This window comes from Molossus molossus, unplaced genomic scaffold, assembly GCF_014108415.1.
Source record: "Molossus molossus isolate mMolMol1 unplaced genomic scaffold, mMolMol1.p scaffold_m16_p_4, whole genome shotgun sequence".
Taxonomy (NCBI): Eukaryota; Metazoa; Chordata; class Mammalia; order Chiroptera; family Molossidae; genus Molossus; species Molossus molossus.
Genome location: NW_023425377.1, coordinates 60,945,982 through 61,090,160, shown reverse-complemented (window position 1 = coordinate 61,090,160; position 144,179 = coordinate 60,945,982). Strand labels below are relative to the sequence as shown.

Sequence of the window (144,179 nt, the reverse complement as noted above, 5' to 3'; positions counted from 1 at the left end):
AGAAAATTGTTTATTGGATTTCTTTTTTTTTAAAGGTCTTTTATAGGTTATTAAAAAATGGAAATGAATAAATAAATCAAGTTTAAATACCCACCTAAAGCAAGTACCTCTCTAGTCACAGCAGTTTTAACAATTCTTTTAAAAGTGTTAATTACTTTGTATAAGATACTCATCTTCACATTGTGAAAATTTGCAATATATAAAATTAGAAAACAAAAATTAAAAGTTCTACTTTGTTTCTCATACAGTTTCCACACACCTTGACCTCCCAGTGATTGTTCTCAACAGTTTGGTGAACGTTCTATACAATGATCTTATTGTTTTAAAATACAGAATTACATTGCACATATTGCTTCATAATTTCCATTTTTGTCCTTAAAAACATTTTGTAGACACTTTAACTTAAGTATACATAGATAGACATTATTTTAAAACTTTTATATAATTAATGTGCAAAATTTATAACCAATTCCCCAATGAGGGGATATTTAGCTTATTCCAATATTTTCAATATTGTAAATTATTCTACATCGTTGTGAATTACTTTTGGGACACATCTATAGAATATTCTCCAAGGTGAAATTTCTGGGCCAAAGGGTAAGCACAAAATTTTATGGAGGCTGAAAAAGCATCCTTTCTTACATGACTTCTTTGAACATCCTATGAGAGTATTTTATCCATACACTCACCAATGCTGAAGATATCAGCAATTAGAAAATACTTGGTGAAGTCAAGTTGTCATTTTAATTTATTTTCTAGGTCACAAAATGTCTTTCTATTTTTATTTTCATTTTTGGCTTTATTTGGACTTTCTACTTTTTTTTAGTGAAAATTAGCAATTTATGTTTTTTTCTAGAAAAATTATTCATCTATATTTTCATTACATTGGTATACATTTTTCTCTTGTATTCCCTTGGAATTTGTAAAATTTATCCTGTACCTATGATTAAGACCATTCTCCCTGTTTTTTGTTAATTAGACTTGGTAAAAATTTGTTTTTTTATATTGTTCTCAAAGCACCATTTTTAAATTTTGTTAATTCTTCTAATTTTTATTCAGATCATTAATTTCTATTTTTCTTTATTAATTTAGTCTTTCTACTTTAAAAATGCTTATTTTGCCGTTAGTATTATATATTTTTTATTATAAGTTGAATTTATTTGACAAATTCCTTGTTATATAATGCATTAAGTATATTTCCCTGAAAGCTATTTTGGCCACATTGTAAAAATTTTGTTATCTGGTACATGCATGTATCATTTTACTTCTGTGGTATTTTAGCCTGATGTTTAAGTATTAATGAGGACTCTTCTCTCCAGCAGAGTCAGAATTCTGGTACTGCTCTTACTCAGCAAAACCCAACCTCTAGACTTTCAATTCCATTCTCAACCTGCAGCACTTGCTGTCTGCTGAGCCTTGCATGGAATTGTCCTGTGCAGGTACAGCCTTACCCTCATCATGGAGGTACTCAACACAGATTTTTGGAGCCCCATTCTGAATGTCTCTCTGTCCCCTTTCCTGTAGAATTCATAATTTCAACTGCTCTGCAGTTGGATTTCTGCCTTCTCAGCTCAGCAGGACTGCCAAGTTCTTATCTCCTGAGTTTCCCTTTTCTAGAAATTTTAGTTTTGTCATACTTGTTATCTAAGACCTTAAAAGAATTACTTTATATATGCTGTCCAGTTTTATAGCTGTTAATGGTAAATAGACAGATGTAGTACCAATTGCGCCATCATAGCTAGAAGCAGAGGTTCTGGAACTCTTGTTATATATGACTTCTCAATTTTGTGTTATATTTAGAAAAACTTTCTTTATCTGAAATTACAATAAAAAGATCTCCCATATTTTTTCTAGTATTATTTAAGGTTTTAATTTTTAAAAATTTTAATCTCTCACCTAACATTTATTTTTATGATATATGCTATGAAATATGAAGCCAATTTCATTTTCCTTCAAGATGGTTGTCCTCAACCATTTATTTAAAAAATTTTTAACCACTTACTTGAAATGCCTCTTATATAATTTATTGTATTTTAATACTTGAATATATATTTTCACTTCCTTCTTTGTTACATTGGACTACCTGTTCATATACTAACATCACTGTTTAATTGTAAGTTTATGTTGCATTTTAATATATGGTAAAATTATTTCCTCCTCATTAACCTTCTTTGTCACAATTGCCATAGCTCCTCTTGATTAACTTTCATATCAACTTGTCTTGTTGAAAATTCCATTGTTATTTATTCAGTTTATAAATTATTTAGCAAGAAGTGTTACCTTTGTGATATCATTCTCTTTAAGAATGCATATTGTCATTTATTTAGTTAAGAGTTCTTTTTTCTCCCAAGATACTTTATTTATTTATTAAAATTTTATTTTTGTTACAGATGTTTCTCCTTTTTTTACCCCATTGACACCCTCCTCCCCATCTCCCCCACCCCATCCCCAGCTTTGTTGTCCATGTCCACTGCATATAAGTTCTGTGGTCTATCTTTTCCCTCCCCTCACCACCCCCTCTTCTGAGGGTTGTCAGTCTGTACCCTACTTCCACGTCTCTGGGTCTAACCAATTGCTCAGACTGTTATGTTCATTATATTCCACAAATAAATGAGATCATGTGGTATTTGTCTTTTTCTGCTTGGCTTGTTTCACTTAGGATAATACTTTCCAGGTCTCTCCATGTAGTCTTAAAGGATAAGAGATCTTTCTTTCTAATAGCTGCATAGTACTCCATTGTGTACATGTACCACCTCTTTTTTATCCATTCGTCTACTGACGGACACTTGGGCTGTTTCCACATCTTAGCTATTGTAAATAGTGCTGCTATGAACATGGGGGTACATATATTCTTTTTGATTGGAGTTTCAGGCTTCTTAGGGTATGTTCCTAGAAGTGGGATCACTGGGTGAAAAGGAAGTTCAATTTTTAATTATTTGCGGTAACACCACTGTGTTTTCCATAGTAGCTGCACCAGTCTGCATTCCCACCAGCAGTGTACTAGAGTCCCCTTTTCTCCGCACCCTCGCCAACACTTGCTTGATGATTTGTTGATGGCAGCCATTCTGACAGGTGTGAGGTGATACCCCACTGTTGTTTTAATTTGCATCTCTCTGATGATTAGTGATGTTGAGCATTTCTCGGCCATTTGTATGTCCTGTTTGGAGAGTTGTCTATTTAGTTCCTCTGCCCATTTTTAAATTGGGTTCTTTGTCTTTCTTTTGTTGAGTTGTATGAGTACTCTATATATTTTGGAAATTAACCCCTTATCTGATATATCATTGGCAATGATGCTTTCCCATATAATGGGTTGCCTTTCCATTTTGATGGTTGTTTCTCTTGCTGTGCAGAAGCATTTAAGTTTGATGTAGTCCCATGTGTTCATTTTTTCTCTTTGTTTCTGTTCCCTTAGGTGATGTATCAGTGAAAGTTCTGCTGCATATGATGTCTGAAATTTTGTTGCTTACATTTTCTTCTAGAATTTGTATGGATTCACGAGTCACATTTAAGTCTTTTATCCATTTTGAGTTTATTCTTGTGTATGTTGTAAGTTGATGGTCCAGTTTCATTTTTTTTGCTTGTAGCTGTCCAATTTTCCCAGCACCATTTATTAAAGAGGCTATTTTTACTCCATTGTATGCTCTTGCCTCCTTTGTAAAATATTGATTGAGCATATTGCCTTGGGTCCAATTCTGGGTTCTCTGTTCTGTTGCACTGGTCTATATGCCTGTTCTTGTGCCAGTACCAGGCTGTTTTGATTACAGTCGCTTTGTAGTATAACCTGATATCTGGTATTGTGATTCCAACTACTTTGTCCTTCTTTTTAAGATTTCTGTGGCCAATCAGGGTCCTTTTTGGTTCCATATGAACTTTTGAAGTATTTGTTCTAGTTCTGCAAAATATGTGGTTGGTATTTTGATGGGGATTGCATTAAATCTATATATTGCTTTGGGTAATATGGACATTTTAATGATGTTAATTATTCCAATCCATGAACAAGGTATGTACTTCACTTTTTTATATCTTCCTCTATTTCTTTTTTCAGTGTCCTGTAGTTTTCAGCAAATAGGTCCTTTACTACTTTTGTTACGTTTATTGCTAGGTATCATAACTATTTTGCTTTGATGGTAAATGGGATTGTTTTTTCAGTTTCTCTTTCTGTCATTTCATTGTTGATGTATAAGAATGCCATCAATTTCTTGATATTAATTTTGTATCCTGTTACTTTGCCAAATTCATTTATTAAGTTTAGTAGATTTTTGATGGAGTCTTTGGGGTTTTCTATGCATAATATGTCATCTGCAAATAATGGCAGTTTCACATCCTCCTTTCAATTTAGATCCTTTTTATTTTTTCTTCATATCTGATTGCTGTGGCTAAGACATCCAGTACTATGTTAAATAAGAGTGGCGAATGTGGGCATCCTTGCCTTGTTCCTGTTCTCAAGGGTAATGCTGGTAGTCTGTCCACTGAGTGTGATGTTGCCTGTAGGTCTTTAATATATGGCCTTTGTTATGTCAAGGTATGATCCCTCTATTCCCACATTGCTGAGCGTTTTTATCAGAAATGGGTGCTGGATTTTGTTGAATACTTTTTCAGCATCTATTGATATGATTATGTGGTTTGTATTCTTCATTTTATTTATGTGGTGTATCACATTTATTGATTTGCGAATATTGTACCAACCTTGCATCCCTGGGATGAATCCCACTGGGTCATGGTGAATAATTCTTTTGATGTACTGCTGGATTCAATTTGCTAGTATTTTGTTCAGGATTTTGGCATCTATGTTCTTCAGGAAAATTGGCCTGTAGTTTTCTTTCTTTGTAGTGTCTTTTTCTGGTTTTGGAATTAGAATTATGACGGCCTCATAAAACGAGTTGGGAAGTGTTCCTTCTTGAATTTTTTGAAATAGTTTGAGGAGAATGGGTGTTAGTTCTTTTTTGAATGTTCAGTAAAACTTCCCTGTGAAGACATCCGGGCCTGGGCATTTGTTTGCTAGGAGAGTCTTGATTACCTCTTCAATTTCCTTAATTGTTATTGGTGTGTTCAAGTTTTCTACCTCTTCCTGGTCCAGTTTTGGGAGACTATGTATTTGTAGAAATTTATGCATTTCTCTTAGATTGTCGGATTTGTTGCCATATAATTGTTCATAGTAGTTGTTAAGGATCTTTTGTATGTCTGTGGTGTCAGTTGTTACTTCTTTTTTTTTCATATCTGATTTTGTGTATTTGGGTTCTTTCTCTTTGTTTCTTGGAGAATCTAGCTAAGGGTCCCATCGATCTTGTTTATCTTATCGAAAAATCAGCTCTTTGTTTCATTGATCCTTTGAATTGTTTTTTTTTTTTTTTTTGGTCTCTATGTCATTTATTTCTGCTCTGATCTTTACTATTTCTTTTCTTCTACTTGCTCTGGGGTTTTCTTTTTGTTGCTTTCTAATTCTTTAGGTTGTGAAGTTAGATTGTCTATTAGAAATTTTTCCTGTTTCTTGAGGTAGGCCTGTAGTGCTTTGAACTTCCCTCTCAGAACTGCTTTCGCTGCATCCCATAGATTTTGTGTTGTTGTGTGTTCATTTCATTGATTTACAGGAAGTTTTTAATCTCTTCCTTGATTTCCATGGTAAACCATTCATTGTAAAATAACATGCTATGTAGCCTCCATGTGTTCAAATGTCTTTGCATGTTTTTGTTGCAATGATTTCTACTTTCATACCACTGTGATCTGAGAAGAAGCTTGATATGATTTCAATCATCTTGAACTTGTAGAGATTTAGTTTGTGTCCTATCATGTGGTCTGTGTTTGAGAATGTTCCATGTGCACTTGAAAAGAATGTGAATTCTGTAGTTTTGGGGTATAATTCTCTGTAGATATCTATTAAATCCATTTGGTCTAGTGCCTCATTTGGAGTCTGTGTTTCCTTGCTAATTTTTTGTCTAGAGCATCTATTCAGTGATGTCAGCGGGGTGTTGAAGTCTCCTACTATGATTGTATTGCTGTTGCTATCTCCTTTGAAGTCCTCCAGAAGATTTTAAATATATTTTGGTGTTCCTATATTGGGTGCATATATGTTTATCAAGATTATATCTTCCTGTTGGATAGATCCTTTCAATATTATGTAGTGGCTTTCTTTGTGTCTAGTTATGGCCTTCATTTTGAAATCTATTTTATCAGAAAGGACTATTGCTACTCCAGGTTTTTTTTCCTGTTTGTTTGCTTAGAAGATTTTTTTCCATCCCTTCACTTTCAACCTATGTGGCCATTTGGTGTGAGGTGGGTCTCTTGTAAACATCATATAGATAAGTCATGCTTTCTTATCCAATTAGCTACTCCCTGTCTTTTTATGGAGCATTCAGTCCATATACATTTAAGGTTTATTGATATGTACTTATTTATTGCCATTTTCGTTTAGTTTGGTTATATTTTTCTTCCTATTTCTTCTACTAATTACTGCAATTCTTTTAACATTTCTTGCAATGCCGGTTTGGTGCTAATGTATTCCCTTTGCCTTCTTTTTTTTGTCTGGGAAGCTCTTTTTTTTTCTTTTATATTAATTAATTTTTGTTACAGATGTTTCTCCTTTATCCCCCACTGATTGACCCCTCCCTCTCCCTCCCTGCCCTGTCCCCAATTTGTTGTCCATGTCCACTGTTCATGCATACATGCATATAAGTTCTGTGGTTTATCTCTTCCCCCACCATCCCCTCTTCTGGGGATTGTCAGTCTGTACCCCACTTCCACGTCTCTGGGACTGCCCCATTCCTCAGACTGTTATGTTCATTATATTCCACAAATAAGTGAGATCATATGAAACTTGTCTTTTTCTGTTTGGCTTGTTTCACTTAGGATAATACTTTCCAGGTCCCTCCATGTAGTCTCAAAGGATAAGAGATCTTTCTTTCTTACAGCTGCGTAGTACTCCATTGTGTATATGTCCCACAGCTTTTTTATCCATTCGCCTACTGATGGACACTTGGGCTGTTTCCAGATCTTAGCTATTGTAAATAGTGCTGCTATAAACCTGGGGGTACATATATTCTTTCTGATTGGTGTTTCAAGCTTCTTCGGGTATATTCCTAGAAGTGGGATCACCGGGTCAAATGGAAGTTCAATTTTTAATTTTTTGAGGTAACACCATATTGTTTTCCATAGTGGCTGCACCGGTCTGCATTCCCATCAACAGTGTACTAGAGTCCCCTTTTCTCCACACCCTCAGCAACACTTGTTGTTTGATGATGTGTTGATGGTGGCCATTCTGACAGGTGTGAGGTAATACCCCATTGTTGTTTTAATTTGCATCTCTGATGATTAGTGATGATGAGCATTTGTTCACATGTCTCTTGGCCATTTGTATGTCCTGTTTGGAGAGGTGTCTATTTAGTTCCTCTGCCGGTTCTTTAATTGAGTTCTTTGTCTTCCTTTGGTGGAGTTGTATGAGAACTCTATATATATTGGAAATTAACCCCTTATCTGATACATCATTGGCAATGATGTTCTCCCATACAGTGGGTAGCCTTTCCGTTTTGATGATTGTATCTTTCGCTGTGCAGAAGCATTTGAGTTTGATGTAGTCCCATGTGTTCATTTTCTCCTTTGTTTCTATTGCCTTAGGTAATGTATCAGTGAAGATTCTGCTGCGTATGATGTCTGAAATTTTGTTGCCTACAGTCTCTTCTAGGATTTCTATGGATTCATGAGTCACATTTAAGTCTTTTATCCATTTTGAGTTTATTCTTGTGTAGGGTGTAAGTTGATGGTCTAGTTTCATTTTTCTGCATGTAGCTGTCCAATTTTCCCAGCACTTTTTATTAAAGAGGCTGTCCTTACTCCACTGTATGCTCTTGTTCCCTTTGTCAAATATTAATTGAGCATATTGCCTTGGGTCCACTTCTGGGTTCTCTGTTCTGTTGCACTGGTCTATATGCCTGTTCTTGTGCCAGTACCAGGCTGTTTTGATTACGGTGGCTTTGTAGTATAACCTGAAATCTCGTAATGTGATCCCTCCAACTTTGTACTTCCTTTTCAAGATTGCTGTGGCTATTCAAGGTCTTTTTTGGTTCCATATGAACTTTTGATGTACTTGTTGTAATTCTGTGAAGTATGCTGTTGGTATTTTGATGGGGATTGCAGTGAATATATAGATCCTTTGGGTAATATAGACATTTTGATGATGTTAATTCTCCCAATCCATGAACAGGGTATGTGCTTCCACTTTTTAAAATATTCCTCTGTTTCTTTTTTCAATGACCTGTAGTTTTCTGCAAATAGGTCCTATATTTCTTTGGTTAAGTTTATTCCTCGGTATCTTAATTTTTCTACCACAATGGTAAATGGGATTGTTTTCTTAGTTTCTCTTTCTGTGAGTTCACCCTTGGTGTATAAGAATGCCATCAATTTCTTGACGTTAATTTTGGATCCTGTTACTTTGCCAAATTCATTTATTAAGTCTAGTAAATTTTTGGTGGAGTCTTTGGGGTTATCTACGTATAGTATCATGTCACCTGCAAAGAATGACAATTTCACTTCCTCCTTTCCAATTTGGATCCCTTTTATTTTTCTTCGTGTCTGAATCCTGTGGCTAAATCTTCCAGTACTATTAAATATGAGTGACGAAAGAGGGCATCCTTGCCTTGTTCCTGTTCTCAAGGGAAATGCTTTTAGTTTTTGCCCATTGAGTATGATGTTGGCTGTAGGTCTTTCATATATGGCCTTTATTATGCCTAGATATGATCCCTCTATTCCCACACTGCTGAGTGTTTTTATCAGAAATGGATGCTGGATTTTGTCGAATGCTTTTTCGGCATCTATTGATATGATCATGTGGTTTTTATTCTTCATTTTATTTATGTGGTGTAATACGTTTATTGATTTGCGAATATTGTACCAGCCTTGCATCCCTGGGATGAATCCCACTTGGTCATGGTGGATAATTATTTTGGTGTATTGCTGGAGCCTATTTGCTGGTATTTTGTTCAGGATTTTGGCGTCTTTTTTCACCAGGGATATTGGCCTGTAGTTTTCTTTCTTTGTAGTGTCTTTTTCTGGTTTTGGAATTAGAATTATGCTGGCTTCACAAAACAAGTTTGCAAATCTTCCTTTTTCTTGAATTTTTTGAAATAGTTTGAGGAGAATGGGTATTAGTTCTTTGAATGTTCGGTATAACTCCCCCGTGAAGCAGTCCGGGCCTGGGCTTTTGTTTGCTGGGAGAGTATTGATTACATCTTCAATTTCCTTTGTTGATATTGGTGTGTTCAAGTTTTCTATTTCTTCCTGGTCCAGTTTTGGGAGACTATGTGTTTCTAGAAATTTTTTCATTTTGTTTAGATTGTCGAATTTCTTGCCATATAATTGTTCCTAGTAGTTGTTAATGATCTTTTGTATTTCTGTGGTGTCTGTTGTTACTTCTCCTCTTTCATTTCTGATTTTGTGTATTTGGGTTCTCTCTCTTTGTTTCTTGGTGAGTCCATCTAAGGGTCCATCAATCTTGTTTATATTTTTGGAAAACCAGGTCTTTGTTTTATTGATCCTTTGTATTGTTTTTTTTGGTCTCTATGTCGTTTATTTCTGCTCTGATCTTTACTATTTCCTTCCTTCTACCTTTTCTGGGGTTTTCTTTTTGTTTGCTCTCTAGTTCTTTAAGTTGTGAGGTTAAATAGTCTATTAGAGATTTCACTTGTTTTTTGAGGTAGGCCTGTAGTGCAATGAACTTCCCTCTCAGAACTGCTTTCGCTGCATCCCATAGATTTTGTGTTGTTGTGTGTTCATTTTCATTGGTTTCAATGAAGTTTTTGATTTCTTTCATGATCTCCTCAGTGACCCATTTATTGTTTAATAACATGCTGTTTAGCTTCCATGTGTTCAAATGTCTTTGTATGTTCTTCTTGTAATTGATTACTAGTTCATGCCATTGTTATCTGAGAAGATGCTTGATATGATTTCAGTCTTCTTAAACTTGTAGAGACTTAGTTTGTGCCCTAACATGTGGTCTATCTTTGATAATGTCTCATGTGCACTTGAGAAGAATGTGAATTCTCTAGTTTTGGCATGTAATTCTCTGTAGATATCTATTAAATCTACTTGGTCTAGTGTTTCATTTAGAGTCTCTGTTTCCTTGCTAACTTTTTGTCTAGAGGATCTATCCAGTGATGTGAGTGAGGTGTTGAAGTCCCCTGCTATGATTGTATTGCTGTCAATTTCTCCTTTGAAGTCCAGAGGTTTTTTTAATATATTTTGGTGCTCCTATATTGGGTGCATATATGTTTATCAAGATTATATCTTCCTGTTCGATAGATCCTCTTAATATTATGTAGTGGCCTTCTTTGTCTCTAGTTATGGTCTTCATTTTGAAATCTATTTTATCAGATATGAGTATTGCTACCCAGCTTTTGTTTTGTTTTCCATTTGCTTGACAGATTTTTTCCATCCTTTTACTTTCAACCTATGTGAGTCTTTTGTTGTGAGGTGGTTCTCTGATAAACAACATATAGATGAGTCTTGCTTTCTTATCCAATCAGCTACTCTGTGTCTTTTTATCGGAGCATTCAATCCACTTACATTTAAGGTGATTATTGATATGTTCTTATTTATTACCATTTTTGTTTAGTGTTGTTAAATTTTTCTTCCTATTTCTCCTGCTAATTACAACATTTCTTTTAACATTTCTTGCAGGGCTGGTTTGGTGCTAATATATTCCCTTAGCATTTTTTTTGTCTGGGTAGCTCTTTATTTGACCTTCTATTTTGAGTGGTAGCCTTGTTGGGTAGAGTAGTTTTGGATTCAGATCCTCATTTTTCATGACCTTGATTACCTCATGCTACTCCCTTCTGACCTGTTGTATTTTTGTTGAAATGTCAGCTGAGAGCCTTATGGGGTTTCCTTTGTAGATAACCTGTTGCTTATCTCTTGCTGCTTTTAGGATTCTCTCTTTGCCTTTCATTTTTGGTAGTTTGATTACTATGTGTCTTGGTGTGTGCCTGTTTGGGTTCTTCTTACTTGGGGTTCTCTGTGCTTCTTGAACTTGAATGCCTCCTTCCTTCACCAAATTAGGAAAGTTTTCTGTCACTATTTCTTTGAATATATTCTCTAACCCTTGCTCATTTTCTTCTTCTTCGGGGACTCCTATGATACGAATATTATTACGTTTTCAGTTGTCCCACAGTTCTCTTAAGCTGTCTTCCTGTTTTTTAATTTTTTTTTCTTTTGGTTTTCTGATCGGTTGATTTTTTCTACCCTGTCTTCTAATTCAGTGATCTAGTCCTCAGCTTCCTCTACTCTGTCTTTTTAGACCTTCCAATGTGTTTTTCATTTCTGATATGTTGGTTTTAATTTCCAAGTGGTTGATTTTCAACATTCTATGTCTTTACTCATTGTGTTGATGTCCTTACTCATGCTGTTGAGCTTCCTCAAGATCATGGCTCTGAATTCTAGTTCTGTTAACTTGCTTAACTGCACCTGATTTATCTCATCTTCGGTAGAGGTCTCTTGTTCTTTTATTTAGCTTTTGTTTCTGTTTTTCCCCATTTTGGCTATCACAGTGGGCTTTGGAGTCTACCATATTTTCCCTGTGGGTGTTGTTGTTCTGCTGTTTGTGGATCCCTCTGCTGAGTTTGGATGAGACAGGGAGGACCCACTTTAAACACCACTGTCATGTCTTAACTTTCCTGGTTAGAGATGCTAGCCCAGGGAAGGGTAGTTATCCTCTAGCTTTTTGCCTGGAGGCAATCAGTAGCAGTTACCTAAAGAGCCTTGGGTTCTCAGTTGAATGGAAAACTCCCTCAGGTGCTCAGGGTAAGGGGATTTTCCAAGGGTAGGGCAGATGCTGGTTGTTAATGAGCCTCCATTTGCATTTCAATGGCCCACTGGGAGGGATTGAATCTCTGAGGGAGGGGCCACTCCCCAGAGCCCTGGGAAGGACTAAGATGGCCACTATCCTGCGTAGGTGCAACTCAGCAAAAGCTCTGAGTGCCTTCCAAATCCCGAGTGTCCCCACACAGTTCCAGTCCAGTCTGCCCTTCCTGTGCTGGAGCCCATGGTGACTGGCTGTGTCTATTTTAGTGCTCTGTCCTGGCTCTCTGCACTGTGGAATTGCTTGGGAGTTTAACCTGAGGGCGCTGCTTACAGCTAAGTCCGCTGCTGTCTGTAGGCTTTGAGGCCCCCTCTCGCACTTCCGCAATCCTACCAGGATTGAGTCAGTGTCCCTGGTTATATGATTCTCGCAAGCTGCTTTTCTGTTGCTTTTTCCTGATGATTTGTCTTTATTTTAGTTGTAATTCCAGTTTGGTCCTCGGAGACGGTCTCTGTAGCTTCCATTCACTCTGCTGCCATTTTGGAATTTTATTTATTTATTTATGTATGTATTTTAACTATGTTTTCATTGATGTTTTTTAGAGAGAGAGGAAAGGAGAGAGAGATAGAGACATCAATGTGAGAGATAGAAACATCAATAGGCTGCTTCCTGCACACCCTTTAATGAATATTAAGCCCACAACCTGGGCATGTGCCCTGACTGGGAATCAAACCAGGACCCCTGAGTCCATGAGATGATGCTCAATCCACTGAGCCACACCAGCTGGGCTAGTTAAGAATTTTTTTTGCAACACTCAGTAGCACATTTCTCATTATATTCACATATAGCTACATCTTCGATGTGTTATTTTTAATGTACATCATTTTTCTACTGTACATTCTAATTAGTTGTTTGTGTATATGAAAGCCTTTGGCTGAATAAAATTCCAGTGTATATATCTACCACAGTTCTTTATTCATTTATCTATTGATGAATATTGAGATTGTTTCTACATTTTGGGTATTGTGAATAGTGTTGCAGTGAACACGGAAGTGCTCATATCTCTTTGAGATCTTGATTTTAGTTCTTTTGGATGAATACCCAGAAATGGGATTGCTGAGTCATATGGTAGTTCTATTTTTAATGTTCTAGGGAACCTCATATTGTTTTCTATGGTAGCAGCACCATCTTGCATCCCACCAACAGTGTACAAGGGTTCTAATTTCTCCATATCCTGCCAAAACTTGGATGAAGATTCAGTTAAACAAGCTGAATAAATTCTAGAGATCTGATGTGTTCAGCAATATACCTATAGCCAACAGTACTATATTATACAATTAAAATTTTATTAAGAGGGTAGATCTTATATTTATTCTTATCACAATAAAATTAAATTTAAAAAAGATGGGTATTGGTTCTTCATTTTCAACCATTTTTTTTGTTTGTTTACCAATTTTTTTTCAACCAATTTTTAACAACTATCTGTAATGATATATTTGGTACCATTTTAATCAAGCAATATCACATTTGTAAAATTAAAAATAAATCCACAAACAATAACATGTAATATTTATCATAATGTCATCTCTCCACCTTGAAAAGTGATTAAATAATACAAATCCCCTGTTAGCTCATGAGGCACTTGGGGTTTGTGAATGCTTTTTACTTCATATTTCTCAGCTGTGAGATTGCTGTCATTTGGTTTGTCTCTGCAAGGACGTCCAACTTTTCTTCCTGAACAGTTTTCTCTTAATGGGATTAATGCTCAAACTCTGTTATTTGGAGTTCTATTCACCTGAATATATCATCAAGCACCTCTGTATGATAGTCACAAGCCATTAACAATGTGATTAGCAGATACATTCAGAATGGTCAGTGCATCCCTTTTATGGATATGGATCATTATCACATATAGATCTCTGGGAAATAGTCTATATGCCTTCAACCTCTTTCCAATTCCTTCAGTGGAGTTTGGACCCATTGGCTACACATTCCCACCTCCCAGGTCTGGGTCTCCGAGACACCTTCCTCCCCTATCTTCATTTTTATCCAGGGAAGGTAATAATTTGGCTTCCAGCATTTCTGGAAATATTGAGGAAAGAGGGCTAGAGTCTGATATCCCATCCCTTTGTGGGAAGTTGCTTTCTAGAACCCTCTGTACCCACACAGACCATGGTGCATAAAAAAAGATAATGGTAGACCCTCATGTAAGAACTGAAGGTGCTTAGCTCTAGCAATATTATTTCAGGAGGCAAGTTTCTTCTCTTTGATGCTAATGATATCAGTGACACAATATTCTCTAATTAGTGCTACTGTTATACTTTTATGACTTCAGACCTGAGAATGTAGTGAATGCTAGAAGTTTCAGGACCTGGAAAATTCATTTCCCTGAAAGAACGAGGTCATCCTGATGCAGTACTGGATGTAATGCTATTCTCTATGTACTTGTGGGCCATGTCTCTTTGTAGCCATTGCCAGGCAGCCCACCCCACACCATGGCCTTCCATGACCTGGAATTGTGTTCCCATTCTCCTGTGATTTACAGAGGATGTGTGCATTATTCAAGCTTGAGAAATGATGGAGTAAAGCAATGTCTCTAGACAGTCCTAGTAAAGATGTTAATATGTTCCATGGCAGGATCAAATGCTAATGTAACTCCTTCCAACATTCATCAGTGAATCTGGAGATTGTATCATTAGCTAGTTATTTTGTATCACAGACTAATAGTGAAGCTTAACACAGGGTCAGCTGAATGTTAATGAAGAGTTAGAACCAAACCATGAGGTGTTTGTCTTAGTCTGTTTGGGCAGCTATACAATACCATAGACTGTATAGTTTTTAAAAACGGACATTTATTTCTTACATTTCTGCAGTCTGGAAGTCCAAGATCAAGGCGTCAGCATTGTGAAGTTATGTTCTGGTGAGGGGCCTCTTTCTGGTTCATAGCCAGCTCCTTCTTACTGTGTCCTCACTTGATGGAAAGGGCTAGTGATCTCTCTGGAACCTCTTCCATAAGGTACTAATCCCATTCATGAGGGATTAAGCACCTCCCAAAGGTCCCACCTACTAATATTATTACTTTCAGCATTAGAATTTTAATATATTAATTCTGAGGAGACACAAACATTCAGACAATAGCAGTGCTCAAGAAGAGAAATAAAAGAATAGCAAATGGCAAGGAATAGTCTTCTCTTAATTCACATTTTGCCTTTGTATGGGCTTAATTTGATAAAGACTTAATCAACATAAGAATTTATCATGACTGTAGATAACCCTTTGTTGGCAAGGCCAATTTTTATACCTTCATACCTACTTCTATCCTCACCTGGTCCTCAGGTGAGCTTGGTGAGTGTCAGTTTCATTCTCCTTTTTACTCTTCACAGCTTTGCATTGGAACCACTAATCTGGCTAGTTCATTATTTTATATTTAAGGAAACTCAGTTCTATTTATCTCCAAGTGACTATTCCAAGATCTCTTATCTTGTAGCATAGAATAGTCACTGACTCCCTTAAAAACATTCAACTCCCATCCTCTAAGTATGGCAGTGAAGGACAGAGACACTTGTGAGGATTCTCTTTCTGAGACCAGCCTCAGGGATTCAAAATACAACTTTACAAAAATTGCTGGTGAGCTTTCTTACATGCACTTTGCATTTTTTCCCCCAAAGTTTTGGAATTAACTGTATTTATTTTTTAAACAATTACAAGTTAAAAAAATTTGTTTTCTTTTATTGATTTTAGAGAGAGAGAAAGTGAGAGGAAGAGAGAGATAGAAACAAACATCAATTAGAAAGAACATTGATTGGTCACCTCCTGCATGCTGCCCACTGGAGATCTGGCCCATAAGCAGGGCATGTGCCCTGACCAGGAATGGAACCGGCAACCTCTTGGTGCATGGGTCAATGCTCAACCACTGAGCCACACAAGCCAGACAGGAATTAACTTTAAATAGAGCCACAGTGAAAACTTTTGACAGTGACAATCTTGGGTTTAGGTGGACTAATATGAAGTAAAAAGAGACTTACTAATAGAAACCGTGAGAAACTGTTAGGTAGCTATGTGAATTGATGTCAGGCATATATGCAGGGAATAGAGATTTGTATATGTTTACCTAATATCTCAGAGTGAATGTTGTCCTGAGAATATTGGGGGAAAAGCACACTATTGAAGGAAAAAATAGTTTTCTAGAGATAGACAACAACTAAAGTAAGAATAAAGTCATGTCTTGTTGGCTTCCCTATGGCCATTTCTTCTTTGATTAGCAACAATTGGTTTAACTTTGTGTCAGATTCTCTATCTTTTCTAACAGAGATAATTTCCAAGCCATTTATCTATCTCTCTATTTATCTATTTGTCTATCTGTCACCAATGAAGGGGTTCTTGTCCCGCCCTCCAAGGATAGAAATAAAAAGAAGCGGTGAAACATTAAGAAAGGAAGAGATTTACAAAAAAACAGGGTGGTAAAAGGAAAAGGCAGAGAGAAGGAGTTTAACATCAAGGGAGTACACATTGACAAAGTCTAGATCCCTAAACTGCTGCTGGGGTCTGGCTCACATAGCACTGGCTCCTTAGTGCAGAGCGGATCTCTTTATTCTCCAGCTTCCCACTGTGGTTTGGCATTGACTTGTGCTGATTGGTACAGGGTTTGAGGATAACCTGAAGGAAATCCTATTCTTATCTAAGACAGCGTCAACGAGTGACTGCAGGACATGCTCATCCATTTAGGAGAGACTCAGTCTGTCTTACATCCACCATCTAATATCACACTTTGGGCTGCATAGCACTTTTTATGGGTTCATTTCTTTCTCATATTGTACTGTAATTGTCAGAGTATATGTATTTTTTAAAACACTGACTGAGTTCTTTGAGGAAAAGGCCTTTGTCTTATTTGAACTCTGTATCCCTGGGGACTAGCAGAGAGGACTATGGGGTGAATGAATGATCATATAGAGAATAGACACTACACACCTTTGCTTAAAATTTTTTGGTGTGTGTGTAAATTAAATGACTAAAAGTGACAGCAATATAAACTAATAGAAGAGTTGAGAAAAATGAGAGGGCAAGAAGGTGTTATAGGGATTAGGCAGTCAGGTAGCCCTTGAAGGATGGAGAGGAATTAGATCAATAAAGATGTCAGAAGATGTTTGGAGAAGAGAGAAAGATGTGAACTAAGGTTCAGCACCAGGAAAGTATAAGATGTATCTGGGGAACAGTTTGTATCAGGATGCTGAAGCTGGATGATTTGTACTGGGAAACAATGGGCAGAAAGCCTAGAGTTTTGTCTGGTCTGTGAGCATCTTGAATATCTGTAAGAGATTCAAATTAAAAAAAAATTTTTTTTATTTTTTATCCTCACCCGAGGACATTTTTCCATTTTTTGCTCAGGTAGAGTGGGAGGGAGAGAGAGGAACAGAGAGAGAGAGAGAAACATCGATGTGAAAGGGACACATCGAGTGGCTGCCACCCGCACGACCAACCAGGGCTGGGGACAAACTGCAACCAAGGTACATGCCCTTAGCGGGAACCGAACCCGGGTCTCTCAGGACCACAGGCCGACGCTCTAACCGCTGAGCCAAACTGGCCAGGGCAGAGATTCAAATTTTAACAGGTAACCACACATGAGAATGTTGGGCTACCAAGTGGGATGAAATGTACTAGTTACTTTGATGAGAGAACTGTTACCGTGAAAGCACAGAGGTAAGAGAGAGTTTAAAAGAACTTCATTCATTTCGTACATTGTTACATACCATGCAAACTGCCAGTTGCTGGGGATACACATTGAATGAGAGTCATGAAAGTCAGTATCTACCTCAAAAGCTGTAGGAGAGGAAAACACATTTGTAATATACATGGTAATTTAATGAGTGGTCCATATGAGATAATCAGCCATTAGAAAGACCATCCGACATATCTTTGGACAATGGGTAAGGAAGGTTTTCCCCAAAACATGATATCTCAACTGAGCGATAAAGAATAAGTACAAAGTTGCCCAGTAAAGGAGGGTTTCTGGAAAGGAAACTTAAGAGTGCGACAGAAAAGAGCAGGGCCTTCCATATAGCAGAGTCTGGTGTGAGTGTGAGGAAAAGATGGGTGGGGGATGTGGTGACAGATGGAATCAGGACAGTGACAACCAAGGGCCTGGCTTACAAACCTAACCTAGTTAAGAGACTGCATTGTTAATATTTAAAATATTTTCTTCCTTATACTCACTCTGGGATATTTGTCAGGTTACTTTTTTTTTTTTCATGCTATGTCATCTAAATTAACTGCATTCTCTCTTCCCCTTAGAATAAAGGCTTTATTTAGGCACTCACGTCAAAACCACTATCAGAGGCTCTAGTTTTATTCATTGATAGTCTAAATTCCTTTTAGACTATTCTTTTAATAGATTTTTAATATTATTATTGTTCTTGACTTCCTGGAATAAAACTAATTTTATTAAAAAGTATTTTTCTAATAATTGGTAGATTAATTTGCTACTGCTCTATTCCAGATTTTTGCTTATATATTTTGTTAAAGAGATTATTTTTCAGCTGCGTTTTTCAGTGCTCATATGTCAGAGAGAATAAGTAGAACTTTCAAGTAACTTCCCATTATTTTCTATGGTTTGGTACATATCAAACAGTGTAAGGATGATCTTTCCCTGAAATTTCTAAATCGTTATTATTTAGTAAGAAAAGCTTCTGATGAAGTCTTTAGGATTTTCTGTATATAAAAATCATGTTATCTGCAAATAGAGAAAAAAATTCACTTCTTCCTTACCAATTTTGGCCCTTGTCCCCCCTTGTCTGAATGCTGTGGCTAGGACTTCCAGTACTATGTTGAATGGGAGTGGTGAGGGTAGGCACCCTTGTCTTGTTCCTGATATATATATATATTTTTTGTAGTGGCTATTACAATGTGAATATTAAAAAAAATTTTTTATTCTTTATTGATTTTAGAGAGAGAGGAAGGGAAAGGGAGAGAGACATAGAAACATCAATGAGAAAGAACATCGATTGGCTGCCTCTTGCATGCCCCACACTGGGGATTTGGCCCAAAACCTGGGCATGTGCCCTCACTGGGAATCGAATTGGTGACCTCTTGGTGATGAGTCCATGCTCAACCACTGAGCCACACCAGCCGGGCAGCAATGTAAATATTATTAATGCCCATGGTGTCACCACCTCAACTTTCTGTTACACTTAAACTTCATGTAGCATCTGACACTATGAGGCAGGGAACTGAACCCCAGAAAGGGAAAGTAGTTTATGTAAGGGCCCGTGGTCACTGGGGAGCAGAGCACAGACTTGAACCTCAGTGTTCAAACTCCAAGTTCAGTGATTCTTTTTCCAATGTCCATTCACTTGTCAAGAGCTCAGAAATTCTAGGTGGTAGTCACAGACAGCACAGTGTTGGGATGGACGGTGGTCAGTTTCTCAGTATCCCTGGGCTTCCACCTCCTCCAAACTGAAGAAACTTTCTTTTTATTAATTTATTTTTGTTACAGATGTTTCTCCTTTTCCCCCCATTAACACTCTACTCCCCATAATCTCCCCATCCCATCCCCAGCTTTGTTGTCCATGTCCATCAGTTATGTGTACATGTGTATAAGTTCTGTGGTTTATCTCTCCTGAGGATTGTCAGTCGGTAACCTACTTCCACGTCTCTGGGTCTACCCTGTTCCTCAGACTGTTATGTTCATTATATTCCACAAATAAGTGAGATCATGTGATATTTGTCTTTCTCTGCTTGGTTTGTTTTGATTAGGATAATACTCTCCAGGTCCCTCCATGTCATCTCAAAGAATAAGAGATCTTTCCGGCTTACAGCTGCATAGTACTCCATTGTGTACCACTGCTTTTTTATCCATTTGTCTATTGATGGACACTTGGGCTGTTTCCACATCTTGGCAATTGTAAATAGTGCTGCTATGAACATGGGGGTACATATATTCTTTCTGATTGGTGTTTCAGGCTTCTTAGGGTATATTCCAAGAAGTGGGATCACTGGGTGAAATGGCATTTAAATTTTTAATTTTTTGAGGTAACACCACTGTGTTTTCCATAGTGGCTGCACCAGTCTGCATTCCCACCAGCAGTGTACTAGAGTCCCCTTTCCTCCACACCCTTTGCAACACTTGTTGTTTGATGATTTGTTGATGGTGGCCATTCTGGCAGGCGTGAGGTGATACCTCATTGTTATTTTAATTTGCATGTCTCTGATGATCAGTGATGCTGAGCATTTCTTCATATGTCTCTTGGCCATTTGTATGTCCTGTTTGGAGAGGTGTCTATTTAGCTTCTCTGCTCATTTTTTAATTGGGTTGTTTGTCTTCCTTTTGTTGAGTTGTATGAGTACTCTATATATGTTGGAAATTAATCCCTAATCTGATGTATCATTGGCAATGATGCTCCCCCATACAGTGGGTTGCCTTTCCATTCTGATGTTTATTTCTTTTGCTGAGCAGAAGCATTTTAGTTTGATGTAGTCCCATGTGTTCATTTTTTTTTTTTCCTTTGTTTCTGTTGCCTTAGGTGATGTATCAGTGAAAATTCTGCTGCGTATGATGTCTGAAATTTTGTTGCCTACATTTCCTTCTAGGATTTTTATGGATTCATGAGTCACATTTACATCTTTTATCCATTTTGAGTTTATTCTTGTGTATGGTGTAAGTTGATGGTCTAGTTTCATTTTTTTGCATGTAGCTGTCCAGTTTTCTCTATACCATTTATTAAAGAGGCTGTCTTTACTCCACTGTATGCTCTTGCCACCTTTGTCAAATATTAGTTGAGCATATTGCCTTGGGTCCACTTCTGGGTTCTATATTCTGTTCCACTGATCTATATGCCAGTTCTTGTGCCAGTACCAGGCTGTTTTGATTACAGTAGCTTTGTAGTATAACATGATATCTGGTATTGTGAGCCCACCTACTTTGTCCTTTTTTAAGATTGCTGTGACTATTCAGGGTCTTTGTTTGCTCCATATGAACTTTTGAAGTATTTCTTCTAGATCTGTGAAATATGTCTTTGATATTTTGAAGGGGATTGCATTGAATCTATAGATTGCTTTGGGGAGTATGGACATTTTAATGATGTTAATTATTCCAATCCGTCAACAAGGTATGTGCTTCCATTTTTTTTTTTTTAATATCTTCTTCTACTTCTTTTTTCAATGTCCTGTAGTTTTCTGCAAATAGGTCCTTTACTTCTTTGGTTTATGTCTAGGTATCTTAATTTTTTTTTTTGCTGCAATGGTAAATGGGATTGTATTTTTAGTTTCTCTTTCTGTGAGTTCATCATTGGTGTATAAGAATGCCATCAATCTTGACATTAATTTTTTTATCCTGCTACTTTGTCAAATTCATTTTTTAAGTTATTAAGTCCAGTAGATTTTTGATAGAGTTTTTAGGGTTTTCTATGTATAATATCATGTCATCTGCAAGTAATGACAGTTTCACTTCATCTTTTCCAATTTGAATCCCTTTTATTTTTTCTTCATGTCTGATTGCTGTGGCTAAGACTTCTAGTACTATGTTAAATAAGGGTGGCAAAAGTGGGCATCTCTGTCTTGTTCCTGTTCTTAAGGGAAATGCTTTTAGTTTTTTTCCCATTGAGTATGATGTTGCCTGTAGGTGTTTCATATATGGCCTTTATTATCTCTAGATATGATCCCTCTATTCCCACATTGCTGAGTATTTTTATCAGAAATGGGTGCTGGATTTTGTTGAATGCTTTTTCAGCATCTATTGATAAGATCATATGGTTTTTATCTTTCATTTTGTTTATGTGGTGTATTACATTTATTGATTGCAGATATTGTACTATCCTTGTATCCCTGGGATGAATCCCACTTGGTCATGGTGAATAATTTTTTTGATGTATTGCTGGATTCGATTTGCTAGTATTTTGTTAAGGATTTTGACATCTATGTTCATCAGGAATATTGCCCTGTGGTTTTCCTTCTTTGTTGTGTTTTTTATTTTATTTTTATTTTTTGTTTTGGAATTAAACTTATGCTGGCCTCATAAAACAAGTTTGGAAGTGTTCCTTCCTCTTTAATTTTTTGGAGTAGTTTGAGGAGAATGAGTGTTAGTTCTTTGAATGTTCGATAAAACTCCCCTATGAAGCCATCTGGGCCCGGGCTTTTCTTTGCTGGGAGAGTCATTTTTCTTAGTTGATATTGGTCTGTTCAAGTTTTCTATCTCTTCCCAGTTCAGTTTTGGGAGACTATGTGTTTCTAGATATGTGTCTATTTCACTTAGATTGTCTAATTTGTTGCTGTAAAATTGTTCATAGTATTTGTTAATGATCCTTTGTATTTCTGTGGTGTCAGTTGTTACTTCTCTTTCATTTCTGATTTTGTGTATTTGGGTTCTCTCTCTTTGTTTCTTGGTGAGTCTAGCTAAGGGTCCATCAATCTTGTTTATTTATTTGTTTTTTTTAATCGGAAAAACCAGTTCTTTGTTTCATTGATCCTTTGAATTGTTTTTTGGTCTCTATGTTGTTTATTTTTACTCTGATCTTTACTATTTCCTTCCTTCTACTTGCTCTGGGGTTTTCTTTTTGTTTGATTTCTAGTTCTTTAAGTTGTGAGGTTAGATAGTCTATTAGAAATTTTTCTTGTTTCTTGAGGTAGGCCTGTAGTGCTATGAACTTCCCTCTCAGAACTGCTTCTGCTGCATCCCATAGATTTTGTGTTGTGTGTTCATTTCATTGATTTACAGGAAGTTTTAATCTCTTCCTTGATCTCCTCAGTAACCCATTCATTGTTTAATTACATGCTATTTGGCCTCCATATGTTCAAATGTCTTTGCATGTTCTTGTTGCAATTTATTTCTAGTTTCATGCCATTGTAATCTGAGAAGATGCTTGATATGATTTCCATCTTCTTAAACTTGTAGAGACTTAGTTTGTGTCCTAACATGTGGTCTATCTTTGAGAATGTCCCATGTGCACTTGAGAAGAATGTAATTTCTGCAGTTTTGGGGTGTAATTCTCTGTAGTATCTATTAAATCCATTTTATCTAGCGCTTCATTTAGAATCTGTGTTTCCTTGTTAATTTTTTGTCTAGAAGATTTATCCAGTGATGTCAGTGGGGTGTTGAAATTCTCTACTATGATTGTATTGCTATGAATTTTACCTTTGAAGTCCTCGAGAAGATTTTAAATATATTTTGGTGCTTCTATGTTGGGTGCATATATGTTTACCAAGGTGTATCTTCCTGTTGGATAGATCCTTTCAATATTATGTAGTGGCCTTCTTTGTCTCTAGTTATGGCCTTCACTTTGAAATCTATTTTATCACATATGAGTATTGCTACTCAGTTTTTTTTTTTTTTTTTTTCTGTTTGCTTGTAAGATTTTTTCCCATCCCTTCACTTTTAACCTGTGTGAGTCTTTTGTTGTGAGGTGGGTCAATTGTAAACAACATATGTGTGAGTCATGCTTTCTTATCCAATCAGCTACTCTGTGTATTTTTATCAGAGCTTTCAATCCATTTACATTTAAGGTGATTATTGATATGTAATTATTTATTGCCATTCTTGTTTAGTGTGGTTATATTTTTCTTCCTATTTCTTCTACTAATTACAGCAGTCCTTTTAACATTTCTTGCAGTGCTGGTTTGGTGTTCATATATTTCCTTAGCCTTTTTTTTTTTTGTTGGGTAACTCTTAATTTGACCTATTTTAAATGATAGCCTTGCTAGATAGAGTAGTTTTGAATTCAGATCCTTGTTTTTCATGACCTTGATTACTTCTTGCCATTCCCTTCTGGCCTGTAGTGTTTCTGTTGAGAAATAAGCTGATATCCCTATGGGGGTTCCTTTTTAGGTAACATGTTGCTTATCTATTGCTGCCTTTAGGATTCTCTCTTTGTCTTTAACTTTTTGGCATTTAATTCCTATGTGTCTGTTGGGGGCCAGTTTGAGCTCTTCTTTTTTAGGACTCTCTGTGCTTCTTGAACTTGAATGCCTTCTTCCCTCAGCAAGTTAGAGAAGTTTTCTGTCACTATTTCTTCAAATATATTCTCTAACCCTTGCTCATTTTCTTCTTCTTTGGGAACTTCTACGATGTGAATATTATTACGTTTGCTGTTGTCCCATAGTTGTGTTAAGCTGTCTTCCCCTGTTTTTTATGTTTTTTTTTTTTTTTCCTAATTGGTTGTTTTTTTTTCTAACCTGTCTTCTAATTCAGTGATATGGTCCTCAGCTTACTCTATTCTGCTGTTTAGTCCTTCCAATGTGTTCTTTATTTCTACTATGTAATTCTTCATTTCATCTTGGTGGGTTTTCATTTCCAATTGGTTGATTTTTAATGTTTCTATGTTCTTTACTCATGGTATTGATGTCCTTACTCATGTTGTTGAACTTCCTCAATATCATGGCTCTGAACTCTAACTCTAATAACCTGCTTAACTGCATTTCATTTATCTCATCTTTGACAGAGGTCTCTTGTTCTGTCATTTTGGATTTTTTTCTTTGTTTCACTATTTTGGCTACCTCAGCAGGTTTTGGAGCCTGCTAAATTTCTCCTGTGGGTGTTGGTGTTTTGCTCTTTGTGGCTTCCTCCACTGCAGTGGTTCTCAACCTGCCTAATGCCATGACCCTTTAATGCATTTTCTCATGTTGTTGTGACCCCCCCAACCATATAATCATTTTTGTTGCTACTGCATAACTGTAATTTTGCTACTGCTATGTCTTAGGTGACCCCTGTGAAAGGGTTGTTTGACCCCCAGAGGGGTTGTGACCCACAGGTTGAGAACTGCTGCTCTGTTGCATTTGAATGAGAGTGGGAAGACCCATGTTAAACACCACTGTCAAGTCTTACTTTCCTGGGTAGATTTGCAAGCCCAGGAAAGGTTCAGTTATCCTCTTGCTTTTTGCCTGGAGTGGTATTAGTCTCACTTACTTGAAGAGCCTTTGGTTCTCAGTTGAATAAAAAACTTTCTCAGTTGTTCAGCATAAGAGGATTTACTGAGGGTGGGGCACATGCTGGTTAATATTGAGCCTCAATTTTCATTTCTTTGGCCCTGCGGGTGGAGTTGAATCTTTGAGGGAGGGGCTGTTGCTTCTCCCCAGAGCTCCAGGGAGGAGCAAGATGGCCACCATTATGTGTGGCTGTAACTCAGCAAAAACTCTGAGTGCCCTCCAAATCCCAGGTGTCCCCACACAGTTCCAGTCTACCCTACTTCTGCTGGAGCCCAAGGTGAGTGGCTGTAATTTATTTAGTGATCTTTCCTGGCCCTCTACACTGTGGAGCTGGCTTGAGATTGTAACCCTGAGGGCACTGCTCACAGCTTAGACCACTGCTGTCCATGGGCTGCCAGTGCCCCACTTGTTCCTCCGCAGACCTACCAGGCTCGATTCAATGTCCCTTGTTATATGGTCTTCTCAAGCTGTTTTTCTGTTGCCTTTTCCTGACAATTAGTCTTTATTTTAGTTGGAACTCCATTTTGGTCCTGGGAGATCATCTATGTAGCTTCCATTCACTCTGCTGCCATTTTGAAATCAGCCTGGGGAAATTTCTAAAGTGATTTTTTAAGACACCTCTTACTGATTCCTCCAACGAATATTAAGAGGAAGGAATCACTCTTATTCCTGATCTTAGAGGAAAACTTTCAACCATTTACCACTGAGTATGATTTTAGCTGTAGGCTTGTCACACATCTATTTTCTGAGGCACATTCTTTCTATTCCTAATTTATTGAGAATTTTTATTATGTATCAATGTTGAAATTTTTAAAATGTTTCTTCTATACTTATTAAGATGATCATATGATATTTAAATTATTTTAATGTGATATATTACATTTAATTATATGTGTATGTGTAGTGTAAATGCCTGACAGTTGGCTTTTTTCATGGTAATGTAAGTTCATGACATTAAATTTTTTATTGTTGAAGCATCCATTTCAAAGACAGCTGTCTTCAAAAACATGTTGCCAGCTATAAGACTAGATAGAGAGCCAGGCCACCCATTTTCTTTGTTTTAGAGGTCTCTGGTTGACTTAGATAACAATGTTTGATTGCCTTTTTTCCCTCTTCCTATGACTTAATTTCTGTTCTTATGTTTTAAGTTCACTAATAAAGAATCTGTGAAATACGAAACACTCCACACTTGACCTCAATAAAGACAGAACTGCAGACCCATGCTCTCCCTCTCTCTCTCCCCACCTGCCCCCTCCCTCTCTCCTTTCTCTATCTCTCCCCTCTTTCTCCTCACATGACCACACTGTGTGGTCCCAGGCTTTCTGTATATCCTCTAGGACCTGTGAGCAATAAACCTTACTTTTCCCTCAAAGTTTCTTGATGGTTATTGCTGAAGTGTGTCTTAAAATCATAATACGAACCATAAGTCTAGTCCAGCCACAATATTGATTCTGAAAGGGAAAATATCTGTGGGGGCTTGCCATGAGCCCTGGTGAATGCCCTCAGAAATTTCTAGCTGATTGTATCACTAAAGATAGGCTGATACTAGTACAAAACATATTGAACCATCCTTGCATCCCAGGAATAAATCCCACTTAATCATGATGAATGATCTTTTTAATGTGTTATTGAATTTGGTTTGGCAGTATTTTATTGAGAATTTTGGCCTGTAGTTTCTTTTCTTGTAGTACCCTTATCTGGCTTTTGTATCAGGGTAATACTACCCTCATATAATGAATTGGAACTGCTGCCTTTCTTCTTTCAGTCCACTTATTTCTGTAAGATGTCTTTTCCTACTTGTTTCAAAGTATGAAACCTGGTTTTGCTGTGAGGAGAAGTCTTGATTGGGTGTTTCCAATCCACCTCATCTCTTGGATTTTTTGGAAAAGTAGGAGAAGGATTAGTGTTAATTCTTTAAGTGTTTGGCAAAATCATCAGGGAAGCCATCTGGTCCTGGGCTTTTCCTCTTTGGGAGATTTAAAATTACTGATTCAATGTCCTTACTAGTAATTGGTTTGTTCAGTTTTTTTATTTCTTCCTGATTCAGTCTTGGTGGGTTGTATGTTTCCAAGAATGTATCCTTTTTGTCTAGGCTGTCCAGTGTGTTGGTATATAATTGTAGTAGTCTCTTATGATCCTTTGTTTATCTTTGGTATTAGTTGTAATGTCTCCTCTTTCATTCATGATTTTGTTGATTTGGATTTTTTTCAGAAAAGCTTTCAATGGTATGGATTGTACTCTGAGGACAACTTTAGCTCTCAAATTTTATTCAGTTGTATAGTGCTTGTACATTTTTATTTTTTCAAATAATTTGCAATTGGCAGTTCTATTTCCAATTTTATACAAAAATTGCTTGAAAGTGTTCTAGTTTTTAAGTTTCTTTTCCCAATGAATTAAAATGACAATTAAAATTCTTTTTTATATTTATTTATTTATTTATTTATTCTTTATTGATATTAGTGAAAGAGGAAGGGAGAGGGAGAGAGAGATAGAAACATCGATGAGAGAGAACATCAATTGGCCGCCTTCTGCACGTCCCCCACAGGGGACTGGGCCTACAACCTGGGCATGTGCCCTGACTGGGGAATTGAACCGGTGACCTCTTGGTACATGGGTCAATGTTAAACCACTGAGCCACACTGGCTGGGCATGTAATTGTCTTGGTTTTTTAGAAATAATATTGTGATAATATATTTTGGTTTAGATTGGGATAAATAATTTTTTTTTGTGAAGGTTCAGATAGTACGGCTTTACAGGTGTGTGTAGTCTCTGTTGCAACTATTCAACTCTGCCATTGTAATAGGAAAGCAGTCACAGACAGAATGAAAAAAAAAAAAAAAAGCTGTGTTCCAAATGATTTTGTTCCAATACAACTATTTGCAAAACCAGATGGTGCGCTGAAGTTTGCCTATGGGTTATAGTTTGCTGACCCCTGGTCTAGACTACTTTTTTTTTTTAATCCTCACCCACGGATATTTTTTCATTGATTTTTAGAGAACGTGTATGGGAGAGAGGGGGGAAGGGAGAGAGAGAGAGAGAGAGAGAGAGAGAGAGAGAGAGAGAGAGAAACACCGATATGAGACAGACACATCATCAGTTGGTTGCCTCCCAGATTTGCCCCTATTGGGGCTGAAGATTGAACCTGCAGCTCAGGTACATGCCCTTGACTGGGAATCGAAACTACAACCATTCAGTACATGGGTCGATGCTCTAACTGCTGAGCCACACTGACCAGGGCTAGAATACTTTTCATTTTCGAAATTTAGTGACTTAAAATATCTTCATGTATGATTAACTTTTATAAATAATCCTTGATAATTCAACAACAAGCTATATTCTATATATGTGTGGTAAAATTTTGATCTTTAAAATTTTATTACATATAATTTAAGCCATTTTAACCATTTTTAGGGGTCAGTTTTCTCAGACTTTGACAAATAAGTTCATTTCTATCAATTATAATAATTTTATTTAGCACAGATAAAATTTTTGTCAGTTGTCCTCCAAAAAATTGTCAGGAGAGCATCAAAATGTCTTTCTAAAAAAGACTATAAATTGGTAACTCATCTATCCATTGTACTGTTATTTTTGTTTGGCCTTCACAGTGGTTGTGTTTGTTTTTTGCTTGAATTAGTTGCCATTTAGATATCTGGAGATTTCATATCCCATACTCCATTAAACTTAAGATGTCTAGGGTGCCAGGACTGATTTTAGATATACCATTATTTTATATTGTACTAAAGAAGAAAAAAAATCGCTGTCAATTATAATTGTAAGACATCATTGATTAGTAGATATATTTTGATTTTTAAAAAATGTTATAATGTGAAAAATTGCGCTTCTTAGTATCAAATGAGTTATAAAACTCTGGATTTGTGGCTTTCTTTATACGTGGGAGAAGCTAACAGTACTGGGACAACATTGTCATATCACATTAATGACACTGGGGTTGAGTACTCGTTGCTCCTTTTGAGCGCTCTGAGCTTTGTCTGTTCCGCAGTCCCCATCTGGCTCACTAATTGATGTAAGTTACCTGCAGGTGTGACCTCTTCTCTGTAATGATAGACCCAGTCCAGAGCCACATTCTCCCCCATGGAAATAGATAGCTCCTTGTGTTATTGGAGAGAATATTTGACATCTCATTATACAATGTTTGAATTGCAGTAACTTCACCAACAGCTGGAGCTTCCTTGGTGAAAGAATAGGTACTTTAATAAGTATGTCTGTATGATGAAGGGACTCACCTTGAGGAGCCTCCAGAACAAAATATGTCTGTCCTTTGTCTTTAGATGTATCCTAGTTTTCAAACAAAGAATCACAGAAAGCATGGTTCTTGCTCTCTCAGGATGACAACTTGTCCCTATTTCCTGCTACTAAAATGTCAGAAACACTGAGGTCCTTTCTCAGCGTAATGCTGGAATAATTCTCAAAGTGATTAAAGAAATGGACATTTACGTGTCTAGTGAGCTTTATTTTTAATGTAAAGACAAGAAGGTAAAGTATTTTACTGTTCAGCTTAATATTCAACATCTAGCAATGAATTTACATATTCATTGTGAATAATTCCCTTTAGCACTGTAACATAATCATCTTTGGAAAGTTTTATACTTTTGACTGTGAATTCTAATTTGTCTGCTATAAATATAGCTATCCCTAGTTTATATGTTGCCACTAACCTGGCATATCTTTCCTTGTTCTGTTATTTCAGAAATTGCTGGATTACTGTGTTTTAGGTTTGTACCCAAAACTAATAAAAGGTGGGAAGCATGGCCTGCCCCAACGTGCACTGCTGGTAGGCTGTCTCGACTGCAGCATGCAGTGCTTTAGGTTCAGTCCTGGATGGCAGTGAACTGCTGCCTTTCTTCTTTCAGTCCACTTATTTCTGTAAGATGTCTTTTCCTACTTGTTTCAAAGTATGAAACCTGGTTTTGCTGTGAGGAGAAGTCTTGATTGGGTGTTTCCAATCCACCTCACCTCAGTGGAAATTACAGTCTGATATTACATTGTCTCTAAGCCTTATGTTTTGGTACAGTAATTTTTACATTTCTCTGTACTTTCAGTGATGTTTCAGTGTGAATTTGGTAGAAACAGGCATCATATTCACCAAAAAATTTCAAGGTTGATTTTTAATATTGATCCTTTCTCAGCTAGAAAGGGAGTTACCAGTTGTGGGTTAATGTTTTTGACTTCATTTTTTTTTTTCAGCATGAATAATTTTTGGGAAAACAATTTTATTTATTTTTTGCTTAGCATTTCCCTTTCCAGAAACATCAAGTACATTATGACCATTACTTAGAAACAATGCATAGTTTGTTTGGGTTTTGTGTGCTTGGTATGTTTGTGTTTTTCTAAGCAGATGTTGAGTAAAATCTTCAGGTCATGTGTGAGGCAAAATACTTAGAAGAATGCGTCAAAGCCCTGCCAACTTTAAACAACTTGTTAAATTCATTGTTTATTAAAGTAAAACAATGGAAAAGAGGAAGTGGTGGAAGGCTGGTTGGTTAATGTTAAATGAAAGTCACCCCTCTCCCTCACCTAAGATATGTCAAACTATAGTGAATTATAAACTAAATGAAGTTTGGAGAGCTGGTTCAGAAATCTTTGAACCAAACCAAACACAACCTTAATGGCATAAGTTTCCATCAGATGATTTTGCCAGGTTGTTTTCTATAGATGAGCGATGAATCTGCAAGAGGTGGAACCTTAGGACCACTCTCCAAATAGAAGAGGTGTAGCTGGTACAAGTCTTGAAAAAAGTTGATTTAGGAAGACAGGTTAAGATTTTCCTGTTTAACGGAAGAACTGGCACCACTTTAGACTGGCTGAGTGCTAATTTTTTAAAGTTTCTTTAAGTAAGACCAAATAGCCTTTCCAAGCAGAGTACAAACTCCCCAGGGAGCTGAGACAACCAGGTAGAGGAGTCAGGATTGGAGAGATAAAAAAGATTCCCAGTTTCCTTACTGTGATGGTTAATTTTTCAAAACAATATGTTTTCACTGAGTTTTTAGAAAGAGAGGAAGGGAGACAGAGATAAAACATTGATGTGAGAGAGAAACATCTATCAGCTGCTCCCTGCACACCCCCTACTGGGGATCCAGCAGGCAACCCAGGTATGTACCCTGACCAAGAATAGAACCAAGACCTCTCAGTCCATGGGATGACAGTCCACTGAGTCATACTGACTGGGCTGTCTTGGTTAATTTTATGTGTCAATTTCATTAGGACAACATACCCAGATATTTGATCAAGCATCAGTCTAAATGTCACCGGGAAGGCATTTTAAAGATGAGATTTGCATTTTAATCAGTAGACTTTGAATAAACCACATTGTTTATTCTACAATGTGAGTCAACCTCAACTTCTCAGCGAATACTTTAATTAAAAAAGATTGTGGTCTCCTGAAGAAGAGGAAATTCTGCCTCCAGACTGTCTTTGGACTCCAAGTACTACATCAACTCTTCTATGGGTCTCTAGCCTGCGGGCTAGCCTTGCAGATTTTATATTTGCCAGCCTCCAAAGCTGGTGTGAACTAACTCCTTAAAATAAATCTCTATCATCTATCTATCTTATCTGTCTGTCTGCATGTCTGTCTATCTATCTTATTGGTTCTGTTTCTTTGGAGAATCCTGACTATTACCTACCAAAGTATAAAGAAGACATATTACGCCACAGGCCACCTAGGCAAGTGCAAACTCATCCTTTCTTTGGTAATAATTCAGCCACTCTTCCCAAGGCATGCAATCAGTTCACACCCAACTCTGAAAAAACCCTAGAATGGTTCTTCATGTCCACAAAGTCAAGTCCAGACTTCTCTGGCTGTGAGTTAGGACTTGTTAAAATATGGCTTTATGTTTACTGTTCTACCTATCACCCTCTAACAAAAAAACACTGATGTAGGCTGACAGTTTCTTTTACTCTACTTGCATTTACGGGAAAATTTTTCTCTTCTGCACCTTGGCAGTCTGTTTCTCATGAATGGGATGCCCTTCTGTTTTTATCTTCTTCAAATCATTCCACTCCTCAGAGCCCAGCTCAAGTTCCAGTCCCTCCATGCAATCTCTTCTGACTTTTCCTTTTTCTCTACTCTATTTACATCTCTAGTCTGCCTCACATTGTGATTACTTGTTCTTCAATATTGATTCAAGAATGTGTATTAACTCAACTGTAGACTCCTGGAGAGAAGATGCTAATCCTTTTACTCATTTTACCTATCCCATGGTGCCTACCAGAGTGCTCAGTACATAAAGAACCATATAGTACTTGACAATTGACGGTTGAGAGAATGTCATCTGGGGTTATGCAATTTGACCTTGTGTTTCCTAGACCTATAGCTATGTGTTAAACTTTCTATTAGAAGGTAATGGTCCTGTCTTGATGTTTCAATGTAAATAATGCCAGTGACTTCCTAGCAGTTATTATCCATTTCACCCTTTAGTACATTGCCATTTAATGCCTGTGGTAATTCCTGGTATAATTTTCTTTTGAGACTTTGTTTGCTCATTCTATGCTTTCGTATTTTATCAATTTATACCTCAACGTTAGCAACTTTTAGTTTGCTCTGTGGTGCCTGACACATAGTGGGCCCTCCATGAACCAAGCTATGACATAAAGAGAATGGGGAAATGTTCTACTCTTCTGTGCAATGTTCTACCATTTCATACCTCCATGAAATTCACATAGTTTCTTCTTCTGCTCTTATTTGGAGACATCTTATCCATTAAGGCTCAGCTTAAACTTCACTTGTCTGTGATGCCTTATTCCTCAAGGCTCAGCTTAAATTTCACCCTTCTGTGATGTCTTTCCACTCAGGTTGTGTTAGTTACTCCTTTCTAGAAGTCTCCCATAACACATAATTCTATTGTAGCATTTGAATTGTGACTATCTGCTTCTTTTTAATTCCCCTCTGTCCTAGCCCTCAGTAACACTTCAGGTTCTCAAGGGCAGGACCTATGTTTTATTTATCTATGAATCCCCAGTCCTTTGTACATAATAGATAATAAGTTATTAATGCTTGAATAAATGTTAATAAAAATATAGTTGAATATGCTTATTTTTAGAGTCTTGACTTGCCTATAGGGTGGAAGTGAATATTATATCGTTTGAGATAATCCAGATTCTTTTCTCAATAATTCAGAATCATATTTTCCTTTAGTGGGGAACAATGATCTTCATTTTCCTGTTAGGAAGAAAACAATGCATAATTACTCTTATGAGTGATAACAAAACAACAGACTTACCATGAAAAGTCTTATAATTAATACCAGAACTTTTTATGAGATTAGATATTGTTGAAGATGGTGAGGGAATTGGGGTAGAGCCTCATGGTCCTGGATGTTTGATGAGATGGGTAAGACGCTGTAGAAAAGGATGCTAGAGATCTCAAGATAGCCTCATTTAGATATGCTAGGAACTCTTCTATGTCACTATAAGATAACTATGGGAGACCTCTTCTTTGTACCTATTGCAGATATGTGTTGACTTGTCTTAGTTATACCAACTCTGCTACTTTCTATTTTTGCAATCTCATATAAAATGTTTAACCTTTCTAAATATCAGTCACCTTGTATATAAATGGGGATTACAATATAAAACTCAGAAATCAGTTTTAGGGATTAAATCAGATCATGAATATGAGAAATAATATAACTTTGCAAATGGAACAAATTAGTATGCTATTTTGTATTTTTTCCAGTAACTAGCACCATGCCTGACATATAATGGCCATAGTTCTTGAATGTCACATATTATACAATGCAGTACACCAGTTGTGGCCATGATCAGGACCTGCAAGTTTATTTCAGAATCAAACCAGGAAGAGTTTGTAAGAGGAATATCTGAACCACCTTCTCTCTCTCTCAGTGAGAATTATATTCCCTATTTCTGAAGACTAGACTCCACCCTTTTTCCTTTGCCCATTTGTGCACACACTTTATTTTTAGCACCCTTTGTTGTCACTTGTTGGATATAGGAAACACAGCAATTATTTTCTGAGGGCCTGTGACTGATGACAATGCAGACTATATTGGACCATGGCCATCATATATTTTCATCAGCTTCTGGGGACTGCCCATGATGTAACCTCTTTCCACATAGAAGTTTCTCCACCTGAGGCTTGCCTGCTGCTGAAATTTCTTTCCTTTCAGTATTCCTGAGCCCATATCATTATTCATTTTTAAATGTTTATCTGATTTTTATTATTTTTATTTTTTAAATCATCACCTGAGGATATTTTTCCATTTATCTTCAGATAGAGTGAGAGAGAGGGAGGCAAAAGGGGATGGGCATTGACGTGAGAGAGACAGATCAATTGATTGCCTTCTGCACAACTCCAACCAGGGCCAGGGACTGAACTCAACCGAGGTATGTGCCCTTGACTGGAATCAAACCTGTAATTCTTGGTAAGAGGGCCAACGCTCCAACCACTGAGCCAAATCGGCCAGGGCTGTTTATCTGATTTTTGAGAAGTTGTCCCTCCTTTCTTGAGCTAGAAGAAGAGAAGGAAGTTGAGTTTAGAATATTCAGGGAGAACAATGGGATGAAGATAAGATCAAAGCCCATCCTTCTGCATGAGCCCTGGACAGCATAGAAAGGATCCCACACTGAAATCAGCCACCCTGCCTTCGACATGTGCCACTTCACCCCATCTCCCTGCTGGCTAGTGGTCTTTCAGAGCTAGTATCTCCTGAATATGCCTTGGGCAATGCTAACTAGCAGACCCACAGACTGTAGCTAGATAGTCACATTGAGAAGATTTCTTCAGGAAGGAAGTGATCTTACAAAACAGGAAACACACTGTGGCAGGTGTCAGGGTGTGTTGAGTATTTGATACGTTGTCTGTGTAACTGAACAGCATGTGTATGCTGTTGGTCTCCTGGTGTGAAGGTTAATTTTATTTATCAACCTGAGTGAGTCACGGGGTGATCAGATAACTGTCCTATATTATTCTGAGTGTCCCTGTGAGGGTGATTTTGGATGAGATTAACATTTACATTGGTTGTCTGAATCAAGAAGATTGTTGTCTGTACTGCGGTGGGCCTTATCCAATCAGTTGAAGGCCTGAGTAGAACAAAAGGCCGACTTTCCCCTGAATAAGAGAATTCTTCCTGCTTGAGTGTTTTCAAACTGGAATATCAGTGTTTCCCTGTCTTTGGACTCAAATTGAAATGTCGTCTGCTTTTCTGGATCTTGAACCTGTTAGTCTTTGGACTGGATCTGCTATCACGCTTCTGGTTCTTAGGCCTTCCAACTCACACTGGAACTGAACCATCTGCTCCCCTTGGTCTCCACCTTGCCAACTCACCCTGCAGATCTTGGGACTTACCAGTCTCCAAAGTTGTGTGAGCTAGTTTCTTATAGTAAATCTCTTTATATATGTATACATCTCAATGGTTCTGTTTCTTGGGAGAACTGTCTGGTTTCTCTGCATAGCTCTGAGCTCTGCCTGATATCAGTGATGAGTCAGCATGATTGATACAGACGCGAAGTTCGCAGAGAGGTTATTCAACCAGCTCATGTGGCCCTGTCTGGTGTTTCCAGTTTGGCGAGATCAGAATTTCTGGAACTTCAGCATGGCCTGACCTAGGACCAGGTCCTGATCTGTTCGTGTGTCCCAAAAGGGAATTTTCTAGGCCACTAGGGAAGCTGGGGCCTCTCTGACAAAAGGGGTGGAGAGAATCTCTGCCTGATGGACCTGGAAGGTGGCACAGAAAGATGAAATCAATAGAACACTAGGGTTTTAAGGGAGCAATACAAATGGCCTAATAGGAACCCACCCAGGTTTTCTGAAATGCAATTTTCATCCCAGTTACACTTCTTGGTGTGTGTTTCTTAAACAACAATAACATGTTTTGTTTTTAATTCTAAGACTCAATATTCATAACTGGGAGAGGTTCAGAAACTTTTTCCAACTGTGAATAGAAGGAGAGTAAGTGGGGAAACACTCTCTGAGTGCCATTGTGTTGGATCAGGAGGGTACATGTCTAGAACAATTCTAGGGTAGGACAGGGGTCAGTGAAATAGCTTTTAAATCTATTTCTACTTTTAAATTAGGAGATGACCTTCAGAAAGTCACTTAATTGCTCTTGTCCTCTTATGTCTACTTGCCTCCCCCCAAAATGGTCCTCTTAGCAACTCTCAAGTATATAACACAATATGTACATTATACTCCCAGAATTTATTCATCTTATAATTAACCTTATTGTGGCAATCATTTCACATTATATATGCATATCAAATTATCATGTTGTGTACCTTAAACTTATTCAATATTATATGCCAATAAAGCAGGGAAAAAATGCAACAAAAGTAAAAGAAACGTGGTCCTCAAACCAGTATCCTCCACATCACCTTGAAGCTAGTTAGAAATTTAGAAATTTAGAATCTCACCCCCTGCCCCAGACCTACTGAATCAGATATGCATTTTAGCGAGATTTCCAGATGATCTATTTACATGTTAAAGTTTGACAAGCATTGGTATGGAGGAAGGAGCACAACACTTTGGACTTAATTAGAAACTACTGTTTTCTTGGTCTGGACACTCCTGTGTGACTTTGGACATGACACTAAAACTCCCTGAACCTCAATTTTCCTGTGTGAACACTAGGGATAAAAATATCTGCCTAGCAACCTGATGGAGTTTTCATAGGATCAAATTAATTTAAAATGTCATACACATGCATTGAGTGACTTCTATGGGTCTGAGCCTGTGCTAAGCACTGCAGGTAAAGAGATAAATAAGACACAGTCCTGGTGTCCAAGAACTCAGCCTCTAGCAATGGGAAAATATTTATAAAAGCACTTTGTGAATGCAAAGGGCTACCTAAATGTTAGCTATTATTAGTATTAATGGAGATAATAATACTTGCCCTACTTATGCTGCATGGTTATTATTAAGCTAAAGTGAGATAAAGCATGTCAAAACCATTTGAAAAGCTGAAAAGTACTGACGTAAGAACATATTATTAGTATTATTATTGCCATCACTGAGTGAATGATAATTAAATTCAATAGGGGAAAACCTAGATTTAATTATATTTACTCAGGTTGCAGAGGATCCTGGAGTTTAAATACCAAACTTGGGACTCTTAGTTGAACACTCAAGGAGATTCTTGCTTGCTTTTGGTTCTGTAGGGGAGCTGCATCGAAAATTAAGAGTCTGTTAATACTTCTGCTATTTTAGACTATCTGATCCTAGAAGCAGGGATTTATTTGCAGTTTATTGGCAACTCACTGAAATGCATCCACCTGTGAGGTGGAATGTTCTATCTGATGGGCAGCCTGACAATAGCACTATGCTGCCGACTAGGATGTAGTCAGGTGGAAAAAACACAGGAGGCTTGTGTTCCGCGAGGTCCTCTATCTGGGCACGTACTGAGTGGCTGTCCCTACTCTCTGCATTACTGTCTGCGGAGACCATGGCATCACGCTGAAACCCTGGGTGCTCATGGTGGGCAAAGGAACTTAGAAATCATCCAGTCTAATAATCAAGTTTTCTTCAGATGGAGACACTGGCCTAGAGAGTTGACATGTCATATATACCTTATTCTGGACCACACTTCAAGTTGATGGGAAAGGAACTTTAAAACTCATTTTTTCTTAACTCCCAGTCCAGTGTTCCCTCATTCTTCTTGATATACTGGAGGATGCCTTTTTTTGCTCTGAGTTGTGAATGTACCTGCAGTTTTGATTTGGATGTGTCTCACGTATCTGCTCCTTGCTTTGTGTCCTTGATGGTGTCAAGGCAGTCCTTGCTCTTCTTGCTCACTGGCCATAGATCTCTTTGTGGCACAGTCAGTGCAAATTTCAATGAGGCAGAGAAAGGGCAAGATGAACAGTTCCCTCCCCTGCAGTCCTCATGCATGTTGCTTACTCTTTTGTTACATACTTAAGATGCTCTGCCTTGATTTTGAGTTAGTCATGTATGTTTTTATCTCTGCCACCACATTATAAGGCTCTGGGGCTCTGGAGGTGGCAGCTCCATGTTGCAATTTAGATTTGTCACTTGGTAGTCCTATGATCTTGGGAAAATAACATCATCATTCTGAACCTGCAAGTTGAGATGAAGTTGTATCTACCTTACAGATGATGGAAATTAAACAATATATGTGAAGTCATTGATGTGGTGTGGTTACTCCTAGCTCCATCTCTGCAGCTCACAGATGTGGATAGGTGGGGGTAAAGTATCTGATAACTTCAGCCATTCCTCACCTCCCCATGCTATACTTCTGCAAATGGACACTCAGAACAAAAGTGGCCTGCACTCCCAGCATTACAGATCTTTAGATCACTAGTGGGCCATTTATTCTGACTATTGGTTCTTTTCCAAGGAGTTTGGGTCAGTTTTCTCATGGATGCTTAACTACCATTTCTTTTGACCTTTGGTAGTACTTTAAGCCCTGATGACTCCCACCCTCTCACTGCCAAGCTCATTCACATTTTGTTTTGAAGGATAGTGATGATTCATTTAGGAGAAAAATATTGCTTGCTTACCTATGTATGAACAAATGTGGGCTGAGTTGAGAAAAGCTCAATGCTGCCTGGATTGGGACTCCTACCTGGGCCTCAGCACATTGCAGTCAACTGTTTCCCAGCCTGTAGATCACAGCTGGAAATGACCTCTTCCTCCTTTGACCCTGTCAATCTAAACTCTATGCATCTCAAGGGCAGGCATCTGCTGCACTGCTCCAGCCCCTCTGCTACCCCCAAAGCTCCTTGAATCTAGTAGAAACTCAGTGCTGAGTTGTTTGATTCCTACTTCTTGAACTTGATGCTCCTCCTTTAATTAGAAGGACATATTTCCTCTTAGCCTAGGGGTTAGAAATCCTGAGAGAGTGTCTCAGCTTCTTCTTCTTCTTTTTTGTTTTATCCTCACCCAAGGATTTTTTTGCATGTATCTTCAGACAGAGTGAGAGGGAGAGAGGGGGAAAGAGAGAGAGAGAAACATCGACGTGAGAGAGACACATTGAGGGTTTCCACCTTCATGACTCCAACTGGGGCGGGGACAAACTGCAACCAAGGTACATGCCCTTAGTGGGAACTGAACCCGGGACTCTCTGGTCCACAGGCCGATGCTCTAATTGCTGAGCCAAACCAGCCAGGGCTGTCTCAGCTTCTTTACAAGGAAAATGCTTTCCTAGTCCACTTGGAGTAGAAATTGATCCTCAGGGCCTGAATGTTGGTGTTGAGTTTTCTGAAGGAGAAACGTACTTTGTATGACAGAGAAAAGACACTTTGCTGGGGAATGGAATATTGGGGAAAATGGTGGTGATGAAGGGGGAGGGGGAGAGAACTGGAGACCCCACGAGCATGATGGCAGAATGCTGTGTCCTGGATGTGATGGCCTCTACCCGGGACCCAGATAATTGGAGAAGCTTGGTGTGATTGGCTGACCTGTGGACATGGGTGAAAGGCTGGTTCTGCCTGTGGCTGGATGGAAAGGTAAATCTCAAGACCATACAGCCCTGTGATTTCACAGAAACCTGAGAGGAGCACAGATAGTAAGTGAATTTAAACTTCTCCAGGCCTTGGAAACTGAGGTCTCCTGCAATGTGTGTGGGGCACGGTAATTCAAGTAACTTAAGCCTAGAAAGTGAGAGGAAGGAGGGGCTCAGTTGTGCTCTGGATTCTATTCACATTGGGTCTAGCACAAAGTAATGCATTTAAAATGATATCTTGCCAGGTCTTTTTGTTTCCTTAGAAATGGATATGGCAAAATTTCAATGGGAAACTGTTGGTACCAGAAGGCCACTTCGAATCACCCAATCTGGAGGTCCTTGCAAGCTCCCATTACACCCAGCCATTAAGCTGACTTGAAACCCTTGAGCACTGCCATTCTCCCTCCATCTTCTCTCAATATAGACAGGTGGCAGCTACCATTGGCCACCAGAGCTTGTGTCGTAGGTGACTACTACTTGCTGTAAGTACCACACCTCTTCCATTGAGAGCTGTGGAGCCAGGCTGGCAGTGGACCTGGCAAACCTGAACAGTAGTCACTCGAGCATGGAGTCCATGCTCAGTTTCCCTACCTGTGTGATCAGAAAGAGGAGACAGCTAACCAAATCCATGTGCAGATTTTAAGAATGAACAGGTGAAGTTTTCTGAACTTCCCAAGTTATCCTTTCAAAGAACACCTTGGCAGCCTTTCCTGGGCTCTTGCAGCTTTGCAGTGGCTGTAAGATCACAAGAGGTGGAGATATATATATATATATATATATATATATATATATATATATATATTGCATCTGCTTTACCTACAGCTGTTCACATATTTGGTTTCTTCTAATATTTTTTTTTCTTGTGGACTTGACCACAGGAGGGGTTTCATGAAGCATAATGGAGTATAAATTAAAATTAACAGTAGAAGTTTTAAACTTAAAAATGACCTTAAATAATTCTTGTGTTAACAGAGGAATTAAGACTGCAAAACTTAGAGAAGAACCAACAGCTAGAACACTACACATCAAACATCCAGTGTTGTTCTCAAGGGAAATGACACTGTGGTGAATGCTTTCAGAAATAAACAATACAAATTGAGAGAAACTAAAATGAGAAATGCAAGAGGTTAAATGAAATATACCCTTGAGGAAAGTCAGAAGAAAAAATTTTAAAGTTGATATTATTAAATTGAAATACTTAAAGGTCATATAATAGATTAATAAATCTAATAGCTATTTCTCTTAATAGAATAAAATAGAACAGACTGTGGCTAATATAAATTATAAAGGTAATAAAAATACAAATATTTAATATAATAAGTAAGAAGGAAAATATACCCTAGGGAAAGAAATGATTTGAAGGGCAAAAGAAGTACTATGGACAACTTTATGTTAGAAATTCTGAAAATACTACATAAATGAGTAGTTTTCTTATACCTATAAATCAACAAGTTGAGTCAGGAAGAAATACACCAGAACAGAACAGTAGTCATCAAATAATTGGGAAAAAAAGTTTAAAAAACTACTTCTTTATCGGGATGATAAAGTTATATGATATATAATCACTGGCATGTACACTTTTGTAAACAAACAAACAAACAAACAAAAAAGAAAAAATCTACTTCTAAAAAGTCCCTGATCTGTACAGTTCTACTGTGTTCTTCTTTTAAATTTTTTTATGAAGCCCAGCAATTATAAAAGAAAAATGGAGAGATTTGATTACATAAAACTTAAAGATTTTTTATGATACAAATATGAATAAAGTTCTGAGATGATAAATGAAGAGGAAATAATAGTGCAATACATAAAAGGGGTTACTATGCTTTGTATACCGAGAGCTCTTAGAGATTAATAAGACAAATTACCTAATAAAGTAGAGTTTATGGACAAACAAGAGAAAAGGAGATACAGTTTGTCAATAATATATAGAAAGAGACATACACTTGCTAGGACTTAGGGAAAACCAAATGATACTGAAATACTGTATTTCACCCATCAGATTGGAAAACAAAGATTTATTTAAATCTTTAAAAGGTTTGCTGCTGACAAGGATGTGGGGACACCAGGCATCTCATACAGCTTGATTACAAGCTCTCTAGAAAGAAATTGACAATTTTTTCTTAATAATGCAAAATGTACCTACTTGTAGATTCAGAAAGCCCAGTTCTAAGAATCTATTTCTCAGAAATAATTATTAATTTTTAAAGATAAATGTAAAAGGATCTTTATGGAACCATTGTCTTAAAGTACCAAATGTTCTGGAAACAATCTGACTATTCAGTATAAGGGGATGATTATAGAAATGACAAAGGTAGTGATACCCAATAATTTCTTGGGCTCACATCTTGGGAGCCATCCTTTACTTCAGTTTTCATGTGTACACCACATCCAATCCATTAACAAATTCTGTTGCCTCCTCCTTAAAAATTATGCCAAATCTGAACGCAACGCTCAACTTTCACGGCTCCCACTTGGTTTGAGCCACGACCATCTCGGCTCTTAGACTCAATAGTCTGTCACCTGTTTTCCCTGCCTCCATTCTGCTCATCCTGCTGTCTATTATGTGTACATGTACCAAAGTGAGGAATTAAAAATGTAAAAGAGGTGCCACCCTCTTGCTCAAAACTCTCTAGTGTTTGTTTTCCCATGGTGCTTACACTAATATCTACAGGGTTACTTGATCCCCTACTTGGCCATTGATCGATCTCATTTCCTCCCCTTGGTCCCCTTGCTCACTTCTCTATCGACAATGACTTCTTGCTGTTCCTTGAACATGTATAAGGACCATTGAACTTGATGTTCTGTCTGCTTGATGTTTCCCTAAGTTATTGACATACTGTCTCCTTCATTTCCTTTGTATCTGCTTGATTTTCACTCTTCTCAGACCATCCTATTAAAAGTAGCAGCTCTCTTCTGATCCTTTCCACACGATGACACATTCTGAGAAAACACAAGTCCCAAGTCTAAGAAGGCATTCAAGTGTAGTTTAAATCATTGCTAATGTCTCTCAGACAGCTCCCAAAGGTGAGTGACAGTAGTGTCCCATATGCCAGTTTAAGTGCTTACATGCCAACATTGCTTACTTTACACAGATTGTCTCATTTTGTTATTCCTGATTTACAGATCCTGAATCCGAGGCTCAGTGAGGTCAAACAACTTGCTCGTGACTTCCTGCAGTTAAGAGGGAGCCAGGATTTGAACCCTGGTGGTGAGCTTGGCACCAACATACTATCCTGCCTCCCAGGGCACTAGGCATTTCTTTCCTTCTTGCTCTTGCACTCTCACAAAGTGTAGTAGATGTCTGTAATCTCATGTTTCACTCTCTCAAAATTTCCCAAGGCTATTGTCTATATTTCCTATGTGGTATTTTACATCCCCATGACTATTTTGTAAGTACCAATATGCACTTCTCAATTCCTTCACCTTTTCATCCAGTCCCCCAACCCTCTCCTCTCTGGCAATCAATCTCTGTATCTGTGAATCTGTTTCTGTTTTGTTTGTTCGTTTATATTGCTCTTTAAATCCCACATATAAGTGAAATCATATTGTAATAACTATATATGGTGCCAGGTGGGTACTGGAAATAAAGGGTAGGAGGAACCTTTGGAAAGCATATTGTTGTCTAACCACTATGCTGCATGCCTGAAACTAATATAAAATAATGTTGTACCTAAACTATAATTGAAAATAGTTAAAATTTTAAAAAATTCCAGAAACTTTTTCCTAAAACCAGTTCATGCTGGCTAGTTGCTTCCTCATGCTCTCCTCCCTCTGTCCTGAGTCTCTTCCGCCCTAGTCATGTCCACTGGAAAGCAGCCTGGCATCATGAGTTCTCTATCACTAGCCACTTTGTCCTCATTTGCATAAAAAGCCTGAAAGACAGCCCATCCTGTCACACTCTCCTATCAGGGGGAAGACTGGAGATTTGATCCTTGTCAGTTATTTTCACACTCTTAGGAGCTGCCTCTGTAGTTCTTCACCTTTGAGTACACACTTGCTGAAGCACTACAGGTGGACGTGATTTCACCGCCCTCTCAATTTCTACAGAACATATGACTGTTTCCATTCATTTCACCTTCGGATTTAACAATACAGGGCAGTTGGTAGCTGTGCTGCCTGTCACTTTGTATCTCAGTTTTCTTCTCTGCAAATGGGGAAAATGATATCTACATTTTGAGGTTATCATAGGGATCAAATGACAAAAGATACCTATTAGTACCTGACATATAGTTGACACTTATTAGACATGAACCAATTTTGAGGCAGAAGATGAAAGCAACTTATGTATCTTTCCTCATACTTGCAATGTTATGTCATTGAATTAGTCCTGAGGAAATGACTGGCAGAGAAGCCTCAATTCCACAGCAAAATAAATGATTTGATAAAAATTAATTGTAGTCCTGGTCAGTGTGGCTAAATTGGTCCCATGTATCAAAAGGTCATTGGTTCAATTCCTGGTTAGGGCATTTGCCCAGGTTGCAAGCTCAGTCCCCAGTGGGGGACGTGCAAGAGGCAGGTGATTGATGTTTCTCTCTCATATTGATGTTTTTTACTCTTTCTCCCTCTCCTTGACTCTCTCTCTAAAATCAATAAAAAAAGATTAATGGTATATAAAAATATATACAAAATAAAATACATGTAAGCTTTTTTTGAACCCTCCTGTACATGACTTCCAGGTCAGACATTTCTAAATGTAGCCATAGGATTCTGTTTTTTGTCTTTTGAATGGGAAATATCCCCTAAATAAACAACCAAACAACAGAAACTTTCTCTGCTTGCTTCTGAAGGTGGCTGGGTCAAGAAAGATAACCTATATAAAAGTATTTTGCCTATCATAAAAAATAACAAAATTATAAAATATGAGTAATTATTATTTTTTAAAATATATTTTTATTAACTTTTAGAGGGAGAGGAAGAGAGAGATAGAAACATTGATGAGAGAGACACATCGATCGACTGCCCCCTGCACGCCCCCCACTAAGTATCAAGCCCACAATCTGCATATGTGCCCTGATTGGGAATAGAACTGGAGACCTCTTGGTCCATGGGTCGAAGCTCAACCACTGAGCCACACCAGCTGGGTGTATATGAGTGATTATTATAACAATTTTACAATCTTCCTGTTAATTGAAGAAAAATGCAGCTGTAATAAGCATTGGACCCAGTGTTGGATTGCTAGGCGCATTCTGTAGGTGTTGAGATACTTCTCTGGGGTAACTGAAAAAGCATCAGAATTAGGAAGGGTGTGATGAAGAACTGGATCTTGAACTACAGCTGACCTCCATAGGCCATTAGATCGCTCCTTCTGCCTCAGCTTTAGGGGCAGCAGAGGGGACCAGGGCCTATTGGCCATGGAATGATTTCTCTCTCTTTCTTTCTCTATCATCTATCATCATCTATTTATCTATTATCATCTATCTATCATCTATCTATCTATCTATCTATCTATCTATCTATCTATCGATCGATCTATCATCTATCATCTATCTTCTATCATCTATCCATCTATCATTGCATCTATCATCTATCCCCTCATCTATCATATATCTATTTATCATCATCTATCAATAATTTCTTTCTCATCTATCATATACCCACCTCCCCCTTTTAACCATGGCAGAGGTTCTTGATCCAAATTCCTCTTCCTGCAAAAGCTAGGTTTACTCAATGTCATAAAATAGGAATGCTCCAAAATGGCCATTTGCCACACAACCAGACATATGTCTCTCTATTACACCTGTGCCTAACTGTCTACCTGTTGGTCCTCTATCCATCTGTATATCCATTTATTAATTCAAACTTTTGTTTAGCCCAGCCATTCAATTCTCTCTGCTACTGTTTATCCTTTTTTCTTTATCTCCTGTCTGTCTTTGGGTCCAAACTAGAATAGGAACTATGGCTTCCATCCAAGGAAGCTTCATTCAACTTGTTCTCAGCCAAATCATGGTCTAAATTTGGAATCCCACAAGGTTTTGAGAATGTCTTTCAACCATTGAGTGATTATCTGAACTCCATCCAAACCTTCATGCTTGAAGACTCTGCTATTGTTAATTATGGCTCCTGTTCACTGCTGGTCAGTCACCTGGCTGTTTTCCTTTTGCCTGGGAAATGACCTTGTACAAATTCCCTGGATTGTTTAAAACCAGCTGCACAGCAGAGGCTGGTTGATGATGGGTGAACCAAAGAGGGTTGATAGCTTTCAACTCAGCCTTCCCTGGACCAGGGCCCAAAGCTCCTGGTTTTGCAGAAACTCAAATACCATTTACCTGAAGAATGGCTTTCCTTAACGATTGTTTATGGTATAGTCCGAGCCACCAAAGCCCCATGAGAACTCTGGGCCAGAACGTACAGGGATGGGTGTGGCCAAGACCGAAGTAGGGATAGGATAACTGTCTCTGAGATACATACACTCTTTCCCCTATGACTGGTGTAGCTTTGGTTTGTTGGTTTGATTCTAGTACATCTCAAATGAATTTAATTTCCTTTATTCTGGATTCTAGTTGGGGACTTGAGAAAGAGTTTTTATTTCTTCCTTGGTCTAAAAAAAAATACAGCAATATGTTCTTTTAAAAGAGAAAAACAACAAAACAGGTTTTGCAAGGGTTGAATTTTCAGTTCGAGTTTCTCACACTATCGATGAATGGCCTTGGCAAAGGCAGCCCATGGCTATTTAGAGTGAAAAGGGTAAAAATAGCATTTTATACTGGTGAAGAACTTTATACTTTGTCTTTTCAACAATCATTGATTGCATACATAATCTCTGCTAGGCAATGTTCTGGGTAAACAAAGGAATAAAGCAAGGTCCTTACTCTCAAGGAGCTCAAAGCTTAGTGGAAAGAGATCGGCACTGATGGAAACAGATGAAATAACTCTCTGTTATGCTCCCATACAGTGTGATTGCAGGGAAGAGGACTGAGCAGACAGTGCTGTCATGTTGGAGGTAAGGGCATTAGAGAACTACAACACAAATATTGTAAAACCTTCAAGTTTGAAAAGACTTTAGATTTTACATAATCTTGCACACTCATTTTAAAGATGAAAGAACTTCATCCCAGATGTGCAGTGACTTGCCGAAGGCCACGCAGCTTGATTAGCAGTGCAGTGGGTCTAGGCTGCTAGTCTTTAAGTTCTCAAAGCAGTACTGTTCCCCATCCCCCCACATATCTTGTGTACTCAGGAAGGGACCTGTGCACTTGAACCGGAAACTATGTGGTGCAGGGTTAATTCAAGGCCAGTTGGGCCTCCAGCCCTTACTCCAGGCCTTTCACTCCCTTACCACCAGTGCCTTGATGCTCAGGGCCTCTCCAGGAATCAGATATCTTCATGTACTCTGATGTAGTAATAACTTCATTTTGTAATCCCTCTCAGGGTAGAGCATTTAGTAGAAGGCCTTAGGAAGAGTAGCTAAAAGTAGACTTTTAGGCATGCAGTACAGACATATTTGGCTGCAAGAGAGTTCACCTCTGTCATTTCAGTCACACTATAACAAGGACCACTCAGTAGCTGTAGTTTTAAGGGCAGTGAAATTGTAGGGGGAAAACCTCTGCTCTGTTGTCAGAACCACTCCTTACCTCATGAAAGTGTACTGGGAACTCATAACCATTGCTCCCAGGTGAAACTAGGTAGAGGAGATACTGGTGTCTTACAGAAGACCCTGAGCAATGTCATAAATGTCAAGGTCACACAGCTGGTATGGGACCTTGGTGCTCATGCTGCCTGATGAAGTAATGGCTTCCTGCTTACCAGCCTCGGAATCAGTGCAGACACCCACAGGTAAAATAGTGGAATGGACCCTTCACCTAGAGATGACAAATGTCTACTGTTTGCCTTCTGCCATGACTCTGCTGCATTTGGGGATCAGTCTTGCTGTAGAGTACACTATAAAGCTAGAGAAAGAAAATACAACCAGTCACAGAAATAAAAGTCTTTGAATACTATAAAAAAGATTACGACATTGACAAAAATCATATTAAAATAACAGGAAAGAAGTACCTAAGATAAAATATTTATTAATTTCATTGCCTAATTAAATTGTCCCCATATATACTTAAAATGTGAGACATTCATAATCATCCAAAATCCTAAACTTATTAGTAAATATTCACCTGATTCTAGGAAATGGCTGTGTAGTCCTGGAGAACAAGCAAAACAATTTAGAACACTCTTCACAAGTCTATTCAATTAAGGAAACAAACTGAAGCTTGAATTAATTGGATCCCTGGCTAATTGAACCACTGTACTCCTGTTTAACAGAAAAGGTAGAACTGTCAAGGAAAATAAATTTATGAAGAGATTTAATTGTGAGAGCAATTTCCAGGGCATTTTCTGGGGTCAGAACAGACTCTTACACCCCTTGTAGATACTGGAAAAATCTGGCTATGATATAAATGAAGAGCCTTATGGTGCTTCAGTTTTCCTGGAAAGATTTAGCTTGACTTTGCCAAGGCAGGGAAGGAAACCGAGAAAAAAAAGGTATCAGCACCAAGCAGGGAGAAATGTTACAAAAATGGTTTCTGGGGATTCTACGTTAATTGCCTGGGCAAAGCAACATGTCAGGTGGTCTAGTTAATAGGGTTTTATTGCAAAACACCCTGTATATGTGAAAAATTGAGTAGGAGGTTTGACAAGGATGCAATGAATGTACATTTCAGCACATATCTTTTATGGAAGCTAGAGTTTACTGCAAGAAGCTGGAAGAATCCACACCCAGCAGAGCATCCTGGGAGGTGTTAGGCTGGGGGATTTTGATGACAGTAGCCTCCATGAGCTCTCCCCCAGGCACACTCAGATTGTGGCAAAGGAATTCTGCCTTCTGAAAAGAAGGTTCAGGGAAGTCATGAAAAGCTCAGAGTGGTAGCTCAACAAACTTATTTTTAAAGTTAATCGTTTCTTTTGTTGCTAGAAAATTTGAAATTCACACAAAATTTTAAAAAACCACTATAATGTTCTGAAAATTGTAATGAGTTTTCACCTAGCTTTTCCCAATGCTTGTCATCTTGCTACACTACCTCCATATCACTTTCTCTATGTCAACACACCACCTTTGTGCCAAACCATTCAAGCCATTCATAAGTAGATTGCACATATCAAGATACTTCGTTCCCAAATACTTCAGTGTATATATTCCAGGAAAAAGAGAATTCTCATACACAATCTCACCGTCAACAAATGTCAGGAAATTAACACAAATTAAATATTATCATCCGAAACACAGTATATACTCAAATATTTCCAATTGTCCCAACAACAATGTTCTATATAACTTTTTGAGAATCTGTGTGTGTGTGGGGGGGGGGGGAGGGGGCGTGTCAGATGATCTTTTTCTCTCTCTTTTTTCTATTTCATTGGTGAGCCATAAGACCAGGATGCATCCAACTTAAAATACATTTATGATTCTTGATAGCTAAGAGTAGTAGTTCTCAAAACTTTTGATCTCTTACTGTATAAAAATTACTGAGGAACCCTAAGTAGTTTTATTTATTCATGTTATATGTATTGATAGCTACTAAGGCAGAAATAAAATAGAGAAAGATTTAAATATTTATTAGCTCATTAACAGTAACATCAATACAACCATTGCATGTTGTCTTAACACATTTTAATAAAGGGACTATATATATATATTTTAAAAAGAATGTGTAGAGTGGCTTTTCTTTTTCTTTTTGCAAATCTCTTTCATTAGTTGCTTAGAAGACAATGTGATCTCATACCTGCTTTTGTATTCAATCTGCTGTATATTTGGTAGGAGCTCCATAGAGGTATAGAAAAGGGAGTATTTTACTAGCTGTCTTGGATAACTCTTACTATTCCTTGAAAGCTTAACAAGTGTAGTTTCTTAAAGGTTAAAGCAGTATGAAACGTGAAACCTTACTGTTACCAGACAGGGGACCTGGCCCCAAGAGGGTCAGCCTAGGGCCAGCTGGTAGCAGGTGGGTTCTTGACTTCATGTAGGAAAGATTTCACAACATGAGCCCAAGAGACTATGAGGGTATGTTTGCTAAAGCTGGGGACAGTAGCACAAGGAAGAGTTTAGCATTGACGAAGCAACAGGAGAGCCTAGGCAGGGCTGCTTTAGCTCACTAGGAAGTCAGAGAATATGGGGCCTTAGGAACAGGTTCAGGGGGTTAGCGAGGAATGAGCTCCCTTGATTGCAAGTCTCATGGGGTCCCTTAGAATTTAGGAGATGTGAGCCTGTGGGGGAAGCAGAGGGAAAAGGGAAAGGCACGAGCATGAGCATGCTCCCCAGAGGAAGAGCACGTGCTGGGTTCTTGGTCTTGAGGCTGGGTCCTCTTTCTTATAGGCAAGAATCTTAGGGGTGGTCTCAGGGCAGGGTTTCAGTAAAATATTCGTCAATTTTTCAGGTGTGCTCTTTCAGGGTCCTGGCCTCTACTGATTGTTTCTTTTTTTTCAGTTGTCTGTCTTAGCCTCCCTATTCCACTTGTCCTGGATCACTGGCCTGTCTCATTATTAATGAACTTTTTGTGCTCTGTGAAATTGAAATCTATTGGTCTACCTTGAATTTCAATAATCTTTATTTATGCATGGAAATATATCTTTTTTCTTGCATTGGTTATTTGGAAGATATGAGTCACCAAATCATGTGAATTTTCCAAATGTTGATTTGTTTAATTAAAAAATCACATTTATCAATTACTTACTTCACCAGTAATGTTTCTAAGTGTTGGAAAGCGATCAACCTCATAGCAGATACAAGCTTTCTAATATTCTTATTTTTCTTCAAAGTTCAAATTTTATCATTGTCACCAAATACTAATGATGATTTCTCTGTAAATGACAGTCTTGCTTTGTTCACTTTCAAGGAAATGTCTGCCAAGTACTGAAATCTAAATAATCATAGTATGATGGCTAGTCATTTTAAAAAAAAATGGTACCCCATGAACCACACAGATAGTTCAGCTCAAACTCAAACAATCATAAAGACACTCTTCCTTGAGACCGACAGACCATGGCACTCCATTCAGTTTGTACAGAAGTGCTTTCTGGGCACTCCCCATTTGGTCTCACTGGGTATTCTAAAGACATGTACTCTGAGGTCAGAATTTAATGACATCACTACTTTGTTTCTCCTGCTTCACCAAAGACATTCTAAAGAGAAATTGGCATTTTTGTCCCCTTACAAGTATATGGGGTTGAAGAATATGACTCTCAGTAGCATTAGGTGCCATTTTCTTGGTTGGTTTTAAGTCATCAGCAGTTTGATCCACAACTGTGATTGCACCGTCACCACGAATGTTAACATAAATTGTCCAGGATAAAACATGAGATATTTAAAAATTATTTAACACTCTGAATATATCAATACCACTTGTGTTTGCTGCCTAACACTCATAAAACATCTTTGGCCATTAGTTGGTGCTAATACCAGACAAATGAAAGCAAAACTACAAGTCTGGCCATGTCTATAAGTTCATCTATAACAAAACAAAAGTGCAATTTTGCAGATAAGATACTAACTCAATATTTGTATTTACACCTAAATAATTTGCCAAGTTACTATAGTTTTGGAAAGTGGCAGAGTCAGAGGAATGGACGACCTCTTCATGAATGTGCTTTACTTTGGGTTTTTGTAATCTGAGTCTCACATCCTTATTATAACTCATTAAGATGCCTCCTAGCTACCAGCTCTAGACCAGTTTTGCTCCTGAATATTTGGATAACTTTCCTTTCTCAGTAGACAATCATTCAATGTTGGTGGAGCATCTACTAGGCACCCTGCAAACTTCTGGGTACTTTGGAAGATAATGTGTCCTCAAATAGCTTAAATTTAAACAAGAATTATGCACTTAAAATCTTGTCACTAATCTAATAGAGTGTATGTTAAATGTCAGATGAATGGTATAGACATTAAGTACTAGGCCAGTTCAGAGGAGAGAGGGACATTTTCCAGCTGGTGTGATCCAGCTGCTGTGCTTAATCAGCATGAGGATGCCCAGGGGGATGGTAGCTGAGTCTGTTTTCTGAGGCCATTACTGTTTATTTAGCCATTCCAGGAGTCAGGAAATGGACTCCAGTGAAAAAGCTCCAGTCTAGTTTCTTCTTTTCTAGAAACATGTTGGCAAGTGAACTCCTTATTGTAATTCAATGAACAGCAGCTTGAAACAACTGTCATTTTGTCTGCTTTTTTTTTTAATTTTAATTTTTTTTTTTATTAGCTTCTCCTGGATGTGAATTAAATCCTTTGGGAAGATGAAAAAATTTGTTAAGGTCACAAAAGTACTATACTGATGTGTAGTTCTTGTACATTATAAAAAGTCTTCTTATTAATTGGTAGTTTGGGGAAATCTGGATTCTCATAATTTATATGTAATTTATGGCAATGTAAAGTAAGATCTGGATTTAAATGTCAGTTTTGTCATTTGCTAGCTGTGTGAACTTGGAGAAATTCATCCCTCTGTTTTTTCTTCAGTATTCCCCCCCCACAGATTTTTGCTTTTAATTCTGAGCATGTAATTGTTATATGCCATCACACATGATCGGTTCATCCAATAGTTACCATTCAACTTCTCTTGTTTATCCATTTTTCTTTTTCTTTAATTTTTACCTGAGGATCTTTTCCAATTGATTTTCAGATAGAGTGGGAGAGAGGAAGAAAGAGAGAGAAATATCGATTTGAGAGAGACACATTGATAGGTTGCCTCTCGCATGACCCCAATCAGGGCCAGGGACCAAACTCGTGACTCTTTGGTCCTCAGGCCAGTGCTCTAACTGCTCAACCAAACTATCCAATTCTTCTTCTTCTTTCCCCTCCTCCTCCTTCTTCTTCCTTCTTCTTCTTCTTTTTTTTTTTTTCCTATTGGCTATTTTATTTTTATTATTTTATTCATTTATTTATTTTTGTTACAAATGTTTCTCCTTTTTCCTCCATCGACACCCTCCTCCCTCTCCCTCCCCGCCCTGTCCCTAGCTTTGTTGTCCATGTCCATTGGGTATGCATACATGCATATAAGTTCTGTGGTTTATCTCCTGCCCCCCTCTTCTGGGGATTGTCAGTCTGTGGGACTCCCTGTTCTTTAGACTGTTATGTTCATTATATTCCACAAATAAAAGAAATGGACAAATTTCTAGAAACACATAGTCTCCCAAACAGAGAAAGACAAGTATCCAATTCTTCTTTTTTGATCAGATAATTGTTTCCAGTTTCCCTTTTGATATAGATTACATTATACTATTTCCACTCTCATTATTTCAAGAAGGTAGGCAATCAAACCTTAATTGGGAGCACCTAAAACAAGGGCTATATTTTAAAATATCCATAGGAAAACACTGCACCTAAGTTTAATATCTATCATGGCTGTGCTTTAGTATGGAGATACAGGTTTTGGGGTGCTGAAAAATTGTTCATTTAAGGGTGGGACTCTTCACTGATTCCTTCTCCAACACTCTTTCTTTTGTTATATAGATCTTAGTTTCTGACCTGTTTTATTTTCCTGCTCCCTGAATAACTTTTTTTTTTTAAAACACTTTTTTTTTTTTTTTTAGAGCAAGTTTAGGTTAGAGGAAAATTGAGAGGAAAGTACAGAAAGATTTCCCATAAACCTCGTGTCCTCACACATGCATAGCCTCCTCATTATCAACATCCCTTACTGAAGTGGTACATTTATTGTGATAGATGAACCCACATTGACACATCACAATCATACAAAGTTCATAGTTTATATTAGGGTTCATTCTTGGTGTTGTACAATCTGTGAGTTTGGACAAATGTATAATGACATGTACCCACATTATAGAGTAGTTTCACTGCATGAAAAATCCTCTGTGCTCCACCTATTCATTCTTTCCCCTTGTCTCCAGCCCCTGGCAACTACTGATATTTTTAGTGTCTCCATAGATTTGCTTTTCCAGAATGTCATTTAGTTGGAATTATATAGTATGTAAACTTTTCAGGTTGTTTCTTTCACTTAAGGTCTCTTCATGGCGTGATAGCTCATTTCTTTTTAGTGCTGAATAATATTCAATTGTTTGGTTGTACCACAGTTTATTCATTCACCTATCAAAAGACATCTTGGTTGCTTCCACGTTTTGACAATTATGGATAAAGCTGCTTTAAACATCTCTGTGTAGGTTTTGTATGGACATAAGTTTTTCAACTTCTTTGGATAAATACCCAGGAGTATGGTTGCTGGATCACATGGTAAAGGTATATTTAGTTTTGTAAGAAACTGCTAAACTGTTTTCCAAAGTGCTGTACCATTTTGCATTCCTACCCTCAGTGAATTAGAGTTCTTATTGTTCCATATTCTCGCCACTACTGGATGTTGTTTTGGCAATTCCAACAGGCATGTAGTAGTAGCTCATTTTTGTTTTAATTTGTATTTCTCTGATGACAAATGATTCAAAGAGAACTTTGTTTATGCTTAAAACATTTAAAAAAAATTATTGGGGTGACATTGCTTAATAAAAGTATATGTGTTTCATATGTAAAATTCTATAGTACATCATCTGTATATTTTATTATGTGTTTACCATCCAAAGTCAAGTCTCTTTCTCTCACCATTTATCCCCCCTTTACTCTCTTTCACTTTCCCCGAGCTTCCTTTCCCTCTGGAATCACCATGCTTCTGTCTATATCCATGAGTTTTTGTTTTTATTTTGCTTAGTTTCTTTACCTTTTCACCCAGTCCCCCAACTTTTCTCCCCTCTAACAGCTGTCAGTCTGTTTTTTGTATCTATGAGTCTGTTTATATTTTGTTTGTTTTGTTCATCAGATTCCACAATAAATAAAATCATATGGTATTTGTCTTTCTCTAACTGGCTTATTTCACTAAGATAATAATCTTCAGGTCCATCTATGCTGTTGCAAAAGATAAGAGATAAGAGGTGTTTTTTTTTTTTTTTGCCCTACGGCTCAGTAGTATTCCATTGTGTAAATGTACCACAACTTCTTTATCCAATGATGGGCACTTGGATTTCTTCCAAATCTTGGCTATTGTAAATAATGCTTCAGTGAATGTAGGGGTGCATAGAGTCTTTTGAATCAGTGTTTCTGATTCCTTTGGGTGTACTCCCAGAAATAGAATTGCTGATCCTTTTGATACTTTTTTGCAGGGAAGGTCTGCTAGCAATGAATTTCCTTAGTTTTGTTTGTCTAAGAAAGTACTTATTTCTCCTTTATTTTTGAAGAATAATTTTCTGTATACAGAATGTTAGGTTGGTTGATGAAGTTTTCTTTTGATACTTAAATATTTCATCCCACCATTCTTGCTTGCATGTTTTCTGGTGCAAAGTCCACTGCAAATCTTAGTTTTGTTCCTCTATAGGTAAGGTGTACCCCAAACCTGTTTCTGAATTTTTTATTTCAGTTTGAATATAATATACTTAGATATAGGTATTTTTGGTCTTCACTCTGCTTGGTGCTCTGTGAGCTTTCTGGATATGTGGTTTCATGTCTGTCATTAACTTAGAAAATTCTCAGCCATTATTACTTCAAGGTAATTGCTCTTTTTATCTTGTCCTCCTGGCATTTGAATTATCTGGATATTAAACTTTTTGAAGTTGTCCCAGTTTTTGGATGGTCTGTTCTTATGCTTTTAATTATTTTTCTCTAGGAAAAAAAATTAGGAAATTTTTTATTTGACCTATCTTTTAAAAAATTAATTAATTTATTATTTATTAATTAATTTGTTTTTGTTACAGATGTTTCTCCTTTTTTTACCCCATTGACACCCTACTCCCCATCTCCCCCACCCCATCCCCGAATTTGTTGTCCATGTCCACTGCATATAAGTTCTGTGGTTTATCTTTTCCCTCCCCCTAAAACCCCGTCTTCTGAGGGTTGTCAGTTGGTAACCTACTTCCACGTCTTGGGTCTACCCTGTTCCTCAGACTGTTATGTTCATTATATTCCACAAATAAGTGAGATCATGTGATATTTGTCTTTCTCTGCTTGACTTGTTTCACTTAGCATAATACTCTCCAGGTCCTTCCATGCCATCTCAAAGAATAAGAGATCTTTCTTTCTTACAACTGCACGGTATTCCATTGCGTACATGCACCACAGCTTTTTAATCCACTTATCTACTGATGGACACTTGGGTTATTTCCAGATCTTAGCTATTGTAAATAGTGCTGCTATGAACATAGGGGTACATATATTCTTTCTGATTGGTGTTTCAGGCTTCTTAGGGTATATTCCTAGAAGTGGGATCACTGGGTCAAATGACAGTTCAATTTTTAACATTTTGAAGTAACACCATATTGTTTTCCACAGTGGCTGCACCAGTCTGCATTCCCATCAGCAGTGTACTAGAGTCCCCTTTTCTCCACACCCTTCCCAACACTTGTTGTTTGATTATTTGTTGATGGTGGCCATTCTGACAGGTGTAAGATGATACCTCATTGTTGTTTTAATTTGCATCTCTCTGATGATGAGTCATGTTGAGCATTTCTTCATATGTCTCTTGGCCACTTGTATCTCCTGTTTGGAGAGGTGTCTATTTAGCTTCTCTGCCCATTTTAAATTGTGTTCTTTGTCTTCCTTTTGTTGAGTTGTATGAGTACTCTATATATTTTGGAAATTAACCTCTTATCTGATGCATCATTGGCGATTATGGTCTCCCATATAGTGGGATCCCTTTCCGTTCTGATGGTTGTTTCTTTTGCTGTGCAGAAGCTTTTAAGTTTGATGTAGTCCCATGTGTTCATTTTTTTCTTTGTTTCTCTTGCCTTAGGTATTGTATCAGTGAAAATTCTGCTGTGTATGCTGTCTGAAATTTTGTTGCCTACATTTTCTTCTAGGATTTGTATGAATTCACAAGTTACATTTAAGTCTTTTATCCATTTTGAGTTTATTCTTGTGTATGGTGTAAGTTGATGGTCTAGCTTTATTTTTTTGCAAGTAGCTGTCCAATTTTCCCAACACCATTTATTGAAGACACTGTCTTGGCTCCACTGTATGCTCTTGCCACCTTTGTGAAATATTAATTGAGTGTATTGTCTTGGGTCCATTTCTGGGTTCTCTATTCTGTTCCATTGATCTATCTGCCTGTTCTTGTGCCCATATCAGGCTGTTTTGATTACAGTGGCTTTGTAGTATAACCTGAAATCTGGTAATGTGATCCCTCCTACTTTGTTTTTCTTTTTCAAGATTTCTGTCACTATTCAGGATTTTTCTTGGTTCCATATAAACTTTTGGAGTGTTTGTTCTAGTTATGTGAAGTATGTCGTTGGTATTTTAATGGGGATTGCATTGAATCTATATATTGCTTTGGGTAGTATGGACATTTTAATGATGTTAATTCTTCCAATCCATGAACAAATTATGTGCTTCCACTTTTTAGTATCTTCTTCTATTTCTTTTTTCAATGACCTGTAGTTTTCTGTGAAGAGGTCCTTTACTTCTTTGGTTAAGTTTATTCCTAGGTATCTTAATTTTTTTGCTGTGATTGTCTTTTTAGTTTCTCTTTCTGTGAGTTTATCATTGGTGTATAAGAATGTTATTGAGCTCTGGGAGGTTTGGCTCAGTGATTAGAGCTTCAGCCTGTGGTCCAGAGAGACCTGGTTTGGTTCCTGCTACGGGCACATACCTCGGTTGCAGTTTGTCCCCGGTCCTGATTTGGTCGTGCGGGTGGCAACCACTCGATGTGTCCATTTCAAATTGATGTTTCTCTCTTTCTCTCCCTTCCACTCTCTCCCTCCCACTCTATCTGAACAAAAGTGGAAAAATGTCCTCAGGTGAGGATAAAAAAAAATAAAAGAATGCTGTTGATTCCTTGACATTAATTTTGTATCCTGCTACTTTGCCAAATTAATTTATTAAGTCTAGTAGATTTTTGATGGAGTCTTTAGGGTTTTCTATGTATAGTATCATATCATCTGTGAATAATGACATTTTCACTTATTTATTTCCAATTTGGATCCCCTTTATTTTTTCTTCATGTCTGATTGCTGTGGCTAAGACTTCCAGTACTATGTTAAATAAGAGTGGCGAATGTGGGCATCTTTTTCTAGCTCCCATTCTTAAGGGGAATGCTTTTAGTTTTTGCCCATTGAGTATGATGTTGGCTGTATGTTTTTCATATATGGCCTTTATTATATTGAGATATGATTCCTCTATTCCCACATTGCTGAGTGTTTTTATAAAAAATGAGTGATGGATTTTGTCAAATGCTTTTTTAGCATCTATTGATATGATCATATGGTTTTTATCTTTCCTTTTGTTTATGTGGTGTATCACATTTATTGATTTGTGAATATTGTACCATCCTTGCGTGCTTGGGATAAAACTCACTTGGTCATGATGAATAATTTTTTTGATATATTACTGGATCTGATTTGCTAATATTTTGTTAAGGATTTTGGCATCTGTGTTCATCAGGGATATTGGCCTGTAGTTTTCTTTCTTTGTAGTGTCTTTTTCTTGTTTTGGAATTAGGTTTATGCTGGCCTCATGAAATGAGTTTGGAAGTGTTCTATCCTCTTAGATTTTTTGGAATAGTTTGAGGAAAATGGGTATTAGATCTTCTTTGAATGTTTGGTAATACTCCCCCATGAAGCCATCTGGGCCTGGGGTTTTGTTTGCTGGGAGTTTCTTGATTACACCTTCAATTTTCTTAGTTGTTATTGTTCCATTCAAGTTTTCTATCTCTTCCTATCCTACGTCTTTTGTTTGGAACATTTAAGCCAGTTAGTTTTAAGGTAATTATTGATAGATAGTTATTAGTTGCCATTTTAATTTTATGCCTGTGTCCCTCTCTCTCTGTGTTTCTTCTTCTTACAACAGTCCCTTCAGCATTTCTTGCAGTGCTGGTTTGGTGGTAGTAAATTCCTTTAGTTTTTTTTTTTTTTTCATCTGTGAAACTCTTTATTTCTCCTTCAATTTTGAATGATAGCCTTGCTGGATAGAGTAGTCTTGGATTCAGACCCTTGCCTTGCATTACTTTGTACACTTCAAGCCACTCCCTTCTGGCCTGCATTGTTTCTATTGAGAAATCAGTTGAAAGTCTAAAGAAAGCTCCCTTGTAGGTAACTTTCTGTTTCTTTCTTGCTTCCTTTAAGATTGTTTCTTTGCCTTTAATGTTTGCCATTTTTATTATGATGTGTCTAGCTGTGTGTCTTCTGGGGTTCATCTTGCTTGGGACTCTCTGTGTTTCCTGGACTTGTGTGACTTTTTCCTTCACCAGTTTAGGGAAGTTTTCTATCATTATTTCTTCAAATAGGTTCTCTATTTATTTCTCTGATTCTTCTCCTTCCAGTATCCCTGTAATGTGAATGTTGTTACATTTTGTATTGTTCCATAGCTCCCTTAAACTTTCCTCCTGCTTTTTAAATTTTTTTTTCCATTTGCTGCTTTATTTGAGTGTTTTTCTCTACCTTGACTTTTAAGTTGCTGATTCAGTTTTCGGTTTCTTCTAATCTACTATTAAACCTTTCTAAGGTATTTTTCATAACAGCTATGTCATTCTTTATTTCCTCTTGATTTTTATGCATAGCCCCTACTTCTTTTTTTAAGCTGAAGTAGTTCCCAGTGAGCGCTTCATAATTCTTATTAAGTTGCTTGTAGTTCTCACCAAATTGTTTTAGCACCCTTAAAATCATTGCTTTGAATGTTTTATCTGACAAGTTGCTGTCTTCCATTTCCTGTAGTTCCTTTTCTGGTGATTCCTCTTTTTTTTTCCTTTGGGTCTTGTTTCTTTGTCTCCCATTTTAGCTGCCTGGTAGCTCTAGACCTGCTGAGGGATGTTTGGATGTGTATGCAGCTCACTGTGTATCAAATAAGGTTACTGTGCCTCCCAGACTGTTTTGTTGTGTGTCGCCTCTTGCCTGCTGTGGATCTTGGAAGATTGACTACTGGGGGCTGGTATTGTTGTGTCCTGATAGGTGCTGCTGCTGGATCATGTGGAGCCCTTTGGAGCTGTGTTTCCAGCTGGTCGCTGGTGCCACCTGTAGCTATATAGCTCAGGCCCTGTTGGAGCCGCGCTCCCTGCCTGTACCATGGGCAGCTGGATCACACAGTCCCTTTGGAGATCCAGCTCTATGCCTATCTTGTGGACAGCTGGGCTGCACAGGCCTCTCTGGTCCCTCAGCACCCTGCAGGTCTGGGGGGTAAATGGATCACACAGTCCCTTTGGAGACCTGGCTCTATGCCTATCTTGTGGGCAGCTGGGTCGCACAGGCCGCTCTGGTGCCCCCACATCCTGCAGGTCTCATGGGTAACTGGATCACACAGTCCCTTTGGAGATGTGGCTCTATGCCTATCTTGTGGGCAGCTGGGTTACACAGGCCTCTCTGGTGCCCCCGCACCCTGTAAGTTCTGTGGGCAGCTGGATCGCACTGGTCCCTCTCAGGCTCTGGTTTCCCACCATTCTTGTGGGCCACTGGATAGCACAGGCCTCTGTGGAGCCCCAGGTCCCACCACTGGCAGCTGGGGAGTGCTGCTGCCCCATGGGGCTCAACTCCTGCTCAGCCTTTGCTGTAGATTTTGGGGATGGGTCTCAGCTGCTGGTCTGTGCTTCTGTTGCCTGGGGATGGATGTCTGCTCCCAAGCCTCTGTTGCTGGGGGTATATCTCGACTTTGATCCAGCTGTTACTATGGGGGATGGTGCTGGGCTCCAGGCCATTTGTGGCTTCTGCAACTGGCACCTTGGCAGCTCCACTACTGTGCACTGGTCTGTGTTGACACAGGGTGTCCACTGGTCCGATGGTGCCAGGTGCACTGGTGGGATCACGTTGCTGGGCCCTAGCCACTCCCACTGCCTCCTCCCAGGGAAGACCCAGGATCTTCCAAAATGGTGGGATCTCTTGCAGCACAGGGAGAAGTACCGTGAAGAGCCACTTACTGCAGTAACCTGTTGCTCCCCGTCCACAGCACAGGAACCTTCTGCTCCATGTCTCAGCACTGCACAAGTTTGGTCATCCACCTTTATGTCCATTCACACTCTCTCATACACTAGTTCACTCTCATGCACTCACCCTCCCTCAGGTCCTGCCTGCGGCCATCTTTCCTAAAATCTATTTGACCTACCTTTAAGTCTACTATTCTTTCCTTGACAATATCTAATCTACTAGTAAGTCCATTGAAGGCATTCTTCACTTCCATTAGTTATTTTTGAGGTCTAGCATTTCTTTTAGATACTTTCTTAGAGTTTTCATCTCTCTCATTACATTATCTATCTGTTCTTGATTTTTTCCCCCACTTTTTCATTGGGGCCCTGAACATTATCAATCATAGTTTGATTATCATAGTTGATTACAATCAACCAGTTTATTACCTAAGCAGTTTCTGTTCCAGGTCAGCTGTTCTTGGCCATGAATCTCTAAATTTGCCTTTCTTTCCAGATTTCAGGTATTGAAGATACATATTTTGACTGTTGTATTTGAATGGACTCATCTTGTTAGCTGGATTTTGCATATGTGTTCTTCTCACATGCAAATCAATCTTGACTCTAAAATTAAAATTGGTTCTTAAGCCCTTTTTAGAAAGTTTCTAGAGAGATTTTGGGAAAGAAGAAAGAGCTTTGCATTGTATTGTGTATTTAGTGATTTTTTCTTAAGTTCTGTTTTATTTCTTGAGTTGATGACAAGTTTTTGTATTTACAAAAGGCAACTTTGAAAAACCTTATCATTCCTTTTACCTATGATTTTTAGTTTATGTTTCAGATTGAAAAAATAGGAAGAAAACTTATGTTGTTTTGGGTGTTTCTTTTCCCAGTGGGACATCAAAGTATTTGCTGGTTAAACTCTCCATTTATTCTGGTACTTTCCCCATGGGATGGATTTATTTCAAAGATGGTTAAGTGACTGACCTATTACCAAATCAGAATGGAAGGAAGAGCACTGCCCCTTTCTGTTAAGGTTAGTGATGGTTCATGTGACCTGAAGGATTTCATGTTCATTCCCTCAAGCCATGGAGATATCTATGTTATAGATACAGCTGCAGTTATAATTGATGAAACTACACAATGTAGTTAATGTAACTAATAACATAAGATTCTGGTCACAATTTTGATGTGTGTGTATTTCCCCCCATACCACCAAGAAATTCTCTGATACCAGCTGAGTGTCCTACAATTCAAATAAATTCTGATGCTTCCTACCTTGAGATAGCATCAGATCCCACAGGTTGAGGTCCCTGTACCACAGTACTGCACCCACTTCAGATGCCAATCACCAGCCTAGGTTGTCACCTGGCCTTCTGATCAGACCCCCTATCCCCTTTGGTTTGATTGGTTTGCTAGAGCAGCTCACAGAACTCAGAAAATCCATTTACTCATTAGGTTACCAATGTATTACAAAGGATATTGAAGAATACAAGTCAACAGACAGATGATGAAATACAGAGGGTGAGGTCCTGAACAAAGGAGCTTCTGTCTGTTCTCCTGAAGTTTGGGGCTCGGCATGGTGGCTTATATAAGTGTTCTGGTTCCCCAGTCTGAGGGATCTCCAAAGCCCCTCATTTTGGGTTTTCACTGAGGCTCATTTCAGAGGCACAGTTGATTAAATTATTGGCCATTGGTGATTGATTCAAACACCAGCCCCCCTACTCTGCCAAGAAATTGGGGTGGGCCTGAAAGTTCTAACCCTCTATTTATGGTTGGTTCTCCTGAAAACCACCTCTCCCCACCTTTAGGACTTTCCAAGAGTCACCTTATTAACATATACTCAGCTGTGGTTTAAAGAGGCATGTTATAAATACCAAGATATTCATTTCACCTTTATGGCTCTGTATCTATTTCAGGAACTGAGGACAAGAGACAAAATATTATAACAAAAAATGTTCCCATTGCTTTTGCTTTTATCACTAAGGAAATTCCAAGGGTTTTGGGAGCTATAAGCCAGCAACTATGGACAATAACAAAATATAAATTTTTATAAATCACAGTATCACAAATGGTTAATGTTAAGAAAGAAGGATATAATTTGTCATGTACTGAATTGTGTTTCCCCCACATTCATATGTTGAAGCCCTAATCCTCAATGAGACTATATTTGGAGATAAGGCCTTTAAGGAGGTGATAATAGTTAAATGATGTCATAGGGTGGAGCCCTGATCCAATAGGACTCACATTCTTATGAAAGAGGCAATGATACCAGATATATATCTATATATCTATATCAAGCATGAACAGAAGAAAGGCCATGTGAGAACACACTGATAAGGTGGCCATCTGCAAGCCATGAAGACAGGTCTCCCCAAAATCAAGTCAGATTTTGGACTTTTAGCCTCTAGAAAATAAATGTCTGTTGTTTGAGTTACCTATTCTATATTTTGTTAAGGTAGCCATACCAGGTTAATACATCTATGCTGCTGCATAGTTTGTAAATCAATCTTTCAATGGCTGCAATGTTGGTCATTTTATCAGAGTTTTCCAGAAGATTATTGAATAAGATGCAAGTCATGGAAATGAGGGACAATATAATAAACCAATGAACAAACAAATTGTATTCTGTGGTCAAGTAAGTTTGGAAATCATGGGGCTAATCAAACTTAAGAAGTCTTTATTGCTTTATAGCATTCTGGAACCTTTACTATACTAAAGACTCTTGTCAACCTTCAGGAGGCTGCACTGGTGTACAGCATTTCTCTGAAGTAGTATTCTATGGCTCATGGTTCTAAAAACTAAATTTTTACATGTTTACCAAATTATTTTTCTGTTTGGCATCTAAACTATTTTATTAATACACTATGATGAAGGGATAAATAAATAAATTATTATGCTCTCTTTGCAGTGTAGATTTGGGTTAGCACTGTACTTGTAATAAGTAATGAAGCTATATGGAATCCATCTAAGGGTTTTTATACTTAACTGGACTTTCCAAGATTATAACTTACTGAATACCTGTTATTTTCCATGAGTTTAGAAAAGGGCCTGGTTAAAGTTAGAAATAGATCCTTTAAGATTTCTATGAAATACTTTTAATGCTGAAACAGTTTAATTTAGACATGTTCTTTGGGGGATTGGAAGGGAGAGTGATATGGATTTAACACTAGAAGGAGAAATATAATCTAGAGTTGCTCAACAATCTTTATCCAAGAATATGTTTTTGTGTGTATTTTATTTTATTTTTTTAGAATGTATGTGTTTGGAGGTGGATAATAAGGGGGTAAAGAAAGGGTTGTTGTAAAATGGCAATAAATAAGTACATATCAATAATCACCTTAAACGTAAATGGATTGAATGCTCCCATAAAGAGACACAGAGTAGCTGATTGGATAAGAAAGCATGACTCATCTATATGTTGTTTACAAGAGACCCACCTCTCAACGAAAGACTCACATAGGTTGAAAGTGAAGGGATGGAAAAAAATTTTCCAAGCAAATGGAAAGCAAAAAAAAGCTGGGGTAGCAATTCTCATATCTGATAAAATAGATTTCAAAATGAAGACCATAACTAGAGACAAAGACGGCCACTACATAATATTGAAAGGATCTATCCAACAGGAAGATATAACCTTGATAAACATATATGCACCCAATATAGGAGCACCAAAATATATTAAAAATCTTCTGGAGGACTTCCAAGGAGAAATCGACAACAATACAATCATAGCAGGGGACTTCAACACCCCGTTGACAGCACTGGATAGATCCTCTAGGCAAAAAATTAGCAAGGAAACAGAGACTCTAAATGAAGCACTAGACCAAATGGATTTAATAGATATCTACAGAGAATTACACCCCAAAACTACAGAATACACATTCTTCTCAAGTGCACATGGGACATTCTCAAAGATAGACCACATGATAGGACACAAACTAAATCTCTACAAGTTCAAGAAGATTGAAATCATATCAAGCATCTTCTCAGATCACAATGGCATGAAACTAGAAATCAATTGCACAAAGAACATGCAAAGACATTTCAACACATGGAGGCTAAATAGCATGTTATTAAACAATGAATGGGTCACCGAGGAGATCAAGGAAGAAATTAAAAACTTCCTGGAAACCAATGAAAATGAACACACAACAACACAAAATCTATGGGATGCAGCGAAAGCAGTTCTGAGAGGGAAGTTCATAGCACTACAGGCCTACCTCAAAAAACAAGAAAAATTTCTAATTGACTGTCTAACCTCACAACTTAAAGAATTAGAAAGCAAACAAAAAGAAAACCCCAGAGCAAGTAGAAGGAAGGAATAGTAAAGATCAGAGCAGAAATAAATGACATAGAGACCAAAAAACAATTCAAAGGATCAATGAAACAAAGAGCTGGTTTTTCGAAAAGATAAACAAGATAGATGGACCCTTAGCTAGACTCACCAAGAAACAAAGAGAGAGAACCCAAATACACAAAATCAGAAATGAAAGAGGAGAAGTAACAACCAACACCACGGAAATACAAAAGATCGTTAACAACTACTATGAACAACTATATGGCAATAAATTCGACAATCTCAGCGAAATGGACAAATTTCTAGAAACACACAGTCTCCCAAAACTATTCCCGGAAGAGATAGAAAACTTGAACAGACCAATAACAACTAAGGAAATTGAAGAGGTAATCAAGACTCTCCCAGCAAACAAAAGCCCAGGCCCAGATGGTTTCACGGGGGAGTTTTACCGAACATTCAAAAAAGAACTAACACCCATTCTCCTCAAACTATTTCAAAAAATTCAAGAAGAAGGAAGACTTCCAAACACGTTCTATGAGGCCAGCATAATTCTAATTCCAAAACCAGAAAAAGACACTACGAAGAAAGAAAACTACAGGCCAATATCCCTGATGAACATAGACGCCAAAATCCTGAACAAAATACTAGCAAATCGGATCCAGAAATACATCAAAAAAATTATTCACCATGACCAAGTGGGATTCATTCCAGGGATGCAAGGCTGGTACAATATTCGCAAATCAATAAACGTGATACACCACATAAACAAAATGAAGAATAAAAACCACATGATCATATCAATAGATGCTGAAAAAGCATTCGACAAAATCCAGCATCCATTTCTGATAAAAACGCTCAGCAATGTAGGAATAGAGGGATCATATCTCAACATAATAAAGGCCATATATGAAAGACCTACAGCCAACATCATACTCAATGGACAGAAACTAAAAACATTTCCATTAAGAACAGGAACAAGACAGGGATGTCCACTTTCGCCACTCTTATTTAACATTGTACTGGAAGTCTTAGCCACAGCAATCAGACATGAAGAAAAATAAAAGGGATCCAAACTGGAAAGGAGGAAGTGAAATTGTCATTATTTGCAGATGACATGATATTGTACATAGAAAACCCTAAAGACTCCATCAAAAATCTATTAGACTTAATAATTGAATTTGGCAAAGTAGCAGGATACAAAATTAACGTCAAGAAATCGACGGCATTCTTGTACATCAATGATGAACTCACAGAAAGAGAAACTGAAAAAACAATCCCATTTACCATCGCTCCAAAAAAATTACGATACCTAGGAATAAACTTAACCAAAGAAGTAAAAGACCTATTTGCAGAAAACTACAGGTCATTGAAAAAAGAAATAGAGGAAGATATAAAAAAGTGGAAGAACATACCCTGTTCATGGATTGGAAGAATTAACATAATCAAAATGTCCATACTACCCAAAGCAATCTATAGATTCAATGCAATCCCCATCAAAATACCAACGACATATTTCATAGAACTAGAACAAATACTTCAAAAGTTCATATGGAACCAAAAAAGACCCCGAATAGCCACAGCAATCTTGAAAAAGAAGAACAAAGTTGGAGGGATCACAATACCAGATATCAGGTTATACTACAAAGCGACTGTAACCAAAACAGCCTGGTACTGGCACAAGAACAGGCATATAGACCAGTGGAACAGAACTGAAAACCCAGAAATGGACCCAAGGCAATACGCTCAATTAATATTTGACAAAGGTGGCAAGAGCATACAGTGGAGTAAAGACAGCCTCTTTAATAAATGGTGTTGGGAAAACTGGACAGCTACATGCAAAAAAATGAAACTAGACCATCAACTTACACCATACACAAAAATAAACTCGAAATGGATAAAAGACTTAAATGTGACCCGTGAATCCATAAAAATTCTAGAAGAAAATGTAGGCAACAAAATTTCGGACATCATACGGAGCAGAATTTTCACTGATACATCACCTAAGGCAACAGAAATAAAGGAGAAAATGAACACATGGGACTACATCAAACTAAAAAGCTTCTGCACAGCAAAAGAAACAATCATCAAAATGGAAGGGCAACCCACTGTATGGGAGAACATCATTGCCAATGATGTATCAGATAAGGGGTTAATTTCCAGTATATACAGAGTGCTCATACAACTCCACAAAAGGAAGACAAAGAACCCAATTAAAAATGGGCAGAGGAGCTGAATAGACACCTCTCCAAACAGGACATACAAATGGCCAAGAGACATATGAAGAAATGCTCAACATCACTAATCATCAGAGAGATGCAAATTAAAACAACTATGAGGTATCACCTCACACCTGTCAGAATGGCCGCCATCAACAAATCATCAAACAACAAGTGTTGGCGAGGATGTGGAGAAAAGGGGACTCTAATACACTGCTGGTGGGAATGCAGACTGGTGCAGCCGCTATGGAAAACAATATGGTGCTACCTCAAAAAATTAAAAATTGAACTTCCATTCGACCCAGTGATCCCACTGCTGGGAATATACCCTAAGAAGCCTGAAACACCAATCAGGAAGAATATATGTACCCCCATGTTCATAGCAGCACTATTTACAATAGCTAAGATCTGGAAACAGCCCAAGTGTCCACCAGTAGACGAATGGATCAAAAAGCCGTGGTACATATACACAATGGAATACTATGCAGCGGTAAGAAAGAAAGATCTCTTATCCTTTGAGACGACATGGAGGGACCTGGAAAGTATTATCCTAAGTGAAAGAAGCCAAGCAGAAAAAGACAAATACCACATGATCTCACTTATATACGGAATATAATGAACATAACAGTCTGAGGAATACAGTAGACCCAGACACATGGAAGTAGGGCACAGACTGACATCCCTCAGAAGAGGGGATGGGGGGGGGGGGTGGGAAGAGATAAACCACAGAACTTATATGCATGTATGCATGACCAATGGACATGGACAACTAAGCCGGGGACAGGGTGGAGGGGGGGTGGGGTGGGGGGTGCCAATGGGGTAAAAAGGTAAAATATCTGTAACAAAAAAAAATAAAAAAAATAAAATAAATAAAAAAAAAAAAAAAAGAAAGGGTTGTTGTGAGATCTATGGGAATGGTTAATGGGTTACAGGCCTCTATTCCTCTTTCTTGGTTCTCAGATGATGAGCACTTGTTATATGTACCTGTGAAATTAAAAGCATACACAGAACTTATATGCATGTATGTTTAACCAATGGACATAGAAAACAATGCTGAAGATGTGGGGGGGATCGGGAGGAGGGTGTCAATGGAGGAAAAAGGAAAAATATGTGTAACAAAAATAATAATTAAAAAAAAGAAATTGAGAGCAAACACTGACCCCAATAAACCTTGTAAATCAGTAGTGCATAATGTGCTCTGCTTTCCTAGATTTACCACTCTGGACTCCAGAATTTTGCTTGAGGAGGTAAGTCAAACATCTCTCGCCATCTACATCTATACCATATCTATATCATATTGATAATCTCTCTTTCTCTATCTATCTCTATCTCTATCTCTATCTCTATCTCTATCTCTATCTCTATCTCTATCTCTATCTCTATCTCTATCTCCATCAATTTTCATATCTGCATCAAAGCCTATAACTAGTGCTTTCATTTGGGAGATTTTAAAGGAAGCAATGTGATTAATTCTGATGATTTAAACTGCCGTATGAAGTTAAAACTATAAATACTCTGGTGTTTACATTCAGTATGATGTCAATAAATGTTAGCTCCAAAGTAGTAATTCTCACAGTGTTCCAGACACTGCGGTGGCTGCCCCAAGGCAGCTACACCACTTTGTGCAGTGCTGGGCTCAGGGCCATGCATTTCTTCTACAGTCTCTGCTGCAGCTGCCTAACCCAGGTGAGACTTCATTGTAAATTGATTTGCATTCTGTGGCATCTCAGCAGGATAATTATTTTATTTTAAGCATAATAATGTATAGTCACATAAATGCATTATAATATTTCAGTCAATGGCAGACCACATATGGGATGGTGGTCTCATGAAATTATAATACAGCTGAAAAATTCTTATCACCTAGTGATGTAGTAGTGCATCACATTATAGTTGCCTGCAGTAATTAGTACAGTAACATGCTGTTCAGGTTTATAGCCTAGGAGCAATAGACTGTACTATATATATAGCCTAGGTGTATAGTAGGTTATACCATCTAGATTTGTGTAAGTGTATTTTGTGATGTTTGCACAGCAGAAAAATTGCCTATGGATGCATTTCTCAGAATGTATCCTATCATTAGGTAACATAATAGCTGTATATACTAGCAATGCATAGACTGGGGTTCAGTTTCTTTTCAATTAAGAAACTTTTAACTGTAAGTGGCCAAGAAAATAGTTTCTGTTTCAATATTATCTACTTCTCTTCAGTGTCAAGATTTTGATAACTCTCCTTAATGTGAAAGAAATGATCAATAATCAATATGCATAACCAATCAAGCACCACTTTCACTACCAGGTCTTTTTAATTGACTTCTTCAGGAACACTCTCCATAGACCTGGACTCACTTGTTCATTACTGTGGGATGACTCTTTCCCATTTCCCTCTGACCCACTCTACATTGAGTGTCCTGTGCTTTGTATTTGTGTACATTTGATGTTCTTTTCTACTTCGACAAAAAGAATTACTTCCTTGTGGATTTTAGCTGGGCAGAAGAATGAATCCCATTTCCCAGACATAGTTTATAGTGCCCATCCACCAACACTCCGTTCTAAAGGACATGCCTCAGCCCAGGTCCAAGGGGCAGCAGCCATGTTCCCCATGTGCCCTCTAACCACAACTGTATATTTGAGAACATGGCTCAAAGCAGATTGATGGGACACAAAACTTGGTGTTGTGTTAGGGTAGAGAAATAATGTGTCCTGAAAGTAAGAAGCATGGGCTATTTATTGTGTGTGTTTCTGTGATGAGCCGCCACCTGGCCTGCAGTCTCAGCACAGTGAAATTTCGACAGGACTCTCAGGTACATTGCTTCCTTTACAGTAATGTTGTTTGATGATAATATCCTTAAAAATACCTGAACTCTTTTTTTAACTTGTGGCTTTATGATAACCCTATCATAAAAGGGTTTATTGACATTGATGACATTAAATATACAGTTCACATAGCATAAAGAGTTATAGATACAACCATAAATAATATAATGTGGTCCTACTATTAACACCAATCTCCTGCATGAAAATGAAGAAACCCTTCCTCAAGTGTGGCAAAGAAAATGTCTCTTGCTTGTTCTGTATATCCTCTTTTTTTCTTCTTTGTTTCCAGGACATTCTCCTTTCTTTTTTTATTGATAATCTCAGGCAGGTTTGCCTGGGGGTGTTTATTGCTTTAAATTGCTTTTATTCAACTCACCTCTTCTTTTTTTTTTAAAGATCAGAACAGATGCCTTTTTAAAAAATTTAAATGTAAAATGTTTAAAAATTTATCTTTATTGTTGAAAGTATAACAGATTTCCCCCCTTTTTCCCCAGTGACGCCCTCCTCTCTGCTCCTGCACGCTCCCCTCCCCACCTTCCCCACACTATTTTCTGTGTTCATTGGTTATGCATATATAATATAAGTTCTTTGGTTTATCTCTTTCCATCCCTCCCTTCCCTCTGAGGTTCATCAGTCTAACAACCAATTTGTACCTCTTAATCTCTTCACTTTTTTCACCCATCTGCCCAACCCCCCTCTTACTTGGCAACCAACAAAAATTTCTCTGTATCTATGAGTCTGTTTCTGTTCTACTTGTTCATTTGGTTAGTAGATTCAGTTGTTGATAAATATGTATTTATTGCCATTATATAGTTCATATTTTTATGTTCTTCTTCAAGAAGATCCTTCAACATTTCATATAATACTGGTTTGGTGGTATTGCCTTTAAAAAAAAAAAGACTTTTTTTGATTTTTAGAGAGAGGTGAAGGAGAGGGACAGAGAGAGAAACATTGATGTGAGAGCAAAACATCTATTGGCTGCCTCCTGTACACCTTCTAATGGGGATCAAGAAGCCCACAACCCAGGCATATGCCCTGATCAGGAATCGAACCATATATAACTTAATGAGGAAATAAATATACCTTAATGAAACCATCACCACAATCCATGCCATAAACATATTCATTACCTCTAAAAGTTTCTTCCTATCTCTTTTGTTATTATTATTACTTTTTTGTGTGTGTGATAAGAACTCTTAAGTATTAGAGGAGGTTATTAAGAGGATGTGACCATGGTTTAACCATGAACTGGTCCTGGGCAATTGGAGGTTCTGCACCATTGCCCTGTTCTTGGAATGTATGTTCTGCCTACAGTTCCCACACTAGGAGCTGTTTCAAAGATGTTGACTTGAGAGGTGGTGTTGAGACCATTTACACAGTATATGTGAAGGAGCCCAGTTAAGGCCTCTATATAAACTTTTAAGATTCAGGCAGGCAAAGGCAGGATCTACACATCTTGTGGCCATCCAAAACAAGCTTTGTGAGTACATTCCCTTGCTCATTAAACCTGCCATATACAAATCTGAAGTGGTCTGCCCCTTTCTGAGGTTACTCCTTGCCCATTATATACAGAGGACAGTTTCAGATTTCACCCAGGTAGCTCCTAAGGTTTCAAAACAACATTAAAATAAGATCTAGTGGAATGGAGGGTGCCAGGGGCTCAGGGGAGGGAAAATGGGGAGGAATTAATAAAAGGGTATACATTTTTAGTTTAAATGATGAATAAGTCCTAGAGATCTACTGTATGGTGTAGTGCCTATAGCTAACAATACTTTAAGATATCCTAAGTAGACATGTTTCTTGTATACCTCAGGTTCTTCTTTTCTGAAATGGCCATTACAATAGTCTAGTAGTAAGGATTAATTAAGACAGCCTGGTGTTTACATTCAGTATGATGTCAATAAATGTTAGCTCCAAAGTAGTAATTCTCACAGTGTTCCAGACACTGCGGTGGCTGCCCCAAGGCAGCTACACCACTTTGTGCAGTGCTGGGCTCAGGGCCATGCATTTCTTCTACAGTCTCTGCTGCAGCTGCCTAACCCAGGTGAGACTTCATTGTAAATTGATTTGCATTCTGTGGCATCTCAGCAGGATAATTATTTTATTTTTCTTATTTTTGGTAGAAAAAAGACGTGTTCTGGGTTGAGTAAGACATGGAAAAGACCCTTTTCTCTCTCAGTTTCCCCCCCACCCCCATACCCACACACTTCAGCAAGTCACTATTTTTCTTATGTTGCACCATCAAACTCCCCTTTGGATGGAGTGGCCTGGGGGATTTAGTGTCTTTGTTGCCTCAAGAACATTAAGTCTACACTTGTATTACCCCAAACAAGTATTCATTTAAAAAAATAAGTCAATGAATTTCTCTACTGAATTACCAACTTTAACTACTTACTACAGGTTTTTTTGTTTGTTTGTTTCTTTTGGTTTTGACAGCTAGCTGTATCCTTTCCCAGATTTTATTGAATTTCCCTCTCTTTTTCTGCATCTCTCCTCACAGGTTCTAATACCCGATGTCATTAAAGTTACACAAATTTAGTTTGGCAGGTATTTTCAAGTTCCTCTTACCCTCTCAAGATATATCATATTCTTATCAAGGAGAGAAACTGAGCTGTTGATCACTTATACTAAGGAGTCAACAGGTTTCATTTCTCTCATTCCAGAAAATTTTTCCACAAGAAAAACAAAGGAAATAATGATGCATAATCTGAATAAGAAAGTGAATCAAGGAATAAAACAGATGTTTAGCAAGTGCCACCGATGTGGCAGTGTGTTAGGTATGGTCCCCTTTTGTATTTATTCACTCCCAGGGACACTGTGATTTGATTATTTTACAGGTTATACTAGATTCACAGAGATGAGCAAACTCAGGTAGTAAGCTAGGATTTTAGACACCAAGCTTGTCTTTTCAGATTTGGCTGCACCTGGCATCATACCAGCTGTGCAACTGACCTGCTCTGAGTATGTACTCATATTGGTGCTGGAGGCTCCAGGGGCTGTGACCCAAAGTACCCAAAGGTACTTCCTGGATGTGCAGTCCTATTTTCTGATGGCAGTTAAGGGACATGAGATGGGAAAGGGTTAACAGACGGTTTGCAGTTTCTTTAAGAACCCTTGCTGACTTTTGTATAGTAAAGTTCCAATTTGGAAGCAACTGTGACATTAATACAGCTCCAGGCTGGTAGAGGATTAGATGAGCACAAAGCTTTATGAGCCTTCAGCTGTGGCACTGGAGGGTGATTCAGCATGTCGGCTGCTGGGCACATAGCTGTTAATTGGAACAAGAGAGAGAAGGAGCCCTGGTTTGGCAGATCAGGTTTAAATGGGTGGATTGTCTGACTGAGACCTTTTCTGTTTTCTCTTGGCTTTGTTTCAATGCTTATAGCCAGACTGTTTTGCTCCCAGATTGACTTTGCATGACTTGAAATGTTTAATGTCTTTTTGTTTTTGGTCAGTATATAGCTCCAGATTCCACAAGGGCTTGGGTGAATGAGAGGCAATATAACCTACGGTCACCATTTGACTCTGTGAATTCTCTGGAACCCCATTTTTCTTTCCAGCTTATTTCATTCTGCTACCAGCATTGTCCTAGGCTCCTTCCTACTTAGCCGTAAAGCACGCATTCACTGCAGGCTCATTTCAGTGCAGTTCAATTCAGCAAGTGTTTATTAGGTACTGGGTGAGAAGGAAGAAGCAGAGGAGGTAGTAGCTAGAGATCTGATTTCAAGAACTGCTTTTACTACTTGGATGAATGACTTGCCTGCTCAGCCTTCACTTTCTTTTTTGTAAAATGGGGATTATGAAAATAATATTCACCTGGCACTAACGTTAGTTTGAGCATTTAAGAGACTCTTATGCAACCAAGTGGTAAAAACTCAAAGAAACTAATATCCTCTCAATATTTATGAAACTCAAGAGTCAAAACTTCTATGAAGCCTTAAAAAAATTCTTTTAGGCAGAAAGCATCTCCTCCTTCATTAGGTTCCTGAGCATGAGATCTGCGGATGGCTACTTCTCACGTCCCCCTGTGGGTGTAGATCACAGAGAGCCATGCAAAGCTTTGGAGGCAGACAGACTGAGCAGTGATATGAGGAAATTTACTTTTTTTCTCTAAGACTCAATGCCCCTATTTTTAAAACTCATACAAGTTGTGCAGTTTGCTGTGAGAAATAGGTGATGCCTTTTACAGAGCCTGGCACACAGCAGGGCCATCATAAATACCTTTCTTTTTCTTCCATGCCTTATTTTTATTCTTCTTATCCCCTTCCTCTCTACTATGTCCAGAAAGGTTTTACACATTACTTCTTGAAAACAGAATTTGTTTATCAAGTTTCCTCTTCAACTAAAAAAAATTAAAGTTAATATAACTTTTATATCATTTATAGGTCATTTAGTACTACAAATCATCTAACAAACAATAGCCTTTTCTACCTCTGATTTCTAGTCCCTAGATCAATTTGAGTAACTCTTTCTTATGATGGTTAACGCTTGATTTATTAGTATTTTCTGATTTTTCATTTTAGACAAAATCTATTGATTCTACTATAAAAGATATGAAATTTTCTGTTTCATTTATTTTACCATACACACACCTATATTAGTTTCTTATGACTGCTGTGACAAATTTCCACAAACTTAGTGGCTTGAAGCAAGAAAAATTCATTCATTTATAGTTCTAGAGGCCATAAGACCAAAGTCAGGATTGCTGGGCCCAAATCAAGTGTTGACAGAGATGTTTTTCTTCAGAGGGTCTAGGAGAGAATTCATTCCTTATCTCTTTCACCTTCAGGTAGCTGTAATATTCCTTGGCTCATGGCCATATTACTCTGATCTCTGCTTCTGTCTTTGTTCATATTGTGCTTTCTCTGTGGGTCTGTCTCCCTTTTATAAGGACAGGACACATATGATTACATTTAAGGCCCACCTGGTAATCCAGGATAATCTCCTCATCTCAGAAATTCTTAATTTGATCACATGGGCAAAGACCTTTTGTTTTCAAATGAGATAACACAGGTTTTAGGGATTAGAGCCTGATACCTTGGGGGGTGTGTGTGGCACAGGTGGGGGAGAGAGGATTTTCAGCCTTCTTTATGCCCTGCATTTATTATGGGTTTATTGAATGCTTTTGTTCAATTAGTATTTTGTGTTGGTATTCTTATGATTATATTAATATTGTTCACAGCTGAACTATGTAGTGTGCAATGATGGCACTTTCCAGCTTGTACAACATGTGTCTTCTTTGGAGTAAATACATTTTTATTTGTGCATTTTATTAGTTTCAGCCTCAGCCTTTCCAACAGAATCATAAAACTCCTCTCAATATAATAAGTGCATCATGGAATCTATCATACTCTTATTTTTCAACTGGATGCTCTTTCCTGAAGCCTCTCTCCTCCTGCTGCAATCTGGACTGGCTGCTCTCGCCTGTGGTCCAGCTGTCATCCCAAGACATCTCTCCACCACTGCCTCCAACTTTCTTTGATCCTTTGCCTTGGTTGGAGCTACTGTCTCCTGGATCCCATGTCTCCTCTCTTCATGGTTTTCTCCCTGGTCTTTGTAAACTCATGCTTACTAAGTTACATGGTTTTCTGGGTGCAGGGAGACCCCTTATTTCTGAAAGTGTCTTTATTCCACCTTCATCTTTGATTCACAGTTTGAGTATAGAATCAATATTGAAACAAACAAATCCCAGAATTCTCTGAAGGCTTGTTACCCGCATCACTCCTGGTACTAAGTCCTGTATCAGCCAGGCTTCAGTCAGAAAACAGAAACCACATTATGTATTTTAAAGAAATAATTTATTATAAGGAAGGTTAAATGGGTGCTAGAGAACAGAAGAAGTGCAAAGGGAACACTAAGGTAACAAACATAACTGCAGGAAGCAGCCCAGACTTAGAGCAACAAAGAGCAAGAGTTGGGATAATTAGAATCCAGAAACTTGAAAGAGGAGCCTCAGTCTTAGGATCCAGACCTCAGAGGAGGAGGTGCTGCCAGCTAGTGCTGGGACATGAGATTGGTTCTGGAGTTCCAGAAAAATAACACACCCAAAGCCTGGAGTGTGACCAACTGCCATAGCCAGGGAAAGGGCAGTTACAGAGAGGATGAGGATAGGAATAGAAGGAAACAGGAAAGAGCATGTCCTCGTCCCGTCTGCAGACTTCCCTCTGTGGCACCTATTGACAGTCTCTAATAGGAAGCCAGCCAGTAAAGGAGAAATGTGGTTGGCAGAGTCCCAGCTGGGTGGATTGGGGCTGAGAGGCAATTGCTTAATAAATGGCATGATTGTCTTCCATGTCCTAGTATTGCTAGAAGTTTTAGAATTCTTCTCTGTAACCTGGGTGTTAAAATTTTACATGAGTTACCGGAGGGTGGATTTTTCTCTCAATGATTGAATTAATAATTGGTGGGCCTTTTGGATCTGGAAACTATTCAATTTTTAAGAGAAACATAAGGACACTTTCTTACATTGCTACTTTGGTAATTTTAATGCCTCCATTTTTTGTTTGTTTGTTTGTTTGTTTGGTACATGCCCCTAGCGGGAACTGAACCTGGAACTCACTGGTCCGCAGGCTGACACTCCAACCATTGAACCAAACCAGCCAGGACCTCCTTTTTTTTTTTTTTTTTTTTTTTTAAGGATTCTTACTGCATATTTCATTTACCTCTTGGAGTGATTGTTTAATTTTCCTATATTCTTTTTTTTTTTTTTTTTTTTTATAAATGTTATTTATTTATTTATTATTAATTTAATTTTGTTACAGATGTTTCTCCTTTTTTCCCCCATTGACAACCTCCTCCCCATCCCCACCACCCCATACCTGGCTTTGTTGTCTGTGTCCATTGGTTATGTGTACATGCATATAAATTCTGTGGTTTATCTCTTCCCTCCCCCAACCACCCCTCTTCTGATTATTGTTAGTCTGTACCCTACTTCCACGTCTCTGGGTCTACCCAATTCCTCAGACTGTTATGTTTCTTATATTCCACAAATAAGTGAGATCTTGTGATATTTGTCTTTCTCTGCTTGGCTTGTTTCGCTGAGGATTATACTTTCCAGGTCCGTCAATGTAGTCTCAAAGGATAAGAGATCTTTCTTATTTTTCTTATATTCTTGCCTTGTCTTTCTTAACTCTTCTTGTGATGCATAGTATAAGATTTGTTTCCCCCAATTTCTATTCTCTTTTATTTTTTAAAAATTCTACAAACATATTTAAAAATTTTTCAGACCACTTTTTTAATCATGTTCTTTAAATAGAATTCTATTCTTATTTCACAGATCTTGATCTTGTTTCATTCTTATATCTCTTATGGTACATTACATTTGTTTAAAAATTTTTCTACATTTATTGCCTTTCTTTGTCTGTCTTTCATGTTATAGACTTTTCTCAAACTTTAATACCCATTGGCCATTCTCACAGGCTAAATGGAATAGCCATGTGTGTGTATAGGTAAGGCTCTTTGATTGCTGGACCTCACTACAGGGTACTCAAATAAAACTATGGATAATTTATAGGTGATTGAACATCAATATCTATAGCTATTTTTGCTTCCTCCCCTTGGACCTGTCAGGCTCCTTAATGAGGAGAGCTTAAGTTTCCAGCCTGGGGACTGTAAACCTGGTTGCTACCTTTCTGAAAGTTAACTAGGACAAGATGGAGGGGTGGTGCCCACTGTTCCTTTTTCAGACCTTTATCCAGTGCTCCTGTGTTCCAGGCAGTGTCTCAGCCTTGCCCATATCTGTGCCTAGTATTTCTGTTTCTTTGTTTAACCTATTTAGAGAATAAGTCTCCTATCGTATCTGCTGGGGTAGGCAATGGAACATCTGGCTGTATAAGCTGAGGGAGAATATTTGAGAGTTCATCTGCTCCTTACACAGACTTCCAACTGGTTCTACTCTTTCCATCCCTTGTCCTTACTCTGGCCTTTGGAGGTTCTTGCTGCTGTCAACTGCAGAGGCTCTCTTAGCATCCTTCTCTCTCAGGAAGACATGAGAGCACATCTCCGTATCACCCAGTCAGGACTGAACACCACCAGGCATAGCACCAGCATGACACAGGCCTGTACTGATTAGAAAGGATACAGTGGGAAGTTTACTAAGTACTTGTGCTATTGCAGTGGGAAGGCTTTAGATATAAGTACTCCAAGGGTCTCCTTCTGGCTTCACTTTGTACTCTAACTCAGAACAATAGGGTGTGGACAGGCCCTCGATCATTATGTATCACTCGCCATGTTCTTCCTGCCTTCCTTAGAGACCTGGGTGACCCTCACATCCACACGAAGCCTTCCTGACTCTCCTCGTTCACATTTCCATCCTTCCTGCTAGTTCTGAGTCTCCAGGGTACTGATCCCAGTGCTTCTCTGGGTCATCTTCTCACCTTGTGTCTAGCTAGTGTGACTTATTCATCTTTTTGGGTATTTTAGTACTTTTGCCCCACATGGTGGTGGAGCTGTGGGGATGGTGATGTTGAACTGCACATGCTCACCGCCCCCCATTCTGTGCAGAGTGTCTTTTACACACACACACACACACACACACACACACTTAGAAAAATCCACCCAATACCTTCAACCAGCAGTTATTTGATTATGAATAATTACTGAATTATTGAGGGAAATATTAATATCACATGTACTTTTTTATACTTTATAAAAAAACCCACATGATTTATGTGACTTAATTTTCATTGGGAAGGAGAATGTGTTCACTGTTTTGGTAGCTGTAAACACTGAGGCTAGAGCAGCAGGACGATATGCAGGACTTTGCTACCAGACCTTCTTTCTGGGAGTCACATACTTTTTATATTTTGTATACAAATATTCACAGCAGTTTTGCCCAAGCTGGAAACAACCAAAATATCTATGCATCTTCAGGAGAACGGACAAGCAAATTGTGGTAAATCCATACAATGGAGTACTACCCTGTAATAAAAAGGAACAAACTATTGGATAAATCTCAAAATAAGAGTGCTGAGTGCAAAAAGCCAAACAAAAGAGAGCACCACATACCGTAGGATCCTGTTTATATAAATTTCTAGGAAATAGCAACTAATGTCTAGTGACAACAGACCACATGGTTGCCTGGGGTGGGAATGAGAGGCAAATACCTTTGGTACAAACGACAGCCGACTCTCGCACCAAAGGAGGGCTGGCCTGCAGAGGAGACGCTTGGCCCAGCGGCACGGGGTAGGAAGTGGTGCTGTCACTGGACTAGGCTGGCAGAGCCCAGGTGTCCAGTCTCCCAGGCTACTTAGCCCCCACTTCCTCTCAGACAAACGTGGGATTGTTTTGTCATAAAAATACAGGTGTAGTCATAAAACATGTCTTTGTGGGGGAAAGAGTTCCCAGGCCTAGGAATGTGTGTGTGTGTGTATGTGAGAAGCTAAGACAGGTGTCCCCTTCCCCTCCGCCGGCCCCAAGGCCAGCACGGCCAGGTGTGATCTGCTGCTAACCTACAGCACGAGGGAGCCCTGAAAGGCCAGCGGCATCTGATACCCTCCACATCGGGCTCAGAACAGTTTTCCAAAAGGCTCTACATTCCCTGGGTCAAAAGCTCCCCCCCCCTCAAAAAACATGTGTATTTCAGCAGAAATTTAATCCCGGGGGTTCCAACTCCTTCACACTTACATCAGTTAAAATGGCATTTCGGAAGAGACATGCGATCCCGCGGAAGCCTCCGGAGACCAAGTTGAGTCCCTTCTTGTTGCTTGACCTTAAACAAAAAAAGAGGAAGTCACGTTTCGTTTTCAGAATGATCTTGACAAAGTCTTGCCTTCAAATTGGCCTGGACTGACTCTTTCTCTCTCACGGATAATTTGCCACATTGTCCTCTTGCCTTGCACGACGGAAGCAGCTGGGAGACCTCAGCTGTGGCCTGCGGTCACGGCCCTGAGTTCAAGCTGCCGGCTCCTCCGCAGCGCTGGCCCGAGGGAGGCTGGGTCTCTGCACGGGGATCGGACAACCTGCAGTTCTGGAAGGACCCTAGAGGTTACATTTTAATTCCTTGCTCCCCCTTCTAGAGATGAGGAAACCGATGTCCAGGGAGGAAGTGCTTTCCTAGGATAACACATAATTAACAGAGACTCCCATTTTTGATGACCTAAACTGCCAGACATCGTGCCAAATGTTGTTCATTTATTATCTTATTTATCTGCCCCGTAATTCATTAGTTAGTCATTGTTATCCCCATTTTAGGGATGAGGGACGTGAGGCCTGGTGGGATTGGGCAATTTGTCTAAGGTCACACAGTGTCTGGGGCAGGATGGAGATTAGAATTGTGTACCCACATTCGCTGCCCTGAACAAGTGTGCTGCTTGGCTCCTGCAGGAACGAGGGTTGGGGACAAGGACCCAGGGCTCCCAACACCCATCCTCTAATGTGTTTTATGATTTTGACCATAACAATATTTTATATAGCCACTAGACTTCAGTATGTATGTCTAGTTCCTAAACACTGAATCTATTTTGGCCTGATTTGGGTGTTCTGAGAACTAACGCTAGCTGATGTTGAGTGGGCTTTCAACACAACTGTTTTCTCCCTACTCCATTCTAGCCCTTCCACAGCTCCTCCCTCCTGCCTTCCATGTCCTGCTGGCACTCAGTCCCCTCACCCTTTTAGAAACAGTTTTCAAGAAAAGATCTATTCTTGCTGATTAAAAACTCAGTATGAACTTAAGCCCATCAGGGCCTCTTGTAGGGATATTTGTCTTATCGCTGATGGTAAAATGGAGAGATTTTAAGAGAGAAGGAAAGAAAGGAAGGAAACCAACAGGCATGTGTTTTGAGTCAGATGCTGTGCTGGTTTCTATTACATAACTTTACTTATCAAATGCTTCCCCTCTCCCTTCCCCCTTGCACTGAAGCACAGAGGTTATATAACTTGCCCCCCTGTCATCATGTAATGACTTTTATTTGTGGGATCCTTTCCCCTGTACCATAAGCTAGGAGGGGAGGATTTTCAGGGTGATAAGGTCAGAAGGGAGGGGCGTCTCTGTGTCCTTGAATCATCTGTGAGAGGCTGGCCTCTACTGGAGCATATAGCACTTGAACACCAAAAGGAAGAAATAATTTTCTTAGACTCAAATGATCTTTTAGTACATTGTGGAGAGGGATCTATTTCACATAGGTAGGCCAAGTACCTACCACCTACGGGACACTTGACTAAATGACAAGGTAAAACAAATAGAAATTGGTTGACCTGTATCAGTCACAGTAGGAACATAATGCAAACATCCCACAATCAGTGTGATCAGCATCACCAGGGAGGTATTTCCAAATAGCAAGAGACAATGTTGTCTTCCAGAGGGACTGGAGAACTCAGAACTTCTCCAGCAAGAAGCAGGCCTTCTTTAGGTGTATATTCCTCATATCACATTCTTTGTCTTATGATAGGCACATCTGCATCCTGTGTCATTATTTGTGTCCCATTGCCCATTTTTAATTGATTTTTAAACAGCCACATTCACTGAGAGTCGCATAAAGTGGGTTGGAGACACACAGAACTGACTCTTATGAATGTTTTATTTACTTATCTATTATTCTTATCAGTGGCCTTCTCCCCTGGCTCTGGTTACCTTTTTCACTTAGCTGGCCAACTGAGAATTAGAAGAAGGATGGAAAGAAACTGGCAGATTGCCTTTAGCTGCTAGACAAGGGTCCTTTCTTTATGTGGCTTAATTTCACAAAGGGTTTTGTGGACACTGGACATTTTGGTACAAAGCACTATGGTCTACAGGCTGCGGCTCAGAAGGATGAATGAAGGGGTCAGTGTCCTTGGCTTTGTGTAGCCAGTTTTTGATGTGATAAAGTCACTTATCCCTCTTAATTTCCCTTTCCTGCACTTGGAAAAGTTATTTTGAATTATGGTAGATTATTACTATTGTTTTACATTTTATTTGAGAATAAGTGCTAACTTACGAGAGAATGTGCCTAAGGGAGTTATATAGCACACAGCCTGGGTGGCATCATTTTGTAACTCAGGATCATGTACAAAATCACTCTGCAGAGAAAAGAAACAATTTTCTATTAATTTGTTATGCTTTTATCGTGCTTTTCTTTACAAAGTATTTCATGCAGAAAATTTGAAAACTATAGATAAGCAACAAATAAATACATAAAAACTACTTGAATCTTGTCACCCAAAGATATCCATTTTATATCATCCTTTAGGCTTGTCTAATGCATATTTTAACATATGCAATATTATCCTATTCACAAGATGTTTTGAATTCCTTTTTCTCTCTCAAAAATATGGTGGTGCCTTGGTTCTCGAACTTAATTCCTTCTGGAAGGCTGTTCAAGGAGCGATTTGCTTAAAAATAAAATCATTTATTTTCCATAAAAAATAATGTAAATTGAATTATTTCATTCCAGACCCCCAAATGATTTTCTGTTTTAACCTTTCTTGTATACACTACAGGTGCAATGTACTGTTTAATCTATAAACAAACACTTCTGTTCTTAAATTTATCAAACCACCCTTTACTACTCTTAAACACATCACTTTCTGCACTCATTCCAGGGTGTCTTTCAGGTCAGTGTGTGGGATTTTTGCTTTTGCACATCATTGCCTCGGAAGCCGAAGTGCTGTCACCAGCAGCTAACTGCTTTTCCTTTATCCAAATCAACAACAGTTTTCTACCTCTTCAGTTGCCTGTGATCATTGTTTCTTTCACACCCTTACCAACATTAGCACTTTTGATGGCCTCTTTATTTTTTAAAATTGTGCTAATCATCTATTTCATCAGCAAAAAATGCAAAAACAAAACAAGATAAAAAACCCACAAAAATATTTACAGCACAATTTCTTGAGGTGTTAACAAGGCAAGGTTTGGCTGTAATACTAGTGCATTCTCTCCTTTGTTTGTGGCCTGAGAGACATTTTTTGTCATGCTGATGTATCAGCATGAAAGGGTTGTCAGGTCAAGAACCTAAATTAACCTAGACTTTTTTTTTCCATGAACAACTTGGTCAAGAAACAAATTATTTGAGATTGGAGATGTTCCAGAACTGAGGTTTGACTGTATATCTAAATATTTTTCCATGTCATCATCTTCTAGAATATCATATTTCATGGTTGCATAGTATTTTGTAATATTTTGCTGGAATTTATTTAACTATTTTTTTTTTTAAGGAATAGTTAACTTATATCCAACATTTTTCATTTTAAACACTTCTGCCCTAAATATCTTGGTTGTCAAGTCTTTGTGCACATTCATCGTTTATTTATTTATTTTTTAAATAATTTTTTTCTTTTTATTGATTTTAGAGAGAGAGGAAGAGAGAGGGAGAGAGAGAGAAACATTGATGAGAGAGACCATCAATTTGCTGCCTCCCACATGTCTCCCTCTGGGGACTGGGCCCACAACCTGGGCATGTGTCCTGGCTGGGAATCGAATCAGTGACCTTTTGGTGTATGGGTCGATGCTCAACCACTGAGCCCCACCTGCTGGGCTCATCATTTATTCCTTAGGATCAAAGTCTAAGGGTACCAATATTTTAAGAGTTTTGATATTTGTTGCCCAATGACCCCAAGAAAGTTGTATAGTGTGTACCCTTGCCCACTGAATAATACCTGGGATACTAGTAGGTGATAAATTATTTAAAATTTTGCCAATTTGATAGATTAAAATAGTGTCATGTATGTGTTTAAATTAGTTTGATTTTTACAATATACTTACTAATTTTTTAAATCTAAAAACACTATTTTAGTGTGTATATATTAACATATTTAAGTATATAAGGCATGGGCTGTGGAAACAAATTGCCTTACTGTTGTTTGTCCAACCCAAGCTCTATCAATTTTGGTCATGCTTAGAAAGGCCTACCCCAAGACTTATGAATATTAACTCCTACTTTTTCAGGCACTTTTGGTTGCAATTTTTGCATTTCTGCATTTTAAAACCTACCATAGTGGAGGCATAGGTTATTCTCTATTTTCACCTCTAGATCCCCTTCCTATCATTTCCCAGTGGCTCTGTGCCTCAAGAGGCTGCAGGAATGGGCCGCCTCACCTTCAGGCTTGAAAGGGGAGCTGGAGTATTAGATTACAGAGAGTAGCATATATTAGGCTGAAGAGTGTGGATTTAACTCTATACCTAGTGGGAGACTGAACAGAATTTGGGTACAGGAGGAAGATGATCCAAGTTGCAGATGAAGACAGTTGATTTGATGGTACTGTGCAGGTCAGAGGCAGGCTCACAGCAGGAAGCCTTGGAGCTGGCTGGGACTGCAACAATGAGGCTGGATTTGCATATATTGACTACAAGGGAGGAAAATAATAAAGAACTGATTTAACAGACGTTTCTAAAGAAAATGGACTGGTCTTTTGGGGGGGGTGAATATTTTAAGCTTAAAAAACTAAATACTAACACTGCTCCTATATAATTTCTAGTTCTGGCTGTTGCCTTTCTGGAATGACATCCTGCATGGATCCATGTAGAGAGAGTCTACTGGGTGGCTAGTAAAGAGAACATCCCTCTTTGTCATCATGTGACTAAAATCAAACAAAATTTCTACCTTTTTCATTTTTTTGGTTCTAGACCTTAGAATATTATAATTTCTTGAAAATGTATACTTAAATAACGACTAACATCATTTTTTTCTTGACACTTACACATGATCTCATTTGATATTTTTATTCCTATTTGACCTAAACACCATTGCACAGTTAGTTGAAAATCCTAGCACGGAGGCAGGCTGGAATGTTCCAGAGCACGGGCACTGGCCAAGCAGAGCGGTTCCAAACCAGGTGGTGCAGCTACGTATGTTTTTCCTCCATAGACTTTCCAGCCTGCTCATGTGCTATTCTTTGGTAAGATTTGTCCTCTAAGTATTTTCCATGAAAATATGATTTTACCTGGGAAAAGTATGTAAGAAGGTGAGAAGGCTAGAGAATTTAGTTACTTTGAGATACATGGTAGGTTTGGCCTTGTTTACCACTGACACGACTTTCTTTCAGTCATTTACCAATGTAATAGTTTTAATCTAAAAATTTAGCAGTAGTAATTACATTGACAAGTCACATTGAAATGACTTTAGATATTGTGTAGTCCAATCCTTTTATTTTGTGCACAAGGAAACCAAAGTTTAGATCCTTCTTTCCATCTCCTTGGTCTCCTCACACTGGAAAGCTTTTGGTTTCCGCAAATAAGCTCCATTAAGTACTGTTTGGATAACGAGAAGGTGCCCAGTGAAATGGGACACCCCTCATCACGAGTGCTGGGGTATTCCTCCAGCCAGTGCTTGACTTCTCCAATTTGAAAGCACTTATTCAGATTTTTATTTGTTTTTATTACTGAGGGTGTTGATTTTGATGAGGACTAGAGCATGTCAGGGCTATGCTCAGTGGTGTTCAACAGAGGGAGTGGAGGAGGAAGTACAGCTGTGACCTTATGTGACAAAAAGGAAAGATTCATCCGGAAAGGTCTCTCCAAGTAGCAGAAATTGTGCAGGATTCACTCCTTTTCAATAGAAAGGGCTTGAGAGGCTGGAATGCTATTCACTTTCCCATCGTTTTAAATTTTCCTCTTTTTTTATATTTCTTCATTCTCCATTATGACATTTTCTGTGATAAATGTCTTTGGTACTCAGAGAAATTTATTTTATATATATGTATCTATGTCTATATCATGGTTTCTAAAGGAAATAAAATGACTGGGGGAAGCAGCTTTAAAAACTTTGTGGAGAAATTTTAAGAAGACTGAAAAGAAAGCCCTAAACAGGACTTCGTAAAGTGTTCTGTGGGAAGCAGTCTCGGAAAAAAAGTTCCCTGGCCAAATACATTGAGAGTGATGTGCTCCAACCCCTTCTTGGAGACTTATAATATCCATTAAGGGCTCTGGAACTTTCTGCAGGAAAATAAAACAAAACAAAACACAAAATTCTGTCTCAATTCTTTTAACTCAATGTTTCTAAACATAGTTGACTTAGATTACATGTTTGCATTCTAATATTCCAATAAGATCAGTATTTTGTGAAACATACTTTGGGACAGTGTCCTTAAGAGAGTTTTACAAAAACTCTTTGGAAGCGTTGTGTCTCAGGATAGCCTCTGGAGACAGAGGAGCACCAAATGGTGGTGTCTCTCTTCTCTTCCTTTGGTATCCAGCTGAACACCAGTTACTGTGGATATCAGGGCTTGTCTTGAATGGGAAAAGAAGTCCGGAAACCACGCAGCTTGGAGCTAGGGAAAGGCCAGACTTACGGCCTGTTGGCAGTGGCTACACTTGCATTAGTATAGCTGTGTGGGCCTCCTCTTCCCTTCCCCTTGGAGGACTTCCTGAAGGAGCCTGGCTGCAGCCGCTTCCCCAGCCAGGAGGGGGCGTTTCTTTTCTCTGCTGGAGGCCACAGAGGGTTGGAATCTGGGTGCAGAGTCTATCCTACATGTGCAGCACTCTTCTAGGCACCCAGGGGCCACTGGAGGACACAGCTTCACTCCTACCTTACTGAGCTAACAATCTAGTTGAGGAGATGAGGCATATAAGATTACAACTGTGTGTTTTGTCATAGGATATCAATTTTAAGGTATTGCAGGCAATTAGAAGGGGACATCAGTGAGCCTGGGGTGAGTAGAAAAGACTTTTTTTGTGTGGAAAATAAAGCCAGAAGAATGAATAGAATTAGAAAAGGTAGAGATAACAGGGGAAAGCAATCATGCAGGGGAAAGGCCTGGAAGACACACATGAGGTGTCCAGGGACAGTATTACCAAGTCCCTGTGAGAAGCCTCAGGCCACTCTAGAAAGTGCTGTGCCCAGCAGAAATTTTCATGTAGATTATAGGCATGGCTGTGGAGCTGAGCATCTGTTCCATGAACTCTTCATTGACCATCTTAGGCTCCAGCATGGCAGGTAGAGCTGCAAGTAGCCCATTCGTTACTCAGTTATGGCTTGCTCTATGTGCTGGGAGTTCATCTCGGATCCCACTTGGGCCTATGAGCTCTTTGAAGGCATGTGCACATGGTCTTACTCTCTGCTTCCTCTTTTCCTTCTGCCAATTTCTCCCACACATGTCTTACAATGCTCAACATAGAATGTGCACTCAGTAAATATCTGCTGATAGATCAGTTGGATTCTGAATAAGACCTGTTGCATCTGTGCATCTGTGACCTCATTATTTCATCTCTGGGTGTTTGTGACCCCATTTTACTGGGGGTGAAAAAGGAAGAACATGGTTGTACAACCTCAGGTAGTTGTAGAGCCCCATCTGAAAGCTAAGGCTCTTGATACTGAAGAGGCCCTCGCCTGCTCAATTCAGTGTAACTACACTCATTTAGGAGTCCTGTTCTCAGGCCAATGCGGGGCATGTGTGTGTGTGTGTGTGTGTGTGTGTGTGTGTGTGTGCTCGCGCATGCACAAAACTGTGCATGTATATAGGCAAAAGTGCAAAGATGACCAGGAAGCAGTCTTACTCTCAAGAGGTTTGCACTCTGGAAGAAGAGCCAGGGTGAGCATGGTCATTTTTTTTTAAATCCTCACTCGAGGATATTTTTCCATCTTCAGACAGAGTATGAGGGGAAGAAAGAGAGAGAGAGACATCGATTGGCTGCCTCCCACATGACCCCGATCAGGGCCAGGACCAAACGGCAACCGAGGTATGTGCTCTAACCACTGAGCAAAACCAGCCACAGAGAGCACTGTCATTTATAAAAGATTTGCCAGCCAGCCTTTTGGGGTGTCAGGGTAGGAGGGGCCAATTTGGCTACTTGTGACTTATTACAAATTGTTCAGGAAGGATGAGTTGGGTCCTTTCTGCTGCTTTCCCTAGAGCCTCTTTTCCCATTGATGCTGACTTGCCTGCCAGCCACCCAGGCCTTACCTTCCTCCTCTGCCTTCCAGCAATGACTGGCAGGTTCTGCAGCTACTTGGCAATTCCAGGGCAGACGCTGTACCTCCCGCACAGTCCACCAGGTGGTGCAAAACAAATGAAATGCCTTTCCTTGTTTTGGTCCATTCAGCTTATCAACCTGAAACTGGACAGCCGAGGACAGGACTTTCTGGGAATTGTCCAGCCAGAATGAGTTCTGCCAGAATGGTATGAAAATGTACCATGAAAAGAAGGTTGGGAATAGCTTCAGGGATTAAAAAGCGTCTGTATGCAAGAGGCATTCTATATCAGCGGACAGGAGGCACTTGCCTACTTGTGGACTCTGGGAGTTCTCCTGCCCCCACCCCAAATATTCTTTCACCTCCTGGCTCAAGGCTGATCTCCCATGCCACAAAATTGTAAAGGAGTTCAGTGAGAAAAAGTAATATTAGCCTTATATTTATTTAAAGCCTTGCATGTACTTTCATACCTATGATTTCATTAGGACATCCTAACAACCCTGTGAAGCAGGTGATGTTTTTATCGTTATTTTATAGTCGAGGAAACTGAGGGTCAGAGATAGTGGAAGAATCCCAAGGTTATACACATGGTCAGAGATAGAGCTGCTAGATCAAATGGAGATCTTTTTACTCCACGGGCTGAATTGTCTCTAAATGATTAGAATCCAATTTTTCAAAAAGTAGTTGGTGAGAGGGAGAAGGAGGAGAAGACTGGAGGGAGCTGAGCTCTTGATGAGGAGAGAAAGGGCTGTGTAAGAGAGACTGTGGACCCAGAGACAAAATGTGCTTCTCCAAGTGAGTGTGTGTGTGTGTGTGAGAGAGAGAGAGAGAGAGAAGAGAGAGAGAGAGAGAGAGAGAGAGAGAGAGAGAGAGAGAGAGAGAGAGAGAGAGAGAGAGAGAGAGAGAGAGAGAGAGAGAGAGAGAGAGAGAGGGGGGGAGAGAGAGAGGAGTCAAACTCATATACACATAACATGCACACAGTGACTGTTACCTTATATAGATTTCTTTTTACTCAACTTGGTTGAACTGGACTCCTGCTGTAGCAGTGAAATATATTAGAAAATCAAATTCTAAATAAGAAATAATAGGAAATAAATAGATATAAGCTTGTTGTTTGTTAATCAAGGTTGCACCAATACCCCAATACAGTGTGGTGCTGGGCCCAGGAAACATGGTGTCCAGGTTCCTTCGAGTCTCCTCTCTGAGCTGCCCATGCCTGTTTCCTTCTGGTGACCACACAGGCAGCGTGTTGCGAACCCATCATCACACATGCTCTGCCTCTCTCATTTTCACCTTCCCCTCAACAGAGTGCCAGGCTCTCACAGCGCTCAGAGCCTGCCAAGTGACCAGGAGATTTTTCAGAATCATCTGTGCTGAATACATTTGTGAATGGTCATCATTTCATGGGCCTCTAAGATTTTATTTTATTCAAAGCTTTATACACAATTTAAACAAAGCAATATGGAGGATTCAGCAGCGATGTTGGCCAGGTCTCCAAGGTTTCCCGAGACTTCTTGGAATCCTGCCCCCGACACCAGTCTGTGCAGCCCGGCCATGAGTCAGACCTGTAGTTGGTTCTTCGAGATGTTTCTGGTAGGCAGTCACCTACTTAGGCAAAGTCATTCCCATCTTCTTCCTTCTTTCTTGTTTTAGCACCCCTGGACATCGAACCTAGATAATTGCAGTAATTTTCTTATTGGCCATTTTATCCCCATCCTGCTTGTAATTTTATCCTAGAGGTGGCTGACAAATAATATTTTTAAACAAAATTCAGATTGGACCATTTTTACTTTCCTTCTCGAAATTTTAAATGCCTTCCCTTTCTCTTTTTTAAATGGTAGTTTTATTGAGATACAATTCATGTACCACAAAACTCATTTAAATTGCACAATTCAGATTTTTATTGTATTCATAGTGTTGTGCAACCATCACCATTGTTCAGGACTGAAATGTGTGTCCCTAAACTCTTATGTTGAACTGCTAACCCCAGTATTTCAGACTGTGGTTGTATTTGGGGGTAGGGCTTTTAAAAGCTAAATAAGATGAGTTCATATAACCCAATATGACTGGTGCCCTTCTAAGAAGAGGAAATTAGAACACAGACAATCCCATCCTGAGGGGCTAACACATGAGGACACAGAAGCCAAACAGAAAAGCCTCAGAAAAAAAATCTGCTGATACCTTGATTTTGGACTTCCAGAACTGTGAGAAAATAATTTTTTGTGTGTGTGGCACGTGCCCTAGGAGGAACCAAACCCAGGACTCTCTGGTCTGCAGGCTGATGCTCAACCGCTGAGCCAAACTGGCCAGGGGCAAGAAAATTAATTAATGTTGTTTAAATCACCCAGTGTATTTTGTTATTCCAACTGTAGTAAACAAATACAACCACTTTTAATTTTAGAACATGTTCATCATCCCAGAAAGAAAATGCATACCCACTTTATTCACTTCCCACTTCTGTCCATCTCTCAAAGGCCTAGGGAACCACGAATCGACTTTCTGTTCTGTAGGTTTGTCTATTCTGGGCATTTCATATAAATGAAACCATATAGTATGTTTTTGTTGTTGTTGAGGTTTTTATCACTTTCTTTAATCTCTTTTCTTCTTCTTTTTAAAAAGCTGGCTCATTTTTCTTAGAATAATGTTTTCAAGATGATTCTTATTGTGAGCATGTGTCTATAATTTATTTATTTTTATTGCTCAATGATGCTCCATTATGTGGACATACCACCTTTTTTCTACCCACTCATCAGTTGATGGGCATTTGAGTTGTTTCTACTTTTGGCTATGAATAAATCTGCCATGAAATCCAGGTATAAGCTTTTATGTGTGTGAACATGTTTTTATTTTTGTGTGTGTGTAAATATATCTTGGAGTGGGAATGCTTGGTCACATGGTAACTTTACGTTTACCAGTTTGAGGAACTGCCAAACTGCTTCCAAAGTGGCTGTGCCATTTTGAATTTTTATCAGCCATGGGTGAGATTTCCGATTTCTCTGCATTCTGGACAATACTTGTTATGGTCTGTCTTTTTGATAATAATTATCCTAGTGAGTGTGAAGTGGTATCTGTTAGGGTTTTAATTTATATTTGTCTAATGGTTAATTTTTGTTTTGTGTTGTTTTGAACATCTTTTATATGCTCATTGGCCCTTTTTTATCTTCTTTGGAGTAATGTTTATTCAGAACTTTACACATTTTTAATTGAATTGTGCTTTTATTGTTGAGTAGAGTGTGTTACATATTCTGGATATAACTTCGTTGTCAGATTTATGACTTACTAGAGTTTTTTCCCATCTTGAGGGTTGTCTTACTTTCTTGATGGTATCTTTTGCAGCCTGATGAAGTTGAATTTATCTATTTTTTCTTTTGCTGCTTGTGTTTTTGGTGTTCTGTCTTCTAAGAAACCACTGCCTGATCCAGGATCCAGCAGATTTACTCTTATGCTTTTTTCAGAGTTTTATACTTTTAGGTCTGACATTTAGGTCGTCGGCCCATTTGGAGTTAATTTTTCTGTATGGTTTTAGGCAGAGTCCTATTTTTTTGTTTTTTACCTTTTGATATGTAGCTGTCCCAGCACCATTTTCTGAAAAGACTTTTCTTTCTCCATTGTCCTGGAACACTTGTTAAAAATAAATTGAACATCAATGTAAAGCTTTACTTCTGACTCTCAATTCTATTTCATTGATCTATGTGTCTATCTTTCTGCCAGTACCACACTGTCTTGATTACTGTAGCTTTAGAGTAAGTTTTTTATTTTATTTTATTATTTTGTGTTGATTTTTAGAGGGAGAGGAAGGAAGAGGGAGAGATGGAAACATCAATAAGAGATGACATTGACTGGCCATCTCCTGCATGGCCCCCACTACAGACTGGGCCCACAACCTGGGCATGTGCCCTGACCAGGATTTGAACCAGTGACCTTCTGGTGCATGGATTGATGCTCAACCACTGAGCCATACCAGCTAGGCTAGAGTAAGTTTTGAAGTAAGAAAGTATAAGTCTTCCAACTTTGTTGTTATTTTTCAAGATTGTTTTGCCTATTCTAGGTTATTGCATTTCTATATAAATTTTAGGATCAGTCTGTCAATTTCTATAAAGAAGCCAGGTAAAATTTTGATAGAATTGCACTAAATTTATATATTAATGTGGGAAGTATTGCCATCTTACAACATTAAGTGTTCTGATCCATAAACATAGGGTTTCTTCCCACTTATTTAGATATCTTTTAACTTTTTCCAGCAATGTTCTGTACCTTCCAGTGTCCAAGCCTTCTATTTCTTTTGTTACTTTTTTTCTAAGTATTTTATTTTTTAAGTCCTACTGTATTTAACATTATTTTTAAAATTTATCTTTAGATTGTTTATTGTTAGTTTACAGAATACAACTGATTTGCATATTGATTTGGTATCCTGAAACCTTGCTGAATTTGTTTCTCATAATAGTGGATCTTAAGGGTTTGCAGTGCACATGATCATGTTGTCTGTGATGAGGAACAGCATTGCTCCTCCTTTCTAATCTGATGTTTTTTACTTATTTTTCTTGCCTAATCATCCTGTCCAGAACCTCGAGTAAAATGCTGAATAACATATCTTGTTTTGTCCCTAGTTTTAAGAGAAAAACATTTAGTCTTTCACTATCAAATATTACGCTGCTTATGGATGTTCCATTAATGTTCTTAATTAGGTTGAGAAGTTCTGTTCTATGCCTAGTTTCTTGAGAGTCTTTATCATGAAAGATTGCTGAGTTTTGTTAAATGCTTTTCTGTGTATATTAAGATGATCATGTGGTTTTTGTCCTTCATTTTTGTAATAGCATGTATTAAATACATGGATTAATTTTTAGATGTTAAACTGACCTTGTATTCTTGAGATAAAATCCACTTAGTCATAATGGATTATTCTTTTACATGTTTCTAGACTTGGTTTGTTGGTATTTGTTGATAATTTTTGCATCTATGTTCAAAAGAAATATTGGTCTTCAGTTTTGTTTTTTTTTCTTGTGACATCTTTACATTTGATGTCAGTGTGAAAACTGTCTTTATAAAATAAATTGGGAAGTTTTTCTATTTTCTGGATGCATTTGTGAAAGATTGGTGTTTATTTCTCTTTGAAAGTCTCATAAAATTTAACAGTGAGGTCATCTGGGCCTAGGCTTCTTTTTGTTGGAAGTTTAAAAATTATTGATTAAATCTTGTTGTTATAGGTCTATTCTGGTTTTCTGGGTGTTTTTTTTTTTTGTCAAATTTTGCAATTTATGTCTTTCTAGAAATTTGTTCATTTCATCTACGTTATCTAATTTGGCAACACATAGTTGTTCATAGTATTCTCATAACTATTTTTATTTCTGCAAGGTCTGTAGCGATATCCTCTGTATCTTTCTTAATTTTAGTAAGTCTTCTTTTTTTCTTATTAGGATAGCTAAACGTTTTTTAATTTTGTTTATAATATCAAAGAACCAACATTTGATTTTGTTGATTTTCTTTATTGTTTTTCTATTCTCTACTTCATTTATTTCCAGTAACATTTTTTTCCTTCTTGCTTTGAGCATAGTTTGTGTCTATTTTCTCATTCTTCTTTTCTTTTTTTTAGGTATGTGCCCCTAGTGGGAACTGAACCCGGGACTCTGGTCCACAGGCCGACGCTCCAACTGCTGAGCCAAACTGACCAGGGCTTTATTTTCTCATTTCTTATATCAAAGGTTAAGCTATTGAATTGAAATCTTTCTTTTCTAAAAATAAATATGCATTTACAACTATAAATTTTTTTCTAAGCACTGTTATATGCCATAAGTTTTAGTATGTTGTATTTTGTTGTCATTTGTCTTAAAGTATTTTCTATTTCTCTTATGATTCTTTTCTTAACTCAGTGGTTATTTAAGAGTATGTTCTTTAAAATTCACACATTTGTATATTTTCTGAATTTATTTCCATTATTGATTTCTAATTTCATTCCATTGTAGTCAGAGAAAACACTTTGTATGATTTCAATCCTTTTAAAGTTGTTGCAAATACAACAAGAGGATATAACCCTGGTAAACATATATGCACCAAACATGGGAGAACCAAAATATATTAAAAAACTTCTGGAGGACTTCACGGGAGGGATCAATAGCAATACAATCATAGTGGGTGACTTTAACACTCCACTGACACCACTGGATAGATCTTCTAGACAAAAAATTAACAAGGTCATAGGGTCCTTAAATGACGAACTAGATCAGTTGAACTTAATTGATATTCACAGAACACTGCACCCCAAAGGTACAGAATATACATTCTTCTCAAATGCCCACGGAACATTCTCAAAGATAGACCACATGTTAGGACATAAAGTATGTCTCTACAAATTCAAGAAGACTGAAATATATCAAGCATCTTCTCAGATCACAGTGGCATAAAACTAGAACTCAACTACAACAAAAACACTCAAAAACATTCAAACACTTGGAGATTAAATAGCATGTTATTAAATGACAAAAGAGTTATCAATGAGATCAAGGAAGAAATTAAACACTTCCTGGAAACCAATGAAAATGAACACACAACAACACAAAAACTATGGGATGCAACGCAAGCAGTCCTGAGAGGGAAGTTCATAGCACTACAGGTCTACCTCAAGAAACAAGAAAAATTCCTAAGTGACTTTCTAACTCTACAACTTAAAGAACTAGAAAGTAAACAAAAAGAAAACCCAGAGCAAGTAGAAGGAAAGAAATAGTAAAAGTCAGAGCAAAAATAAATAACATAGAGACTAAGATACATTCAAAAGATCAGTGAAACAAAATGCTGGTTCTTTGAAAAAATAAACAAGATTCATGGACCTTTAGCCAGACTCACCAAGAAACAAAAGGAGAAATAAACAAAATCAGAAATGAAAGAGGAAAAGTAACAACTGACGCCACAGAAATACAAAGTGTCATAGAAACATACTGTAAACAATTATACGCCAACAATTTAGACAATTTAGGAAAAATGGACAAATTTCTAGAAACACACAGTCTTTCAAAATTGAACTGGGAAGAGATAGAAGACTTGAATAGATCAATAACAACTAAGGAAATTGAAGATATAGTTAAGAAATTTTCAGAAAACTAAAGCCCAGGCCCAGATGGCTTCACAGGGAGTTTTATCGAACATTCAAAGAAGATCTAATACTGATTCTCCTCAAACTATTACAAAAAATCCAAGAAGACAGAAGACTTGCAAACTCATTTTATGAGGCCAGCATAATTCTAATTGCAAAACCGGATGAAGACACTACAAAGAAAGAAAACCACAGGGCAATATCCCTGATGAACACAGATGCCAAAATTCTTAACAAAATATTAACAAATTGGATCTAGCAATACATCAAAAAAATTATTCATCATGACCAAGTGGAATTCATCCCAGAGATGCAAGAATGGTAAAATATTATCAAATTAATAAATTTGATACACCACATAAAGAAAGTAAAAGGTAAAAACTATATGATTTTATCAATAGACGCTGAAAAAGCATTTGACAAAATCCAGCACCCATTTCTGATAAAAACTCTCAGCAATGTGGGAATAGAGGGATCATATCTCAACATAATAAAGGCCATATATGCAATCTCCATCAAAATACCAAAGACATATTTTACAGAACTAGAACAAATACTTCAAAAGTTGCCCTGGACAGTTTGGCTCAGCAGTTGGAGCACCAGCCTGTGGACCAGAGTCTTGGGTTCTATTCCCGGTAGGGGCACGTACTAAAAAAAAAAAAGTTTATATGAGTTATATAGAACAAAAAAAGAGTCTGAATAGCCACAGCAATATTGAAAACAAAGAACAAAGTAGGAGGGGATCACAATACCAGATATCAGCGTATACTACAAAGCCACTGTAATCAAAACAACATGGTACTGGCACAATAACAGGCAGATAGATTAAAGGAACAGAACAGAGAACCCAGAAATTTACCCAAGGCTATATGCTCAATTAATATTTGACAAAGGTGGCAAGAGCATACAGTGGAGTCAAGACAGCCTCTTCAATAAATGGTGTTGGGAAAATTGGACAGCTACATGCAAAAAATGAAACTAGACCATCAATTTACACCATACACAAAAATAAACTCAAAATGGATAAAAGACTTAAATGTGACCCGTGAATTCATAAAAATTCTAGAAAAAAATGTAGGCAACAAAATTTTGAACATCATACGCAGCAGAAACAAAGGAAAAAAATGAACACATGGGACTACATCAAACTCAAAAGCTTCTGCACAGCAAAAGATACAATTATCAAAATGGAAAGGCAACCTACTGTATGGGAGAGCATAATTGCCAATGATATATCAGATAAGGGGTTAATTTCTAATATATATAGAGTGCTCATACAACTCAACAAAAGAAAAATAAAGAAACCAATTAAAAAGTGGGCAGAGGACCTAAATAGACACCTCTTCAAACAGGACATACAAATGGCCAAGAGACATAAGAAAAAATGCTCAATATCACTAATCATCATAGAGATGCAAATTAAAACAACTGTGAGGTATCAGCTCACACCTGTCAGAATGGCCACCATCACCAAATCATCAAACAACAAGTGTTGGTGAGGGTGTGGAGAAAAGAGGATTCTAGTACACTGCTGGTGGGAATGCAGACTGGTGCAGCCACTATGGAAAACACCTCAAAAAAATTAAAAATTGAACTGCCATTTGACCCAGTGATTTCACTTCTAGGAATATATCCTAAGAAGCCTGAAACACCAATCAGAAAGAATATATGTACCCCTATGTTCATAGCAGCACTATTTACAATAGCTAAGATTTGGAAACAGCCCAAGTGTCTATCAGTATATGAGTGCATAAAAAAGATGCGGTACATATACATAATGGGATACTATGCAGCTGTAAGAAAGAAAGAGCTCTTATCCTTTGAAACACCATGGAGGGACCTGGAGAGTATTATGCTAGGTGAAAGAAGCCAAGCAGAGAAAGACAAATATCACATGATCTCACTTATTTGTGGAATATAATGAACTAAACAAACTGATGAACAAAATAGATCCAAAGATGTAGAAGTAGGGTACAGACTGACAAACCTCAGAAGAGGGGGTGGTGGTGGGGGAAGAGATAAACCACAGAACTTATATGCATGTATGCATAACCAATGGACATAGACAACAAAGCTGGGAATGGGGAAGGGGGTTATGGGGAGGAGGGTGTCAATGGGGGGAAAAATGAGAAACATCTGTAACAAAAATAAATTAATAAAAATAATTTTAAAAAATGAAGTTGTTGCAGCTTTTATAGCTCATCAGATGTTCTGTTCTGGAGAATATGTGCTTAGGAAGAATGAATATTCTGCTGTTGTTGGTGGAGTGTTAGGTCTAGTGAGTTTAGAGTGTGTCCACATTTTCTATACTATTGTTGATCTTCATTTTAGTTGTTTTATCCAGGACTCAAAGTAGGATATTGAAGTCTTCAACTATTATTGTGGAATTATATATTTCTTCCTTAATTCTATCTTTTTTTTTTTTTTTATCCTCACCCGAGGATATCTTTCCATTTTTTGTACAGATAGAGTGGGAGGGAGAGAAAGGAAGGGAGAGAGAGAGAGAGAAACATCGACGTGAAAGGGACACATTGAGTGGCTGCCACCCGCACGACCAACCAGGGCCGGGGACAAACTGCAACCGAGGTACGTGCCCTTAGCGGGAACCGAACCCGGGTCTCTCCGGACCGCAGGCTGACGCTCTAACCCCTGAGCCAAACTGGCCAGGGCAATTCTATCTTTTTATTTCATGTATTTTGGGGATCTCTTGTTAGATGCATGTATAATTGTTATATTTTCCTGATGGCTTGAATCTTTTAAAATTATAGTGTCCTTCTTTATAGTAAAGTTTTTCTTTGTTTTATAGTCTATTTTGTTTCAGAGACACTTTGTCTCATAGACACAATGTAGCCAATCTAGCTTTCTTATGGTTGCAATTTACATGATATATTTTGTTATCTCTGTACTTTCAAACTACATATATTTGAATCTAACATGTGTCTTCTCGTCTTTCTTTTCATTCTGCCACTCTTTGACTTTAAAAAAAGTTTTATTGACTTTCTAGAGAGAGAGAGAAAGGGAGAGAGAGATAGAAACATCCTTGTGAGAGACAAGCATCCTTGGGCTGCCTCCTGCACGCCCCCTACTGGGGATCGAACCTGCAACACAGGCATGTGCCCTGACTGGGAATAGAACCAGGACCTCTCAGTCCATAGGACAGCGTTCAATCCACTGAGCCACACCGCCTGGCAACTCTGCCTTTTAACTAGCTCATTTAATTCATTCACATTTATTGTTTGTCGTGACATGGTTAGATCAATGCCTGAGATTTTGCTTTTGGTTTTTATATTTCTATACTTGCATAGAGTGGATATTTTCTATAACATTGTAATTTCTTTAATAACTTTTAAAACAATATTTTTGACCTAATTTCTTAGTGGTTATCCTAGGAATTACAGTAAAACTATTACTTTATCAGAAAATACATGTTAATACATCAGAATCAAATTTGTACTAACATAATTCCAGTGACACAGAGAAACTTTGTCTATATATGATTCTATTCCCCCTCCCACCTTTTGACTATTATTTTTATAACATATAAAGGTATAACAAACTATGCCTTGTTGATAGTATTACTTTACACAGGGTGTTTCCCCAAAATGTATACAGGGTGTCTATAGATTCTACTACATTTTTTTCTCCAATTTTTATTAATTTATTTTTGTTACAAATGTTTCTCCTTTTCCCTCCCAGAATCCCTCCTCCCAGTCCTGCCCCCCATCTCCCTAGCATTGTTATTTATGTCCATTGGTTATGCATACATGCATATAAGTTCTGTGGTTCATCTCACTCATCCTCCCCGCACCCTACTCTGAGGTTTGTCAGTCTGAATCATACTCCTTTCTATGTCTCTGGGTCTATTTTGTTCATCAGCCCATCTTGTTCATTATATTCCACAAATAAGTGACATCATGTGGTATTTCTCTTTCTCTGATTGGCTTATTTTGCTTAGCATAATACTCTTGAGGTCCCCCCATGTCATCTCAAAGGATAAGAGATCTTTCTTCTTAGAGCTGCATAGTATTCCATTGTATATATGTACCACATCTTTTTTATCCACTCATATACTGATAGACACTTGGGCTGTTTCCACATCTTAGCTATTGTAAATAGTGCTGTTATGAACATGGGGGTACATATATTCTTTCTGATTGGTGTTTCAGCATTCTTAGGGTATATTCCTAGAAGTGAAATCACTGGGTCAAATGACAGTTCAATTTTTAATTTTTTGAGGTAACACCATAGTGTTTTCCATAGTGGCTGCACCAGTCTGCATTCCCACCAGCAGTGTACTGCAGTCCTCTTTTCTCCACACCCTCACCAACACTTGTTGTTTGATGATATGTCGATGGTGGCCATTCTGGCAGGTGTGAGGTGGTACCTCACAGTTGTTTTAATTTGCATCTCTCTGATGATTAGTGATGTTGAGCATTTCTTCATATGTTTCCTGGCCATTTGTTTGTCCTGTTTGGAGAGGTGTCTATTTAGGTCCTCTGCCCATTTTAAACTGGGTTATTTGTCTTCCTTTTGTTGAGCTGGATGAGTACTCTATCTATTTTGGAAATTAACCCCTTATCTGATGTATTATTGGCAATTATGGTCTCCCATGCAGTGAGTTCCCTTTCCATTTTGATGATTGTATCTTTTACTGTGCAGAAGTATTTTAGTTTGATGTAGTCCCATGTGTTCATTTTTTTCTTTGTTTCTGTTGCCTTAGGGGATGTATCAGTGAAAATTCTACTGTGTGTAATGTCTAAAATTTTGTTACCTACATTTTTTTGTAGGATTTTTTATGGATTCACAAGTGACATTTAAGTCTTTTATTCATTTTGAATTTATTCTTGTGTGTGGTGTAAATTGATGGTCTAGTTTCATTTTTTGCATGTAGCTGTCCAATTTTCCCAACACCATTTATTAAAGAGACTGTCTTTACTCCATTGTATGCTCTTGTCACCTTTGTCAAATATTAATTGAGCATAATGTTTTGGGTCAATTTCTGGGTTCTCTGTTCTATTCTATTAATCTATATGCCTCTTCTTGTACCAGTACCAGGCTGTTTTGATTACAGTAGCTTTGTAGTACAACCTGATATCAGGTATTGTGATCCCAGATTCTACTACATTTTGAAAATAAAATGTATTTTAATAAACTCTGGGTTTATAATTATTCACAGTTGTGGATACATTTTTTTGGGACACACTATATATTTTAGTTTTTTAAATGAGCTAAGAGAGAAGAATAAATACATATTTATAGTCATTTTAATATTTATCTTAATGTTCACCTTTCTGATTCTTTTTACTTCTTCCTGTGGATTTGAGTTACCATCTGTGTTAATTACTTGAATACAGCTTTGTTCTCACAAATATTTGTCAAATATATTACATTTCTATATTTTGTAGGCCCAACAATAAATGATATACATATGGTTATATGCAATTACTTTTATTTATTTTTATTTATTTATTTTTTATTCTCACCCGAGGGCATTTTTTGATATTTTGTTCAGATAGAGTGGGAGGGAGAGAGTGAGAGAGAAACATCGACGTGAAAGGGACATGTCGAGTATTTGCCACCCACACAACCCAACCAGGGCCGGGGACAAACTGCAACAGAGGTACGTGCCCTTAGCGGGAACCAAACCCGGGTCTCTGGGGAACGCAGGCCGATGCTCTAACCGCTGAGCCAAACCAGCCAGGGCTGCAATGACTTTTAAAATCACTTTGGGAAAGAAATAAAGGGACTATTCAATTGCATTGTATTTTATGATGCACTCTATTAACCATTACTGTCACCCTTTGTTTTTTTCTGTGTACTTGAATTACTGGTGGGTGTAGCTTCTTTTCAGTTTGAAGAACTTCCTTCAGTCTTTTTTATTTTTATTTTTTTTATCCTCACCCGAGGACATTTTTCCATTTTTTATTCAGATATAGCAGGAAGGAGAGAGAGGAAGAAAGAGAAACATCGATGTGAAAGGGGCACACTGAGTGGTCGCCATCCACAGGACCCAACCAGGGCCGGGGACAAACTGCAGCCAAGGTACATGCCCTTAGCGGGAACCGAACCCGGATCTCTATGGACCGCAGGCTGACAGTCTAATCGCTGAGCCAAACTGGCCAGGGCCTTCAGTCTTTTTTATAAGACAGGTCTGCTAACAATGAATTCTCTCAGTTTTTAACTTGGAATGCCCTAATTTTGCCTTAATTTTTGAAAGATAGTTTTGCTGTATATAGTATTTTGGTTGCCCTTTTAAACCAGTACTTTGAACATGTCATCCACTGACTTCTGGACTGTATTACAATTTTCTGAGAAGTAAACTATTAATCTCATTGGGACTTCTTTCCATATATTGAATTGATAGTCTATTGCTGCTTTTGATATTTTTCTTTGTCTTTGAACATTTGACTATAATTGTATGTATGTATGCATGTATGTATTTTTATTGACACTATTACAGATGTCCACCACTTCCCCTTTTCCCCTGTCTACTTGGCCCCCACCCACCCCCTTCCTCGCCTTTGCTGCATCTTTGTCTGTATCCATGGGTTAGGCATATATGCATATATGTACTTTGGCTAACCTCCTCCAGGCCCCACTCCCTCCCCTCTGAGATCTGTCATTTGGGCATAGATCTCTTTGCATCTGTCCCACTTTGAGATCTTTGGGCTCTTTGTATGTGTAGATTAATGGTTTCATCAAATTTGTGAAACTTTCAGCTATTATTGCTTTGAATATTTTTATGATCCCCTTGTTCTCACTTTCTAATACTTCTGTTTTATGCACATGTGAGTGCTTAAATGCACCCCATATTTGTCTGAGGTTCTGCTCATTTCACTTCATTCTTTTTTCTTCCCATTTTCAGATTGCATAATCTCTGTTAATCTATTCTAAAGTTCTTTTGCCACCTTGTATCTACTGTTTAGCTCTTCTAGTGAATTTTTCACTTCTATTAGTGTGCATTGTAACTCCAGAAATTCCATTTGGTTATTTTAAAAATAATTTTTGTCTAACACTGATAATCTGTATTTGATGAGACATTGTCATTGTGCCTTTAAGTCTTTAGATAGGGCTTTTGTTTGTTCTTTGAATGTATTTCAATAGCTGCTTTGAAGAAATGTGTGTCAAGTTAGATATTTAGGCCTTCTCACAAGTGGTTTTTGTTGCTTCTTTTCCTGTGAGCATAATGTTTTGGGTCAATTTCTGGGTTCTCTGTTCTATTCTATTGATCTATATGCCTGTTCTTGTGCCAGTACCAGGCTGTGGATCATGGGATCCCTCTTCCTGTTTATTTTCATGTATCATATGTTTTTGTTAACACTTGACATTGTAAATAACATATAGTAGCATTTCTGCGTACTGATCTCCTTTCTTGGAATGTAAAAATGGGCAGTGAAATGAATGCACCATTAGATCCAACTTCTAATTTGTTTCCTTGCATCTTCTTTCTCAGAAAATATTCACTGTAGATACTGAAGAAAGAGAAACAGAGAGATATACAAGAAAGAAAAGATTGAGAAGGGGTATAAACGTCCTCCATTCTAGAGGATAATACCTCTTTCCTACTTCCCCAGGTTGGATATTACTGGCTGTTCAGGGTGACAGAACAGCTGGAAGGAGAGCCAAAGGAAATAGAAATTTCTTCTCTGTATTCTCCTTTTGAGAGTATTATTTTGATTTTACACTGATCTACTGCTGGAGAGTATTATGCTGAGTGAAATAAGTCAGTAAGAGAAGGACAAGTATCACATGATCGCAATTTGTGGAATATAATGAACAAAATAAGCTGATGATCAAAATAGATCCAGAGACAAGGAAGTAGGAAACAGACTGACAAACCTCAGAGGGAAGGGGAATGGGAAGATGCGGGAAGAGATAAATCAAAGAATTTAAATGCATATATATACAGTCAATGGACACGGACAACAGTGGGGTGAAGGCGGAGATGTGGGTGTGGGTGGCAGGAATGGGGAGGAGGGTGTCAACGGAGGGAAGTGAGGGACATCTGTAACACTTTCAACCATGAAGATACAGTCAGTCCTTGTTTATCACGGTTAATCAGTTCCAGACTCTACAGTGATAAATGAATTTCCGTGAAGTAGGATTCTTTATTTAATCAATCGTTTTTCACCACTTGGCACTTCGACTTTCGGGGCTTCACTCCATCGCGGTTTTTAGCTGCCAAAGTCGAAGTGCGAGGTGGCAAGGAATGACTGTTCATTTTTTTTTAAAAGCCTATAAACTGTGTGCTGTGGAAAATGAATGAGGGTGTGACAAAGCCCAAGGGGGAAGAAAAGGAGAGATGCCTATTTAGCATTGCAGTCAATGAGATGGGGCCTTGTGTTTCTGTCCAAACCATCTACTGTAGCTGGAAGAGTGAAGCACACTTTAGAGAGCAAACTTTCTACTCATCAGGAAAAGTTTGAATTTGGATGCGTGTTCCCTGTGTTGTTCTGGTCTGCCAGCACCCTTTCCTTTGTTTTCCCATAACATCACCCCTTTCATTTGGAGGAACATCTGCCCCTACATTTCTCATGTTCAAGGAGAATAGGTAAATATAGTACTTATCTACCTATCCTCACAGATGTGGGCTTGTTCAGTTCTTCCTCCATATTTTGTGAATTTTACTGTATTAATGTGATAAACATTTTTTTCCTTTCTTAGGTCAAAGTTTATTTTTCCCTGTTGATTGCAATAAAAAATTCCTAGACATTCAGAATCATGTAGTAGGTGTCTCTTTAGAACCTTATTGCAGACGATGGCACCCCCTAAGATGTGATAATATTACTAGCTCAATAACATTGATAATAAAGCAACATTTTAAATCCAAAGATAGTAAAAAAAAAAAATAAAAGAATAACTCTACAATAAATAATTTATTTAAGAGAGCCTGAAACTATCAATTTTTTATACTCTACTACAGAGGCAATATTGCAAGGGTAGCGGGATGCCAGAATGCCTAAATTCAGAGTTTGGACTGGGGATTGAAAGGAAAGTGGAAAGAGGCCACGCTATTTCTCTAAATTACTTTAAAGAGCAAAACAAAGAGCTAAGTGTACTGCAGAAACAGTATGAGAAAATCCTGCACACACCGCCAAAGCCAGTTCTGTACCTTGGCTGTTTCCGCCTGAAGTCCTACCCAATGGGCACTTTCCCACACCGTCTGTGCCGCGTCTGACGCTGCACGTGCACTAGCACCTTTGGTCTGCCAGTTCGAGTGCCTCCTGCTGGAGGGGCTGCTGTTGCCACCATCAGTGCAGGCCCTGCTGGCATGGCCCCAGTGCCCCTATCCTGGGGCTTTTCTTTCCTTTACTGTCATCTGTCACCGGTTTTCCCTGTCTTAGAGTCTGCCCCTCACCTCTGCCTCTGTCCTTTGTGCTCTGATGTCCGGCCCTCTGCTGATACTACTCCAGAGCTCTTCTGATACTGTCCCCTTTCTGCTCTGCTCCTAACTCTAGTCTCTCCCAGAGATGACAGGACTCTGCCTTCCCCTTTGGCAGAAAAGGTACATTCTTCAATACCTCTTTTCACACCCCACTTCCAAACAAACATGAATTCTGTTGGTTAGCTTTTCATTCCCAGGGTTCAGAAAGCAGAGGATCTCTGGATCACAAACAGTTCCAGTTTGATAATATCAGGCTTCCCCTTTGCTGTTCTATCAAGATGAGATGGGACACACTGAGTAGTCTGACACTCCCTGCAGAATCACGCTGTTTCTTCTTTTAAAATTTTTTTTCAATTACAGTTTACATTCATTATTATTCTGTATTAATTCCAGATGTACAGCAAAGTAGTTAGACAACTTAACACCAGAAAAACAAGCAACCCAATTGAAAAGTGGGCGGAAGGCCTAAATAGACACTTTTCCATGTAAGACATACATATGGCCAATAGACATAAGAAAAATTACTCAACATCACTAATCATCAGATAAATACAAATCAAAACCACAATGAGATATCACCTCACACCTGTCGGAATGGCTATCACCAATAAATCAACAAACAACAAGTGTTTGTGAGGATGTGGAGAAAAGGGAACCCTTGAACACTGTTGGTGGGAATGCAGGTTGGTGCAACCACTATGGAAAACAGTGTGGAGTTTCCTCAAAAAATTAAAACTGAAATTGCCCTATGATCCAGCAATTCTACTTCTAGGAATACATCTAAAGAAACCCAAAACACTAATTTGCAATAGTTTATTGCAGCATTATTTACAATAGCCAATATACAAAAGCAACCCAAGTGTCCAAGAAATGAGGGAATAAAAAAGCTATAGTACATTTACACCATGGAATACTACTTGGCCATAGCCTTTCTGATTCCTCAGTGGTAGACTACAGTCAGCTTCATACACATGGCTATAGCTCTACAAAATCCTATCACATTTAGAAAATGTGCTTTTTTTCATCCTCTTCCCCATTTCTTTTACTTCAATATACCCACCTGTCTTTAGGAGGAAAATCCTTATTTCTTCAATGAATTTGCTTTCTGGCTCCAGCTGTCCCCCCACACTCCCCACACCCAGTACCATGCAGTCACATCATCATAGCCTCCCTCATTATGAGCAGTTCTAGACCATCAGACTTCCATGTGACAATACATTTTTGGAGATTTCACATATTGAGAAGACATAGGGATTGTTCTATGCAGGGATAGAATAGAATACATCTATTCATCTCAACAGACTCCTTCAGCTCTAAAGTCAGAGGCACATGCAGTATACAGCTAATTGACATTATCCCTCCTCTGAACATCCAGTGTTTGAAAACTGGGAAACTGTGAACTTCAGTTTTTCTCCTGATTTTCAGAAACATTCATCGACTTGCACATGATAATCTGTACACATCATAGTCATTAGAGAAAAGGGAGGGAGAGAAAGAACACACAAGTAGGAGAGAACTGAGAGAAGCATTTCAGAATTTAGGAAATGAGTCCTAGCATCTTATTTCATTACTTTTAAGCAAATATTAAATTCAAGAAAAGGGGAAAAATGACAATGGAAGATGGACAAAATATGGCAGATGTTAGAAAGCATTTTTAATACTATAAGATTGTGTAAAAAGGCCTTAAGAAAACATACCACCTTTTTGATAGTGAGGGAAAGATTTTTTAAAAATCTTGAAAAAAGCAACATTAAAATTTTTTTTTTTATCAGAATGAAGGACACATGAAACAAACCTGTGTTTGAAAGATTCAGAATACTTCAGCTTCAGGTTCAGTTGTTATTTATTGAAAGCTTATTATAGCCTGCCAGTATGGCTCAGTGGTTGAGCATGAACCCATGTCTCCAGTTTGATTCCTAGTCAGGGCACATGAGCAAGATGTAGGCCCGATCCCCAGTGGGGAACATGCATTGATGTTTCTTTCTCTCTCTTCCTCTCTCTCTCTCTCTAAAAAAAAAAATCTATAAAGAAAAAGAAAAAAAAAGAAGCTTATTACACATATTTACATCTGAGCCTTATCCATATGTGATTTCACCGAACATCCAAAGTAATTTAATAAAACTCATCATTATTCCCATTGAAGCTTCAGTCAGTTAAAGTATTTCCTCAGAGTCAAAGTGGAGAGTCAGATGAAATCCTTTGTAATGTTCTTCCCCCCTCTCCCATCCCCCAGCTTTACTTAGGTATAATTAACAACTAGAATTGTAAGATAGGTACATATGCATTGTGAACACGGTCCTCTCCAGTTAACACGTCTGTCATCTCACCTTTTATCACCATTGTTTTATTTTTGCTGAGAACCTTTAATTTATAATCTTTTAGTAAATTTCAACTACATATACAATGTTTTAATTAGAAATGCAATGTTTGATTATAAATACAAAATACAAAACAGTGTTATCAACTACAGGCACCATGTTACAAATTAGATTCTTAGATATTATTTAATCTTATAACTTATATTTGAACACTTTTACCAACCTCTTCCTTTGTCCACATCTCATCCCTGGAAACCACTTTTCGATTATTTTTCTATGAGTTGGACTTCTTTTTTTTAGAAATATATACTTGATACCATCTTCCTAATGTTCTTCAACTGTTGCAAACCCCACACAATTACTAAGACCAGCAGAAGACAAAGGAAGTGACTGACAATGAACAATGAGCAGAACCTTTCTCCAGGAAGGAGAAATACCTGCAGACAGGAATTATACTATCACTTGGGGGTGGGGTAGGGATAGGGGTGGGGTCAGAAACTCTCTGAGGATGGTGCAGAGCAATGACCAAAGCTGTGGGGTTTCAGAGGGGCACCGCACCCAGGCCTGAGATCACATCAGGTAGCGTGAGGGCACTAGCAGAAGAGCTCATGCCCACTACCTCACACAGAACAGTGTTCAAAACTGTTGGAAATGTGACAGAACTATGAAAAACACATGAACCCAACCTCAGAAACTGTCGTGTCTTCTTAGTGACTATGTAAAAAAGAGACAAGGTTTTCATCAGGGTGGAAAATGAAAACAATGTCAAAACTATGAACACTCGTATAACCTGTGCTGCGATTGTACCAGTGTTCTTCCCACCCTGCAGCTGAGATGGTGGGCTCCGACCAGACCTTCACCATGATGGCGTACACCATGATTTCATGGAGGACCTTACTTCTCTTCAGGTGTTCTTCCTGTCTGGTAAAGTCCCCTCATGGAGAGCTCCCCACATTAAACTACTCTGAATGCAACCCTGCCTTGAAATGAACACTATATTCATGCTCTGTTTATGCCCCTCTCCACCATCTGTGAGGGTGAATCCTTTTATTTAAAAATGAGAGACACTGCTTCAAAACCAGTTACCTTATGGAGTGCAGTCATCATAATACCTCAGGTTTGAGGACAGAAACTGATGGCCAGCACTTTCAGAGGGCAGGGCCAAGGAAAGATCATGGTGGCAAGTTAGTCTAGAGGAATCTGCTGGCCTAGGAATCAGGAATTGGAGATGCCAGGGTTAATTGGCATTCAGGGTTAATGGGTGATTTTAAACAAAAACTTTTCATAAAATGGATCTATCTGATAGTATTAATGAGCATATAGGTAATAAAAAGTATGTGAAAGTATGAAAGCCTTAGGTATGAAACCTAGAACATAAAACCTGAAGGCACTGATGAACAGAAGATGGGTGGGAAGTGGCAGAAAGGAAGAAAATATTGAGGATAAGGTGGGCAGTTGAAGAACAATTCACCTGTTTGGTGAGGTTTCCAAGGGTAAACTCCAGGGGCGGGGGGAGAGAGAGAGAGAGAGAGAGAGAGAGAGAGAGAAGTTCTCAGTATGGACTAATTTACTTCCTCTCTTTTAGCAGTTGAGGGAGCTTGATGGCCATAGATGACACTGATTGCTCCAATTACATGAATGCTTTAGTTTTTCCAAAAGAAAGCTAGGGTGAAGACTGATTCCTTGCCAAAGTCTACCTACTGATGGAAGAGGACTGTGTTGTTTCCTTTTGGGTAGCATGTGACTCCCCCCAGACTCCTGGAGTACTACAGAGTACACCAACCTTATTGCCACAATTGCAAACTTAGGAAAATAAGGTCACTTTTGGGATGGCTCAAGTAGAACTTTGAATATCTGAGAACATCAGGTCATCAGCTGTCTTTGACTTCATCGCCACCTTTCCTTCTTTGAAACAATCCAGAAGAAGAGAAAATTGCCAATGGCAATTCCCTTGACAAGCTGGTAGGCCAAATTTTAGGAAAGTAAAGGTTTTCTTGTCCCCTTTAATGTTACTCTGGACAGTTAAGTTGCTGAGACAATACATAATTTACTTTTGAGATAGTGATGGGTTTTGCAACTACAGGTGAGCTCTTAGACTTTAACTTTGGCTGAGAGAGAATGCCAGATGAGGCAGAATTGATACTTGAATTTCTACATGGGGGAGGTCTTAGGCAGCAACCTACTTGCAAGCAAGGGGTGGGGAGGGCAGAATGTACTGGGCTGGGTGAGGGGTTTGTGAGATGTAGCAAATACACTGCTTTTAGAGAGTATATTTTACTGGTGTGGCTTGGGAATCATATTGTTTCTTGTTATAGAAAATGGTACCCAAGACTGCTCAGCAACTACATTGTGTTGACTCTTAAGAGGAGATGGCCAGGGAAATCACTTGTTGAAGTGGAATTGATAGTACATCCACTGAGGAGGTTAGAATACCTGGTTCTAGTTCTAGGTCTGTTAACAGTCTCACTTTAGGCAAATCAGATTCTCCTCTCTTTAGATGGTAGGTTGGTTACGTTTAAAATGAGGGAAGTCATCTGGATTAGCAGTGTCCTTTAGAAATATAATGTGAGAACCATAACGAATTAAAATTTGTCTAGCAGCCACATTAAAAAGTCAAAAGAAACAAATAAAATTAAAATAACGTATTTAATTCCACATAGCCAAATAAATTATTATCATTTTAGCAGGTATCAGATGTAAAAGTTATCAATGACATATTTTCCATCCTTTTTTAATACTTCTTCAAAGTCCAGTGTGCACTTTACACCTTGGCACATCTCACTCGGACTGGTATGTTTTAAGTGCTCAGTGGCGCCACGTGGTCAGGGGCTGCCATAGTGCACCGTGAAAATCTACGAGATGTCTGAAGGCCCATCCAGCTTTAACATTCTGTGATTCCATGGCAGGCTGTCACTGGACTGCTTTTCTTTTATCTTCATCTGGGTCCTCAAAGCTCAAGGACCCCTGTGTCAACCTGAGCACAGGAAGAAATAGTTTGTGACTAGATCCTCCTCCCCTAGATAGGCTGTAGACCTCCCAGGAAGAAAACAGTTCACTCCCTTACTTACCTTGGGAAATTTCGGTGTGATCCCGTGTGAAAGGAGATGATACATACAAATGCAAAGTAATTAGTCTGTGAGCATTTCTTCTTACATAGTCACTGACGTCAGTGCTGTCTGTGATGCATGTTCCTGCCCGAAAGCCTCCGGAAGCCTAATTAACTATCTCCTGTAAAGTGCTATGAGATATTCCAGATGAAAGGTGGCCAGCGAGAGCCAAACCCCCTCCTGAGCAACATTTGACTGTGCCCATCCCCAGGCTGCTCCATTACAAGCCTAGACTGACATCACTTTCTGCAGCTAGCAACTCTTCTGCCTGGGGAGAGATGTAATAAGAGTGTTAAGGCTCCGTCAGGTGATCCATTAAAAAAAAAAAAAAAAGAAACACCCCCATAATTTTGCTCCTGGGGCTGTGGTTGGTCATAGATTCTAAGAAGCAAATCCCATTTCCCCCAGATTGCACACTGACAGCCTAATTGAGTCGAAGTCACTTTGGGTAGTAGATGAGTCAGAAACAGTAATGTGGTTTCACTTGCTTTAAATGCAGTCTTTCTTCTTTTTGTCAAGTTGAGTTGGTCTTTAGGACTAATGTATGAAGAAAGTGTGGTTTTATCTTTAGCATGCACCTAGATTCTCTTAGGACCTGGCCACCTGGTAGGTCCCCAGGGCCTTGCTTCTGTCCTGGCCCCTGTGGCCCTGCCTGCTCTAAAACAGGACCTGGATTCAATATTTCCCCCTCTTATCTTTAAAACTGCTTTCTCACATTTGGTATCATATACATTTGTCACACTCATTCTCTCAGTTGCGAAAGCTGCAGTGGTGTGTCTTGCTCATTCTTTCCTGTATCTAGGCATTCATTAACTCAGTGCCTCTTATGCTCAGTTAGCACGTTTGGTAGGCAATGCACGGGGCGCCGGAGGAACGACGTGCCTCTTTCAGTGATTCCTTTTTTCCATCTGTCCTTCACATGCTGATGCTGCCCTGGTTTCCATCCTCCCCATTCACTCACAGAATGTTCTCCTCATTCCACGAGCTCTCCTGAGGGCGGCGGCACTTGGCTGTGAACATTGTGAACTATACAGTCCCAGGGAACAATGAATGGAGTTGAGTTCTACATGGTTGGTTCTGCTTTCCCTGAGAAGTCTCAAGTTCTAAGCCAATGACGCCCAAATATGTATCTCAGGCCCTTCCTTGAACCCTAGACCTAGATTTATTTTTCTTTTCTTTTTAAGAAAATTAGTTAATAGTACCTATAGTAAAGTGTTCCAAGGGTACTGTCTGAGTCAGTTTTGGATGCTATAACAGAAGTACCATAGACAGTGTGGCTCAAACAACAGACGTTTATTTCTCACAGTTCTGGAGGCTGGGAAACCCAAGATCAAGCTGCTGGTGATTTAGTTCCTGGTGGAAGCCCACCTTCTGGTTCCTCTTCTCATTGTGTCCTCACATGGTGGGGGTCAGAGAGAGAGGAAGCAAGGTCTGAAGTGTTTGTTTCTGTGGGCACTAATCTCATAAGGAGGCTCCAGCCTCATGACCTAATTACTTCCCAAAGGCCCCTTCTCCAAATATCACTACATTGGGGATTAGGGTTTCAACACAAATTTTGTGGGGCTGCAAACATTAAGTCTATGAAAGACATTAATATTAAGTGTACAGTTAATGAATTTCCACCTCTGTGGAAATAAAGAATTCAAAATAAAGAATTGTCCACACCTTGGGAAGTCCCCTTATGCTTCTTCTCAGTTGGTTCCATCCTCCAGAAGGAACCATTTTTTTTTTATCCTCACTTGAGGACATTTTTCGATATTTTGTTCAGATAGAGTGGGAGGGAGAGAGACAGACAGACAGACAGAGAGAGAGAGAGAGAGAGAGAGAGAGAGAGAGAGAGAAACATCAACGTGAAAGGGACACATCGAGTGGCTGCCACCCACATGACCCAACCAGTGTTGGGGACAAACTGCAACTGAGGTACCTGCCCTTAGTGGGAACCGAACCCGGGTCTCTCTGGACCACAGGTTGACTCTCTAACCGCTGAGCCAAACCGACCAGGGTGGAACCATTTTTAAAACTTTGGACTATAGATCAGTTTTGCTTGCCCTTGAATTTCATATACATAGAACATAGTGTTTGTATTCTTTTTTGGTCTGGCTTCTCTTTCTCAACACAGTATCTGAGAGATATATCCTGTTGCATAAATCAACTTTCAGCCCATATTTCTAGTAGAGTATTTTTACCTGTATATACTGCTGGAAGGTCTGAGGCCACAATCTACAACCAAACACATTTCATCTACATTTTAAAATTGAGCATCACCTTATCATCAAAATAATTAATACTGACCTTATAGAACTACTGGAATATTTCAATGAGATAATGAATATAAAATGCATAGCATAGTTCTCAAGTAGTTAATGTCAAAAAAGCTGTTCAGAATTGAAGGAGGAGTGATGTCCTTTATTGGTCCATTTTAATCTTAGCTCTCTCTGTTTATGGTAGATGGGCCCTGAGTCATCTGATGGTCATGCTATTATCTTAAATAATATTTTAGCCTTTAATAAAACTAAATAAAATGGTTATTTTCTCTGAAGATTTAGAAATAAATTGAAGTCTACTTATTTGCACACTTGAATGTGAGTTCATTTCTCAGGAACTACACACCTGGCTTCATTAGTGATTTAATTGACACTTGAGTTGAGAAAAATAATCCAGATGTTTTCTCACCTTTAAGCATAAAGTGGTACCTTTTTTTTTTTTTTTAATCCTCACCTGAGGATATTTTTACATTAATCTTCAGATAGAGCTGGAGGGACAGAGGGAGAAAGAGAGAGAGAGAGAGAGAAACATCAATGTGAGAGAGACACATCGACTGGTTGCCACCTGCACAACCCCAACCGGGGCTGGGGACAAATGGCAAATGAGGCACGTGCCCTCGGCCAGAATCAAACCCGGGATTCTTTGGTTTACGGGCGATGCTCTTAAGGCTGAGCCATACCAGCCAGGGCATAAAGTAATACCTTTAATCACAGAGAGAATCTTAATACAAATAAATAAATAACATAGGAATACCCTGTGGGCAGCCTTCATTCCAAGTAAATGTCAGACTTACTGTATTGCTAGAGTAGACAATTATTCACTTTGCATAAGCATAATGTGACTCTATAGTCCTCACTGAGGTTCTGGCCAACATTATAATTGTCTTGACAAAGGAAAGAAGAAAACAAAATTCTGGGAATTTGGAGAATAGAGTCAGGGAATCTCCTACCATGGGAACAAATACTAGGATCTGGGAAAGTGGATGAACTGCAGATGTCCAGAGTCAGGAAAGAGTTGAGTGTTGCTTGAAATTCTATAAAGGAAAGGTTAGTGCTGAACAGGAACCCAAGCTCCACAGGTCTGTGATGCTGTCATTTCAGCCATTGCAGTTCTATGGCCTCTTCCACACCAACACTTGTCAGTTTAGCCTCATGTAAAACTTTTATCATAATAACACATTTAAAAAATAGAAACCATATGACAATGGGATTTACTTTATACAGATATGCTTCCCAGCTCATTTTGTGGTCACAGATTTATTCCGTAATATAGAGGATGCCTACAGTGAAAGGAAAGCACTGATCACCCCCAAAGTCCCTTATTTCCCAGTCTGTCGCTCTCTCTCTTATGTAAGCACAGTGAAGAGAATATAAGTGTAACACCATGATGGGACTGGAGAGTCTTGCAATGGCCAAGCACATCTGTTGGCTGCTGAGAATTTGGGGAAGCAACACACTAGCTGAGTGAGCAGCTGCAACAGAAGGGGCAGGGCTTCTTCTGAGTAGAGGCGGTGAGGACCTTCAGGATAAAGAAATAGAACTCTCAGCAAGGCAGAAACAAAGTAGATGGGGGGAGCAATTGTCCTGACCTCTCTGTACCTCTCCTTCTACAAGTTGATGGTATTAATGATATTCACTTGACTAGCTATACTGTTATTCATTTATTGAATTCTGATTATACTTACTGTGTCTGGGATATTGTGCTAAGCATAGAACAACACGAACATAAGAAAAACATGGCAACTCCTATGTTATTGCTGCTCTTTCTTTACTACGAAGGTGACTTCTTTTAAGACAAGAGTTGTTGGCTGGGAGATGGAAGAACCAAACATAAGGACTTTGGGTTATGGCTTTGTGGGCAAAGGTCAAGAAGAGAGAATTTGTAATGGAGCAAACACAGCATGGTGTAATGCTAGAAGTGTGACTAGTAAATCAGGGTTTAAACCTCACTTCTATACCTTCCTAGTGTGTGACCTTGGACGAGTTACTTGCATTCCTGGAGCATCTTTTGTAAAACAGAGATAATAATATCTACTTCCTAGAACTGAGACGAGGGTCAGTGAGGTAATGTATGGATAAGGTGGAGGAGAGAAATAAAAGTGAGAGTAATGATTTTTAAAATTCATTTATTAAGCACCTATTCTTTCAATGATACCCTTTTTTTGCTGACTGTGTGTTAGAGCCCAGTGCTGTGGCAGAGACTAGGGCAGTGCCCTACAGCATGGAGAGGTCCAGCTTGCTGTAGCACACCTCAGGGTAAAACATGGCTTTCCTGAGGCTGGGGTTGAAGCTATTTCAACCTTCATGGCATGGGGCCAGATCTGTGTTGAATGGCAGGTTAAGAAATATGAGTCATTAACAAGAATTATCTTCACTCGATTCACATAAGTTGGCTTATGTCTTTCATATTATGTTTTTCTATACCAGCAAAAGTATTCTGGGGATGAGTGGTATAAAACAGGGAGGGAGGGAATGACTAATATGTCAATTTGTAGATACCTGTTTAGTTAGCCCCGGCATTTATACAACTCTCATTAGCTTTCAGGAAAGTCTTTATCTCTGAATTAAACTTCCAATGTGCAGAGGGCTTTATTTTGCACAGCAGTACATTTCCTAAGAAGTAACATGCAAGTTAAAAAGAATATAAAAACTAACCTTATTAAACCCGCTAGGGCAGCTGTGGCAGTTCTAAACATACATAAGTAATCAGTTCCTAATTTTTATTAATCTGGTAAAGTTAGATAATGAAATCTTGGATTTTCTCAAAGTGAGAGATATCCTTGTATTTAGTAACAAAAATTAATAGCTACCACGTGTGCTTGCTGCAGCAGTTAAGAGCAGGTTATTCAGCTCCTGCTTTAGATAAACACTGGATAAGAATGTCAAGTCTATAACCACCCCTCCTCCCTTTTCCGGCTCCCAACACAACCACCCCAGCTCTCCCAGATGTTTCAGATTCCAAGAATGTTTGCATTGATTAAACATTCTATTTTTTTGCTTATTTCCCCATCTCAGACCTTGGAAATGTTATCTTTACTTTTATTATTTGAGATCAGGGCTATTTCTGGAAAGTATGGGGTTCAGGGAAAAAATCACATTTTATGCTCTTCTCTTCCCCAGTTCTTTTCTTCCATACAGGTGGAAGCTAATATAACAAGGGCAGCTGTTGTAGGTAGAAACTATTCAAAGTCTATCCTTGAAGGATTCTGCTGGAATGTTTCCTGAGTGAGGGATAAGGAAGTGTTTATGGGTTTATTGTATGTAATTGATTCAACCATCTTTGTTAGAACCCTGTAGTCTTCGCTTAGCAATTTGGAGTAAGGGGTGAATCTCTGAGGGTGGGACACGTGGAGGAGGTGAGGATGGTCATATCCTCATATCCTGGGGGAAGAAGTAAAAGGCAACAGTGCTGAGGAGCTACATTTTGGGAAATAAGCATGATCTATGGGGATTAGCCTATCAGTCATCTAGCAGTCTAATTTCAACTCCAGTACACTTCAGTGATTTGGTACGTAGGTCATTGCCTTCAAGCTATGCTTGGGCCAGCAATTAAAGGCAGCTATGGGATCTAACACAACACATCGGGGACTGCAATCCAGGAGACTTGGAATAAAACTGGATGCTGCCACATCCCAACTCTACAGCCTTGTTCAAGTCAGTTAACCCTTCTGACCCTTGGCTTCTTTTTTTTTTTTTTTAATCCTCATCCGAGGACATTTTTCCATTTCCTTGTACAGACAGAGTGGGAGGGAGAGAGAGGAAGAGAGAGAGAGGGAAACATCGATGTGAAAGGGACACATCGAGTGGCTGCCACCCGCACGACCAACCAGGGCCGGGGACAAACTGCAACCGAGGTACATGTCCTTAGCGGGAACCGAACCCGGGCCTCTCGGGACCGCAGGCGGATGCTCTAACCGCTGAGCCAAACCGGCCAGGGCGACCCTTGGCTTCTTTATCTACTAAAAGGTGGAAGGACAACATCTGCTTCACATGCTTGCCGTTGTAGTGTTCTTGTGAAGATTAAATGGAATAATGACACAAGAGGAAATATCAATCCAGTGTTTTACACACAGTACGTGATTCGAGCTTTCAGGAATTTTGCAGTTTATAGGATGCCCTTTCCTGAGGATGGGGGTATCTATGCTCCAATATATTTTTTTAAATGACCCTCATCTGTCTAAAAGTGAAATTGATTTAGAAAATTCTGGGTCAAGACTATCAAAATGGAAATTTGTAGTCATATTTTATCAGGGCTGTTCTTTGTAAAGTTTCTCTCACTGGCTATTGTGTGAAATAGATGGGGTTTCCTAAGGTGGGGTCATGGTTTTAGGAATAACGGGGAGGCGTTATTTCTTCCAGTCTGGAGCACTTGTTGGAATCCATGAATTGCCTAGAGAAGGTGCAGATCCTCAAGCCCACCACAGACTGCTGCCTCAGCATATTTGAGGATGGTGCCTAAGAATCTGCATTGAAAATTGAGTACCCTTGATGCTTCTGGTGAACACAAAGACTGAGAGCCATTGTTTAATCTGCTATTGGTCATTATTACTTAGGCTGACCATGGAGTTTGAGCACAGATTTTGATTGGTATGGAAGGAAGTTGGAGAAGGAGAATTGACCCAGGGTAGAATGAGAATTGTGAAGTTGAGGTAGGAATAACTGAAGACCAGTTTTGCTGATTTTATTGGTTTGAGCCCAGTTCCTTATTTCATTACGAGGTCTAGGGAGAGGGAGCAGAATTGATTCCCAAGCACTTGTGTCTGGAATGAATAAATTAACTGACATTTTTTCCTCTTTGATTTTTTGACTTTGCACAAGGTTCTGACAAACTAAGTGTTGTGCTTATGAGTACATGATAGACCGAGAGAATGTACTCTGACTATGGATTGTGCCAGAGGGAAATTTTTCCTGTCTGGTAACTTTTTGAGCCTAAATTGCATGCTTTCTGGCAGCATAGAAAACAGACATGAATTAAGTTATTGTAGTTCCTGAATTTAACTCTGCCTTTGTAATACTCAGCCCACATGAATAAGAGACATGTTTTCTTCCCAGTGACACATGTGCGATTCCTTCTTCTACCTCCTACCCAAACATCCTTTAAGAAAAGGAAGAGAGCTTTAGTACCAAGCATAATGTGGGTTTAGGTAATTTCACAGGCTACAGGGTAATTCCTGGAATGGAGTGGAAAGCCCAAGACAGATATCCGGGAAGAAAGGAGCAAATGGTGACAAGGAACTTACTTTAAAATTACAGGACCCTCTTTTATTGCCACAATTGAGTCACGTGAATGTTTTGGTCTCTGCCATCCAGGGGCTGTTTCCATGGATTGATTCATTTTCCTGGTTTCCTCCTTGAAGAGAAAAAAAGGAGAAGAAGAAGAAAAAGGAAGCTACTCTGATAATCTGAGTAATTCCTGCTATCAAAGTAGTAGGAACTCACTGATCCCAGGTTCACACAGAAGTCTCAGTGTGGGCTTACAGATCTTGTTGCTGTGTTGCTGTGTATTGAATGCCTACTCTCTGCTGTCTTAAGCACTAGGATACAAAACTAAGGAGAAATTTCCCCTGTCATTAAGAATCTCTTTGTCTATAGGAGAAGGTGCAAAATAAATGAAAAATGTAATAAATTATGAACCTAAAGGACCATGCTGATTTTCTCTGTGCCCCTCCCATGTCTACTACCCCTTGAAATTCAACAAGGAGAGGGATTAGCAGGTTAGTTGCTATTGTGAGTGGATTGTATAGTGTCCTCCCAAAATTTATGTCCACATGGAATCTCAGAACGTGACATTATTTGGACATAGGGTCTTTGCAGATGCAATTAAGTTAAGACAAAGTCATACCTTATTGGGGTGGGCTCTGAGTTCAATGATGACTTGTGTCTCCATGAAAAGAGGAGTGTGTATGCAGACATTCTGGGAGGAAGGCCATGTGAAGATGGTAGCAGAGATTGGAATGATGCTCCCAACAAGCCAGGAGCGCCAAAGATTGCTGGCCCACCAGAAGCTAGAATCCAGGCATGGGACACAGTCTTCCCTTGGGCCCCAGAAGAAACCAACCTTGCTGACACCTTGATTTCAGGCTTCTGGCCTTCAGAACTGAGAGAGAATACATTTCTGTGATCTTGAGCCCCACCCCCCACCCCCCATACCAACATCCTCTTTGTCACGCAGGCCTAGGAAACCAGTGTAGTTGATTTTTGGAAACTGTGCTGTTGTTCACTTCTTGCTTTGCCCTCGAATCTACTAAAACTCATATGCAGTGTTCCTCCTGGTATTTGAAAACTACTGGCTACTGATAAAAGGAAAAAATAAACAGGAGAATGTTCAGCAAGGAAAAAATTCCCATGGTTACCTTCTTCTTTGTCTTATACTTTAGCATTTTCTAATGAGGTTACTCTGGCTGGTTCTTAGCCCCTCAATACTGGTAATTCCCTTCACTGTGGTTGTCTTACCTTCTTCTTCTTCTTCTTCTTCTTCTTCTTCTTCTTCTTCTTCTTCTTCTTTCTTTTATGTTAATTCTCACCTGAGGATGTTTTTTCCATTGATTTTTTCTTTTTTTTGAGAGCATAAAAGAGAGGGAGGGAGGAAGAAAAGGAGAGAGAGAGAGAGAGAGAGAGAGAGAGAGAGACAGAGACAGAGAGACAGAGAAAGAGAGAGAATAAATGTTGTGTGTGAGCTGATGCTCTAACCACTAGGCCCACCACAGGGCTCCTCTCCATTCTTACCTGCTGTCCTTCTCTACTTCAGTTATCCCCAACATATATTTTATAAAAGTCCTTGTTCCTTGTAACACTCTCTAGTGCTCATCCATGTGGACCTGCCAGCTCACAGTCCAGCTGTGATGTCTTGGCGTCAGCTCCTTGACAACGACCAGTAAGAAGGTAATGACTGTGGGGATAAGCAACAATTCCATCCCTATAGACTTCTAGCTTTACTTGTAAATGTGGAAATGTTAATGTTCGAGGAGGTAAATCTAGTAAATGTTCCTGTTTTATTGATACAGACTTTGAGGTGAGTGTTGGTGGTTTGTCTAATATCTCATAACTGGTCAGCACGAGAACTAAGATAGAATCAAAGGTCCTTTCATCCCCCTCCCACTGTGTCAGGCAGAGGTGGGGTGGCCAGTACACCAGATTCCTATAGCACTGATGCCAGAGACAAGGTTTTTCTCTATCAAGCTGGTTTATCTGGGATCATTGTTTAAATTCGACTTCTCTTTCCTTCCCCCAGACTCATTATGAAGCAGATGCCAGATGGTGAATTGCAGATTGTATTTCAGTTTCTTCATTCACTCAGAAATTTTATGACCTTGGGTTTTATATCCACAAGAAAAAGAATGTTTCTAAAGAAGCTTGAAAATTATCAAGAGGATTGAATGTCCCTCCAAATAGACCCCTGATATACATTTAGGGGTAAATATATCTTTTTAATCTATTCATATCTCTTATGTATGAGGGCTACTGGATATGTAGTTTGAAAAGAAAAAGTAGGTTAATCTAGTCAAAGAAATGGCCTGGATGATCCCTACTCTCTCCCTTCACATGATCAGTCCTGAGTCTTGTGCTAGACAGAGATCCTAGGATTGTTAATGGGTCAGCTACCTAACCTACTTTTGCTTTACACCACCAGCGCCTGTATCACTCTGCCAGCTGAGAAACAGGCTGACCAGACCCCAAGTCATCACAGCAGCCACCAACACCCATGCTCACCTTCAAGCACATTCCTGAGCAGAAGGACAGGCTCTTGGAGGCACTGCTAGATGTCAGAGGTGTCACTGTGGGGACATTCCTTAACCTTTCTGGCTTCAGTTTCCTCATCTGTCACATGGTGATCATTCTATTTGCTTCTCGGGATTATTATGAGAACTATAGATAAGATACATAAAGTGGTTCTTGGCAAAGAGGAAGGGCTTCATAACCAGAAACAATCTTTGTTGTTATTGTTATTATTATTATTGTTATTATTATTTTTTGAAATCTTCACCCAAGGATATGTTTTACTGATTCTAGAGAGAGAGGAACGGGGAGAGACAGAGAAACATCAATCAGTAGCTTCTTGTACTTGCTCTGACCTGGGATCGAACCTGCAATCATTTGGTGTACCAGATGGCGCTCCAACCAAATGAACCACCCGGCCAGGGCTTTATTATTTTTAAAATTACTATGAGCATTTGTATATCTTTGTGTATAGCCTTGATCCCTATGAAATATTAAATGGGAATAAACTTTCCTTAGGCTTACTAGTTTATTTAAGAGGTAAAACATCTTTGAATCAGCTTCTGTCATATTTGTTTATTGGCTGTGGTTCATTTGCTTATTAATGTGTCTGAACTTCTCAATGCTCCTAGGATACTGGTCAGTGGAAGGTACCAGAGCCTCTGCCCAAGCTCAGGTGTCCAGCTGCAAGGACTGGGTAGGGGAAGCAGGAAGAAGTAGTAGGCGGTGCCCCTCTTCAAGGCTTGTTGCACATTTGTCTGAGTCCCTTCAGCCCCAGAGGTCACGTGCATTACAGGGGATGTCTCATCCACGATAATGAAGAGCAGTCCATGCTGAAATAATGGGGACATCTCATTGTGCCATCTGGCCTCTCTGGTAGAGATAAATTCTCTGCCTGGCAGCAATCATATCACTTCTTTCTGTAGCTGTTTTAGATGCTGTTTGGTCTCCTGCCCTCCATGTTTGCATATGTCTCACGACCAGGCACTATTACCCCGCTCATCAAAGAAGAATTACAGTTTGTGTCTCTCTGTGCTTAAAGGGAAGAATATGGACAGTGTGTTATTAGGCTTGCTGGAGATTATATCTAAGATTAAAGGAACACTTACTTAATATTTTCCTTAAGAAATCAGTGTGAACAAAACAGTAGGTATCTAATTATAAAAAATTGAGACCAGTGGAGAAGATGGAGGGAGTTACAGATAATAAATGAAGGGTTATAAATGAAATGGCCACATCATCTGCAGGCATATAAGTTTTTAGCCAAGCCTCTGAGCCACTGTGATGTACTGGAGAGGACACTGCATTTGAAATAAGAAAATTTACATTGGTTTCAGCTCTGTTTATACTACTGCTTTTACACTGGGAGAGACCTGGGCCTCAGTGTCCTCGTCTGTAAATGGAGATAATAATACCTGCCCTACCTGACAGACTGGTTGTGATTACCAAATGAGTTTAATGTCTGTGAAAGTTCCCCATACATCACAAAATGCCATATACAAATCATTATCTGGTTATGGCTTCATAACGAGAGGCTTCACGTCTGTTTATATATAGCCAGTGCACAGCTGATCTTGATCTCCGAGGAAATTGGGATTTGCTAATGTGTTTATGTAGAAAACTAAAGGAAAGTGTCTGCAAAACTCAAATCACTGTATATGGCAGCTTTTTGTCATTTCCAAATGTATCCGGGAAGAATTTAGCAGCTGAAGCAGTTTCGCTGCTTCATTTGCTTTGAAAACCTTAAGTCATCTGAAAAATTACAGGGTTGGAGTGGTTAAGAATGTGAAGCCACCGAGGAAAGCATTTCTGGAGAACCCATGGCCTGCTGTGAGTTCTGCTGCAAGCACTGAGAAGCTGGCTGTCTCAACCAGGGAGTGCGTCTGGAGAAACTTAACTAACTGGAAGAGCCCTTCTGTATTCATTTCCAAAAAGCCTCAGGAGGAAGTTAATTCGCTCAAGCTTGCTCAGGGCCTTTCTGGGGCACTGGGGAAAAAGAAAAAAAAAATTCTTCGTGAATAGAAGGAAGTGAAAAGTTAGAATTCTGGAAACTGAACTTCCGGAACAAGAAAGATCCAGCATCTGACATGGAGAATGAAATGTGCCCCTCCCTCGACTCTGTTCTGTGACCTCCTTCCTGACTGGGTATGTAGAAATTGTCTCCCTTCTAGAGCTCTGTGGAAGATTTCAACCAACATCTGGGCTCATGTCAGAAACGTGTTTTGAGTGGTTTTCCTTTGTTAGGTGATAGTGGTGGGTTTACAGGAGGACCATGACGCATGTCTCTCACAGTATGTCCAGTTGTAGTGACTAATGCTAACATGAGTTGTTAAGTTCGTGATGCGTCCCACGAACTTAAGTTTCAGTGTTAGAGAGCCAGAAATGTTCTCAGCCCTTAAACTTTAGGATTTGATCTGTGTCAAGGTAGGGGAGAAGGGTAGTAATTGGCTCATGGTGAACAGACAGCATGCCCCAAATAATACTAGCTTCATTTAGTCACTGGGTTCTAAACTTTATTTGCTGTGTTTTGCATGCCTATTTTCCTCATTTAATTATAACAACACATTTATGAAGGAGAGATTATTTTTTTTTATATAATTTTTTTTTTTATCCTCACCCGAGGACGTTTTTCCATTTTTTGTACAGATAGAGTGGGAGGGAGAGATAGGAAGAGAGAGAGGAAACATCGATGTGAAAGGGACACATCGAGTGGCTGCCACCCGCACAACCAACCAGGGCCGGGGACAAACTGCAACCGAGGTACATGCCCTTAGCGGGAACCGAACCCGGGTCTCTCCGGACCACAGGCGGACGCTCTAACCGCTGAGCCAAACCGGCCAGGGCAGGAGAGATTATTTTTAAGAGGAGAAAACTAGTGCTGACAGAGGTTACAAACTAGCTCAAAGTCACACAGAACTTGAGTTCAGAGCCAGGACTTGAACTGTACTGTTTCAAAAAAAATTTATTGAGAATTTCTCAACTTGCATGGTACTATTGAAGGTGCTGAGCTGTCTTACTCTATGCCTTCAGTGAGTTCTTCATCTCATTGGATAAGCAAAGAACACAGATTTCATAATGTAGGATCTAACATGGTAAGTGATTGAGAGATTGGTCATAGTCACCAGAGAATAACAATAGGCAAACTGACCAATCAGAACTGAGCAATTGAATTCAAGCTTATCAGCAGTCCTAGTATTGGGTACATGGTTTGAAAGCTATATTCACTACTGACAGTAAAAGAAGGATAAGGTGAACCACAGTATAATGATACATCTAGAACTTAAGTTAAATCTTTTGTAATTCTTTAAAAAAGTTTTACCTTTATTGATTTTAGAGAGAGAGATAGATAGATAGATAGAAACATTGATGAGAGAGAACATTGATTGGCCACCTCCTGCATGCTCCCCATTGGAGATTGGACCCATAACCTGGGCATTTGTCCTGACCAGAAATTGAACCGGCAACTTCTTGGTGCATTGGTCAATGCTCAACTACTGAGCCACAATGGCTGGACAAATATTTAGTAATTCTAATTGCAATTCAACAAACATCCATGGCATTGCTTTGAGAAATTATCTCCCCATCCTACCCTAAGTGACCTCCAGATATTTTTGAGAGTTCCCCATGTGTCTGTGTAATGTTCCATGGGGTTTTCATCTCTGAACTTTTGACTGCTAGACACAGCCATGGTTTGGTGACTGCCACCACAACCCTCACCATGGACCCAATGGAGAGGCTGCTGTTCTCCCTTTACCTGCGATGACCCATTGTCTTAGGAGTAGGTCTACTCACAAACCATTTGCTATTTCAACTACATTTTATTCAATTTTCAGAGATTTTTAGTCTCCCTTAGCTGTCTCAGAGAATGCCAGCAACATGGTTTAACTCTAGCATTATCCTTTTAAAGAGATTTTATAGCTGGATTAAAGGAAACTTTATACCTCAGCCTCCAAATCATAGAGTACTCATTGAGCTCTTACTGTTTACCCTGCTAGGTGCCATGTCAGACACAAAAAGAGAAGGTGTGTTTTAAGTCTTGAAGAGATTTTTACCCTTACTAGAAAATCAAGATTGATGCACATACATGCTCTGTTAGGAACACAGTATTTGAAAAATAGCTTGGAAATCAGCTCTGTCCTTTGCTACTGGTGTGACCTTGCTCACATGAGTATGTTGAGCTTTCATGTCCCCATATGAAAATAAAATAATTGATCTAGGTAATATTTTATTGCCATTCCAGTTCTACTTTTTTGATTCTATTAACATAAGATACCACATGAGAATAACACATGGACTATATGTGTTCCAAGGAAGAAAAAAATAATGGTGAGCTGAGAGTGTTCCTGTAAGGCTTGATGGATGAGAGGGAACTCATTTGGGTATTAAAGAGTAATTAGGTTTGGATTAGCAATAGATGGAAAATATATGGTCCATTTCTATTCAGAGTATAAATGGGTTTGGGGGAGTTACTATCTAAAATGAAATTTTACTTCGTAGAGATGGCATGTGGTTGGGTGGATTAGTTGTACAACCTGAACAAATTTCCTATATTTCTGTCCTCAATTTGTTTTTCTAAAAGTAAAAGGGTACATTTTATGGTATGTAAATTATGTCTCATTAGAAAACAATTTTCAATTTCTTGTGTTTTTTTTCCTGCCCTCTAATCAAAATATGAGACAGCATATTGTGTGTGTGTATGTGTGTGTGTGTGTGCACGTGCGCATTTCACCAATTCTTGCTCCTGAGTTCTAAGGGAAATGAACGTTTCTGTGTATATTAATAACTCTGTATTGTTTTTCTTTCTGGAACTCTTTCTCCAGTATCTTCATATTATCCTAAGTGTTCCCCCTAGGGTTAAAGAGTACAATGTATTTAGTTGCCAAAGATGACCCACCTCCTCAGAGAGCCACACTTCACCTTGATCACAACTCTACATAGTTCTTTTTGTGAATCTGGACTGTCCCTGAAACTCATTCAATAAAGAAGTGACTCCCAGTAATAAGTCATAAATAGTCTTCATGCTTCTTCCTGAATTGCTTGGAATGTTCAATCTTGAAAACCTTCTTGTTGAAAAATAGCCACCATGAAAGAGGATAACAATTATGTTATTCTGAGACCATAATGCTGTGAAATGCCCAAGTCATGTGGAGAAGCCCAGGAAGGGGGATGCCATGTGCAGAGAAAGGCCAAAGGGCACCCAGATGGCTGACATGTGGCAAAGAAGTCACCTTGGAAATAGATTCTTCAGCCTAGTTGACATCATGTGGATCAGAGACAAGCCAATTAAATATTTTCTAAATTCCTGACCCATAGAATTATGATAAACAAAAGTGGTTGCTTAAGTCATAAGATTTGAAGGTAGTTTTTAACCTGCAATGTATAATTGGAACAACTATCACAAAGCCATACTCTATTCCAAAAGTGTTTGCTAAATGAGCTTGGAAGATATAAAAAATAGCAATGGAGTATAAGGTTAGAAAGATAATTCAGGCCAGACTATCTTATTCTAAGACATCTCGATTTTTCTTCCATTAGTAATGGAAAACTGTTAAATTTTTTGATGAGGAAAATTACCTATTTGTATAAAATTTTACCTAGAAGTTTGGAAGATGCATGAGAGAGAGACAGAGAGAAAGAGAGAGAGAGAAGCCAGAGAAATCAGGTAGGAGGCCCAGGAAGAGTAAGGAGAGTGTAAAGTGGGGAAATGGCAATGGGAATGGAGAGAGAGGAATGGACAAACTATATTGCAGTATTCTTATAAATAGGTCTTGGCTACTAAACAAGATCAGGGGTGCAAAGAATCATGGAGGAGATTCAAAGGGGATCCTTAGTTTTTAAGCCTTGGTGATTTGAAAAGATTGATCTGTTAATAGAACCAGGGGACTTCAGAGAAGGGTCAAGTTTAGAAGTGAGGGAGGGGAAGGAGGAGAAAGGGTAATAATAAATTCATTTTTGAAATGTCTAATTATCTCTTGCTGTGTAACAAAGCATCCCCAAACTTAGTGGCTTAAAACAACAAACATTTATTCTGTCACACAGTTTCTCAGGTCAAGAATCAGGGAGTGACTCAGCTGAGTGGTTCTGGCTCAAGAAATCTCCTGAGATTTCAGTCAAGCTGTCAGCAAAGCTGCTGTTATCTAAACATGTGACCCAGTCTGGAGGAGCTCCTCCAATCTCATTCATATGGCTGTTAGCAGGAGGTTGTAATTTATTGACATGTGGACATCATCCAGGGACTCTCACAGTATGGCTGCCCAAAGCAACCGAGGAAAGAGAGGCAGAAATAGATGGGGGTGAGAGGAAGAAAGAGAGGGAGAGGGAGAAGGATAGGATGAGGGAAGAGGAGAAGAAGGAAGAGATGTAGAGCCCAAACCCAAACAAAAACCATAGTATTTGCTGTGGTCTATGTGCCACTACCCCCCAATTCATATGTTACAACCTAACCTACAAAGTGATGCTATTAAGAGGTGGGTCCTTTGGAAGGGCCCTCATGAATAGATTAGTGCCTTTATAAAAGAAGCTCCTGAGAGATTCCTCACCCTTCTCTACCATGTGAGAATATATGAGAAATCAGCTGACCATGTTGGCACCCTGATCTTGGACTCCCAGCCTTCAGAACTGTGAGAAATAAATATCTGTTATTTATAAGCCATCCAATCTCTGGTATTCTGTTACAGCAGTCTAATCTTGAAAGTGACACAGCAAATGTTCTGCTGTTTTTTTTTTTTTTAATTGTTTTTTTTTTAAGAAGCAGTCACTAAATCTAGCCCATACTCAAAGGGAAGGAAACGAAGTTCCACCGTGCTTAGAGAGAGAATTTGTGGATGTATTTTTATCTAAAACAATTTTTTTCTTTATTAAATTTAGAGAGACAAGAAGTGAAAAAAAGAGAGAGATAGAAACATCGATGAGAGAGAACATCAATGGCTGCCTCCTGCTTGCCCTCCACTGAAGATTGGGCCCGCAAACTGGGCATGTGCCCTGATCATGAATTGAACCAATGACCCCTTGGCACATGGGTCAATGCTCAACCATTAAGCCACACTGGATGGGATGGACATATTTTTAAAACCACTGTAGATGTTGTCCATTTTAGCTGCTGAGAATCTGTCTAGGTGAAGATGGTCAGCGGACCCTACAAAATGTGCATATGAAACTCAGCATTGAAATTAGAGTACATACTAGGGATTGATTAATTATTTTTTTTATCCCTTTCACAATTATTATTTTTGAGCATCTCCAATGTGGCAGGCACTCTGCTGAATGAGGGGTGTATTTTGGTGAATTAAACAAACCATGTGCCTGCCTTTATCAGGTTTATAGCCTAGAGGAAAATTGAGATAAATATGTAAATAGGAAATTAAAAATAAGAAGTTATAAAATCCTAGTGAAAGAAAATAGCGTGTCAGGGGGTAGAGTTTAAGATGAGATCTGGCCCTGGCTGGTTTGGCTCAGCGGTTAGAGTGTTGGCCCATGGACTAATGAGTCGCAGGTTTGATTCCGGCCAAGGGCATGTACCTCGGTTGCATTCGTCCTCGGTCCTGCTTGGGGTCACGTGGAAGGGAGCCACTTGATCTGTCCCTTTCATGTCGATGTTTCTCTCTCTGTGTCCCTCTCTCTCCCTCCCACTCTATCTGAACAAAAAAGAAAAAATGTCCTCAGGTGAGGATAAAAAAAAAGATGAGATCTGAAGGATATGTAAGAAATCATTGGATGAAAATGGGTTTAAAAGAGAGACACAGAGGACAGGGTAAAAGATGATGTAAGAGAAAGAAAGAATGCTGCCTAGGAGAGGAAGCTGAGTGAGGCTGCTCAGGAACAGAATCTGGCCTGTAGACTGCAACCCTCGGTTGCAATCCTTGATTTGATGCTTGGATGTACCATCATTCATACGGATGTTAAAATCATACTAGATGATGGCAGATGTTGGACTGGGAGAAACATTTTCCCATACAAGAGGATTCTAGGGGACATGGAAGAAAGTTCTGGAAAGTGAGGGAGGCTTGGCAGTGGTCAAAGGAGCAGAAACATTTGACCACAGGAGGATAAAATGGTAGAGAGGACAGTTTTCGGGGCAATGTAACCCAAGATGACAAGGCTGTGAGACTACTGGGCCACAGTCTCTCCAAAAGAGTACATCCTGCCCAAACCCTGAAAGATGATGAAAATAAGAACCAGTAATTGTGACTTAGTACTAACAATATCTTAGGCTCTGTTGTGAGTGCTTCATGTGCCTTATCTCTGTTCACTCAACAGCTCCATGATATGTTACTAGTACTATATCATTTTTTGCAGATGGGGAATCCAAGGCGGAAAAAAGTTGAGCTAGTACAGTAAGAAAATGGCAAAACTGTGATTTTATCCCAGGCCACGTGACTTTGAAGTCTGAGCTCTCACCATCCCACACCCCCCAAACAGTGGGGATGAATTTTGAAAGTAGTGTCAGGATGAGCCAGCTGAGACCTGAACCAGCTGCATTTATGAGGACACCTCTTTTCTGTGGATGTAGAGACACTGGTCTCTCTTGAAGAGGGGAACTTCAATCTGGATTAATTGAATGCTCTCGGTTTTAGTTTAATATTTATTTTTGGACAGGCTCCAGGGAGAGGCCGTCAGTCTGAGAATGACAGTGAGCAGATTTCCCAGACATGATGAGGGGACTGGTCTTGTGTGTGAAGGCAGTCTCTCAGCCCCTCGGTGGGTGTGTGCCTGGTTTCTCAGGGCCGACCTAAGTGCACAGTCTGGTCCAGGATTTCTGTAAATCTGTATTTGTTATTAGTCACAAGCACTCTCAGTGGTGGGCCTAGCCTTGACCTGGGACTGTTGGATTTTTGTGCAGCCAAACATGGCTTGGGGTATGCAGCCACAGTGAAGTGTTTGGTGGGCTGTAATGAAGCTTTGGAATGTGTCCTGGCCTTGGCCCCACAATCGTACCTAGAAATACTCAGTTCTTACAGCCTTCAGCTCTCTGCTTCTAGATCCATCTTGAATGATAACTTTACTCTAGAATGCAAATCTTGAAACTTTTGTGGCTCAGTCTTCCCCTTTCCTAGACTAGGTTTCTCAAAGAAGGGATAATTGGATTTACAGAAGCATTTCACTTTAGCTGTAAATGTAGTTTGTCAATGCTGATCTTTGCAGTATGGTTTGGTTTATCTCTTGGCCAGTCCTGTCCTGGGGACCATCTGAAGAACAAACAAAACCCTTTTGGCTCCTGATTTTGGTAATTATCCTTAGCACTGGCTGCCAAGATTTCTTCCCAGCTGTAGGGTACCAGTCTTCTTTCCAGTGTTTCCTTCTTTTGCTGAATCAGAAAAGGCTGAACATAGAAAACTTCTCTATTACAACATTTCCCCAACATATATATGCATTTTAGACTGACAGCAATATTGCTGTGGCTATTTGGACCTCCTAGAAATAGCTTTTCATAGTCGGAGACATGCTTAAGTAATAAAAATGGTTGTCATCCCTGGGTTATGGGTACAGGAGCTATTTATAGATGAACAAAAATCCCCAGTGTGATAACTTATATTATTGTACAAGGACAATGAAAAATTCTCTAGGAGATAGATAGCATAAAATGGATTTAATTTCATCTTGTGTTATCCATCAAGATCTTAAGTTTTCTTATTTTTTAAATGAAATCAATATAATTTATATTCCATTGATTCTTTTAAAAGAAGGGAAGAGCAAGTCATTTAAACAATTATGGCAGGTCATAAGCTCTGCTCCTATGGTTCTATCCCACCTTACAACTTATTCGTTTGGTTCATTGAGTATTTTATAAAAATTCAACTTAAATTTTTAGGCTGGGGCTGGACTACCAAGTTCCTTCCAGCCCACACTGCTCCCCACTGCAGGGCCTGAGTGCTTCTGTCTAGGTCTGTAGAGTGTGCACTGCTCCCCACTGCAGGGCCCTGACTGCTCTGTCTAGTCCTGTGCAGTGCGTACTGCTCCCCACTGCAGGGCCCTGACTGCTCTGTCTAGTCCTGTGCAGTGCGTACTGCTCCCTACTGCAGGGCCCTGACTGCTCTGTCTAGTCCTGTGCAGTGCGCACTGCTCCCCACTGCAGGGGCCCTGACGCTCTGTCTAGTCCTGTGGCAGTGCCACTGCTCCCACTGCAGGGCCCTGACTGCTCTGTCTAGTCCTGTGGAGTGCGCACTGCTCCCCACTGCAGGGCCCTGACTGCTCTGTCTAGTCCTGTGGAGTGCGCACTGCTCCCCACTGCAGGGCCCTGTCTGCTCTGTCTAGTCCTGTGCAGTGCGTACTGCTCCCCACTGCAGGGCCCTGACTGCTCTGTCTAGTCCTGTGCAGTGCGTACTGCTCCCCACTGCAGGGCCCTGACTGCTCTGTCTAGTCCTGTGCAGTGCGCACTGCTCCCCACTGCAGGGCCCTGACTGCTCTGTCTAGTCCTGTGGAGTGTGCACTGCTCCCCACTGCAGGGCCCTGACTGCTCTGTCTAGTCCTGTGGAGTGCGCACTGCTCCCCACTGCAGGGCCCTGACTGCTCTGTCTAGTCCTGTGGAGTGTGTACTGCTTCCCACTGCAGGGCCCTGACTGCTCTGTCTAGTCCTGTGGAGTGTGCACTGCTCCCCACTGCAGGGCCCTGACTGCTCTGTCTAGTCCTGTGGAGTGCGCACTGCTCCCCACTGCAGGGCCCTGACTGCTCTGTCTAGTCCTGTGCAGTGCGTACTGCTCCCCACTGCAGGGCCCTGACTGCTCTGTCTAGTCCTGTGCAGTGCGCACTGCTCCCCACTGCAGGGCCCTGACTGCTCTGTCTAGTCCTGTGGAGTGTGCACTGCTCCCCACTGCAGGGCCCTGACTGCTCCGTCTAGTCCTGTGGAGTGTGCACTGCTCCCCACTGCAGGGCCCTGACTGCTCTGTCTAGTCCTGTGGAGTGTGCACTGCTCCCCACTGCAGGGCCCTGACTGCTCTGTCTAGTCCTGTGCAGTGCGCACTGCTCCCCACTGCAGGGCCCTGACTGCTCTGTCTAGTCCTGTGGAGTGTGCACTGCTCCCCACTGCAGGGCCCTGACTGCTCTGTCTAGTCCTGTGCAGTGCGCACTGCTCCCCACTGCAGGGCCCTGACTGCTCTGTCTAGTCCTGTGCAGTGCGCACTGCTCCCCACTGCAGGGCCCTGACTGCTCCGTCTAGTCCTGTGGAGTGCGCACTGCTCCCCACTGCAGGGCCCTCACTGCTTTGGCTACCTCAGGGACATTCTAGTGTGTTACCCCTGCTCTAGGTCTTCCTATCATCTGTGAGTATCTTATGTAATCCATTCCCCTGGCTTTATGTGTACTGCTGTGTCAGGTAGCGTATCCTTCTTACCCTTTACTTCTAACTCAAATCTTACATGTTTTATACAATCTTCGAAGAAGATTTCTTAGGCTGTTTGGCTTATGGTGATATTTTCTTCTTGTCTTCCCCACACATGTAATTCCAGAATATTTGAGAAACAGAGGAAATATGATCATTAAAAGGTGTTATAATACTACTATAATGAGATTTACAATCCTTGAGGGTAGGTACCATGCCATCTAATTGAAAATGCATATCTCAGTTTCAGACACAGCTCTTGCGGTTGGAGTTCTGTGGATTGTACTCAATTTCAGGTTTACTTGGCTCATTTCTGTTAACACTTTGAATAAAGAACAACTAGGGATTGAGATAATTAAAGGAAGAAAAAAGGAAATAAAAGAAAGAAGGAAAGAAAGAGAGGGAAATAAACAGAAAGAAAAAAGGAAGAAAGAATAGAAAGAGGAGAAAAAAAAGAAAGACAGGAATAATATAATTCTTAAAGAATCATCAAGATTAAAATTTAATTGGATCTTAAACAACATCTAATATTCCTCCCTCACCTTAGCACAGAGAGTTGAGGTGACAATTCAAGGTCACACTACTAGTTAATGGAAGAGTGGAGCTAGTAATGCAGTCTGTTCATTTCTGTTACATTGTCATTTCTCTCTGTACGTCCCTTCATCCATTTCTCTCCCTAGATCTGTGCATGAGTATGTGTATCAGTGTGTGTGTGTGTGTGTGCATACGTGTGTTTGCATGAGTGTGTGTGTTTACAAACACATGCACAACAGCATACATAGAGAATGCTTTGGATGCTCCTCTATAACCAAAGTCCACTGATACATCTTTGATACATCTTCAGTCTTTTCATGTTGATGGATACTGGAAGAACTGAAGGTGTAGCATTAGGAATTTATTGTTAATTTGGACTGAGAAAGAGAATCTGGCAATACATTTTAGAAAAGCTTTCATCTGTAATGGTTAAACAAAAATTGGTGCTTAAATTTGTCAAAACCCTTCAGTTAAGTAGAAAGCTTGACTGTCCAAACCATCTCCTTCCCCAAAGTTTCCATATAGTTAAACTTTTATTGTAATTGCATTAGTTAGGGAACTGGTGCCTCAGCCTTCCAGAACCTTGGCAGCCAAGGAGGGAGGCTCCAGGTGGAAGGGGTGCCCTTTTCGAGGCTCCTCTGGCCTTCCTGCTCTGTCTGTTTTGGGGATTGATATGCAGATGTTCTGCAGATGCCGGCCCCTCCCCAGAAGCAGCTGCAGCTCAGCAGGGGCCCCTTCTATCACTGTGACAACCTGCTGAAGGCTTTGGAGCGCTTCCAGATGTAAGGCATGTTGAGGCTATAAAACGTAATCATTAGCATTATCTCCATTTTCCTTTTAGAGTCTCAGCTGTTCAAGTTTCTTGTACAGATTTAGAGCTTAATTGTTCTCATTTTTCTTCATAGGTAGCTTCTTTTCGACAGCATGGGATCTTCCCTTGGAGCTGGATTTCCTAAAAAGAAAGAAAGAATAGCTTATGAGTCATGTTCCTTGCTCCTGGCAGGCTGAGAAGGCTGTGATTAGGGAGCAGTCTTTCCCCAGCTGCAATTAGATGGCGTGTCTGTGAGCTAAACATAATGGTCCATGGCTTTCTTTTGCTGAATCACAGGCTTTCTTTTGCTGAATTCACTGGGAATCAATTTCTTTTCTTTTGTTAACACAGCCCCTATCTTAACATATTTACTTGGTTCTTCTTGGGATGTCTGCTCTGTTCAAGAGGGGGGACTATGTGTGTGTGTGTGGGGGGGGCGTTACTTGAAGATTAAAAAGCTAATGTTTCTTTGCAAAACATAAAAAGAACTTGATATTGAAGGTGGAGAAAATTGGACACATGAAGCTTGAAGGTCTGTGAAAATATTAACCAAAGAAACAGATAAAATAATGACCTTGAATATATTTGTCCATTGAAATTCATCTTGTTAGTTTATACTGTAGTCGTTTTGCCTTGAAAATCAATTCCTCAGTGCACAGCCCCAGAGTCACACTGAGTTTCAATGACGGGATTAGAAATACTCGCGGAACTCACGCTGATCTTCACAGGCAGGCGATTATGGCATCCACAGCAGGCATCTCGCGCCAGAAACTGCTGAGAAGCATTTGTTCACACAGGGGGCTCAATAATTGGCCAGGAGACAGAGACTTATGCACACTGATATCTAAATTTCCCGCAATGTTTTACAAGTTTGTATTAGACATTCAGAAGGTTTTATCAGTTTCCCAGTTTCCAAAATGCTGGACACACTCAGAAGGGGCTTTTAGCTGCAGACCACTACTGAGGCTGGGTCCTGGGTTAGGTGGCCTTGACATCTATGTCAGCCTGTCTTCTCCAATGAGCTACAGCCTCTATGGAGAAAGATGTATAGACTGGGCAACAGGGGCTGAACTTCAATTCAGAAACTCCTTATTTCACTTAACAACATAAAACAGTAAGCATAGTAAGATACTTTTTTCTTTTTCTTTTTTTTTTAAAAAGCAAAACACACATTGCTATTTATCTATAAAATATGTATTTAAAGGCTCTTGCAAGAAAAATTTTTTTCTGGGTGATAGGATTATGGATCATCTTTTTCTTTGTGTTACAAAGAAGTAATATTTTAAATTTATGAAAGAGCCCTTTGTATTATCTTTTTAAAGATTTTTTTGTATTTTCTGATTTTTTGGCAATAAAAATGAGTTATTCTTATAATCAGAAAATATCTAAAGATGTGTTCAAGTCTACTAAATATTTGAACCCTAAATTAGAATGAGACTTAGACAGGATTAGTGTTGAGGTTTTTTCCTCTACAAATCTGCTTGCATCTCATTTACTCAGGAAAGCTCCCATATATGCCATGGGGTAGCTAAGGGAGAAACTGTATAAAGCCAAATTTACCATTTCTCATCAGTATTGCTGATGGGTGTCTCTAATGCTGGTAATTTTATATCTTGTTTCTAGTGGTTATATGGTAAGATCTATGCAATCTATTGAATGCTAATTATATACCAATACAAAAGAAATAAAAAATCAATATAAGGTGGAATGTGCTTTTTTTTAGACCTTTTTAGCATCTATGGGATTCTGCCACAAATAGAATGACCTTGTCAGAAAAATGCATGATGGGAAGAGTATTAGCCTATTATCTATGCTGTGCCAGAACAAATGGGTGAGTTGTAGTTCATTTCCCTAAGTTGGAACATGTGATAATAGTAATAATAGAAAAAGCCATTAGGCCATCTCTTCCTCAAGATACAAAAGTCTAAGAAATGCTGGGTAGTTTTGGCTGGTGAGGCACAGTGGTTAGTACATTGGCCCGTGCACCAACAGGTCTCAGGTTTGACTCCTGGTCAAAGGGCACATACCTGGGTTGCAGATTCGATCCCTGGCCCTGGTTGAGATGCATGCAGGAGGCAAATGATTGATGTGTCCCTCTCACATCAATCTTTCTCTCTCTCTTCCTCCCTTTCTCACTCTCTCCCCTCCCTTTCACTCTCTCTAGAAAAATTAATGGGAAAAATATCCTTGGGTGAGGATTAACAACAACAAAAAATGCAATGCTGCGTCTACTCATGGAGGACATCAGTGTAAGGGAAGGAAGGCACTGGGCAGAGTCCTTCAGCTTTCATAACTGGGAGAGTCAGAAACCAGAGCAGAGTAACAGGCCAGGTGACATGAAAATGTTTGAAGGACACAAAGCGTTATCTGGAATTATAACACTGAGGAGGATCAGAAACAATATAACTGACATGGACCACTTTTTATTTTCTATCAGCTAACCTTCAGATTGTGATTTGAAGACACTCATGATGTGTGGGGCATTTCAATCATGAGTAACTGGCCTTAAACACTGGGTAAGGCCAACAGCTTATTTCTTAGACCATATTTTTAATATCAGTGATGCAAAGTGAATTGGATAATTAATCAACTATGTTTTGTTACAAATATATTTAAACAAAAGGTAAACTTAAAACATTTAAAATATTCAAGTTATGATCTTTTCTTCTATCTTAGAATATCTGTATAAATACATTATTATAATATTTTATTTATTTATTTATTTATCTTTATTGATTTTAAAGAGAGAAGAAGAGAGGGAAAGAGACAGAAACATCGATGAGAGAGAACATCGACTGGCTACCTCCTGCATGGCCCCCACTGGGCATTGGGCCCACAACCTGAGCATGTGTCCTGACCAGGAATTGAACCAGTGACCTCTTGGTGCATGTCAATGCTCAACCACTGAGCTACACCGGCCGGGCTGAATTATAATATTTATCTAAATTTCCCATTTAGCTTGTTATAGTTTTTAAAACATTTTCATATATATGATCTCAGTTGATTAACCTTGACAACCCTTGAAGATGTTGGACTAGAAATTACTCTTTTTACATTTTAGGATAAATTAAGTTCAGCCAGGTTTTATGACTTTCCCAATTCCAATGCTAGAAATTGGATTTGACCTCCACTTTGGTTTCTGATAGCTCTGGTTCAAAAAGGACCTTTGTTACTTATTTCTACTTTTGAAAAATTCAATTAACCAGAATCTACCATATTAATGGTCTGGGGTGCCCTAGCTAAATGAACACCCTGGGCCTTCTCCTTATGGAGTCTGCATTACCATCAGGTTCCCCATGCCTCACTGGTCTATGGGTTCAAATGAGATCACTGTAAAAATAAACATTTCTCCAGATCAGGCTAAGTCCCTGAAAAAGGCAAGAACTTAAACCTTCATACAGTTTCCCACTACCCTCAATGCCCCTGCCAAGGTATTCTCTTTCTAGCATGTTCCATGAGTGCTCAGGAATGATCTCATTTTCTCACACTTGGAACCCAAGTGCTTGATATCACTTGGGGGCAGCCCCAGACAACCACCACTGCCATCAGTGCCCTTCTGGGATGCTGTGTCCGACAAGGGTGCCCTTGTTCCGTGCTTTAATGACCAACCTGGGAGGTACCAGAGTGGCAGGGGTGGGGAGAAGCTGGTACAAGTTATTGAACTTAGAGATTCAGAAGGGAGTCAACCCAAGTATGGAAACTGCCAATGTAAACTGTTAGCAAACAACTTAGCCCATTTGCCATTTTATGGGGTCTGGAATTCTTTCCTTTTTAAAAAAGAATGAGATCCAAATCTGCTTTGGGCAGCCCCAACCCTCCCTGAGCCTCCTCACTCAGCGGAGACACCAAGAAGCAGGTAGTGTGCCAGGCTCACCTGTTTCTCTTTCGTTGTTCTCTTTATCATGTGGGCATCAAAGCAAGACAGCTTGGCTTCCTTACTTCAAGACTTGCTCAAGAAGAACACCCTTTAGCCTCTTAGCAGATCTCTCTGTTGCGTTCAGACCTGAATCCATAGGCTGAGCAGGGAATTAATATCGGATGTTAGTCACCAGGCTTCCCCCAGTTCCTGGTCTTCCCCTCACCCATCCTGCATGCACACACCCACTTGCTCAAAATCTTCTTCAGCAAAAACCATATATGTATACACCTGAAACTATTATAAAATAATATTGAATGTCAAATGTAATTGAAATATAAAAATTAAAAAAAAATTTAAAGACTTCATTTTGGTGTCCACACCTATTAGTCACCACGCAGGCCAGAGGGCTCAGACATATCAATCTTGCTTTTGGTCCAAGCTGGACCTCTGCCTTATTACCTACACAGCTGGAGCAACAAGACTAACACTTGTGAAAAGATTAGCCCACAACCTGAGATAGAATGTAATCAAGTGCTAGACAAAACATATGTACTATGTTACAGGGTTTCAGGTCCAGAAAAGGTCCCTATGGGCTAGTATTATTAAGAAAGGCTGTATGTGAGGGTAGAAGTGTGCTAAACCTTGAAACAATGATAAGATTTTGATAGGAGGGTCCCTGTGTCACATTAATTCTACTTGATATTATAGAGGTCATTTCATGAATTTTCCAATTTTAGGTTTTTAATTAAAAACAAATTGCTGCTGCCCTGGCCGGTTTGGCTCAGCGGTTAGAGCGTCTGCCTGCGGTCCTGAGAGACCCGGGTTCGGTTCCCGCTAAGGGCACGTACCTCGGTTGCAGTTTGTCCCCGGCCCTGGTCGGCTGTGCAGGTGGCAGCCACTCGATGTGTCCCTTCACATCGATGTTTCTCTCTCTCTGTTCCTCTCTCTCTCTCCCACTCTACCTGAACAAAAAATGGAAAAATGTCCTCGGGTGAGGATTAAAAAACAAAAAACAAACAAAAACAAATTGCTGGACTTTTCCCCCCGGGTGTGTTACGGTACTAGAAAGATAAGCATTTGTGTTCCAATCCAGCACTTTAATATACTGAAGTGGTCCAGGCAAGAAATATGGCTTTTTAGACCAAAGCAGGAGCTACAAAGACAGTAGAAAGTCACTGGATTTCAGTATTTGCTGATGAGTTGCATGTAAAGGTAAGGAAAAGAAATGAGTTAAAATGATTACAAGAATTTTGGCCTGACCAGTTGGAAGGATACAGGTCCCATCAATTGAGATAAAAAAAGGCTGTAAGTTGAAGATGTTTCTGAGGGGAGAAAATTAGTTCAATTCTGGACATTTTCCATTTGGCATGCAATGGAATCCAGTAGCCAGTTGGATATAGGAATCTGGAGTACAGAAGTAGGAAGATTGAGATGGAGATACAGATTAAAGTCACTGGCATAGAGATGGCCTTTAAAGTCACCTAAGAAATGGGAGGAGATGAAGAGGCAGAAAGTTCCAAGGCTGAGCCCTGAGCTAAGAAGGCAAGCCAACATTCTTTAATTAATTAATTAATTAATTAGTTTTATTGACTTTAGAGAGACAGAGGAAGGGAGAGAAAGAAACATTAATGCGAGAAACATTGATTGGTTGCCTCCCATACATGCCCCAAGTGGGGATCGAACCCACAGCCCAGGTATGTGCCCTGACCAGGAATCTAACCAGTGATTTTCCGGTGCTCAGGACAATGCTCCAACCAACTGAGCCACACTGGCCAGGGCAGCAAGCCAACATTCTTAGTAATCAGTGTGTATTCCCATCTTTGGACTTCTCTTTCCTGCACACCATCTCCAGCCCAGCTGCCATGCAGTGTCTGCTGGGCACTGAGCAATTATTTTCTCCCTTGTCACACTCACAGACTTGGCCACCTGGGCCAGGCACCACTGCCATCTGCTGGGCACTCATGGGACTTCTCCTGGGTACAGCCACAGTGCTGTGTCCTGCAGAGCTGTTGATGTCCTGGGTACTTGAAGTCCCAGACATGGGTAAAATGGTAGTGGTATGTATGTGGGGGCATAGAAGTTTACCAAAGCAGTGTAGGTATGGGCCCAAAGTTAACAGGTGAAAACTCCAAATTCTCTTTCTTGCAACCTCCTACGTTACCACATCCATGGGACTCAAATTCTAGTGACAAGCACCTTGACAACCTTACTGCTACCTGTTCCCTGGCTCCATCGACCATACTTATCTATTTGACCTTCTCTTCCCTTAGAATGAGTTCTTCCCTGGGAGATTTCTTCCTTCCTCATTCAAATAGACATTTGGCAAGTCTAGCACATTGTTTTGCTAGACATGCCTAGGTATGCATCAGTCCTAGGAGTGGGGATTTTAGGTATTTATAGAGCCGAAATTCAGACTATTTCTACTTTAAGAACACATATCACATATTAGTTACTCTGAAGCCCACTATTTTAGAGTGCCATATATTTGATTTATTGCCACATGCAAAAAGATATGTTTTGATATGTAGGTATCTTTTCTTAATCTCTTTGATCATTAGCCTGAAGGAAACAAAACTCAGTTGGCATCAGCAAAGACAAGGCACATATATAGCAGTTACTGGCCACTTGCTATATAGCCAGTTTTTAGAGGTGAAATTATGTGAAAGGCTTCTAGACCATCATTGTGCTTTTAGGCACTGAATGATACTTAAAAATGTGTGAAAATGTGACAATTAAATCAGATTTTAATAATATTGTATTATGATCATGTTTGCTTTAAATTTTAAGTTTCAAAAATTTTAAAAATTTATATTGCCATTAGGAATTTATCTATGCCTTAATAAGTACTTATTTTTGGATGGGGGCAGGCCCCACAAAAGACTTTGTTCATGTGCCTATTGTGCTGGCTATATCACTTCACCCTCTACCTTACATGTAGACCCTGCTGAGACAGGGCTGACATTCTGCTAGCAAGAATCAGAACTTCTGGTCGGTATTTACTTTGACTGCCAGGTGTCTTCTTTGATTACTTCATGCCAGCGCACATTAGTTAATAAATATTTTGAGGATCACTCCTGATTTTAAATAGAATTGTTAATCCACTGATATAGGAATTTATACTTTATAGAACACCTTTACATACTGATCACATTAGAAAATTATAACAACTCTATGAGGTAGGTGGGGGAGATATAATAGTCATTACTTTTATTGGGAAGATAAGAAAACTCACTCACAATGACCATGCCCCAAATTATACCATGAAAAAGTATTAACATCTTTAGAATATATTTAAAACTCAGGCCCTCTGACCCCTAGAAAATACTCTCTCCATTAAACAATCTTCCTTCTCAAAACTTTTTTTCTCTTTGGGTAATTATCCATAGGGGCTTTGGTTTCTCTTCAGAGTTCACATGAAGGAAGAAAAGCAGAAACTTTTGCTAGTTTGTATTTTCCATAATTTAAAAAAGTGACATCTCTCCTCATTATGGTTTTGTGTATTTGGGAAAGATGTCTTATCTAAAGGGAAAAATTAGGATGTGAATTTATGGGCTGATGTATAGGTTAGAGGAGGGGAGTGTTTTTGTGGGTGATGACAGGTGTGTGAGGGATGTGAGGTTGGGAGCAGGTGTGTGAGAGGGTGTGATGGAACACAGTGATGTCAGGCTGAGTAACATTTCCTCTCCACAGGGTAATTTACTATGGGACACTTGACACAGCAGGAAATGGGGGAGTGGATAGTGTAAGAACAGCTGGAACACCTGGAGAAATTTTATATTTGGAAGGAATTGTGTATTCAACATCTTTATTTCATTTGCTACCTGGTATTGTTTGTAATCTTTCTTTGGGTGTATTTTTTCTAACTATGTGCCAAGCTTTGCAGATGGAAGGAATGGTAATTTGCTTCATTTTACCCATGTAATATCTCGCCAGTGCTAGGATCATTGTATGTGTTTAGAATCCATTGTTAATGGATTGATTCCTGCCATTCCCAGTGGTCATATATCTTATTTCTCCACAAGCTGTAGTAAAAAACAAAACAAAAACAACTACACAACCCCCCCCCCCCAGAAACCCATGAGCCCCACTAAGGAAAATCAATTAATAGTCACTGCTTCCCTTAACTCTCATGGAGTCCTAACCCAGTAAGGCTATCATTTAGGTCTGCAAATAGATTTTTAGAAAAACATTTAATAAAAACTGAACAAACATTTTGGAAAGTCTGGCCAAAATAGTCTCTCTCTAGAAGGTTGTGTTTACCTAACCTTAGTCATTCTATAGACTTAATCATTTCCTTTCTGTGATTTGCCCAATGATCCATCTCACACAAAATTTTCATAATTATAATTTCCTAGCAGTAGACACTCTCCAGTGGCAAAGAGTTTAAAATGTAAGCTGCATGAAGATAAGGAATTGGCACCAAAAAGATGCTGATCATTATTCTTCCTCTTCCACAGTCTCTTGCCATTTATTTTACAGTTCTTACCAAGTTTGGAGTATCTTTTTTAACTCCTTAGATCTGGGCTGAACATGATTTTGTCAATGGGACATTAACTAACATGATGCAAACACAGACCTAAAAAGAGCTTTATTTTTTGAGACATGCTACACTTTAAAAAAAGAAAATTAATTAATTAATTAATTTTTCTTACAGATGTTTCTCTTTTTTTCCCCACTGATACCTCCTCCCCCACCCTCCCCAACCTATCCCCAGCTTTCTTGTCCCTGTCCATTCTTCATGCACACATGCATGTAAGTTCTGTGGTTTATCTCTCCCACCTACTCCCTCTTCTGGGGATTGTCAGTCTGTACCCCACTTCCACGTCTCTGGGACTACCTCGTTCCTCAGACAGATATGTTCATTATATTTCACAAATAAGTGAGATCATGTGATATTTGTCTTTCTCTGCTTGGCTTGTTTCACTTAGGATAATACTCTCCAGGTCCCTCCATGTCGTCTCAAAGGATAAGAAATCTTTCTTTCTTACAGATGTATAGTACTCCATTGTGTATATGTACCACTGCTTTTTTATCCATTCATCGACTGATAGACATTTGGGCTGTTTCCAGATCTTATCTATTGTAAATAGTGCTTCTATGAACATGGGGGTATATATACTCTTTCTGATTGGTGTTTCAGGCTTCTTAGGGTATATTTCTAGAAGTGGGATCACTGGGTCAAATGGTAGTTGAATTTTTAATTTTTTGAGGTAACACCATATTGTTTTCCATAGTGGCTGCACCAGTCTGTATTCCCATCAGCAGTGTACTAGAGTCCCCTTTTCTCCACACCCTCACCAGCACTTGTTCAACGATTTGTTGATGGCAGCCATTCTGACAGGTGTGAGGTGATACCTCATAGTTGTTTTAATTTGCATTGCTCTGATGATTAGTCATGCTGAGCATTTCTTCATAGGTCTCTTGGCCATTTATATGTCTTGTTTGGAGAGGTCTCTATTTAGTTCCTCTGCCGATTTTTTAATTGGGTTCTTTGTCTTCCTTTTGTTGAGTTGTATGAGCACTTTATATATTTTGGAAATTAACCCCCTATCTGATGCATCATTGACAATGATACTCTCCCATACAGTGGGTTGCCTTTCCATTTTGATGATTGTATCTTTTGCCATGCAGAAGCTTTTGAGTTTGATGTAGTCCCATGTGTTCATTTTCTTCTTTGTTTCTGTTGCATTAGGTGATGTATCAGTGAAAATTCTGCTGCGTATGATGTCTGAAATTTTGTTGCGTACATTTTCTTCTAGGATTTCTATGGATTCATGAGTCACACTTAAGTCTTTTATCCATTTTGAGTTTATTCTTGTGTATTGTGTAAGTTGATGGTCTAGTATCATTTTTTTTTTTTGCGTGTATCTGTCCAATTTTCCCAACACCATTTATTAAAAAGGCTGTCTTTACTCTACTGTATGCTCTTGCCACCTTTGTCAAATATTAATTGAACATATTGTCTTGGGTCTATTTCTGGGTTCTCTATTCTGTTCCATTGATCTATCTGCCTGTTCTTGTGCCAGTACCAGGCTGTTTTGATTACAGGGGCTTTGTAGTATAACCTGAAATCTGGTAATGTGATCCCTCCAACTTTGTTCTTCCTTTTCAAGATTGCTGTGTCTATTCGAGGTCGTTTTTGGTTCCATGTGAACTTTTGAAGTATTAGTTCTGTTTCTGTGAAGTATGTGGTTGGTATTTTGATAGGAATTGCATTGAATCTATAGATTGCTTTGGGTACTATGAACAACTTAATGATGTTAATTCTTCCAATCCTTGAACAAGGTATGTGCTTCAACTTTTTTATATCTTCCTCTATTTCTTTTTTCAATGACCTGCAGTTTTCTGCGAATAGGTCCTTTATTCCATTGGTTAAGCTTATTCCTAGGTATCTGAATTTTTTTGCTGTGATGGTGAATGGGATTTTTTTTAGTTTCTTTTTCTGTGAGTTCATCATTGATGTATAAGAATGCCATCAATTTCTTGACTTTAATTTTATATCCTGCTAATTGCCAAATTTATTTATTAAGTCTAGTAGATTTTTGATGGAGTCTTTGGGGTTTTCTATGCATAATATCATGTCATCTGCGAATAATGACAGTTTCACTTCCTCTTTTCCAATTTGGATCCCTTTTATTTTTTTTCTTCCTGTCTGATTGCTGTGGCTAAGACTTCCAGTACTATGTTAAATAAGAGTGGCGAAAGTGAGCATCCTTGCCTTGTTCCTGATCTTAAGGGAAATGCTTTTAGTTTTTGCCCATTGAGTATGATGTTGGCTGTAGGTCTTTCATATATAGCCTTTATTATGTCGAGATATGATCCCTCTATTCCCATATTGCTGAGCATTTTTATCAGAAATGGATGGTGGATTTTCCAGCATCTATTGATATAATCCTATGATTTTTATCTTTCATTTTGTTTATGTGGTGTATCACATTTATTGATTTGCGAATATTGTACTAGCCCTGCATCCCTAAGATGAATCCACTTGGTCATGATGATTAATTTTTTTGATGTATTGCTAGAATTGATTTGCTAGTATTGTGTTCAGGATTTTGGCATCTATGTTCGTCAGGGATATTGGTCTGTAGTTTTCTTTTTTTGTAGTGTCTTTTTTTGGGTTTGGAATTAGAATTATGCTAGCCTCATAAAATGAGTTTTGAGGCCCTCCTTCTTGAATTTTTTGAAATAGTTTGAGGAGAATGGTATTCTTTCTTCTTTGGGTGTTTGGTAAAATTCCCCTGTGAAGCCATCTGGGCCTGGGTTTTTGTTTGCTGGGAGAGTCACGATTACATCTTCAATTTCTTTTTTTGTTAATGGTCTGTTCAAGTTTTCCATCTCTTCCTGGTTCAGTTTTGGGAGACTATGTGGTTCTAGAAATTTGTCCATTTTGCTTAGTTTGTTGAATTTGTTGCCGTATAATTGTTCATAATATCTGTAAACAATCCTTTGTATTTCTGTGGTGTCAGTTATTATTTCTCCTCTTTCATTTCTGATTATGTGTATTTGGGTTCTCTCTCTTTGTTTCTTGGTGAGTTTACCTAGGGGTCCATCAATCTTGTTTATGTTTTCAAAGAACCAGCTCTTTGTTTCATTTATCCTTTGAATTTTTTTTTAGGTCTTTATGTCATTTACTTCTGCTTGAATCTTTACTATTTCCTTCTTTCTACTTGCTCTGGGGTTTTCTTTTCTTTTCTTTTTCTTTTTCCTAGTTCTTTAAGTTGTGATGTTAGATAATCTATTAGAAATTTTTCTTGCTTCTTGAGGTAGGCCTATAGTACTATGAAATTCCCTCTTAGAACTGCTTTCACTGCATCCCATAGATTTTGTGTTGTTGTGTGTTCATTTTCATTGGTTTCCAGGAAGTGTTTAATTTCTTCCTTAATCTCCTCAGTTACCATTCATTGTTGAATTACATGCTATTTAGCTTCCATGTGTTCAAATGTCTTTGCATGTTCTTGTTGCAATTGATTTCTAGTTTCATGCCAATGTGATCTGAGAAGATGCTTGATATGATGTCAATCTTCTTGAACTTGTAGAGACTTAGTTTGTGTCCTAACATGTGGTCTATCTTTGAGAATGTCCCAAGTGCACTTGAGAAGAATGTGAATTCTGCGGTTTTGGGATGTAATTCTCTGTAGATATTAAATTCATTTGATCTAGCGCTTCATTTAGTGTCTGTATTTCCTTGTTAATTTTTTGTCTAGAAGATCTATCTAGTGATGTCAGCGGGGTATTGTATGATTGCATTGCTGTTGATTTCTCCTTTGGAATCCTCCAGAAGATTTTTAATGTATGTTGTTGCTCCTATATTGGGTTCATATATGTTTACCAAGGTTATATCTTCCTGTTGGATAAATCCTTTCAATATTATGTAGTGACCTTCTTTGTCTCTGGTTATGGCCTTCATTTAGAAATCCACTTTATCAGATATGAGTATTGCTACCCCAGCTATTTTTTTCATTTCCATTTGCTGGAAAGACTTTTCTCTATCTCTTCACTTTCAACCTATGTGAGTCTTTTGTTGTGAGGTGGGTTTCTTGCAAACAATATATGTGAGTCATGCTTTCTTATGCAGTCAGCGACTCTGTGTCTTTTTATTGGTGCATTCAAACCATTCACATTTAAGGTGATAATTGATATGTACTTATTTATTGCCATTTTTGTTTAGTGTGGTTCTATTTTTCTTCCTATTTCTTCTACTAATTACAGCAGTCCTTTTAGCATTTCTTGCACTGC

The 144,179-nt window shown here is 39.0% G+C and overlaps 1 long non-coding RNA gene across 1 annotated transcript; it reads left to right on the top strand.

Moving 5' to 3' along the window:
* Positions 1-60,878: 60,878 nt before the first annotated feature.
* LOC118643637 lies at positions 60,879-118,500 on the top strand. Its single transcript, XR_004962016.1, has 4 exons — positions 60,879-60,936; positions 67,624-67,660; positions 118,008-118,088; positions 118,438-118,500. It is a non-coding gene; the product is annotated as an uncharacterized LOC118643637 (long non-coding RNA).
* Positions 118,501-144,179: the final 25,679 nt, after the last annotated feature.